Here is a 120,195-nt window from a genome sequence, read left to right on the forward strand (position 1 = left end):
AGCCGGGTGTGACGGACGCCTGTAGTCCCAGCTTCTCAGGAGGCTAAGGCGGGAAAATCGCTTGAACCCGGGAGGCGGAGGTTGCAGCGAGCCAAGATTGCACCACAGCATTGCAGCCTGGGGGACAAAAGTGATGCTCCGCCTCGAAAACAAACAAACAAAAAAAAAAAAGATTGTAAATATTTGGTTTGCACTGAAAAGGAAGGCTTCTTCTCAGTCTGAATCAAGGAGGAAAAGGAAGGAAAACAACTTCGTCTTACATCAGAAGTTTACTTTGCGTTGGACACTTAAATTCCTAAACGGGGAGAAATGCAAAAAACTCTGACTCTTCAGAGTCATAACTAACGTTATCTTGGGCCACAAACTTATCAATAATGCAATATAAGTCGGTGTCTTCTCTTTTCTACTTAAAAAAAAATTCTGATTTTTATTATTACTTTATTGCCAAGAGAAACAGACAGTAAGTCGGAGTCATAGGAGCCATTCACCATTGTGGTGAATGAGGGTGGTGGCTCACCACCCCATGGGACTCCGAGGTTTCGGTGACAGCTCGCCTGAGCCCCAGGGGCGCTGAGATTGCGGCGACGGGAGAGCTCAAGGCAACTGCACGCAGCGGGTCCCGGCCACACCCCCGGAGTCACCCGCAGGTCCCAGCCGCAGGGCGCCCCGCGCATGCGCACGGCTTCCGGCTCGGGAGGCGGGCCCTGGCTGCCATCTTGCTGCGCGCGGGAAGCGCCGCCCCGGCTGGCCAAAAAGCGGAGCCTAGCGAAAGCGTGTACTGCCCAGACCGCCTTCCTTCTCCGTTGCCAGCAGTGCCGAGCAGCCAGGCTGCCCAACTGCAACTCTAGGCCAATGAACTAATCCATCGCCCGCAGCCCGACTCTCAGCAGCGGTTCGTCCCGGTGCCCACCCCCGCGAAACGGCCTCCCCGCCGGCCACGATGCCGAACGTGCAGCTGCCGCCCAAGGAGAGCAACCTCTTCAAACGCATCCTGGTGAGTGGCCGTAGGCCGCGCCGCCGCCCCCTGGTCTCCGGGTCCTCGGGCCTTCGGGGCAGTCTGGATGTGGCCGGCGCCGGCCGGGCTTGGCCTCCGCTGTCCAACCGCTCTTTGTTTACCTCGGAGCCCGCGGGACCCCACTTCCCCGCTCCGATCGGCCCACCGGGGTCTCCGGGCCGCTCCTCCGCGCGCTTCCTTTCCTCGATCTGCGGCGGCTGTCCTCACCCCGCCGCGCTCTTTCCAGAAACTTCACGCCGCCCTCCGCAGTGCCCGGGCACAGCCTCCTCCGCCGGCAGTGGCTGTCGTGCTGTCCGCGGCGCCGGCCTCGCAGCCGCTCCGCGGAAATCCTTCCCAGTGGGTTTATTTGGCCAGTCTCCCCTCGGCGAGGTGTTGTTTGCAGTCTGCGTTTTCTGCTTTGCGTTTTGCATTCGCTGCTTCGCGCGTGCGCGATCGCACAGTGTACCCTCATATACCCGTGCGCGCGGGATCGATGCGGCGGTGGGATTTATCCTGGATACGAGGACGTCAAACCGGCAGCTCTAGGAGGCCCAGCCCGGCACCCCCTGCCTTCGGGAGAAAGTTTGCCTGTCTGTCTTGCACCTTGTTCGCCCTCTTTGGAAGGGAATCGTTGACTCGAACTGTGTTTGAGTTGTCACAAACTTCAACACGGCTCTTTGCTCTTAAGACGCACGGGCCTTGCTTGAGTAATTAAAGCCGCGTGGACTGGCTGGTTTTGCACTCGAGGGGAGCGGTTTTTTCCTCTAATGCCGAGCGGAAGCCTAAATACTGGCCCCGTACTGGTGACCGCTGCAGAGCCGGGTGGGCAGTTTTCTGCGGGCTGGGTGCCAGCGTCTCTGCTCGCTTTCCAGGTTCTGTTCTTCGAGGAGAAGAGGCAGCATGCCTTTGCATACTCTGGCTACCCTGGGTTTTAAACTAATATTGTTGATAGGTGGCTGTCCTTTCTGGTTCATCTTTTCATCTGGAAAAAAAAAAAAAAAGCGTTTATTTCCTAAACAAGCGTTTAGGATTAAAGGTGAATTTATTGAAAGCTGGGATGGCTATATGGCTGTTAGTTGTTGCTTAACTTTACTATAAAGAAAATACTAATTTAGAGTATTATTAATAGCGGCAGGTAGTTTATAGTAGCTGTTCTGTTTCACGCCGATAGAAACTTCACACGGTCTTCACAATGTTAAGATATATAGCAGATGGGATAAAAATTTTAAATGTTATGTGGTGCTTAGTTTTAAGCAAATAAAAAGAGACAAATGTGAGAACATTAAAAATACAAATTACTAAAGCATGTGGCAGGTTGCTTTATTGGGCTTTTTATTTTGCTTTTTCTCCTGCCCTTTTATTTTACACAGCATGGAATTGGAGAAGGGGTTTATTTATTTACTTTTATTTTTTATTTTTTTGACCCAGGAATCTGAAACATTAGTGAGAATATCATCTGTAAATCGCTAGTTGGATTTCAGGACATTTGGCCTCATACTTCAAAGATGACAGCACTTCTTTTCTCTCTATATTGAGTTTTTTTTGTAGTGCAAACCATGGATCAGTGTCATAAAGAAAAAGTTACATTGTTATTCTCAAATTGCAAAAAATTGGAGTTTATCCCCAAATAAATTGGGAAATGATAACCATAATTATTTTGAGATGGGAATCTTGCTTTGTTGCCCAGGCTGCTGTCGAACTCCTGGCTTCAAGCCATCATCCCACCTCAGCCTCCCAAATTGCTGGGATTACAGATGTGAGCTACTGTGCCCAGCCAACCTAAACATTTTTAAATCTAGGTATGTAATGTTTCTTACAAGGTTGCATGAATTTAGAAGGATTCTGCATAAGTGAATTTTTTTTTTCTTTTCTTTTCTTTTTTTTTTTTTTGAGACGGAATTTCACTCTTGTTGCCCAGGCTGAAGTGCAATGGCAAGATTTTGTCTGACCGTTGCCTCCTGGGTACAAGTGATTCTTCTGTCTCAGCCTCCTGAGTAGCTGGGATAACAGGCGTGCACCACCACACCCGGCTAATTTTGTATTTTTAATAGAGGTGGGGTTTCTCCATGTTGGTCATGCTGGTCTCAAACTCCCAACCTCAGGTGATCCGCCTGCCTCGGCCTCCCAAAGTGCTGGGATTACAGGCATGAGCAACTGCACACGGCCTATGATTTTATCATTTCACAATTGTAATAAATGTGGGTAAAATTTGGCTACAACGAATTTCGTAGCAAACTGAAGTCTCTATAATGAATTTATCTTTAAGGTTTAGTGAGTTAAAGTGCTTTGCCACTAACAATAAATTTTTTTCTATTGAAAAACCTCAGACACTTCACAAAAAGTGACCAGCTAGTTTTTTATGTGTTACACATGGCTTATATCTGCATGTCTTATTCCCTAGACTGGCTGTTAATTAGCATTACAGTTTGTTGAACTTTGGAGCTATTTCATGCCCTCTTTTAGGAAGAGACAAGCCTAAGGTTGGTAAATGACCAAGTGGCTAAGGTTCACTGTCTGGTTAGTAGCAAAGTTACTAGAATCTATCGTTTCTGCTTAGTATATAATGGTTCCTGAGTGACTGTAGACTTGTCTTTTTTTTTTTTGTGACAGAGTATTGCTCTGTCACCCAGGCTGGAGTGCAGTGGCGAGATCTCAGCTCACTGCAACCCCTGCCTCCTGGATTCAAGCGATTCTTGTGCCTCAGCCTCCCGAGTAGCTGATATTTCAGGTAGACTTGTCTTTACCTGAGTACTTAGACTCTGGGGCCAGACTTGGGTTCAGAATTGTGGCTCTGGCATTTACTAGTTATGTAATCTCTATAACTGTGCTTCAGTTTCTCTAACTAATTGGAGATATCATGCATCTCACAGACTTTCCTGGGATTTAAATAAAGAGGAAGCTGTCTTAGGATGAGCAAAAAAATAACAGTGTCTGGACACATAGTAAATGTTTCCAGCAGGCATTACCTATTACTGCTGTTACTGGGAGTATGATTATTATTATTTTCAGATCATAAGTCAGAATAGTATTTCTCTTTGTCTTTTTCAGTAGTTTCTTCCACTTTTTTCTTGTCATTTGTGAGACAGACTCCTGTAGTCAAACTCAGATTATTTTTTATTTTAAAGTATTTTTGTAGTAGGCAGTATATTCACATGGTTCAAAATTTAGGTTTCTCTCTTGTCCTTATCTTAGAACCACCTAGTTCCCTTCCCCAGAGGCGGTCAAGAAGCTGCAGTATGAACTTTTTTTCTGTGAAGACTTTTCCAGTTTCTTCCACATCCAGCCCCTGATGCAAGGCTTAATGAGGGTCTCATCCACTGCTAGTGCCATTTTGCTTTGAACTTAGTAGGCTATTTATCGAGCAGTTTCTTACTTGTTTAGCTGTGGCAGTGCAGCAGTGTTGAAAATAGGCTAAGGCCGGTGCAGTGACTTACGCCTGTAATCCCAGCGCTTTGGGAGGCTGAGGTAGGAGCTGGGATCACTTGAGCCCAGGAACAAAAGATCAGCCTGAGCAACATAGCGAGACTTCATATCTACCAAAAAAAAAAAATTAGCTGGGCATGATGGCATACACCTGTAGTCCTACCCTCTCAGCAGGCTGAGGTGGGAGGATCACTTGAGTTCAGCCGTTTGAGATTATAGTGATTGTGTTATTACACACAGGCCTGGGCAACAGAGCAACACTCTCTCGCTAAAAAATAAATAAGAAAGATGACAGATCCTTGTTCTAAGGATCCATTATATGATGTTGGGGAAGACAGACACTAAATAATAGAATAAATAAGATTTCAGGAAATGATAGCACTGTGTGGAAAATAAAATAGAGTAATATGGTAGAGAATGTGTTGGGGAAGGAAGGAAGATGGTAGTATTTGATAAAGTGGGCAAGTAGGGGACATGTGAGACTTGGATAATGAGAACCATCCATGGGAAGATCTGGGAAAGCATTTCAGGCAGAAGGAACACAAGTGTAGGAGGCCAGAGGTGGGGATAAGCTTGGCATGTTGAGTAATATAACCCCAGTGTGACTGAACAACATAAGCCGGGGAAGAGTGGAAAGCAATGGGGTGGTTCTCCGCATCAGTGGCTGCCAGGGAGAGATGTTAATTGTGTACCCTGGCTGGTGGCATTCAGGAATAAAGATGTTCCTTATCCTTGCATTGGACTAATGGTCGCTGGAGTAAGACCAGAGTTTGCAGCTAAGCTTAACTGCTTATAAATAAGTTCTTGAACTCTCGAGTTCAGTTTCCACGTCTCTGAAGTGGAAGTAATGACACCTACCTTAAATAATTGGTATTAAGATATTACAGGTTTTATACAGACGCGTAATAGCTGCTCAATGAATGGTAGTATTTGTGTGTGTGTGCGTGCACGTGTGCTTGCATGCACTTGGGTTTCATTCTTGTAGCAAAGGCTTTTAGTGCAGTTTCTGGTATTTTTCTGTTGTCACATATGTTTTTGCTTAATTTTATATTTTTGAGACAGGGTCTTGCTCTGTTGCCCAGGCCGAGTGCAGTGGCACAATCATGCCTTACTGCACCCTCAACCTTCTGGGCTCAGGTGATCCTCCCACCTCAGCCTCCCAAGTAGTTAGGACTACAGGTGTGCACCACCACGCCTGACTAATTTTTAATTTTTTTTATAGAGATGAGGTCTTGCTTTGTTCCTCAGGTTGGTCTTGAACTCCTGGGCTCAAGCAATCCTCCCGTTTTGGCCTCCCAAAGCATTGGGATTTCAGGTGTGAGCTGTGGTACCCAGCCTGCTTTTAAATTTTGAATTAAAAAGTTCTGGGTACTAGGAAAGGGAAACAATAAAAAATTCTGTGGCAGTATTGATTGATGAATTTCCGTTTTTTCCCGTTTGTTTATTTTGAGACAGAGTCTCACACAGTTGCCCAGGCTGGAGTGTAGTGGCACGATCTCGGCTTACTGCAGCCTCCACCTCCTGGGTTCTAGGAATTCTTCTGTCTCAGCCACCTGAGCAGCTGGGATTACAGGCATGTGCCACCACGTCTGGTTAATTTTTGCATTTTTAGTAGAGATGGGGTTTTGCCATGTTGGCTAGGCTGGTCTCAAACTCCTGAGCTTAAGTGATCTGCCCACCTTGGTCTCTCAAAGTGTTGGGATTACAAGCCGTGAGCCACCTGGCTCCGTGAAATTTCCTGTTTTTTAAATGTCTTTTTTCATTGCCTTCTATAAAAGTGAAAATATGTAGATTTTAGAACAATTTGACAAGAATAGGTAATACAAGTATACTGCATGTTTGTAAGTGATATCCTTTCCATCATGTTTTAGACCTAATTTTGGGTCATGAATTTAGAATATATGATGCAGTGAAAAGTTGCTTTGTTGTGTATTCATTTGATAAAATAACTTTTATTCATTTTTTTTTTACAGAAATGTTATGAACAGAAGCAGTACAAAAATGGCCTCAAGTTTTGCAAGATGATTCTATCGAACCCCAAATTTGCTGAACATGGAGGTATTGTCTCATGTGAGAGATTGCTTTAGGGAAATGGAATTCCAAAACCAGACAGGATTAACAGTGAAAGAAGAATATTTCCCAGATTCCAAGGCCTTGCATTTCTTTACTAGAATGCGTAATTGTTCAGCATTTTTTCAGTGCTCTCTTTGAGTCTTATTCTAGATTACCTGTATCATCCTTAAGTATATGTACTGTCTTTTAGATTAGGACTGGTTGGTTGATATATTGGGAAACAATTGGAGAAAGTATATATCAGTATTTTTATAGACCTTATTTCCATTATTATTTTGAGTAGAATATTAAGTTTATACCTTGGTTTCCTATGTGTAAAATTAGGACAAAATTTGTAATGTAGAAGTATAAGCTATGATCACCTGCACTTTATTGTTTGGTAGATGTGTTTTTTTTTTTAAAGTATGTGCTGACCTTTTCGTATGATACTACTAATTTACCATTAGACTGTATATTTTGAGTTGTTTTTCTAACACTGGTGTTACTAGGTTTGTATTTTCTTCTTCTGTCCATTTTGAGAGGTAGCCAGTGTTAGAAGGGTGGATCAGGATAGACGTGGCAATTACCCTGCAGCATAGCAAAGCTGGTTGAGGCTACTTAGTTTCGGACTTGAGTAACTGTTGAGACCTCTTGCTGGGAGAGTTGGCTGACCTTGCTCACGTTTCTAACCACATTTAAAAGGTTATTTGAAGGAAATGGAAAGAAATCTTTATTTTATAGAATTAATTTTAAAGCTTATTTTTTTTTTTTTTTACTTTTTTTTTTTTTTTTTGGGGGGGGGAGGAAGGCAGGAAGGAAGGGAATAAGGACGGTAGGGAGGAAGGAAGGGATGAAGGAAGGAAGGAAGGAAGGAAGGAAGGGAGGAAGTGGGGAGGGAGGGAGGGAGGGAAGGGAAGAAAGGAAATCAAGCAATGAAAGAGACATTGCCAACCTGGATCTAGAGGTTTACAAGTTGATTTCTTTTTTTTTGAGAGAAGGAAAGAAAAAAAAAATAAGTAAAGGAGAGGAAGAAAGAGGAAGAGAAAGAGGGAGAGTAAATGGAAATATTGCTTTATTTTGAAAAAAATTGGGTATTAATAATGGCCAATCAATGTTTCATTTAAACTAATGGGTAGGTGTGATGTGGTATTGACAAGAATGTATATTTTGTGTATTTGAAGTGGAGAGCTCTATAAATATTTATTAAGTTTACTTGTTCTGGATCTGAGTTCGAGTCCTTGATATCCTTATTAATTTTCTGTCTCATTGAATCTAAGTCTCCTATCTGGGTGTTAGGATCGTTAGCTCTTGTTGTTGCATTGATCCTTTTACCACTATATCTTTGTTGCTTTAAAATCTATTTTATCCGATACAAGAATTGCAACTCCTGCTTTTTATTTATTTATTATTTATTTTTGCTTTCCATTTGGTTGGTAAATCTTTCTCCATCCCTTTGTTTTGAGTCTTTGTGTATCCTTGCATGTGAAACAGGTCTGGATGTAACATGCCGTTGGGTTTTGGCTGTGTCTTTTGATTGGGAATTTAGTCAATTTAAATTTAGGGTTACTGCCATTTGATGTTGACTGGCTGTTTTATCCATTCGTTGGTGTAAATTCTTCTTTATGTTGGTGCTCTTTACTTTTTGGTGTATTTTTAGAAAGGCTAATACTGGTTGTTTCTTTCTGTGTGTAATGCTTCTTTCAGAAGCTCTTGTAAAGCAGGCCTGGTGGTAATAAAATCTCTGAGTTCTTGCTTGTTCATAAAAGATTTCATTTTTCCTTCAGTTGTGAAGCTTAGTTTGGCTGGATATGAAATTCTGGGCTGAAGGTTCTGTTCTTTGAGGATGTTGAATATTGGCCCCCACTCTCTTCTGGCCTGTAGAATTTCTGCCGAGAGATCTGCTGTAAGTCTGATAGGCTTGCCTTTGTGGGTTATCCGACCTTTCTCTCTGGCTGCCCTTAGTATCCTCTCCTTCGTTTCAACCCTGGCGAATCTAACGATTATGTGCCTTGGGGTTGCTCTTCTTGAGGAATATCTTTGTGGTGTTCTCTGTATTACCTGGGGTTGAATGTTGACCTGCTTTGCTAGTTTAGGAAAATTTTCCTGAATAATATCCTGAAGGGTATTTTCCAGCTTGGATTCATTCTCTCCGTCACATTCAGGTACACCTATCAAACGTAAATTTGGTCTTTTCACATAGTCCCACATTTCTTGGAGACTTTGCTCATTCCTTTTTATCCTTTTTTCTCTAATCTTTTCTTCACGTTTTATTTCATTAAGTTGAACTTTGACCTCTGATATCCCTTCTTCTGCTTGAACAATTCGAGTGTTTAAACCTGTGCATACTTCTCGGAGTTCCTGTATTGTATTCTTCAGTTCCATTAATTCACTCATACTCCTCTCTAAGTTGTCTATTCTCAATAGGATTTCATCAAACCTTTTTTCAAAGTTCCTAGTTTCTTTACGTTGGGCTACAACATGGTCTTTTTTAACTCACCGAAGTTTGTTATTATCCATTCCTTGAAGAGTGATTCTGTCATCAGGATGCGCTCGTTCTCCATCAAGCCTTGTTCCATTGTTGATGTGGAACTGTGATCATCTTTAGAGGGAGAGGCGTTCTGACTTTGAGTATTCTCAGCTTTTTTACGCTGGTTTCTTCCCGTCATTGTAAATTTATCCTCCTGTCGTATTTGAAATTACCAACTTTCAGATAAGATCTCTTGAGTGGACGTCCAGGTTGTTAGTTCCCAGGGCCAGAGCAGCGGCGTTAAAACTGATGGTGCTTTTCTGCCCAGGATTCTCCTGTCGGGCTTCCTTCTTGTTTCCGTAGTAGGCGACTCTGCCTTCCTGGGGCTCCAAACCTCGGTCAGAAGGGGAACCGGTCCCGTTTACTCTGCTCCGAGAGCTGCCGCGCCGAGGTGCCGGCGGAACCGCTGCGCCGACCACGAGAGTCACGCTGGCGACCCGTGTGTTTCCACCACTGGGGGATCTTCTGCTCCGTGAGCTACCAGTGTGGCGTCCTCTAGTTCTCCGCGCCTTCCCTGAGAGCTGCAATCCCGGGATGTTAGTGATCGGCCATCTTGGATCGTTCTCTAAAGCTTATTTTTAAGCTTTTTAGCTGTGGAACCTTTATCCACATGGAGCCTGTGGGGAAGTTCAGTATGTAAAACAGATAAAAGGCATTGCAGAGGGGGTTTGGGCCACAGGATCACCATGTTCTCAATACCGTGGAGTCTGCCGATCAGTTTGAAAACTGTTATTCTTGTGTAATTCCCTTCTTGTGGAGAATTCACAGAATTGTTTCATCTTAAACCAACTTTTATTAACTTAACGTACGTATTTTGTGTTGCCACTACCATTGTCTAGTGTTGTGCTCTTGAAATGTGAACTGATGTTTTAGCCTAAGTAGAATTTGTTGGAATAAACTTGCTATCAAAAATGAAGTCTGTTTCAATATTGAATAAAGTGATTTTTAATTATGTATATGTCTTTATCAAGGTAGATTGAATGTTTTTGTGTGATTGTAAATCAGATTGGTGATTGATTAGAACTGACTTTAGGTAAAAGCTGTGGAACTACTACAGTAGATTTAATTCCGTATGTCTGCTTTGTTAATTTTTTTTTTTTTTTAGATGAGTCTCACTCTTGTTACCCAGGCTGGAGTGCAGTGGCACAATCTTGTCTCACTGCAACCTCCACCTCCCGGGTTCAAGCAGTTCTCCTCTTTCAGCCTCCTGAGGAGCTGGGATTACAGGCATGTGCCACCATGTCTGGCTAATTTTTGTATTTTTAGTAGAGACGGGATTTTGCTGTGTTGTCTGGCCAGGCTGGTCTCAAACTCCTGACCTCAAGTGATCCACCTGCCACGGCCTCCCAAATTGCTGGGATTACAGGTTTCAGCGATTGCGCCTGGCCTGCTTTGCTATTTTTTTCAGCAGAATAATACCAACCACTTTGACAGAGTCTTGTGAAGAGCAGAAACCGTTTTAGCAACTCTGAACCTAAGGAATTTCAAAAATGGACTTGGGCTGCTAAGCTTTAAGTAAATATTTAAATGTAGTTTTACTTTTTCTACTTGGAGAGACGTTCAAACTGTGAAATTACAAAGATGAATTGGAGCTGTAGTAATCCTTCAGCTCTCAAGTATTAAAGTACTACTAAGAGAAGAATTTTCTTTCATTTGTAAATAGAGTTTAAAAATTATTTTTTCAGAGACTTTGGCTATGAAAGGATTAACATTGAACTGTTTAGGAAAAAAGGAAGAAGCTTATGAATTTGTTCGTAAAGGACTTCGTAATGATGTCAAGAGTCATGTCTGTATCCTTTTGTAGTAGTTTAATTTATGTTTTCATTAGTTTTTTCTAATTCAAATTAAATTTTTACTGTGAAAATTTTAAACCTATATAGAAGAGAGAATTTAATGAACTCTTTTTATCAATTACTCAACTATAGTCATTATCAACATTTTGTAATATTATCAACTATTGCCCATGCTCCTCCTCCAATACTAGTTTCATCTGTTCCCTGCCTTGTATTTATTTACTGGAGTATTTTAAAGGAAATCTATAATATATGTTTACTTCTGTTGTGCTTAGTGTTGGAGAAAGGTTACTTTGATTAGTATATGTGACTTGAAACCCATTTTATTTCCTTAAACATCATGAACTGAGTATTATTTCCCTATTATTTCAAATACTGACTTTTAGTTAATTATATGATAAAATTTGTATGTCTTGAACTTCTTTTAGAAATTTCAGAAGGAAAACTTAAACTTATTTTAAAACAGATTTTGTTTGATGTTAAGTACGCTATTGATCTTCAGCTTGGTTTCTGTTAACATAGAGACATAGCTGTTCCTTAATTGGAGCTTTATAATTTTGTTTTTCTTTGGCTAATATCCCAGTGTGTTAAAAACAATTTTTTTTTTTTTGAGAGGGAGTTTTGCTCTGTCATCCAGGCTGGAGTGCAGTGATACAGTCTCAGCTCACTGTACCCTCTACCTCTCGGATTCAAGTGATTCTCCCACTTAAGCTTCCCAAGTAGCTGGGACTGCAGGTGTGCACCACCATGCCCAGCTACTTTTTGTATTTTTAGTAGAGATGGGGTTTTGCCATGTTGGCCAGCCTGGGCTTGAACTCCTGACTGCAGGTGATCCACCCACCTCAGCCTCCCAAAGTGCTGGGATTACAAGTGTGAGCCATTGTGCTCAGCCAAAAAAATTTTTTAAAGGATGGATCATTGAAATTGATGTTAATTTGTTTTTCCTATCGATATGTTTATTTGCAGTTTTTTCCCCCCATATATTGCCCTTGCATTTTAATTTATTACTTTTAAATCACTTAGCCACTTATTGGTATTGAACATAAATAGCCTTAGTAGTGTTTTCACGTATTTAGCTTAGGGTGTTCTCAAATTACTAGATATTTATTTCTTTTTTTTTTTTTGAGACGGAGTTTCGCTCTTGTTACCCAGGCTGGAGTGCAATGGCGCCATCTCGGCTCACCACAACCTCCGCCTCCTGGGTTCAGGCAATTCTCCTGCCTCAGCCTCCTGAGTAGCTGAGATTACAGGCACGCACCACCATGCCCAGCTAATTTTTTTTGTATTTTTAGTAGAGACGGGGTTTCACCATGTTGACCAGGATGGCCTCGATCTCTTGACCTTGTGATCCACCCACCTCAGCCTCCCAATAAATATTTCTTTATCCCAGTGCTTACCCCAGAGTGAAGAGAAGGGCATGTAAGTATGATAGTTTAGTGGGGCTTTTGGCTCCAAGAAATGCTAAGACTTTAATTTACAAGTTTTATTTACAAGAAATAAAACTTTTTTTTTGTGGCCTTTACTATAACTAGGGAATTAAGTGATAGTTACACGTTACTTTAGAATTGTTTGACTTAAATATATTTCAAAAGGTAGTTGCAGTTAAGTATATATTCTGTTTGAACACACCATGATGAAGAGTAGGTGAACGTCGAGGTTGCTGGGGTAGGAAAGTGATAGGATAGAGGGTAGAAAATGTGAAGAATTTTTGCCAAGAATTCTTTAAGGTTACTTAAAATATTACAGAAAATTTCAAACAAACACATAAGTAGAGGGTATTATCAACTAAGCCTGATCTGGTTTCGTTTTTAAATTACCCTCACTATTCCACTCCCTCGGGCCCCACATCATTCTGAAACAAATTGCAGGCAAAATACTATCTCCTTAATGGAAGTTTTATATTAGATATGTAGCACAGTATATTCTAGTGTCTGTGTATGTCCTTATTTCCTTAACTTAATAGGTTGGCATGTATATGGACTCTTGCAGCGTTCTGATAAGAAGTATGATGAAGCTATAAAATGTTACCGAAATGCCCTCAAACTAGATAAAGATAACCTGCAAATTTTGAGGGATCTCTCACTGTTGCAGATCCAAATGAGAGACCTTGAAGGTTACCGAGTAAGTACTTCATTCTTAAATGTACATGATTTTACAGTAGATTTAATTTAAGAGCATGTGAATTCAGAATGAGGTGAACATAAGCCAAGACCACAAATTTGATCGTTTATTAGACGGTGTATGTCACTTGGGATCTTCCTCCTCAATCATAGTTAAGGTACTGAGGGAATGTGTTCTCTTTCTGGGTCCATGAGGGGGGCTTAGTTTTAAGGGCAAGAATTTCCCAGTGCCATGCCCCCCTCCCCTCTCTCTCCATCTGGGAGATTTAATAGTTTATGTTTAAATTTCGTGGGCGGGAAGAAGCTAAGAGTCAGTCACTCCAGCGGAAGTTCTAAGGATCTCCTCTCATTGGCCCTGGGGTCTTAGAGAAGGTGGGAGTTCCTCCCAGGTTAAAAGTCCCCTTCTTCCTCACCCCTTTGGACTCCATGTTTGGGTCCACTTCCACCAACACTCCCTTTGTGGAAGCCGTCTTTTTCTCTCCTGGATTTTCCCTCTGGAGTCCCCTTCCACACCCTCTTGTGGAAGCCTGTCTTCTCCTAAACTCCTTCTCTCCCTATTCCCTAACACTCTCTGGAAGCTGCTTTCCTTTCCTGGATTCCATCTTTCTGGATTCTCTCACTCAGTGTGAGAGTTAGCTGTTTCTTTTTCTCTCTTCCTATTTCTCTCTCTCTTTAAATAAATCACTTTCTACAAACACTTTTGAATCTGGCATTTACTGCGCACTGCGCCATGGTCCCCTCTGTCATTCTTGAGAGGGCAGGAGACCAAGAACCTGGAGAAACACCCTCTCAGGGAGCTGAGGGCACCCTGAACCCCATTATTACAGTACTTTCTTGAGTATCAAAAAACAATAACTGGTGGGTGTAATGGTCCACGCCTGTAATCCCAGCAGTTTGGGAGGTTGAGGTTTGAGGATCACTTGAGGCTAGGAGTTAGAAACCAGCCTGGGCAACATAGCGAGACTGTCTCTACAAATAAAAAAAATTAGCTGGGCATGGTAGTTCACACCTGCAGTCCCAGCTACTCAGGAGGTTGAGGCAGGAGGATCCCTTGAGCCTAAGAGTTGAGGCTACAGTGAGCAATGATTGTGCTACTGCACTCCAGCCTGGGCAACAGAGCAAGACTTTTTCTCAAAAAACAAAGTGGTTTTTTGAACATTTAAAATTTTTTAATTCTTTAAAAAGTAGAGACAAGATCTTGCTATGTTACTGAGACTGGTCTTGAACTCCTAGGCTCCAGTGATCTTCCCACCTCAACCCCCCGAAGTGCTGGGATTACAGGCATGAGCCACCACATCTGACCATAACTGTTTAACTGGAATATCTATGTGCAACTGCTGTACTAGATTCTTTGTGGGTTTGATATTTACGAATTTGGTAAACGAATAGAGCTTTTCTAGTTGAACCCTAAATATAAAAGTAGCTTTTAAAAATTATTAGTAAATATTTTTGAAATGTGAGATGGGTTGCCATAAATCAGTCTTTCTGTAGTTCAGACCTCTTCAGATTTCTTGCATCTTCAACTCTCTCCTGGACATCTCCATATGCTTGTTCCACTTAATGTCCTAGAATCAGTATGTCCCGCATGGAATTCTCTTTCTTGTGAGAAGGTGGCCACCAGGTTCTAACAGTTTTCTTTAAAGACATTATTTATATACTTCTTTCTTTTGCCCCCTACTGCCATGTAAGTCTTTATATCCTGTGCCTAGATTTTTGCAGCCACTTCAAGGGCTCTGCTGAACTTTGAACTTAATAATGGCACCACTCTTCAAAGTGTTTTTTTTTTTTTTCTTCATTTGTGCTTAGCAGCTTAGATGTGGTTGGGGTTAAAATCAGTTATTTTTGGGCTGGGCACGGTGGCTCAACGTCTGTAATCCCAGCACTTTGGGAGGCCAAGGTGAGTGGATCACCTGAGATCAGGAGTTTGAGACCAGCCTGACATGGAGAAACCCCATCTCTACTAAAAATACAAAATTAGCCGGATGTGGTGGTGGGACGCCTGTCCCAGTTACTCGGGAGGCCGAGGCAGGAGACTCGCTTGAACCCAGAAGGTGGGGGTTGTGGTGAGCCAAGATTGCACCATTGCACCCCAGCCTGGATGACAAGGGCGAAACTCCATCTTAAAAAAAATAGGAATGAGGCATAGAAATTAAGAATATTGGCAAAGCAATGATTGCTAAAGTGAATTGTGAAGTAAATTAAGTTAAAAGAGCACCAGGCATGGTATTATGTGCCTTTGTCCTGGCTACTTGTGAGGCTGAGGTGTGAGGATCGCTTGAGCTCAGGAGTTTGGTCCAGCTTGGGCAACATAGGGAGACTCTGTCTCCAAAATTAAAAGAAGAGATTGGGCATGGTGGCTCATGCCTATAGTCCTAGCACTTTGGGATGCCAAGGATGGTGGATCACGAGGTCAGGAGTTCAAGGCCAGCCTGGCTAAGATGGTGAAACTCCATCTCTATTAAAAATACAAAAAATTAACCAGGCATGGTGGCAGGCGCCTGTAATCCCAGCTACTTGGGAGGCTGAGGCAGAGAATTGCTTGAATCGGGGAGGTAGAGGTTGCAGTGAGCCAACATTACGCCACTGCACTCCAGCCTGGGTGTCAAAGCAAGACTCCGTTTAAAAAAAAAAAAGCTGGCAGTGGAAGTTTGAAGGACCCACGGAAGTATAGATGCTGGTGGTGTCAAAGAACAAGGGTAGAAACGTCACCAAATAATAGTGTTGGCAGCGCAGGAACTGTGGGTAGAGATGGGAAAATCTTGGGACTTAGAGGATAGGTTGTGGGATGGGTGATACATGTATTGTTTTTGTCCAGGGTAATGGCAAGAGTTGACAGAGAAAAGAATATTGACCTAGACCTTAATAAAGGATTTGGGAATGACAGAAGCCATGGTAAAAATAAGGGATAGTCAGATGTTTGGGTGTTTCCCCTGGCTGTGCCTATCCTGTGTCTGGACAATTATTACAAGATATTTACATTGTAAATACATGTAATTCATGTAATAGTTTTATAAGTAATAAACTGTAGTTTAATTAAAAAACCATCTTCGTCTTACAGAATGTTTAGTTACCAAAAAAAAAAAAAAATTCTCATTATTTAAAGGTAATTTAATAAGGCAGTCCAAAGGCATGGACCCCAAAGATGTTTCAGTAACGGCCTCACAGTGTGTATTACATGGTATTCTAGAACTTTAGTAATTTAGGTAAGAAATATAAAAAGTATTTCTATTTTATTCTGAAGCTGATATTTGTTGATACGATTTATTATAAATGTATTAAAGGTTAGATTGTTAAAACTGATGAAATAATGTTTTACAGAATGTTTAACAAATTAGAACAATTTTTTTTTTAGGAGACAAGATACCAGCTTCTTCAGTTACGCCCAACCCAGCGTGCTTCCTGGATTGGATATGCTATTGCATACCATTTGCTGAAAGATTATGATATGGCCCTAAAACTGTTGGAAGAATTTAGACAAACTCAGCAAGTAAGAATTTTAACATTTCCTTCTACCTTCACAAATGGAATAGTTGACTTCTAAATTGTCCCTGCCCTCAAATGTGAATTAAAGTCTTTGAAACCTATGGAAAATTGGAAAACTTTTTGACATAATTGGAAACAGTTACAATGTAGGATTTTCTCTCTCCTTTTTTTTTTTTTTTAAAGAGAAGGGGGTCTTGCTATGTTGCCCAGGCTGGTCTCGAACTCCTGGGCTCAAATGATCATCCTGTCTCAGCCTCCCAAAGTGCTGGAATTACAAGCATGAGCCACCACGCCTGTCTCCATGTCCACATGTAGATTCAGCTGCAAGTTGATGGAGATGATGTGATTAGTCACTTCACTTAGAGTTAATCCCCCAATCTTGAGTCTCTTTTCCACGCCTGTGTTTATCGTCATTTCATAATCTTGATCCCGTCTGGAGTTTTTCAGGACAGATAGACATCCTCCGTAGTAATTTCTTCTTTATAGATACTCTAGACTTGGGCTTTCTCCATTCTATTTTAGTCTGCCTTTGCATTCTATTTTCCAGAAATTTGTTGAAATCTTACATAGCATGTTCTATTTATGGGTTTTTATGTCTTTTAATTGCTATTTTACTTTCCAAAGGGAGGAAGTAAACTGTGTAGTGAGGCCTCATTTTTACTTAGGTTTTTAGCTTTTTACCTCACACCAGATAATTTTTTATTGGGCTAGTTCTTTGTCTTTATCCAGTAATCACGTTCACTGTATCACATTTGGTGGACTTGATAAAAAACTTTCCCTTTAAACACAAAATCACTGCATTTTGATGGTTAAATTTAGGTTTTTGCAATTTCTGTTTTTCTTTCTTTCTTTTTTTTTTGAGACAAGGTCGGAGTATGTTGCCCAGGCAGGAGTGCTGTGGCTGTGTGCTACAGTCTGGAACTCCTAGCTCAGAGTACTCCAGAGACTGAGGCAGGAGGATAGCTGAGACTACAGCTGTACCAGTGTGCCTGGCGGTGTTGTTCTTTAGACATAATGCTGTTGCATGCGTAATAGACTATAGTATATTGTTAACACAACTTTTATGTGCACCGGGAAACGAAAAAATTATGTCACTCACTTTACTGAGGTGGTCTGGAACCAAACCCACAATCTCCAAGGTATACCTATAATTGATTTTTCTTCACTGAGCTTTTATTCTGTGACCTTGCTAAACACTTCTACTAATTCTAGTAGGGTTTGTTTTTTTTTGTAGATTCTATAGTATTTCAGTCATTTTTATACATTTTTTTTGTTTTTCTAAAAAAAATTTTTTTCTTTTAAATAAGACGCAGGGTCTCACTGTGTTGCCCAGGCTGGAGTGCAGTGGCTATTCACAGGCATAGTCCCACTACTGATCAGCACGGGAGTTTTAACCTGCTCTGTTTCCGACTGGGCTGGTTCACCCCTCCTTAGGCAACCTGGTGGCCCCTGCTCCCTGGAGGTCACCATATTGATGCCGAACTTAGTGTGGACACCTGATCAGTATAGCACACTACAGCCCAGAACTCCTGAACTCAAGGGATTCTCCAGCCTCAGCCTCCCAAGTAGTTGGGACTACAGGCACGTGCCACCACGCCTGGCCATTTTTATATATGTAGGATTTGTTGACCTCTATGACTTGGGGAGAGACAGAAGTCTCACCTCATTATTTGTTTTAAATAATGCATTCATTTTTGGTGCTGTTAATCACTCTTCTGTTTCTGTCTGCTTGTGGGTTGCTTTCTTGTTTGTGTGAATGACTCTCCTGAGAAGACAGTTTAATATAACTGCTTTATATAATTATATAAATAAAGTAATTTGGTCATTTTTTTTCAGGTTCCTCCAAACAAAATGGATTATGAGTATAGTGAACTGATATTATACCAGAATCAAGTGATGAGAGAGGCAGACCTGTTTCAGGAATCTTTGGACCATATAGAAACATATGAGAAACAAATATGTGATAAACTTTTGGTGGAAGAAATTAAAGGTAAGTTGGCTTGCCTTTTTTCAATGGCCTCAAACAGAAAGCAAAAAAACTATGTGTTTTATTCTCTCCTAAGTCTTAACATAACACTTCTTATGTATTCAGAAGGGTTCTAAGCACTTTATTATTAAGCCATTATTAAGTAACTTAATCCTCATACCACCCTATGTTGTAGTTATTATATCTGTTTTGAAAATGAGGGGAACTGAGGCACTGAGAGATTGACTAACCTCAAATCATACAGTTTAGTAAACTGGAGAGTGCTAGATTTGCATCCAGATTTCATTCCCTTAATCGGTATGCTATACTGCCTTCATATTGACTGTGTGTCTCTGTATGTCCATCTGTAGTTAAATACAGTGAGGACCATAATCGGTGATACTGGGATCATCATGAACACAGGGGTCATTTATTTTCATTATGGGCTAATTGTGAAGACAGGATCCCTATATTTTTAACAGCATTCAAAGGGTCAGACAAAAATTTTCACAAACCTTTGCTCATTAGTTTCCTTTCCCTGAACAATATTGTATTAAACTGAATGTTCAGCCGAAATAATGGTTTAGAACTAACAGTTGTATGACCTCTGAAGTCTGAAGCTTAATACAAATAATAGCTAATATGTATTTTAAAACTCTTCTGTTTGAGTATGGTAATTGCTTAAACTGCTTTATTTCATTTAATTTTTTAGGACTTTTAAGATGGGTACTATTTGTTAACCCCATTTTATAATCGAAGAGACTGAGGCTTAGAGAGGTTAAGGACTTGCCCAAAGTCACCTAGCTTTTTAAGTGGTGGAGTTAGTTTCCAAGCACATCAACACATCCTTCTGACTTCAGAGCCCTTACTTTTTTCTAAAAAATAGACGTTTTCAGGACAGTTTTAGGTTCACAGTAAAATCTAGAAAAAGGTACAGAGTCCGTCCCTCCTGCAAAGCCCTGGCAACCACTGATCTTTTTACTGTCTACATAGTTTTGCCATTTCCAAAATGTCATATAGTTGGAATCATACAGTTTGTAGCCTTTTCAGATTGGCTTTATTTTTGCCAAATCATTTCTTGCCTGAGAAAGATTGGTTTCTTTCACTTAGTAATATATATTCTTTTTCCCATGTCTTTTCATGAGCTTTTTATTTGTAACCACTGTACGCTTTCTGGTTAATGTATATAGCATGTGAGTGACCTAGTTCTTACTGTAATTAATGTCAATACCAGTATTAATGACAACACTTTTAAAAGTTATTGATACAATATGGGTAAATTATTAAATATTCTGGTCTTCATCTTGTTCCACTACTTATTGATGGGAGCAAAGAAAAAAAGGCAATTATGTTTCCTTCCTGAAATATTGCTGTTTCTTGATTAAATCTTAACTCCCTCAGGTTGCTGTTTCTCTTTTTTGATATTTCTCCTGTGGCATCAATAGGGAATACATTCAATGTAATCCATAGATTAGATTATCTAATCTTAAAGAAAAGTAGGGAATGCATTTAGGTTAGATTATTTAATCTTAAAAAAAAAAAACGAATAGGGAATGCAGTTTTGAAAAGTAAATAGGTTACAGTGAAATTAATTCAAGTTAAAAAACTCTAGGCCATGCATGGTGGTTCACATCTGTAATCCCAACACTGGGAGGCTGAGATGGGAGGATTGCTTGAGCATAGGAGTTCAAGACCAGCCTGGGCAACATAGTGAGATTCCATCTCTACAAAACAGTTAAAAAATTATCTGGGTATGGTGCTACATGCCTGTGGTCCCAGCTACTTGGGAGGCTGAGGAGGGAGGATTGCTTGAGCCTGGGAGGTTGAGGCTACAGTGAACTGTGATTATACCACTTGCATTTCAGCTGGATAACAGAGCAAGACCCTGTCTCAAAAACCAAAAAAAGTCCTGCAGATTGCCTCATAGTCACATTTATCCTTACAGTGCTAGTGAGGTAATTTGGGGCCATTAATTTGAACATGCAAATTATATTATCTACAGAGACAGATACAGTATGTTTAGTTTTTCCCGGAACTTTGCAGGTCAAGAGAGATCTTTGTTATTTACAGGCTTTTTTTTTTTTTGGTGGTTATTAATTTATTATAATCCTTTAAAAAGCCTTAAAAATGAGAGATTTTCACTTATGAATATGTAGGTGTATACTTATTTGTCCTATATGTTCCTCTAGTAATAAGCTTCGCTTCATGGTAGTAGCAGATACCAGATGTTTTTGAAAATGAAAAATGCTAATGTCTATTAATCTGGGATAAGCAGGGTAAAAATGGGCCAGAAGTTAGTTGTGGAGGAATGGGACATGCTTCAAGTTTTAAGTAGCACACTTTTATGTGTATTCATTTTGTGGCAAGCAGTGGTAGATTTGGTAATTATTCCTGGTTCAGTCTTATTCTACAGTTTGAGTGATATATAATATCAAAATAGTAAAATAATAGTACATAAAACCTGCTAGAATGTGCTGCCTTCTCCAACATTATGAAAGGAGAAATAGGATGACTTGAAGATATTTTAAAGGGTATTTATTTGAAATAGATGGTTTGAGGAATGGGAAATCTTGGGGGCAGAAAGTTGAGGTATGTGCTTTTTTGAGAATCTCCCTTTTATCTTGGACTAGGTGTGTTTTCCATCATTTCTGAGAGGTCTGGGTCCTCATTCTCCACACCTGCTCTTGATTTATATGGCTTAGTAAAAGGATTTGACCTTTTACTGACTGACTGAACGGACCTGCACGTGAACATGGCTTGTGTGGTTTCCTGCTATAAAGCAGTGTTTGGTGTTACGATTTCAGAGTTAAACTTCTCCAATTTTAGTGACTTTGAAAGGAAACAATAAGAATTGAGTGGAGAATTAACATATGAACTGATAAGTAAAGTTGTATTTAAATCTTGTAGTAGGAAGATAGGAATGTTTCAGTAGAATTATTTGTCAGTCTAATTTTGATGTGTTTGTGTATATCTTTAGTTATTTCAAAGGGTATAAGATATATGTAATGCAGAAGTTTTTTACTAACAAATTAATGTTGTACGTATATATTTGGAGTGTTAGAGGGAGCCAAAAATGAAGGTTCATTTCTGAAGGCAAGCTATGCTTAGTCACATAAACTGCAACATGCCCCAAGGGGAAGCATACAGAATTCTGTCCTTTTAACCATCGATAATGCTCAGTGAAGTCTCTGGGGTCAGATAGATATTTAATGTTTAAAATGAATATGTCTTTAAACTTAATTTTAGGGGAAATACTGTTGAAATTGGGAAGATTAAAAGAAGCCAGTGAAGTGTTCAAAAACTTGATTGATCGGAATGCAGAAAATTGGTGTTATTATGACGGCTTGGAAAAAGCTCTACAAATTAGTATGTAATGATTTTTCTCCCCTTTCTTGTAACTACTGTTTTGAAGTATGACAAAATGTAAAGTTGTAATAATACTTGAGAACAAATAATTTTAGCATTAGTACTCATTTTTCCACTGAGTAAAATTATAGGTTAAACATGGGAGTAAAAATGAATTCAAGTAGCTACACTTTAAGTGTAAATGCTTACAGATATTTTAGGTTCCTTGACCCTTACCTGTGATGGTATTGGAACGTGAGGCAAAAACAAAACAAAGGCAAACCAAACCAAAACAAACCATACATTTAGACTAGCGACGTGGGAAGAAGATGAGCATTCCCTTTCTGGGAGGTGTCACAACTTTAATATTTAAAAATCGTTAGAGGTTCATTGCCCTCAACCTCTAAGTATAGGAATTGGTCCAGAGAATTATTGTTGAGGGTATTCTCTGATTTCAAATTAGAACAAAATGTTACATACCTTCTTTTGAAATTAGGTAGCCCCGACCCTTTTCAGAAATCTAGTGTTAGTCTAAGATTTTTATAATCTTTTCATAATTAAGTGTTGGTAGGAACAGTTAATATTTCTAAAATTATATTTACTCATGAATAAATATATTTCTGAAATAATTATGGGACTGGCTCGAAGATGTTGAAGCAGCAGGATTTTTTTTTTTTTTTTAGAATTTTTAAATTTAAGAAGTATGGTAAATAGGTAGCTACCCACATGATTTATAGTAGTATAAACTACAAGAAAAGTTTAACTTTTGTATCCTCACTGGTATTAATTAATTCTGCTGTTCTTTTTGTGTTTAAAATTCAATACTACAAATTGTTAAAAATTTATTTTCTTAAATATTTTTAAGAAAATGATTAAAATCACAATATTGATTAAAGCAGTATTTTCAAAAAAACAGCAAAACTCATATGTGTGAAGGTTGAAAACATGGGGTAACTATGATTTTTCCTTAAACTGCGAGTAACTGACATTAGAATTAATAAAAATATTTTAATGTTTTAGTAAAATGAATAATGTGTTCCATGTGTTGGGATTCTTGGTTACTTTAAAATGTATTGATTGCAAAACTAATGACACTACTTTATTGTAGGTTCCTTATGACCTTTCCTTCCCCGTGGTAAGTTCTGGAGCTCCAGCTTGTGACTTTAATTAGAATATTGAAATTGTTTAGTTTTGTCTTAATTACATTTATACGACTTGTTATATCTGGGGTAGTGGAGAAATTTTTTTATATTTGGCGCTTGTTATTCTCTAAGATTATGTGTGAATATGAGAATATTTTAAAAATACTTACATGCAGTTGCATTTATGTGTTAATACAAGGGTCTTTAATATTTTTAAAGTCTCCAAATCATTAACAAAAAGCAAGGTTTTCTTTATTTTTTTTACATATCCCTGGTGTCAAAATCCAACCACATTGGAGCTCCAAAGCATATTACTGGGGGAAGGAATGAGTCTAAACAAGATCACACCTCTTCAAGTGTAGTGTTTACAGTCTGGATACTTGATACTAATCTCGAGTATCAATACTTGTTACTAAACACAACGTTTACTGCAGAGATACCTTGTCTGCTAACACCCGGGGTTATTTTTAGGAGAATTTATTGTTTTGTGGTCTAAATTAAAATCTACTTAAAACCTTATAGTTCAAAAATAGGTTTGTTTGCTTTTTCTTAAAATTCCACTATAAATTATCTTATTGCTTGTAAATCTCTTTGTGAATTATGCAGGATATTATTTTAGAAAAATGAGCTACACCTAGATCCTGTTTGCTTGCATACTGTTGTTTCAGAGTAACATGTAGTTTATATGTAGACAGATCCTTTATGTGGTACTATAAAATTAGGTGGTTCTTGGAAGGGAAGATAGGACTTTCTGTTAGAAGTATATTTTATATCTTTGGAAGGATAATGGAGTTTTATTGAAGATTTTAAGTGTTAAAGTTAACATGGAAGCTTAGTTTATCTTTTTATATTTTAAACATTTGCAATCATAATCCTAAAATGTTGCTTCTTTGAGCCTAATCAACAGACATTATAGGCTTTTATGGGGATTTATGTAGGTTTTTTTGGTTCAGAGTGTTTACGTAACATATGTTACTAGAGATACGTTATAAAAAGATTTTCTTTTCCATGAGTTGTCTGCTAAAGGAATATAAGAGAAGTGCAGCATATCTTGAGTCTGCGATGGCTTGTATATGTGATTTGGGTTCTATTTAGAATCTTGTGATGAAAGAAGTTTTGGCTTTCTCTGGAGACGAGTTTAAAATGGTGACTTAACTAATTATAGAATTTCACCATCACAGTGTTTTAAATGTTATTTTACCAAAATTGAAAGCAGCTTTAATATTGTTAATGCAATTTCATTTATAACATAATTTAAAAAGTTGTTAGCGTTTTGCCACAAATGAAAATTTGGATGCTATGAATCTCACCCCTATTTACTGATAATAGGCACTTTAGAAGAGAGGCTTCAGATTTATGAAGAAATTAGTAAGCAGCACCCCAGAGCAATTACACCCAGAAGATTACCTTTGACCCTTGTCCCAGGTAATATTAGGATGTCTTTTATAATACTAATTATTTGTCAAAATTACTCAGTGTTATTTATATTTTAGAAACATGTTTCTGGTGTAGAGTTTATGTCTGCAGCAATCTTGGAGTTAGGACTGAACTGTTATGAATTTATTATTTATAAATAAGAATATTTTAAATATATGAATTTATTATTTATATATATTATTTATAAATAAATTCATATTTTTATATAAATATAAATAATAAATTATTTATAAATACTTCATGCGTAGCTAAATGTTGATTGTAAGATTTGAAGTTATCTGTATACATATAAAACTGCTTTTCTTAAGTTGATCTCATAGAGGTAGAAAGTGCAATGACAGGTACCAGAACTGGCAGGGGGGCCTGGGGGAAGGTGAAGAGTGGTTGGTTAATGGGACATTCAGACAGAAGGAATAAGTTTCGATATTTGCAGAATAGGGGGACTGTAGTTAACAACAATATATTGTATATTTCAAAATAGCAAAAAAGAGGACTTGAAATGTTCCCAACACCTAGAAATGATAAGTAATCAAGGTGATAGATACCCGAAATACCCTGACTTGGTCATTACACGTTCTCCATATGTAACAAAATATCACGTACTGCGTAAATATGTACAAATATTATGTATAAGTGGAAAAACTGCTTTTCATATGTGACTTTTAAAAAAGCACTATATTCAGAAGGTAAATTCCCTATAGTTAATGACAAAGTATATGTGGTATCATGATTTAAATGGTAAAAGTTTTGATTTTTTTTTGAGACGATAATCTTGTTCTGTTACCCAGGTTGGAGCTGGAGTGCAGTGGTGCAATCTCTGCAGCCTCAAACTCCTGGGCTCAAGCTATACTTTTGAAGTTTTATATCTTCTTTTCGAACATAAATTGAAAGAAAAATTTGTGAGCTGTTTGCACCCACTGCAGTGTTTAAGAACAGAACATCATCATTTATTCAAGAATTAACCACTTGACTGAGTTTTGCTTTTTACCATGTCTTACTTTTATTTTTAGAGCTCCGTGTATTTTGTGTCCCTGAAAACAAAAACAGCTTTTTTTATATAATTTATATAAATTGGAGTACTCTGGTGTATGTTCTGTGATTTGCTTTTATTGTACAATAGTATATTCATGACCTTGAGCTGAGTTATTGCATATAGCTGAACTCATTTTGTGGGCTACATAGGAGGTAGACAGTATATTAGCTCTTCAGGTAGTTAATGTCTTTGTTCACTTTTTTAAAAATTACATTTTTTTTTGAAGTCTATTTTTTGTAAGTACCCTTGATTATGAATTATATATTGGGACTTCTGGTATTTCTTTTGATACAAGTCAGACTCTGGACAGCTAATATAACTTAAGTTTCTGGGGAGGTGAGGAGTCTATTTTATGTTCACATTTGTAGTGGCAAATATTTGCTTAAATAATTTGGTCATAATTTTATTTTTACCACAAGATTCATGAAAATTAAAAATTTTTAGTTGACTGATCTGTGAAATATGTGAAATACCTTTTAGAAGTGTGTTGTATTAGACAGTAGACAGAAATTCATTTTATACTATTGCATTTCGGTTCCGCAGATGAAGAATAGTATTCTTCTGATCCTCCATTTTTTTGTTTTGTTTTTATAGAATACAGATTTCTCTGATGTTTTCCAGGGAACATTAAGTCCAAGTAGATATTAATAGGCTTGGTTGGGAGAGTGTTGGTGGGCTTGAGCTGTTCTTCAGCCAAGTAAGTTTGGGAAACTGGATGAAACACAGCTATTAGGTTTCTACAGGACTTCTTAGAGCTTTTAATACACCCTTTTTGAATTTCAAAGATGGCAGTATATGCGTACCTGAGGAGTATTTTCCCTAATAAAAGTGTTTTGTGGAAGATGTGTATACTTACATTTCTGTATTTCTTCCTCCTCCTCTTCGTTTTAAAAAATAATAGCTTTTTGAAATATAATTTATATACCGTAAACCTCACTTTTTAAAAGTGTGCAATTCATTGTTTTAGTATATTAATCACATATAACCATCATCTCCGTCTACTTTCAGAAGTTTTTCATGACCCCAAAAAGAAACCCCATACGTATTTCACTCCCCATTACCCCTTAGCCACAGTTCGTGGCAACCACCAATCTATTTCCTACCTGTGGGTTTGCCTGTTTTTGGACATTTCAAATAAATGGAATCATACCTTGTGTGGCCTTTAGTGTCTGGCTTCTCCTCCTTTTATTGGTCTCAGGGTGTATTTTGTGTTTCACAATATATTGTGGGTGGGAATATTTCCTTAGGAGCTTTAAAATACATTCATATGCTTCTTAGGAAAGGAAAAAACCTCACTTAGCTTTAAGATTATGAACAAGACCTCTTGTTCTCTTTTTTTATTTGGAACATGGGCTTCAGATCTATACTGCCTGCAATGATTTCCATAGACAATATAAGTTTGCTGCCACACATTGCCCTCAATATGTGGCAGTATATGGAAGGAAATATATTTTTGCTGAAAAAGCCTAGAATTTTTTTATTGTAAAGTGTGATTTAGGTTAAAGTGGAACCATCCTAGAGCCTCTGGGACATGCTGTCTTTGAAATGCCATAAAAATCTTTTTACAAATCAGATCTCAGTGGCTGATGGCTGAGGCTTTCAAGGTCATCATCGCTGTGAGGTTCTGACATGCGGGTATTTACGAAGCTCCAGTGAATATATATAAAATTACGCAAATACTTAATTTTCTCTGTGCAGAGCCGAATATTTTATGGATTTTTTTTGCCTGTCTAGAAGTACTTTTATGTGCAATAAGAAAGCCATCTTGGCATCATCAAAAGCAGTAAGATCTTTCTCACAAAACATGATGCATCTTGAGAATGCATGGTGAAAGTTTTGAGAAAGGCTTTCCATATTTTAGATAAGAGGGCTTCATACCTATAAAGCATAATAAATATAAAGCAGTACATAAAAAATAACACCCCAAAATACTAAGTGCTCTAAAAATAATGAAGGGATAAAGCTACTTTTCATCATGTCTTACTATGCACTGGCTGAATGGTAGAGAGAGGGAAGGAAATAATCGAGAGTATTAAATATAGAATACTAATTAAATTTTGCTCCATTATTTAGAATGGATTTCCAGTGAATCAGAAACAGTCTATTCTTGCTGTTTACACTATCTTAAGAATTAGGTGTAAACAGGGACATCATGTTTTGGGGACGTCATGCTACATAGCTAGATAAGAATTATTCAGGTAACCTGTTTTGTGAGCATAATGCTAAACAGGCACATAATGATGGAAAAAATGAGATGGATAACTCATAAGTAATTTGGGGATATGGTGTGTGACTGAGCAGTTGGGTAAGCTGTGTATAGGCTTCTTGTTTAGGTGATACATTCACAGTTGCAAATGAGGTAAAAAGGGTTTATAAGTTTATAAGTGAAGTCTTTTTGTTGTCTGTTCCCTGGCAACTAAGTTTACTTCCCTGAAGACATTGCTTGTCATTAGCTAATGATGTATTCTTCTACAAATACATTGTGCATGTGTAAGCAAAAATGTGTGTGGGAGATTTGTGTAAGGTGTCCCTCCTGTTTTTTGCAAAAGTGCCATAGCATGGATTGCTGTGCACCTGGGTTTTCTTTTCACTTACCTGTATTTGGAGATTAGTTCTGGATCAGCACTTAAAGAGCTTCCTCATTCTTTTTCATACCTGCACACTCTAATAAATCAGATTTGTCAGTATGATCTGAATAGACTGAGAAAGTTGATCAAGGAGGAGTTTAGAGTAGCTTCTGCCATGAAGATAAAATGCTTGTTTTCTCAGTGGGTGATTCCAAGTATAGAAAACAAAATAATTCTAAAATACAAAAAAATTGTCAGATAGCAGAGAAGATGAGGAGACATTTATTGAGTGATAACTCTGTGCCAAGACATTGTTTCCTGACATATACATACCATGTTTGAGCCATGAAGAGTACCACTGAGGCCAGTGATAGTATTGTGTTCATTTTACGGTGTTGAAACGGGTTTTTAATGGACAAGTTATTTGCCCAAGTTTGCACACAAATAAGTGGAGAAATCTGCATTTCTCTGAGAAACAGCATCTCTTATTATCTACCACAATATTGTTAACTTTTTGTTGTACACCAGAGGGATTACTGGAAGATTTGGTCTCTGAAACTGTTTTTGATTTTTAAGGAAGCAATGGTGTGTAATTTAACCCAGGATGGATGTTGTCTCCGTAATTTGTGATTTTTCAAGGCCAGTACTTTGTGTATGATTGAGTAAGATATTAGAGATTATCTGAATGTGATCTTCATAGTTACTGGAGTTAAATTTTGATGACATCTGATTGAGTGTGCATGCATGTTTTGTTCAGCACGGTCAGTCATAACAAATGAAAACCGTTTGGGTTCTTAGGTTTTGTTGTGTGGTGTTGTGAATCATTAAGAAACTTTGGGAGGTCATTTCAGTCGTCTTACTTGAGGCTAAATCATTCATGACCTGTGTGTGTGTGTGTGTGTGTGTGTGTGTGTGTGTGTGTGTGTTTCCCAAATGATTAGGTACATCCATGTCCTTAACTATTAGTCTGTAGGGTAGAATTAAAAAAAAATTGTGTTTTAATCCCTCTTGTATCCCCAGTACCTAGAACAGTGCCTGGCATGCAGTAAGTGCTTGACATGTGATTGTGAACTAAATGAGTGAATGAATGAATGTTGAAGTAAACGACAAGTACAAATTGATTTGGGATCATTGTAAATACCAGCTTAGTGTTTAGAAAGATCTTTTGACTATCACTTGAATGTAGTGCTGGTTACAGTAGTCTGCTACAGAGTGCTTTATGCATATCTGCAAGGTTTTGAGCTGTGGACTGAGTATGCTAGTCAGTGAGAGATTAAGAAAGATACTTGATATTGTGCTATATTCAGGATAGTTGATAACTTTTACTTAAAACTATATGACTTGGGGGGTTTATAAATTGGATAGAAGCATAATTGTTTCTGAGGGAGCTTCATTTTTATTTAGAAAATCATTTTAAGAATTGTTTTGCATGAACCAAAGAATAACAAAGTACGCTTTTGTTTCTAGGTGAAAGATTTAGAGAACTAATGGATAAGTTCCTGAGGGTTAACTTCAGTAAAGGCTGCCCACCCTTGTTTACTACTTTGAAATCTTTGTATTACAATACAGAAAAGGTAACATTTGGTATTTATTTAGATTTGCTGTGGTCTTTTTTACTAAATTTTAGAAAGATGTCCATTAAATAATGTGCTATTACTTAATCATTTTTTCTATTTTGGTAATAATGTTTACTCACTTTCAGGCTAATAATGTACTGAAATCATATGCATGTAGTGTAAGTAATATCGAAAGGAATGTCAGTCTGAAATTTACTGAGTAAAGGGTTTATGAAAGCACTAAGATTATAAAGGTTGTTTATTTTTAATAGATATACTTTTTTTTAAGTGGGATTTTAAATTTGACATTGTTACCAAAGGTTATATATTTAACTATTCTGTGATGATTATTTTATGGTACGACTGTGGATTTTTAAATTAGTTTTGCATGCTTTTAAAGTTAGAGCTTGGATAATTGAGAGTTAGTGCAACAGTACAAATTATTGGTTTTATCAGTAAGGCTATATTTTAATAAACACAGTTTTAGCTAGTTCTCGAATAAAGAATTGAATATCTTTCTGCTTTTTAAAAATTAGAAAATAGGCATTTAAATCTTGGTCTTAAATTAGAAAGATAATTAAAAGTTAATAGAAAGTAAGTTATACTTTTATTTCCAAGTGTTGCTTCTTATTTATTAAAGTCTAAAATCTTGTTGTCTTTTCTGTAGTCAGTTTTTAAAAGTTACTAGTGGATAAGGAAAAGATTTTGTTAGAAATGCTAAAAGATTTTTGGTTAAACTATCATTTTATATTTACTTAGCTTTGATTCATAATAATGTATAAATTTGCAGTAATTGTGAATAATAAAATGTTGGAAACATTAGTTATAGGTATAGCTGATTGGCATTTTCCTACCTGTGGCAGCAGGTTTCATAAACAAACAACTGATGATATCTAGTACCCAATTAGAAAAAATCATGTGTTTTTTTTAAAAAAAACAAACACCTTAAAATTCTTTAATGTCTGTTGTGTGCTTTGCACAGTTTCTGCTGTCAATTTTTTGGGAAATAGTAATTGATTCCTATGTAAACATGTACCCAGTGCCTACCAGTAATATCTCTAGGTTATTTAACGTTGAGTAAAATACTTCTGTCCTTTTTGGTGAGGGTGACAGAGGAAAAAGATTAGATGAAATGTCAGAAATTAAAGTCTTCTGAATGTGAATTAGAGTACTTGTTTTATACAGCCTTGCAGCGACTAGTGACTGCAGTGGACATGAAAGGATTTGTTTCTCTTAAGCTCTCGTGGGGCTTTCACAGGCACAGGCTTTTTACTTTTTAAAAATTCTTCCAATATTGACCAAAAATGCTAAACTTTTTTTGGTATTTTATATAAAGCATGAAAATTGTATTTTTGAGTAAGGCATCGAGAATACACTAATTTATAGGAACTGTCTCTTTAGTGTTAAGGCAGCAACAGGAATGTTATTTTATTAGAAATGCCAAAAGACCAAGCGTGTTTGCAAAATGGATTCAGCTGCAGACAATTGAGCTCAAGTTGTCTGAATTTAGTAAAGTCTAGGAACTGTTTCTCAAATAATTTTGGCACATAGATTTGTGATTACTCATGAGACCATTTTATTTATTTTATTTTTTAATATTTATTTTTAAATTAAATTTTGTAAGTTTGGTGTTTGATTCTTTTTGTCAAAAAATTATTTCAGTGCTTTTGGGGAGCAAGTGGTATTTGGTTACATGGATAAGTTTTTTGGTGGGGATTTCTGAGATTTTGATACACCCATCACCTGAGCTTTGTACACTGCATACCATGAGACCATTTTTAAAACTGCACATTTCTAACCAGCAGAGAGACCTGTTTTTAGCAATTAGATGCATTTTTAATTTTCAAGGAAGGATTTCGAGGAGGGGGAGTCTGATAAACAGTTGTTGTTTATAAGCTTCCAATTAAAGAGTAGTTCATGTTGGTAGCATGAGAATGAAATTGTCTTTTGAAGTTAGCTTAGAATGTAGTACAGTTGCAAGAAATGCGTTTCTTAAATGTCTTCAACAAATTAATTTTTTTGACAAACTAGAATTTGTGTGAAGTGGAAGGCAGTGAGTGATCATCAGACAAGTTCCATAAGGTTTTTGTTTTTGTTTTTTGAGATGGAGTCCTGCTCTGTCATCCAGGCTGGAGTGCAGTGGCGCGATCTCAGCTCTCTGCAATCTCTGCCTCCCAGATTCAAATGATTCTCCTGCCTCAGTCTCCCAGGTAGCTGGGAATACAGGTGCCCACCACCACACCCAGCTAATTTTTTGTATATTTGGTAGAGATGGGGTTTTGCCGTGTTGACCAGGCTGGTCTCAAACTCTGGCCTCAAGTGATTAACTTACCTTGGCCTCCCAAATTGCTGGGATTAGAGGTGTGAGCCACTGGGCCCGGCCAATTTCCATAAGGTTTTTAAAAACATAAGTAGGTATAGAAACGGCACTCACTTTACTTTTGTCAGTGAGGTTTCGGCGGAATCTTTGGTGAAGAAGAGTAATCGTCTTCGTTTTCCCAGCTTTCTTTAATTTCGAAATAGAATCTTCTATAAACTCTGATATCCAGGTATTCTTTTCTTTTATGAAACTTTATAAGAATAAAACATGTTACTAAAAATATGTTTATACCCCTTTTAAGTTAGATGTTGTTCAAGTTAATATTGTTTCGTTTCTTATTGTCCGTTTGAATGTAGGTGTCCTGTCCATAACACATAGCTTGCTGAGATGATAAGCATTTGCTTACTTGTTTTGAAAAGTACTTAAAAAAAATTGCGTCTTTGAGTGAGGCTTTTGGGTTTTGGGTTATCCTTTTACTGTTATATGATTATATATAATCATGGTGTAATTACCTCTGAGTAAATGGGAGCTAGCTATTACTGGGTTTTAGAAATTAAAATTTGTGCATTAGTTACCAAAGTATGAAAGAACCCAAATCTTATTTCAAATGTGTATAACTATCTTCTTGTTTCAGAAATGTGACAATCACAATGTAAAGCACTTACTCATATAATGTTTTATTTTATTTTTGAGGCGGAGTCTCACTCTGTTACCCAGGCTGGAGTGTGGTGGTGTGATTTCAGCCCACTGCAACCTCCGCCTCCCAGGTTAAGCCATTCTTCTGCCTCAGCCTCCTGAATAGCTGGGACTGTGGGTGCATGCCATTGCGTCTGGGTAATTTTTGTAATCTTAATAGCGATGGGGTTTCATCATGTTGGCCAGGCTGGTCTTGAACTCTTGACCTCAAGTGTTCCTCCCACCTTGGCCTCCAAAGTGCTTGGATTACAGGCGTGAGCCACCACGCCTGGCCTCACATAATATTTTAAGTGGCATCCCTGGTAAAACATGGCAACAAAAAGACTTTAAAAATTAGTTTTTATGTAGACCCTGAACTTTCAACTCTGTACTTTTGTTTTAGGTTTTTATCTTGGCATAGTTTTTTTTTCTTTTTATATTTTCTCTATTTCTTTTTACTTACAATTTTTTAGCAGTTACATTTTTTCTTTCAGGGAAAGTAGAAAATTATGAATTCTAGAGACTATTTTTTATATACCTTAAACCTGTTAAGCAGTGTTAAACTAAAACAGCTTAGGTTGCTATATATGGCATAGGGATTCCAACATCTTTCATTGCTTTAGTGAAATAATACAATTTTTACTGAAGATAATGGTAAGAATATTTCTAAATTTTTTGTGGATATCACCTCATTGAAAATATCAGTTGTGTGTTTATAGGTAATAACCACCTTTAAATGTTCTGGTAGTACATACTGAAAAAAGGGACAGCTTGCCAGGCATGGTGGCTCACACCTGTAATCTAGCAGTTTGAGAGGCTGAGGCGGGAGGATTGCTTGAGACCAGGTGTTCAAGACAAGCCTGGCAACATAAGACTCTGTCTCTACAAAAAATGAAAACAATTAGTTGGTCATAGTGGCAGGAGCCTATAATCCCAGCTGCTTGGGATTACAGGTGGGAGCCACCATGCCTAGCTGTAAAAGTATTTTTAATGTAATTCCTATGACAGTTTTATTTTTCCTGTGAATTTAATTGTGGTGTATCTATGCAGCTGTAGTCATTTTGTCTGTAAAATTTTGTTCTTCTTTTTCCTCCTAGCAGTTCCTTTTTTAAAAAACATTTTTTTAAAATAAAAAAAAAGACTGTGTTTCACCATGTTGGTCAGGCTGGTCTTGTACTCCCGACCTGAGGTGATCTGCCCACCTTGGCCTCCAAAGTGCTTGGATTACAGGCGTGAGCCACCACGCCTGGCCTTAAAAAACATTTTTATAGAGATGGGGTCTCACTATGTTGCTCAGGCTGGTCTCAAACTCCTGGACTCAAGAGATCTGCCTGCCTTGGCCTCCCAAAGTGCTGGGATTATAGATGTGAACTACCTGTACCACCTCCGTGCCCCAGCAGTTTGATAAGCTTTTACTGTGTAGTTATGTAATCTTCATCATCATTTCTTCTAGTTATTGCATAACCTTTTAGAACCAACCCCTCATTGTTGAGTTTGGTTTTTCAAGTTTTTATTATTAAATATCTTTACAGTAACTTTGCTTAGGATTATTTTCTTCTCATAGACTTTCAGATTCTCACTCAGTGGGTAAAGGGCACGAACATTTCTGTGATTCTTGATAAACACGATCAATTAGTTTTTCACAAGGTTGTGAACATCAGTTTGTATTTCCACTAGCAATGTGTGTGAAACATTTCCTGTCTTGTGTTTGTTTTTGTTTTGACATAGAGATGTTACAGATTTAGTGGAACCAGATATGGTGATGTTTATTTTGTTGCAGAAGTTCATCTGCTGTTTTAAAACCATCTTGAAAGTCCTCCTTAGAGCAGTACTTCTCACTGAGGGTGTTGGGGAGTGGATTTTTTCCCCCTGGGACATTTTACAATGTCTGGAGAGGTTTTTGATTGTCACCACAGTGAGTTGTGCTACTGGCATCCAGTGTGTGGATGCCAGGGATGCTGCTAGACATTCCACAAGGCACAGGACAGCCTTCTTTTTTTTAAGAGACGGGGGCTCGCTATGTTGCCCAGGCTGGAGTGCAGTGGCTATTCACAGGCGCAATCCTGCTACTGATCAGCACTGGAGTTTTGACCTGTTCTGTTTCTGACCTGGGCTGGTTCGCCCCTCATTAGGCAACTTGGTGGTCCCCCATTCCCACGAGGTCACCGTATTGATGCCAAACTTAGTGCAGACACCTGATGGGCATAGCGCACTACAACCCAGAACTCCTGGGCTCAAGCGATCCTCCAGCCTCAGCCTCCCTCGTAGCTGGGACTACAGGCACATGCCACTGTGCCTGGCAGTACAGCCTTCTTAACAAAGAATTTTACTGTTGACATGTTGGGCTAGTAATTATCAAGGAAAGGAAGAGTTTGATTTGTATTTCGGTGCAATACAAAGGAATATTTTTTCTCAGATGCTGTAAGTAAGGGAGAGAAAGGGCCATGTTAAATTTTTTATTGTGCAATATTTCCAGGACCCAGAAATCCTGGATTTCTTACTAAAAGGAAAATAATAAGATACCATCTTATCTTTAAAAATTCCAGAGGGTGTTGTTTACAGAGGTAACAGTATCTAGCAGTATTTTTATTGAGACATTCTCATATGTAATGATGTATGTGAATGGCTTTTAAGTTTTAAAATTTGGTAGAGGAAAATAAAGACAAATGCTTTTCCCGCGCAGGGAGGCATTTAGTATAGTGTAATGTCTGCCAACATTCACTTAATTTTTTCATGATTCTTACCAAATCTAGATTAACACTGTGGTGTTATTTACTTAATGTTTTTCACCAAATTTGATTACTTTTTCGTTTGTCATGAAAATCATGGGTTATAATACATATTAATATGAAAACGTAAGTTAAAAATTCAATTGGCAAGTTAACGATAATCATCCCATTCACTCTATGCACCACCTTTGGAGAAATACTGGTAAAATAAAAAGAGAATTGTTTTGGAATCAGGCCTGGTTTGGAATCCTGACTCCATCACTTACTTTTTCTGAGCAATTACCTGAATTATCCTAGAGTGGGGAAAATAATATGTAAAGGGTTGATGTGTGTTTTAATTAACTGATAAAGTTTGTAGAGTACTTGGTTTGAATATGTTCAAGAAATGGTACTTTTCCCTTACTCTCTCAATGACGTGGTAAGTCCCACCCCTCTCACACCTCATCTCTGTACTTTGATGTTATTGTCCATTGTTCTTGGACAATTTGCCTCTATAACTAGCCCCTTTAGCACCAGAATCATCACTAGTCATTGTGCCGGGATCAGAACTTAATTCAGCAATTTTGGTCTTTGTTGATAAACTAGTGTACTTAATTTAGTAACCTTCATGTTGCATTGACATTTTAAACCTGTGATTTGTCTCTTTATTATGAAAAAATTGTGTATCAGATATGATGTGGGACTTCGTCTTTAAGGTTAATAAAGAGGTCTTTTAACTCTTACATAAGTAAAGCTTGTCAAGGACATACTTTAGGAAATTATAACAGTTATTTTACAGTATTATCCTAGGTTAGATTTTGTTCATGAAGATAAAGCTTCTTCCATCTTGATCTAATGTAGCTGTTAGAAGGAAGTATTTAACCAGGAGAAGGTGGCTGAACTTGGAAAATTTTTCATGTTGTAAGAAAAATTTCGGCCATAAAATTTAAGTTGGCCATTTATGTTTTTGGTGTGATCTCAGATACTTAAGTGGATTAACTTTCTTGATTTTAAAATAACAGACAAAACACCATTTTAAAGAAGAATAGCTATTACGTATTAATTTGTCAAATTACACAGTACCTAATTCAGATATAAATCGTAAGTAAACTTGAGTAAAACTTCTTAGATTAACTTTCATGGAGAATTGTTCACTTAATTACTGAATGAAAAGTTAACTATAAGGCTGGTGTGGTGGCTCATGCCTGTAATCTCAGCACTTTGGGAGGCCAAGGTGGACAGATCGCTTGAGGTCAGGAGCTTGAGATCAGCCCAGAAAACTGGGCAAAGCCCTGTCTCTATAAAAAACACAAAAATTAGCCACATGTGGTGGTGCATGGCTGTAGTCCCAGCTACTCAGGAGGCTGAGGCAGGAGGATTGCTTGAGCCTGGGAGACGGAGGTTGCAGGGAGAGTTCACACCACTGCACTTCAGCCTGTGTGACAGAGTAAGGCCCTGTTTCAAAAAATAAAAATAATAAGTAACTATGATATAAAATTTGTCCAGGCGCGGTGGCTCATTCCTGTAATTCCAGCACTTTGGGAGGCCAAGGCAGTTAGATAACCTGACCTGAGGTCAGGAGTTTGAGACCAGCCTGGCCAACATGGTGAAACCCCATCTCTTCTAAAAATACAAAAATTAGCCTGGCATGGTGGTGCATAACTGTAGCCCCAGCTACTTGAGAGGCTGAGGCAGGAGAATCGCTTGAAACCAGGAGGCAAAGGGTACGGTGAGCTGAGATCATGCCACTGCACTCCAGCCTAGGTAGCAGAGTGAGACTTTATCTCAAACAAACAAACAAACAAACAAAAAAATATATATATATGAAATATATTCAAGAAGTATGCCTAATGAACCAGAACAGCCAGTCCCCCCCGCTTTTTTTTTTTTATGTAGGAGATTTCATATGAATTTTCCATTATCTTTTTTCCCCCATCATCACATCTTGTTTTGACATTCTGAATCTGGAAATTTGTTTTATTTATCAGTGATTATATTCTTTTATGAAGGATTATGTATAACTTATGTGTAAACAGTGTGTGTTTTGTTGTACCCTTTTTTTTTCTCTCGTTGCCTAGGCTCGAGTGCATGGTGCAGTCTCGGCTCACCGCAACCTCTACCTCCTGGGTTCAAGGGATTCTCTTGCCTCAGTGTCCTGAGTAGCTGGGATTACAGGCATGTACCGCCACGCCTGGCTAATTTTGTATTTTAAGTAGAGATGGGGTTTTTCCATGTGGCTCATGCTGGTCTCAAACTCCTGACCTCCGGTGATCTGCCTGCCTCAGCCTCCCAAAGTGCTGGGATTACAGGCATGAGCCACCACTCCCTGCCATTTTGTTGTACTCTTTATTGTCAAAATTGACTTCTTTAAAAATAGGTTTTTCCTTGGAGATGCCTTCCTTAGTCCACCCTTTTAAAAGCCTCCTCTAGTTGCAGTTTTAGCAACTACCAGTAGATGGCACAAGTTCCTGAAAAAAAATTATTTGCCTCCATAAGTTAAACAACTTGAGTACTAAATTTCTACGCCTGTAAAAAAGGTTTTTAAGTTACAGATATTCTAGATCAGATTGATGGGGAGGTTATGGTGTGTTAAAAATGTTTGTTACAATTGTTTTGCTTTATAGTAAAAATCTTTTTGCAATTTCTTTTTATCAATGGTTCTCAAACCCTTAATTGTGTATCAGAATTTACAGACAGCTTGTTAGAAACAGACTGTACAGAGGCTGGGCATGGTGGCTTACACCTGTAGTCCCAGCACTCTGGTATGTGGTGGCAGGAGGATCGTTTGAGCCCAGGAGTTCAAGACAAGCCTGAGCAATATAGTGAGACTCTATCTTTAAAAAACAACAAAAATTAGCAGGACATGGTAATACATGCCAGTAGTCTTAGCTGCTTTGGAGGCTGAGGTGGGACGACATTTGAACACAGGAGTTCAAGGCTGCAGTGACTGATGGTCACACCACGGTACTCCAGCCTAGGTGACAGAGGGAGACCTGTCTCTTACACACACACACACACACACACACACACACACCCCAAAACAGATTGTACAGAATAGTATTTCTAACAAGTTGCCAGGTGATGCTGACACTAATGTTGGCGGTATTAATGGTCCGAAGATCATACTTTCAGACCCTCTGTTTTTAAATTGAACAATCTATGTTTTTTTTAAAAAGAAAGAATCTGCCAATTTTCCACCATCCTAATGTCTTTGGTTGTATTTTCCTTGACTATGTGGTATCTGTACATACATGTTTTAGTGAAGTCGTAGTGTGTGTAAATTTTTTTCACACTCTGCCTTTCCTGTTCCTTACTGCTGCTGTCTTATTTCTGCATTGTCTGTCCATTTAACTATGTGAGAGAATTCTGCCATATGCTGCAGCATCATGTGAGAAGGCTATCATATAGGCCTGAAAAGTGTTGCAATTTGGCCTTTTTTGTGTTTTGACTGGTGTCTGGGATGGTCAGTGGATTCATGGACACTGTCCTGTGTCTTTAATGTGGGGAGTAATCTGGATTCAGAATAAAGCTAATTAAATCATACCTTCTGATGGTAAATGGTATGCGCGAAGGGGTTTCTTTTGTAGCCATATATACAAAAATCTGTTCAGGAGTTGGGTGACACATAATCACTTCAGTGTCAGGGGAACCATAGTGGCTTTTGGTGAGTTTGTAAAGAGGCCTAGGGAAATAAAAGAAATATAATTGTTTTATTCTGAAAATAAAGATGTCTAAAGCTCCATTTTTCATAAAACAGTTAAGGAATATGGCAGACCTTATTTCCTTTAAAATACAGACCGATTCATGAATGTGTATGTCGTCCTTTCACAGGGGCCATGTCAGTCTGTGCGTGGTTACAATATTGGCGTGTGTGCTGCTGAAGTGAACACTAGACCTTATTTTGTAGTCGGTAGACAAGTAAATTGGTTGGGGAAAACCCATAACTGTATTAAGTACAATGCAGTTATTGTGGGGTTGCTGACAATAATAAACAAGAGGCATTTTTAATATGACTTATTTTCAAGCCTTGGATTATTTCACTTTTTTGTAATGTGTAACGTTTTAGAAAATCTGAATATTTACATAATGGACAGATTGATCCATTTAAGTAATCAGATTTATATAAATATCTGTGTATTGGATAAAAAAGGTTTTATAGTAACTAGTGATAATTTGTTCTTCAAAACTTTGAATTACTTTTTGAGATGAAAATTCATGAGGTTCTGTCACACTATTAATAAAAATAGCAGTATCCATTATTTTTTTTCCCACCCCGTCTCTAAGGGGAAATATTCATAATGGGAATGGGGACAAAGCAGTCACCCTAGCATTTTAATTAATTCATAGTTCTGAAATATATATTTTTCAAATATAATTTAAACCATAATGAGTAAAAATACCTTCAATAAGATATTTTTTAATTTTTAAAATATGTTTCTTTAACAGGTTTCTATAATCCAGGAACTTGTTACTAATTATGAAGCCTCTCTGAAAACATGTGACTTTTTTAGCCCACATGGTAAGTTTAAATTAGATTGAATTGGAATTTGATGACTCATTTCATTTTTAATCACAGTAATGCTCTTTGGTGTATATTATATGTGTGCTAACTAATGGCTACTTAATAAATAGGTTTCAAATTGGTGAATGAAATGAGAACACTTTCCATCTTACTTAATTTAAATTTTCCATAATCCCATGAGATGGGCGTTAACCTTGTTTTAACAGAGGAAACAGACTTGAGACCTTGAATGGCTTGCCTAAGACCATGTAGTTAGATTATATTGGAACCTGTTTTTCTTGAGTCCCTAAATTCTTTGCTTTTTCTACCCTCTTATTACATTTAATCCTGTTTAATTTGGTTTTTTCTTTCTATAGTTGTAGTATTCTATAAATACTAAAATACTCTTTCAGAATTTTTGTAATATTTTTTAAGAGATGGGGTTTCACTATGTTGCCCAAGCTGAACTTCTGGGGTCACGTGATCCTCCCACCTCAGCCTCCTGAGTGGCAGGGACTACAGGTGTGTACCACCATGACTGGCTAATTTTGTGTGTGGGAGGGTTTTTTTTGTAGAGATGGGGTTTTGCCATATTGCCCAGGCTGATCTTGAACGCCTGAGCTCAAGCGATCTGCCTGCCTCAGCTTCCCAAAGTGCTGGGATTATAGGTATGAGCTGCCACACCCTCTTTGAGTATTTTTAAAGCAAATTCCAGACTTACTATTTCATCTGTAAATACCTTAGTGTGCATCTCTATTTAAAACACTTAAACAGAAGAAGTCACTGAGTGCCATGTCACACACAACCTCATACCGTAATATCTGATACCCAGTCCGCATTCAGATTTCCGCAGTTACCTAAAAGAAGTCTTTATGTTTGTTTTATTTGAGTATAGATCCAGTTAAGGTTCACACCAAATATTTGGTTGTTAGATCTCCATAATTTGATTGTTATGTCTCATTATTTTAATCTAGAACAATTAGAACAATAACTCTCCCCTCCCTTTCAAAAAAACAGTCATTTGGGATATTTGTCTTACATATCCCATGTTTTGGATATGGCTGATTTCTTAGTCATGGTATTATTACCTGTATTCTACTGTCATGCGTACTTTTTGTAAGTTATAGTTAGGTTTACATGCTGAATTAGATTCAGGTTCTGTTTAAATACAGGTGGTGTTTTGTGCTTCCTGTTGTATCATATCAGGAAGCTTGAGGCATTCTGGTTGTCTCTCTTTTTTGATGTTAAGATTGATAAAGATTCAGATGTTTGCCTGGTATACTCATTAAAAAGGTCCTTGACGGCGGGGGGCACGGTCGTTCACACGTGTGATCCCAACATTGGGAGGCTGAGGCAGAAGGATCTCTTGAAGCCAGGATTTGGAGGCCAGCCTAGGCAACAAAGTGAGACCCTGTCCCTACAAAAAATTAAAATATTAGCCAGGTTCGGTGGTGCTCACCTGTAGTGCCATTTGCTTGGGAAACTGAGGCATGAGGATCATTTGAACCCAGGAGTTTCAGGCTACAGTTAGTTATGATCATGCCACTGCACTCCAGCCTTGGTGACAAAATGAGACAAAAATTTCTTACTGGTCTCTCAGCCATTGAAGATCATTGCCTAGATCCCTTGTTCATTCTGATCCTATCTTCTGCATTTGCTAGCTGGAATTTTTCTTCTAAAGAACTTTCCTACATCAAATATTTGGTTCCCTTAAAATATAGTTTATATAAGAGGAACAAAATAGATGCTTAACTCATTGCCTTTATTTTATTATTTGTGTTTTAATGTGTGCTATAGTGTGTTTACATTATCATGTTATTTGGTCAGCTATGCTAGGAGACCTGTTTGTTTTGATGTAGTGTGGGTATTCACTCTTTCCTCCTCATTTTTATACCTGTATGTCTTCCCTTCTGAAATCCATTTTGAGAGCTTGGTATTTCTTTATCTACTCCTCTGGAGTTAGAGCGTGCAGGATGGGAACAGGATAGGACTCAGCTAATGTGACAGCTTTTCTACGAGGACTATGCTGTGTTTTTTCTTCTTAGATTTTTGTCAGATGGCAGGGTTATTTCTACTTTGTCGGGTGTATCTTCTTCCTATAGGTCATAGTCTTCAACTTTGGGTATCCCTTATTTAGTATTGAGGCCTGGAAAATGGTAAGCCATGGCAGTTTGGCAGTTCTTGCCTCTGCTGAAATCTTGCAGTGGTAGTTAGGAAATCTCTTTCCAAGTTATTTTCCTTGACTTTTCCTAGTCTTACTGCCCTTTTGCTTTCAGGCTGAGAGTTCACAGAATTAGACTGATATATGTCTTTTCCCCAGCATTCTTTGGAGTGAGATTGGGGTTAGAAGCCTGTCAGAGTACAATCTTGTTTCTCTTCCTGGCTGCCACTTTTTAAACTTGATGAAGTCGTACTTCTTCTTTGAAATTAGCAGTGTTTGCTGAGTTTTTCCTGCTTATTATTATTGCAATAGTCATTAGTTTTATTATGAAAAAGAGGAAAGTATGCGGTTTGTTTTTGATAATTTAATACTTGTTTGCTTGCAGAGAATGGGGAGAAGGAGCCCCCGACAACACTGCTCTGGGTTCAGTATTTCCTGGCACAGCACTTTGATAAACTTGGACAGTATTCTTTGGCTTTGGATTATATTAATGCTGCAATCGCTAGTACTCCAACTTTAATAGAATTATTCTATGTGAAAGCAAAAATTTACAAGGTAAAATCTCAATCCTGCCTTTGGTAGTTGAAGAATTCAGCTACTCTAAAAATCCTTGGAGTTCTTTCTTTGTGGAAATAATTTCTAGGGCATCCTGATAATCTTTTTCTAATACTCTAATAATTTTGAGTAGTTTTATGTATATTAATTGTGTAATCAGTGTTTAATTAGATATGTAATCATTTGAGCTCTTAGTAAATACGAACTGTAATTTTAATTTCTAAGTAAATTTGACAGAAATTGTGACAGATTTCTATTTTCCCTGTGCAAATTATTTTCCACTTTATTGTATTCATACTCTCTTGATTATAAATTGTGATGTATTTTATCTTTTATAGCATATAGGTAATCTCAGAGAAGCTGCAAAGTGGATGGATGAAGCACAGTCTTTGGACACAGCTGATAGATTTATCAATTCCAAATGTGCAAAATACATGCTGCGAGCAAATATGATCAAAGAAGCAGAGGAAATGTGCTCCAAGTTCACAAGGGTAGGAAGCAGCATAATGAGCACGTAATTGTCTAAGCGAAGACGCTTTGTGCAGTTTGCCACTGAAGTTCATAACCATTTCCTAAGATGGTTTCTTACTGTGTGCATCTGTGTATATGTTTCTGGCAGGGGATGGTTAAAGAACAATAGCAAGAGCAAAATATCTTGGTTCACGTATAAACAGTATGCCATACTTTAGCACTTATGTGTAAAATTTGATTTATATCTCAAATTCTTTGTCCCCCTAGTAATTTGTGACTGCTTTTTAATTCTGTCTTACTTTTGACTTGCTCATAGAGTTCTTTTTGTGTAGAACTAATTGCTGTGAACTAGTCTCTGTGACATTCAGGAATTTAAGTTTCCTGAGATTGTTGGGCTACACATCCGTTCCTTTCCTTTCCCTCCTTTACCATCCCTTTATATCCTTTCCACGTAGACTTTCTGTTATGTTATAATATATGTGTATGGTTAAAAATATAAGTAGACTAATGGAACAGAGTAGAAAGCTGAGAAACAGATTTCATACATATTTGGAAAATGGGATATACCCAGAGGTACTGTAAAAATGAGAGATGAAAAGATGTTGCTGGGACAATTAGTTACTCCTACTGGGGGAGAAAAACCCAATATCCCTCTCTTTTGCTGTACATGAATCAGTTCCAGGTGGATTAAAGATCCAATATGGAAAGCAAACCTTTCACACTTACAGAAGAAAACATATAGGAGTTTATCTCTAGGATAAAGAAGCATTCTTCATGCTTGAGGTAGGAAGCGTTTCTTGACACCAGAAGCATAAAGTGTAAGAGAAAAATTGAGTTGGGCATGGCGGCATGTGCCTATAGTCCCAGTTACCACATAGTAAATAGCGCTGGCTTCAAAGTCTTCGGTGCCCTTTCCACAATATCACAGGTTTGAAATTAAGGAGCGAGTACAAGGAATAAACATAAAACCAATTACGTTTTCAGAGAAAAGTACCACCTGGAAGGCCAAGGTAGAGATTTAAAGTAAAATACAGTTAAATATGAAATATACAGGTTGAGCGTCCCAAATCTGAAAATCCTAACTCGAAAATGGTTCAAAATTTGAAATGTTTTGAGCACTGGCATGATGATCAAAGGAAATGCTCATTGGAGCATTTTGGATTTTTCATTTTTGGATTTGGGATGGTCAACCAGTAAGTATAATGCAAATATTCCAAAATTTGAGAAGCTTTGCAACATTTCTGGTTCTAGACATTTCTGATAAGGGATACTGAATCTAACTTAAAGAAGTTCAGTGGTTTTTAAGAAAACAAAAGAACCCAAAGACACTGCGATGCATCTTCAGAGGCATAGGAGAATGAGAAAGAAGGTGAGAGGAGTTGGTTATTTAAGGAGCATAGTCATCAAAATCTGTGGCTTGGCTGTCTCGTCATAACTGCCTCTGATCATCCACTTTTGACAAGTTGCCATGCCGTATGGCGAGCTTGTTCGCTTTATCCACACTAGTCTGTTGGCCAGGCAAATCCGTGATGTGTGGTGGGGGAAGAAAATTGCAAATCGCCCTGAATAATCAGGATATATCTGCTTACTGATAAATGAGTGACGTGTGCATATTTCCTTCCTGCAGATTTTTCTGTTTAGAATTTTTGTACACAGTTGCTGATGTATGTTGGATAGTTCTAGTTGATAAACTTTTTTGAAATGAAAAGTAATACAGAATTCTTATAAAAATATGTGACCATTATACAAAATGGAAAATATGCACATCCATAATGAAGGCATAAAATACGTCAGTAATTCTTTTCACCCAGAGATAAACTAGTTTTTAGGCTTTTAATGTGTTTTGAAAATTGAACTAATACACAAAATGTGAGTGAAAAGAACTGTAGACTGAAATCATTTATAGAAATGTACCTTTGCCATTCTTTCCTGGGGTCATGCAAAATATATTTTAAATGTCTCTTCTAGACTGCGACAAAGCTTGAGTATCCTTGCACTTAAAATTGGTTAATTTATGTCTCACATTCCTCTCAGAATTTTTATTGAGACTGAATTAACAAATTCAGTTATTTGGTTTTGTCAGCCTACCTCAAAGGAGAAATATCAAAGTAGAAGAGTTGGCATGAAACAGGAGTTCCTGATAGAAGCAGACATGGGCACAAGGAAAGTGACAATAGAGGTGGGACGCTGGGAGACCAAAAAACAGGCCTGCAACTATTACTGACAGATTTGACACGCACTGGTTATACATCACAGTGACCTCAAGTCAGCAAGGAATGCTGAAATCACTTTTGCCTGAAAGGCAGAAGACAGGCAATACTTCATATGACTGCTTTCTTAAATAGTTGAAATAAAAACTTTAGTGTTTAAAAACTAAGATTTGGTAATTTGGAGTCTTTTAAATGAAGAGTGTTAATACCCCCAGCAGAACTGGGTAAATAAGACCTTATGTATGTGTGTGTTTTCCATCCGATAACTGAGATGGCTCCTAAAATTACAGGTGGGTAGCATAGACAGTGTGGGTAGCATAGACAAAGGGATGATTCATGTCCCGGTGGGATGGAGTGGGACAGTGCAAGATTTTATCACGATACTCAGAATGGCATGCAGTTGAAAACTTACGAATTGTTTAATTTCTGCAGTTTTCCCTTTAATATTTTTAGACCATGGTCAACTGTAGGTAACTGAAACCATGGAAAGTGAAACCTTGAGTGAGGGGGGACTACTGTAATTTTAAAACCATGTTTGGAAACATACTAATATATTTGCTAATTGCTGCTGTTGTCATAATAGTACCGTAGCCCTAGTTGTAAAAGAGGAAATGTTTTATCGTTTGCTGTTTTTTAGGATCTGTTTTATTGTTTGCTCTCTATAGTTTTGAATGCTTCCATTTCAGGAAGGAACATCTGCCATGGAAAATCTGAATGAAATGCAGTGCATGTGGTTTCAGACAGAATGCATTTCAGCTTATCAGCGTCTGGGGAAATACGGGGATGCCTTGAAAAAATGTCATGAAGTAGAAAGGGTAAGTTGGTAGAATTTCGACTTCAGTTTTCTCTGTAAGGTGATAAAAAGCAGGTAGATTTCTACATGGGGTCATCTGCCTCTTCTAACTACTCTGGGAGCTTCATTGTGAAACAAATTCTTGATCTTTAACCTTTACATTCGAAAGTTGTAAACGATCCTCAAACGGTTATGCTTTTGACATGTCTGTATATTTTTGTCTGAAGGAAAAAGATTGTTAGTAAAGGATTGTTGCTATTAACATAAATTCAGAATTTCTGTTCCCTAATTAGGCCATTATTTGATATTCATCACCATCCTAAGAGGACACACAGCTGAAGGCAACCTCTTTCCCATTTAAAACATCAGGATCTGGTCCGCAGTCAGCCTCTCTCCAGTTTGTCTTCCCAGGATATTTGCTCTCACATTCATTATTCTGTATAACAATCTGTGGCCAGTTTGCAGGCTTATTTTATTGCTTGCTTTGAGGATTATGTGTGTGATGTGCCTTAGTGAGGGGACTTTTCTTTTCCTTTGTGTGAATTTTTGTTTTCCTGTTCTTTGTCATCTCTGAAGCACTCTCCTTCCACATGGACCACAGGAGGAAAAGAGCCGCAAATGCACCCCTGAGGCAGTCCTCAGCAGCCCTCAGTTGTGGGGGCAGTCGGCACCACTGTTCCCATCTGACGCAGTATAGAACCACAGGCATCGTAGTCAGGTGAGCCTGATGTCTGCACGGTGGCCTTTTTCCCAGGTGAAACTTCCGAGGTTACCCACAAGGAAGGCTAAATTTTACGGGGTGGCTTTTGATGGGGACTGGAACTAGGGTTATACCCAAGCATTTTTAAAAATAACTGAATTTTTGCTATGTTTTTGTTTTTTGTTTGTTTGTTTTTCATGCCCTTTTAAGCCTGGGCTTGATGGCTGTATCTCTGGGAAAAATCCTCCTCATCTTCTCCTTGAAAAATATAAAGCCCTTGGGATGACAGGTGAAATATCCAAGCGTTCTAGTTTAAATCAGGTTCTTGTTTCCTTGATAAAACCGCAGAGCACTAGCTTGTTTTGACACTCCTTAAAGGACCATTATTTTGCAAGCATTCTGCTTGTTATTAAGGAAAGATACATTTTTATTAACTAGGACATTCTGAGTGAGAGGTAAATTGTTTCCCTTATGAAGAGGCTGCTGGGCACTTATGAATTAGTAATTTCAGTAAGACCATAACTAGAAATTTACCAAATTTTCTGTTTAAATGAAATTTGCATATCCTAAGGATCTTGAACTTGAATTCCATTTCTAACATTGATGACTATATTGCTTTATTCTTTTAAATATTTTTTGAGAATTTTTAGAATATGATAAGCAGATCTTCTGTTACTAAGTTTCATTTAGATTATGCTTTCTAATTTTAAATTTTTAGTGATTTTGGCTGATTTGCATGGAAAAAATTCCATAATGTCAGATAAACTATTGGCATAGCTCAAGAAATTAATTGGTAAAAAGCATTTTTGAAGAAAGAAACTACAGAAAAATCATTGGTTGTCATAGATTAAAAATCATCATCCTCTGGTCATGTTACGTTATTATCACTGGAAGCTGCAGGGCTTACTGTTAACATTTGAGATTAGAAAGAAGTAGAAACAAACAAGAAAAGAGCCTACTCTGTGCCACTTGTAAGCTAGTCTTTGATAATGAATAGATCCACACTAAAAGCAAAGAATACAACTCTAAGAGTTAATATGTATATTCTACATGTGTGGTTATATGTAGAAATGTGTTTCATATAAATAGGGTGACTAAATAGGTTGATGGAATGATTAATGCTTCTTAATTCTAATATAATTAAAATTCTTAGTGATATCGTTGGAAGGATTTAGGAATATTATAAACTTTAGATTTATTATAATAGGTATCTGCATGAGTTACCTTATACCTGATTTTTAAATATTTTAATAAGGACAGGAACACCTTTCAGAAATACAGAAATACTGCATTTACCTTCTAAATAGAGAGTTAGTGAATTGAGAAATAAGTTCAAATAAGGGTTAGGTCTTTTCTGCCTTGAAGAAGTCATTCAAGAGTTCTTTTGTTGAAGGCAGTTTCAGCCAGGGTACATACTCCATAAGCTCTTAGTAATTGAATTTGAAACATTATAATTCTAGAATAAGCAAGTGTAGTATCTTTTCTGTTTTCATCTTGTCCCTCCTCATAAGATTTTAGGGTTGTATTTTAAGGTTTTGTAGTCCAACCCAATCTGATGTTTGAAACTTCAGTTTTATTAAAACAAAATAACCTTCTTCAAACTATCAGATGTAAACTGGTGTTCAGAATAACATTTTAACCTATTTTATCTTTCAAGAATTGAGTTTTCTTTCTTTGCATTTTATCTTTTACTATTAGACTTCTGGTGATTGGATTATTATTTTAGAGTGCTGACTTATATTTGAAGCAGGGCAACAATGTATATATTTCTTTTTTTTTTTTTCTTGAGACGGAGTTTCGCTCTTGTTACCCAGGCTGGAGTGCAATGGCGCCATCTCGGCTTACCGCAACCTCCGCCTCCTGGGTTCAGGCAATTCTCCTGCCTCAGCCTCCTGATAGGTGGGATTACAGGCACGCGCCACCATGCCCAGCTAAGTTTTTGTATTTTTAGTAGAGACAGGGTTTCACCGTGTTGACCAGGTTGGTCTTGATCTCTTGACCTCGTGATCCACCCGCCTTGGCCTCCCAAAGTGCTGGGATTACAGGCGTGAGCCACCGTGCCCGGCCAATGTATGTATTTCTAACTCTTTGATAAGACCTAGGATTTCTGATAGCTCTAACCCATAGGAAGATCGTAATTTTATTCTTCTGTTGTATCTTTATCTTTATCAAATTGACACGTGCTTTATAATGACAGATTCCCTATTAAGTAAATTGAGTTGCTTATTTTTGACCTAGTTATTCTTTTTTAAGTCCAGAGGTTTTTGTTTCTTTTTCTTTGTATTAGCTCTTATTAGTCACATCCAGGAACTCTAAGAGGTAATGGGAAGGAGAGGGCCTAATGAGGAGTTTTTTTAAAAAATAAAAACATAACACTCTAAAGCAGTGAACAGCTTTTCCTAATTCTTGCTTAGTGGGAAAGAGTTTAGGGCATGAGCTATATGTTAAGGTTTGAATACATAGTTTGCTGCAGTGAGCTAAGTGATTTTTATCACACCCTTCATACTTGGCCAAAAGGTACAGGGAAACTAACTCTATCTGTTAGTGACATGTAGCATATTTTTATGGTTTACAAATTTAGAGACTAAAACATCAACCCAAAGGGGAGCTTGGTGGTGATGGAGTAGTTCTGTGTTTCTTAATGGTAGTGGTTATATGAATCTACAAATGATAAATCATATAGAACTATATAGACATTGTACCAATGTCAGTTTCTTGGTTTTGATACTGTATTGTAGTTATGTAGGCTGTAACCTTTGGGGGAAACTGGGGGAAGGGCATATGTAGGACCTTTGCTACTTCCTCTGTATCTATAACCCAAAACAAAAAGTTAAAAAAATTCAACCCAACATTATTTGGTTGTTTCTATGTAGTATTCTGCAATACACTGCTTCTTTCAAAAGCAATTATTATAGTCGGCTGTAGTGGCAGTATCCCACTTCTTTTTAATTTAGCCGTATTCTGTCTACCACCATTAGTTTATTATGGAGTGATTAACAAGCCAGGTTTGCTTGAGGCTTAGTGGGTTCCCAAGACACAGTGCTTTCAGTGGAAAAACTGAGAGAGCCTCTGGAAAACTAGAATAAGTTGGTCACCCAATATGGAAGACGTTAACTGGAGAGAGGCAGCCTATGGGCTGTTACTGATAAAGAGGTGGCTTAAATATTTGTGGTTACATACGGCCCCCTCCAAGACTTGACTGAAAATCTCTGTTATTAATGCTGCTAGGAATATCTCTTGAAGTTTGTCATCTGCGTTTTTTCAGATGTTTCTCAACCTGAAAAAATGTCCTGTAATCTCTTAGATGTTTTCATCTGATTATGTGTTCCAGGACTTTTAGTGCTGCCATTTTTCCTTAGTTAACTGTATTGAATTTTTTAAAATATTCTTGTGGTGCTAGTTGTAATTTGATTTACATTAAGAGAAACCACTACAGCTTTATGAAATATGTAATCATTTGATTTAAAAAAAACAAGTTCATGTTATTATTTATAATTTGATGTTATTGATGGGAAGGATGCAGTGTTCAAATATAACATCAGTAAAGCATGGCTTTTTAGTCATAAACTAATGTGAAATGTTCACTTTTTCTGTTTCTTGCCCTCCATGCTATGTACTTTTATTCTTCTTACAATTTTTCTCTTAAAGTCTCAGGTAGTTAATGTAATTCTGTGTATAGTGTGTTTCTAATTACCAAGATAATTATCAGATGATTATGGACAATTACTAATGTGTCCTCTGCACAGTGACTTAACTATCTCCAGGACAGAGGGAACACGAACTAGTAGGAAAGCTTGGTCTATATTGGTGTATTGAATCACTCATTTTTCTGTATGATTTTGGAGAAACTGAAGTATGGAAAAAGAAGTCAGAGATGGAAATGCATACAGGGGAAACAGTACAAGTATAAAATTTTGTTTGGGGGGCACAGAGGGTTAGTGTTCACCTCTTATGGAAGAAATTAGTTCTTAACCTCTTTTGGCCCTGGATCCTTTGAAAATTGGATGAAAGCTTTGAGCTATCTCCTTAGGAAGAAGTTTTTATATTTGTTTATATATAGACTCCAGATTCAGAACTTCTGCTAAAATAGAATGTAGGTAGGTTAATGGGAGCTTATGGAGTAAGAGAAAACCATGAAGCTCTGCATTTATATAACAGTTTACTGTTGAAAATGAACTTTAAAATATGCTATTTGATTCTTTAACAACCTTAAGAAATTGGCTGTATAGATTTCTTTATTCTTAACTTAGATTAAATAAGAGTCTAGGAAATTAAAAGGCTGATTCAGGGTCACATGCCTAATAAGAAGCTTGTCTCTTGAGTGAGCAAATACTGTGCTTATTGAACGTCTGCTATGTATTAGGCCGTGTGGCAGGCAGTGGGAATAGAGATGGTAAGGATTGCCCTTGAAAAGCGTAGAGTTGAGTAGAGCAGTCGGATTTGTAAATATTTAGTGTGAACCTTTGCATATTTAGTCTTCATTCAGAGCTCTGTTAAACTGTGCCATGCTGGTTTTTAGGGAATATGGAGGAAAAAGTATTTCATAAAAACTAAAATATTAACATATACTAATTTTCAGGTTTAAAAATAACCTGATCTTTTGACTTACATAGAAGTTGAGTATCATCACAAAACATGATTTGTAGGAAGAGAAAGTTCAAGTCGAGTGCAAAAAATATTCATATCCTTTACGGTGATAAACACTGGAGAGGGCAGCTAAGTGAAAATTGTGACTGTTTAAGTTGTTTTTGGGGCTTTTTACATTTTTTTTTTTTTTAAAGGTAGACATTACTGACATAAATGTAAAGGTTAATTTTGTGATTTTGTTTTTAAGCATTTTTTTGAGATAACCGATGACCAATTCGACTTCCATACATACTGCATGAGAAAGATGACTCTTCGTGCCTATGTTGACCTTTTGAGATTAGAAGACATACTCAGAAGACATGCCTTTTATTTCAAGGCTGCTAGATCAGCAATTGAAATATACTTGAAATTATATGATAATCCCTTAACCAATGAAAGCAAACAACAAGAAATGAACTCAGGTAACTGAACAGGAACTTAATTTTAAAAGGACACTAAATTTCATGATGCTATTGGCATAGATAATACATAGAAAATGTTAATATATTGTCTGTTGGAGTTGAAGAAAAACATTAGATAACTGATATGCCAAAAAGCAAAGAAGTTGTGGAGAGAGTTTAAAAAAAAAGTGGGATGGTATTCTGTAGCTGATGCTTCTAGATTACTTAAATGGAATCACTTAGAATTTTTCTTATTTTTATCTTCAGAAAGACCAATTTAGGTACTGGGTGTGGTAGCTCATGCTTGTAATCACAGTACTCTGGGAGGCTAAGTCAGGCTAATCATTTGAGGCCAGAAGTTCAAGACCAGTCTGGGCAGCATAGCATGAACCCAATCTACACAAACTTTAAAAAGACGAGTTTAGGAAGCATAAAATGTCTGTGGGCTAGCTTTTTTCTTTCCTTTTTTTAAAAAAATTGTAACTGAGAATACCTTTGAGCCTCTTAGGGAAAAATGTATAACCTTAAAATTTCTAGTACCTACTTCATTAAAAATAAGAATATCTATACAACTTTTTATTCACTAGAATGTTAATATCTAGGAACATTTGAGAAATAGCATGAAGATACATTTCTATTAAAAAGAAATAGTTGATTAGTTAGCATGAAATGTGCCTTGGTAACTATCTCAAATATTCCTAGGTAACTGTTCATTCTTAATATTCATATAGTGTTTAGAGATCACAGGTGTTTATTTGTATTATCTCATTCTTGAAATATTCCCAAGAGGAGGCTACTTTTGGGACTTGATACTGAGAAGGACAGAGTGTAGGAGTCATTGTATAGGAGGCAGAACTGAGCTACGATTGGTCAGTTTTAGTTAATGCAACATTTACTGGCTGTTCCTTTTGTGCCAGATTTTGTGCTAGTCACTGGGGATACATTTTCTAAAATCTTTCATGTAGTTGTCTCTGTGTTCCTACTTGCCCAGCCAAAAAACAGAAAAAAAAAGCATACAGTTAGTTGGCCCTCTATTTTTGTGGGTTCCACATGGGTGGATTCTGTCAACCACAAATCAGGAGTGTATGTTTTTATGTTGCATCTGTAGTGAACATGTACAACCTTTTTTCTTGTCATTATTAGTATTTCCTGAACAATACAGTGTAACAACTACTTACGTACCATTTACACTGTTTTGGGCATATAATTTATGAAAAAGTGAAGTCGTTACATGCAACTTAAAGCAAAAGGAAGGTGCAAGATTTAAAGGTGATCTAATGTAAAGTAGACAGGAGGATGTGCATAGGTTTTTTGCACATACTGTGCCATTTTATATCACAGGCCTGAGTATCAGTGGACTTTGGCATCTGTGGGGGGCGAGAGGGTACTGAACCAACCCCCCACCGATACCAAGGGGCTACCATACTAACAGGATGTATTACGGAAGAATATGAGGAAATGCCAACACTGACTCAGAGTTTTTGTTCATTTGGATATTTATAGAAAACCTGTCAGCCAAAGAACTGAAGAAAATGCTTAGCAAGCAGAGGAGAGCTCAGAAAAAGGCTAAACTAGAAGAAGAAAGAAAGCATGCGGAAAGAGAACGTCAACAGAAAAATCAAAAGAAAAAAAGAGATGAAGAAGAAGAAGAAGCCAGCGGTCTTAAGGAAGAACTTATACCTGAAAAATTAGAAAGGGTGAGATGGCTCTTACTCTTTTTGTTATTTGGTAAAATTTATGCTATTAGGTTCCATTCTGACAGTTAACATGCTTTATTTAAATCTGTAAGAAGCCAATTGAAATATTTCAAGGTTGTTATGACAGCCATCAATTATCTTTGAGTGACAATATACAAATTTTGGCTAATTCAAGTTATACATAGCGTTGTAATCGTGGTAGGCAGAGTAATGGCCCTGCAAAGGTGTCTGTGTTCTGATTACGCCAACCTGTGAATATGTAACCTTTCATGGCAAGGGAGAATTAAGGTGGCAGATGGAATTTGTGGTTGTAATGAACTGATCTCAAGATAGATTAGCCTTGATTGTCCATGTGGTCCTAATATCATCAAAAGGGACCTGAAAAGTTGAGGATGACAGCAGCAGAGGTCTGAATGATGCAATGTTAGGACGACTCAATCTGTTGTTGCTGGCTTTGAAGATGGAAGGAGGGTACCACAAGCTAAGGAATGTGGGCAGTCTGTAGACGCTGAAAAAACCATTGAATGGATTTCCCCTTAGAGTCTCCAAAGGAGAATGCAGTCCTGCTGACACCTTGATTGTAAACCCAGTGAGAGACCTGTGTTGGGCTTTTAATCTATAAGAGCTATAACATACTAAGTGTGTTGTTTTAAGTCACTAAATATTTGGTAATTTGTTACAGCAGAATACAATTGTCCATTACGTGTGGAATCACTTTACCTTATGTTTTAGATATGTTTTAGCTACAAAGAGATAGCACCTCATCTCCAGGATTTTATCAAGTGTTAATACTTATTTTGGGATCAGATTTAAGGAAATATTTAGCTTTCTGGTTTATTCACTGTAAGTCTAATACAGTTGACCCTTGAACAATATAGGTTTTAAGTTCAAGGGTAGAATAAAGAATGGTTTGATGATTTTAGAAAGATGTTTGGCTTAAAAAATGTCCAGGTAACAGAAGAATCCATTTCTCACCAACAGCCAGCAGAGAAGTTCCAGATGTCATTGAGAAAATCATTGAGGAGAAGGGGTATCTGCCTCAACAGGTTTTTAATGTAGACAACAAGTGCCCTATCGCAGGAAATAAAATGAAAGCCACAAAGGACATCTATTAGTAAGGAAAATAAGTGAGCACCAGGATTTAAGGCAGAAAGGGGTGGGCTGTCTCTACGGTTTTATGCAAATGCCATTGGGATTATGATCTTGGCTGCCTTTATCTATAAAGCTGCTAACCCCGACCCTTGAAGGGAAAGATAACAGCTGCCAGTCTTTTGGTTTTATGACAAAGTTCTGGACAATGAGACCTTTTTCTGGATTGGTTCCGTCAGTGCTTTGTCTCTGAAGTGAGGAAGCACCTTGCCAGTAAGGGAATGCCTTTTAAAGTTCTTTTGATATTGGACAGAGTCCCTAGCCACCCAGAACCTCATGAGTTCATCACCAGAAGTGCAAAAGTGGCCTGCCTGACCCCAAACATTTCTCTAATTCAGCCTCCGAATCAGGGGGTCATAAGGACCTTTAAGGCTCATTATGCGTGGTACTTTATGGAAAGGATTTTCAATGCTATTTTCATAATGTTCAACAGAACATTATGAAAGTCTGGAAGGATTACATCATTGAGGATGCCATCATTGTTACAGAAAAAGCCTTGGAAGCCATGAAGACTGAAGCAATAAATCCCTGCTGGCGTCCAGATGTTGTGTACAACTTCACAGGATTGATGACAGAGCCAATCAAGGAAATCGTAAAAGAGACTGTGGATATGGCAAACAAACAAAATGGAGACGGTGATAAAGGGCTTCCAGATGAGGGAACCTGGAGAAATTCAAGAGCTAATAGACACCACACTATATCCAGCAACCTGATGGAGATGGGTGCTTCCAAACCATTGCTAGATGATCAGGAAGAAAATGTAGAAGCAGCAGTGCCAAAAAACAGACAGACACTAGACAGTCTGGCAGAAGGGTTTCGATTATTCAAGACTATTTGTGGCTTTTAATGACATGGACCCTTCTGTGATACAGGCATTGAAACCAAAGCAAACAGTGGAAAGATTGATACTGGACAGAAACATTTTTAAAACAAATAAGGAAAAAAGAAATCATGATGTACTTATGTTATATCGGACCGAGCACAGAAAGTCAACGCCAAGACAAAAGTATGCCAAATTGCAGGGTTTATTGCCGGCGACCACGGAGGACTCACGTCTCTCCAACCCGTGGCAGAGAAAGAAGGGTGACAAGACCTTTTTATACCCACAAAACCACCTTGGGAGTGGGGAGCGAGGATGGGGATGAAAGTCTTCAGACATTTCAAGGACTGTCAATCACCTCCCGGGCAGATAGGAGGGTGAGGGGGTTCCGGACATTCCAAGGGCCAGGGGACTTTTGTCATTCCGATTTCCCCTTAAGTGGTTTACAGAAGTCAAGATAAACATTAGTTTATACATTATTTGGGCAGGTGTGGGGTCTACAGATTTTTTAGTTGCTTGGCGCCAGGATGGAATTATCTGGGGGTGCTCACTCTGGTCATTACCGGTAAACAAAGGCCAGCAATTCTGGCAGTTACAGATAAGAGAAGGTTTGCAGCTTTACCTCTCTGCATTCTGCAAAGTAAACTAGCAGTTTACAGAAGCCAAGGTTAGCAGTCATTGTGAGGAGAATGGAAACAGTTTTGTCATTTTATAAAAGGGCATTGTACAGGTTCTAACTCTAGGCCAGCTGTATTACACTTACATAAACTTAGATGGAATGTGCCTGCCTCTTCTGCCTCTCTTTCTATGTCTTTCACCCCTGCCATCCTTGAGATAGCAAAACCACCCCCTCCTTTTCAGCCTACCCAACGTGAAGACAAGGATGATGATCCACTTCCACCTAATGAGCAGCAAATGTATTTTCTCTTCCTTAGGATTTTCTTAATAATATTTTATTTTCTATAGCTTACTTTATTGTAAGAATACAGTATATAACATACACAATATGTGTTAATCAGCTGTTCATGTTATTGGTAAGGCTCCAGTCAACAGTAGGCTGTTAGTAGTGAAGTTGGGAGAGTCAAGTTTCATATAGATTTTCAACTGTATGGGGGGGGTCAGCTTCCCTAATACCCATGTTGTTCATGGGTCAACTGTGTTATAAGCATTTTAAATTTTATTACCATCTCCCCACTATCTGATGCCATTTTTATGTCTCCTTACTGTAGATGTTTATAGTATATAAGGGACTGTCAGTACATGAGGTACCATCTGTTGAAGTCTGTGGAACAGCTTTTTGTATTTTTTTATTTAAATAAAACAATCTTGACTTTGTAACCAGGAAAAAAGCTATTTCTGTTTTGAAAAATACTGATTGTGTGTACTTTGAATTTATTTACAGATGATTTTTAAATGTTTTCTTGTTATTTGGTTTTATAAAGAAAGCTGTCTGAATTACCTTGGACATGTGTTAATATAAAATTTTACAGGAAATTTGACTTGTGCTGCTGTTTTTTAAATAATTTTCCTTTCTGTTTCAAAATAGGTAGAAAATCCATTAGAGGAAGCCGTTAAGTTCCTTATACCTCTTAAGAACCTTGTTGCTGATAACATTGACACTCATCTGTTAGCATTTGAAATATATTTTAGAAAAGGTAATAAATAGTTTGAGTTCAGTTTTTAATCTTTGTATTTGTGGCCACATTCAGTGTCGTCTTTGTCAGTTAGATCTGGTTTTGTTTCTTACATTTCCATTTCAGCCGTCCACAAAGGCTCCTTTCCTTGACTGCTCGAAACTTTGGTGGGTGGCAAGTTATAATAGTACCATCAAATCCAGTGTCAGAATAGTTTGGACAATTATGCAGATTGTCTACCTGCAGTAATTTCTAATAATTTTTCGAGCTTTTCTTTAGAAAGTCAAAGCTGACTTCGATAGCCGCAGTCAGCTTTAAATTTCGCTTACAAGTGTTATAAAAAGGTAGCGTTTTGTTATGGAACTTCAGTGAGGCTAAAATAAGTGAAGAAAATAACGTGTAAGTATTAAGACTCTGACTTTTATATTTTTTCTGACACAGGGAAGTTTCTGTTAATGCTGCAGTCTGTCAAACGAGCTTTTGCCATCAATAGCAATGACCCATGGTTACATGAATGTTTAATTCGGTTTTCTAAATCTGGTAAGTGTAAAAAGGGCCCATATTTTACATTTTGAATTATTTCTAAGGGGAGGAAGTTGTTAAGTCACTGTCGATATGATAAATAGTTAATAACCCTCTCTTTGTGAAGTAGAAAGCCCTGCTTTGTGTTTTCATGATATAAATAACTCTGGTTGTGGCCGGGCTATAATGGGATGCCGCTAAGAGAAGCAAATACAGGTTGTCTTACATTGAGCTCGTGGGCACCAAAGAGGTTTGTAGAAATGTAAAGCAAGAAAAATAATAATTTACGTAGTAGTTAAATGAGCACGTCTATAAAATAAACTTGTTAGCCAAGAGATGGTAGAAATTAATGCATTTTTAGGCTAGGATATATTTATATTCCAAAGGAACAATAATAATTTTACTATGTAAAATAGATCAAACCTTTAACAGTAAAGGGTTTTCAATAGATTTTTTTCCCCAAAAAACAGATCAAAAATTTCAAACGTTTTTGTTTTTATAGTGTCTAATCACAGTAATCTTCCAGACACTGTGAGCAAAGTTCTATCTCAAGAAATGCAGAAAATATTTGTCAACAAGGATTTGGAAAGTTTTAATGAGGATTTTCTGAAACGTAACGCCACCTCCCTTCAGCATCTACTTTCAGGTTTGTATGTAGCCCCCACGGTTAAAATGCTTATGGAAAAAGTGAACAAAGAAAAAGTTTTGACGCTCCCAAAACTTAGAGAAAATGAATAGTACTTAACTGTGTGTAAGTATGGTGAGGGAAATGGGAACAAATTCGATGTATGCTCAATAGTAGGGGAAATAGTGATGGGTTCATAGGATGTAATACCAGGTTTAAAGTTATCTTTATTCAGAGTTTGTTTATTCGAAGGGTTTAAAGTGATGTTTATTCAAGAGGTTTATTATAAATCCTTCTATAATACATGTGTGGAATCGAACATACAATGTAATCTCAACTGTGCATGGGAAAAAGGCTGAAAGGAAGTGTCTACAAAAGCTTTAATGCTGATTTGGGGTGTGTTGGGGTGTGTGGTTATGAATGATTTATTTTTTTCTTCTTCTTCTTTTTTTTCTTGAGATGGAGCCTCACTGTGTTGCCCAGGCTGGAATATAGTTTTTCTTCTAATTTATAGAAGAAATATAAATTTTACTTTATTTTTTAAAATTTTACTTTCTTGTTGAATATGCAAACATTTTCCTGTTTTCCCTGTCCCCACGCTCCTCCTCTGTGACAGTATTTTATTCCTTAGATGTTTTATTTTAGAATATCATCTTTTTTCATAGTTTTAGCTGAAATACTAATTGATGCCACAGGGCAGTCCATATTGACATTTTGAATTTTATAATTTCTAAGGGGAGGAGGTTGTTAAATCACTTTTCATCTGATAAGTGTTTAATAACCATCTCTTTTTGAAGGAAAAAGCTGTGATTTGTAGTGTACTTTCATGATATAAATACTCTGATCATGGCCTAAGCTATCAATGGATGCTACTGAATAGGAGGTAGGGAAGAAATGTCTCACTTGGCTCTTGTGAGCTGGTAGGAGCCAGCTCCAGTACTACCGATTAAACACTTACAACTATATTTTAAGTCACTGGCCAGTTTATATCACATAAAATGTAAAGTACAGGTGTTGATTTGTTTTGAAATGCCTTGGTATTTCAGGTGCTAAAATGATGTATTTTCTGGACAAGTCAAGGCAGGAGAAAGCAATTGCTCTAGCCACTAGACTGGATGAAACTGTAAATGATAAAAATGTAAAGGTAAGACTTTTTTTCATTGGCTGATTTATACATACACAGTGATCTAACAAAACATTTATTTTTACAGTGTAATTCTTAAGTAGGCCTTCAGAGTTATACCTGGATATTAATCTCAGTTCTATCAGTTACGAGATGGTAAATTTAGGCAAGTTATGTCTCCGGTTCTTTTTCCTCATTTTTAAGATGAGAGTGAAAATACTGCTGCTCTCACAGCATCCTTGTGAGAGTTAACGGAAATAGTGAAACATGAAGTGCTTAGTGCCTGGCATGTTGTTACTCAGAAAATGTGAGCTGTTGTTCTAGTAAAGGCTCGTTTTCAGTGATCACAGTCTTAAAGGGTTCTCTTCAGGTATTAGTATTGTACTCCCCCTTTTTAAAAGGATTTTCGGGGTTGATTTTTTAATGTACCTCTTTTGAGGTGACTGCTTACTGTGTAGATTGCAAGGCATTATTTTAAACTGAGACAGCTCTCTGAGTTTGATTAACACACTGCATCTTTTGATTAAAGTGGTTATTAACTATGAGCTTATTACTTTTATATAATTTGTATTTTCCCTTTCTTTCACTAGACACTGATAAAGGTTTCTGAAGCACTGCTTGATGGCAGCTTTGGGAACTGTAGTTCCCAATATGAAGAATATAAGATGGCGTGTCATAACCTGCTTCCTTTTACATCTGCCTTCTTACCTGCTGCGAATGAAATCGACGGTCCTACTGTGGCACTGAACCATACAGCTAACTATGATGTCTTGGCCAATGAAATTTGAAATCTCCTAGAAAGTAGATTCCTATAGACTCAAAGCTGAAATAAGATCAGGGTTTTTTCCTAGGGTGCATTTTAATATATGTATGAAATGAAATATTTGGTTAGGATTTTTCAATGGCATATTCTGTAAGCTTGTTTTATTCTTTACCTTACCTGCCAATTTACATAACCATCTGTTAAAATTACCTGTTTATTCTTATACAGTTTTGTGGTAGCTGCTGTCGCTTCTGTATAATTATGATGATTTCTTACTAAGTTTCATACAGCCCTACTATATTGTTTTCTTTAGATTCTGATTTCAGGATCTGTGCTTTGATTCCTTATCTTACTGGTTTGTTTTGTTGTTTATTTGCTTGCTTTTTAATTAAAGCACATCCGTTTTAAAGTGTTAACTATATGTTAAAAACAATATGGAGGCCGAGTGCAGTGACTCACGCCTGTCATCCCAGCACTTTGGGAGGCCCAGGTGGGTGGATAACCTGAGGTCAGGAGTTTGATACCAGCCTGGACAACATGGTGAAACCCCTTCTCTACTAAAAATACAAAAATTAGCCAGACGTGTTGGCATGCACCTATAATCCCAGCTATTTGGGAGGCTGAGGTGGGAGAATCGCTTGAACCTGGGGGGTGGAGGTTGCAGTGAATCGAGATCACACACTGCACTCCAGCTTGGGGGACAGAGCAAGACTCTGTCTCGGGGGAAAAAAAGAAAAAAAAAAAAAAAGACGGTAGCTTCTTCCTCTTGGCAGATATTGAAGTTTATTTTAAAATTTAATTCACCCTTTTTCCATTGTAATTTTTCATGGTTTGCTGTTTCCTATGTAATATTCATGAAAATGGTATTTTCTGATTGAATAAGGGTACTCTAGTTTTATGTAGATGATTTCAGAATGTGAAGGCTGGTTTGCCTGTCAGTCATGGAAATTTGCTGGTAAAATTGTTGCATATCTCTCCCTCCCAGTCTTAAAAGCCCACAGGCAAGAATTATCCTTTCTTAACTAAGTTACTTTGAGTGTTAACAGGTAGCTTATACTAGGGTAGAAATCAAATGAAGCTGAATCATTGTTACTCTTGTAGCCATGCATTAACCATTGACTGCATTTGTATATCTCTCAACAAAATGAGATTTGAAACTCACTAGTTTATTAAAACATAGTATTGTTAAACTATTTTTGGGGGGCAGATAGATAGCTTTTTGTTCTATCTTGTACAGAAAACAGTAATGGAATCACTCATGTTCAGAACCTTGTAAATATGTCTGTAATATTAATGCTTCCCTTTATTAAGACGAATATAAATTCAAAAAGGGAGATTTTATTTAGACACAGTTTTTCTTCACCCTAATCTATTTAGATTCATACTCATTGAGACAGGAAAAACTCACTGTAAAATAATGCCAACCTAGATAGTGCTATAATAAATTATTTTGTACACAGTTGCTTGCTTATGTTTGTGTTTTGTTACTGTTTCACACTACCAGTATTGCCTGCAAAATGTTCTTTGAGGAAGTTAAAACTTAATCTTTTCAGGTTTATAAAAAATGTAATTCTAAGTAAGCACAAGCCAAGTGTACTTCTGTGCTGCAGTAGCGTGTCTTTTAGTATTTTAATAATTTTGTAACCACAGATGATCATTGGCTTAGGATGGTTTTAATTAAGACTTTTCATCTCTACCATGGTGCAAAAGTGATATGCTTCAGTAGAAACTGTACTTCAAGTTTTGAATTTTGGTCTTTTCCTGGGCTAGTGATACAGCATACAGTACTTTTACATAAGATACTCAGTCTTTTATTATGCAATAGGCTTTGGTTTAGATGATTTTGCCCAATTGTAGGCTAATGTAAGTATTTTAAGCATATTTAAGGTAGGCAAGGCTAAGCTATGATGTTTGACAGGTATAAAGTGCATTTTTGATTTATGAAATTGTCAACTCACAATAGGTTTATTGAGACATAACCCTAGCGTAAGTCGAGGAACATCCGTAGTTCCTTTTTGTCATGAAGTATCCTGACACACAATTCATGTTACTTTCAGCAAAATAGCATCTGCATAAAATATGCCAGTTAACCATAATGTGGAAATTGTGCTTTCAGCAACAGCCTTTTAGAAAGTATTTCATTGGATCCATTGGAGTTTGAGAATTGCAGGGCAGATGCAGTTGAGGTGTGAGTGGTCAAATTGGAGGTACACACTGGAAGCTATGGGAGGCGGGATAAAGGGACACTGAGATGAGTGAAAACAGCGGTGTATTACTATAGACTGATTCTGTTCTCCCTCTTGTCTGTGTTACACTTTGAGTATAAAATAAACATAAACCTGCGACACGGACAGGGATCTTCGTTACGGTAAGGAAGGCAGGATGTGTCACATCTCTCCACCCTCTACCTTTACCATTCCCCCAACCTTGGGAGAGGACTTTTTGGTCTCCAGAAAGCCGAAGAAGAATAGGCCAACCCCAAAGGAGAGGCATCTGAAAGCCAGACACATGTCTTCAGTCTCATGAGAAAAAATGTTTGTACCAGGTGATGCAGTCAGGTTTACCAGAATGGATAGGAAAAGGCACAAAGATTCCAGACATAGTGTGATAATTTAAGAATTTGGCCCCAGATTTTTTGTGGTTTCTCGAGGAACTGAATGAATTTAAAGGGCAAAAGCCTACAGAGTTAAGAACTACAGTAGATGTTGGATTGTGTTAGCTAGAACAAGGGCCAGCTGACTCTCAGTAAGGGACCAGTCAGTAAATACGTAGGCTTTGAAAGGCTTAGACTGGTCTCTGTCACAGCAATTCAACCCTGCTGTTGTAGTATAAAGGCAGCCTAGCCAGAACTAAGGGGTATGACTTTTTCAGTAAAATCGTGTTTAGAAACCTAAGGCCAGGGCCGGATTTGACTTTCAGGCTAGGCTGTAGTTTGTGGACCCTAAAGCTACGAAAGTGTGTGCGAAGCGAAGTGACAGAGTGCCTGTGAATTCCGTACCTGTCCTGCCTGAAACCAGGTGAATTTCATGTATATATTTCAATCCAAGCATCTTGACACTTGTGCTACGTTACAGAACTCGCCTTTATTCAGCATGTTCTAACAGTGTTCTTCACGTGCCAGGTACTTTTCTGTGTGTTAAGGATTACAGGTGTTTTGTTGAATGCCTTCTATATGCCAGGCAGTTACCAGTATGTCGAGGATAACTGAAAAATTGACAAAATCACTGGAATTGCTCACAATCTATTAAACTGTGATGAGAAAAGAAGGAAAGAATTATTCACTCAGTGTGTATTTGTTGACTGCTTACATCTCAGACACTGTTCTAGGTATGACAGATACAGTAATGAACCACATTTAGGCCCTTGTTCTCCTGGGGTTTGTATTCCATTTGGGTGAGAGAGGGAAACAAATATGTAATATCAAGCAGTGATCATTTCTGTGAAGACAAATCAAGCAGAGTATGAGTGTAGATAGTAATGTGGTCATTATAGTGAAATTCAAGAATATCAAATGTCTAAAAATGTAACAGAAAAAGATTACTCTCTAAGGAAAGAGAATCAGTGACGTCAGATTTCCCTAAAGCATTGAATGTAAGAAAATGGAAGGTTTTTAGTCTGGATGCGGTGGCTCATGCTTGTAATCCCAGCATTTTGGAAGGCTAAGGTGGGTGGATCACCAAAGGTCGGGAGTTCGAGACCAACCTGACCAACATGGAGAAACCCCGTCTCTACTAAAAATACAAAAAGTTAGCGGGGTATGGTGGTGCACGCCTGTAATCCCAGCTACTCAGGAGGCTGAGGCAGGAGAATCGCTTGAACCTGGGAGGTGCAGGTTGCGGTGAGCTGAGATGGCACTATTGCACTCCAGCCTGGGCAACAAGAGCAAAATTCCGTCTCAAAAAAATTAAATTAAATTAAATTGAAGGTTTTTTCAAAGCGTCGAAGAAAAATAACTTTGAGCTTAAGATTTAAATCCAGTTAAATTAGCTTTAGACTGTGATAGCACATTAAAAATACTCTTATGCATATAAATCTCAGAAGATTTGTCATACCAAGCTCTTCATAGAAAATACTTTGGAGCAATGTAAAATACAACAAATAGAAAATAAGATAGGAAAAATTCGGATGTAGCACTAGTTAGAATAAACTTTGATTAGACGTTAACTAACCAAGACTCAGATTCTCAAATTGTCTTCAAAATTCTTTACAAGATGCATACTCAAAAGTAAAAATGAAAAGGGTGACACCATAAGGCTCATAACTAGAAAACAGCTGGGGTAATAGTTCAAATAGAATTTAATGCAAAATGTAACACCTTATACATTGGTTTTAAGAAATACAACAAATCCCAAAAGATACAAACCATCATTAACTTAAATGCACTTCCAGCCTCAAGTATGTCAAGCACTTGCCTGGGCAACACAGCAAGACCCTGTTTCTACAAAAAATAAAAATTAGCTGAGTGTGGTAGCGCATGCCTGTAGTCCCAGCTACTTGGGAAGCTGAGGCTGGAGGATCGCTTGAGCTTACAGGGTCGAAGCTGCAGTGATTTGTGATCATGCTGCTGGCACTCCAACCTGGGTGACAGGCTGAGACCATGTTTCACAAAGGTGAAGTATATCAAGCAGAAATAGACAACTGAAGACAAAAATAGAAATACCAACAATAGGCCGGGCGCGGTGGCTCACGCCTGTAATCCCAGCACTTTGGGAGGCCGAGGTGGGCAGATCACGAGGTCAAAAGATTGACACCATCCTGGCCAACATGGTGAAACCCTGTCTCTACTAAAAATACAAAAATTAGCTGGGAGTGATGGGAATAAAAATTAGCCTATAATCCCAGCTACTTGGGAGACTGAGGGAGGAGAATTGCTTGAACTCGTGAGGTGTAGATTGCAGTGAGCCAAGGTCGCGCACTGCACTCCAGCCTGGCAACAGAGCGAGACTCCGTCTCAAAAAAAAAAAAAAAAGAAATGCTAACAATATAGTTGGGATCTTAATACACCCCTTTCCCTCTCAACTGGAAGATAAAGCAGGCAACAGATAAGTAGAGTTGTCGCAGACAGTACGATTAGCTTGATCTAGTATTTATGTAGGAATCTACACAAGCTGGGTGTGGCCACCTGCACCTGAAGTCCCAGCTACTCAGGATGCTGATGGGTGAGGATCATTTGAGCTCCAACAGTTCAAATCTAACAAGACCCCATCTCTTTAATAATAGTAATAATTAAAAGTAAAAGTAATAAAATAGTAAAACCTCTGCACCAAACGGAGTGATTGAAAAAGTTGATTGTTTTTAAGTAGGATGGTTCAGGAAGGCTTTTCTCATGACATGAAATTTGAACAGATACTTAAATGGAGCTGGCTTTACAGACCAGATATTTAGGGAAAGAGTGTTCCAGAAGGACGAGGAGGGTCAAAGCTCCTAAGAATCGGTGACCTGGTGGCAATGTGTCACATTTTGCTTCACAGCCTTATTGAGGTATAAACATTTGTGTTATCTGAATATGAATCACAGTAGGAGTAAGTGTATGCAGTTTGCTAAATTGGGACATATGCAAACGCTATGATGCCATCACCACAATCAGAGAAAAGGACACAGACAGCACCTCCCAAAGTTTCTTTGTGTCCTTGTTTTGGTTGTGGTAAGAACACAGCATGAAGTGTTCCTAACACTTAAAAAATTGAAGTGCATAATATAATATTGTTCACTGCAGGCACTGTGTTGTTCAGCAGATCTCCAGAATTTATCTATAGCATCACTGAAACTTGAACCCATTGAACAACTCCCCACTTTCCCCACTCCCAAGCCCTGGCAACCATTGTATTCTCTGCTTCTACAAGCTTGGCTATTATTATTATTTTAATTGAGACGGAGTTTCGCTCTTGTTACCCAGGCTGGAGTGCAATGGCGCGATCTCGGCTCACCGCAACCTCCGCCTCCTGGGTTCAGGCAAATTCTCCTGCCTCAGCCTCCTGAGTAGCTGGGATTACAGGCACACGCCACTATGCCCAGCTAATTTTTACTATTTTTAGTAGAGATGGGGTTTCACCATGTTGACCAGGATGGTCTCGATTTCTTGACCTCATGATCCACCCACCTCGGCCTCCCAAAGTGCTGGGATTACAGGCGTGAGCCACCGCGCCGGGCCTGCAGTGTGTCTTTTAAAGTAAGTTCCTCAATAGGCAATAGAATGAGAACATTTAGACAGTAAATTGAAGTAACTGAAGCTTAGTGTAGGAATTACAATGGATTTCAGTGCCTTGGGTTCTCTGAGAGGAATAGTCATGAGATCTGAGTCTTTCTCTCGAGGATAGTCTCATTAATAGATTCAGTTAACAGCTTCTTAAAGAAAATTGCTTTAATCCCTAATGATAGGAAAAGCCTACTAGCCCCTTCTTCTCTCCCAGAATGTGTAGATGTTAGTTCCAGAACACAGGTGTCTGTTAATATTTTAGCAGCACTTTGTGACTTTACAGCTTTAGGACAGCCATTGTGATAAAAGTTCTTTATCTTCAAGTAGCTAAAGTGCCTTCATAGCTCCTGAGTGGAATCGTATATTAGCTTTGGCTCAATCCCAGCCCCTCGGAGTCTGTGAACTTGCAGCCACACAATAAACCCACCCGATAGCTTATTCAGGACTGCTCCCTATCCCCCATCCCCCACCCCTACTCCTAATCCACCAGGGATCCGTAGGGATTCATACCCACCTCACAGCTTGTTTACTCCCCTATCCCCTTTCCCACATCCCCTACTTCTATTTCACCAGGGATCTGTAGGGACTCAACTTCTGGCAGACCTGTGAGATCTCTGAGTTCCACTCACAGCATAAGCGCCCTCTGGCTCTCCTTCCTCTCCCCACCACTCCTCCCCATGTGTTGTTTTCTCTTCCTTAGCTCAGTGCCCCTCTATACCCTTTCCTTGTGTTCCTTACAATTTACCCTAAAAAAATATTCAACTCCGTGGCTTTGGCAGATGCAAATTCTTAATCTTCCTTGTATTAAGTCTGTGTTTTCACAGTTCCATACGCTTCACTCTCTGCCTTCATTTCCCTTTATCTTTTAATTTTAACTGAAAATGATAACATCTCTACCCATCATGCTTCTGGTGGAGGCTGTTTATCCTCTCACCATTTCCCTTTGCATTCCAAGCATTTCACTCTCCACCATTTCTAGCCCATCACTCTTCCACCACTGTACAAATGAAGCCATGCTGTTTTGAGGATAACGCTATTGAGCTGTACTCTTGACAGCTCTTGGTTGCTGTCATACACCTCTCTGACCCACAGTTTCCCTTCTCTCCAATCATGCTGAAATCCCATGTGGTTTTGGCATCTATTTGGCGCACCCATTCAACACTCTGGCCTCTCAGATTCTTACTTTTCGTCTCCATCTGTCTTAGTCTGTTTTCTGTTGCTGTAATAGAATACCACGGACCGGGTAATTTATAAGGAAATTATAACCTCACTTCTCATTTAAACGAAAAGTAGAAGCCATCAGAGGCAAATTCTTAATCTTCCTTGTACTGAGTCTATAATCTTATTTCTGATTGCAGGCATTTTTCCCCCTTTCCTCTTGTCACATTTTTCTTCCTAAAAAGGGTAATTTCCCCATGTTCTGAATTTCTTTCCCTCAGGTCTTAGGGTACTTACTTGGCTTGATCATGTCCTGTACCACTTCCGTCTCTTCCTCTCTTCTGGTTTCTTTCCATGAGCATTTTAAGCCTGTTTGAGTCCCTCCCATGCTAGGTAAAAAATAATCTGAAAACTGACGAAGAGAAATAAGTGTTTATTCTGTGTGAACTGTAGGTTGGAGTTATCAAATAGTTGAGGAAGGAAAGTTCTTTTGGAATAATTTCATCTAGTAAATGCAAAAGGAAAGATAGAATTAAAATACATTATCAGCATTTTGCAGTTCCCAATAAAATAACAGGTCTAGGCAATATCGTGAATGGCTAAAACTTAGGTAAAAAGCTCATGGGAACTTTTAAATGGAAAAATAAAGCTCATAACACTTGAACCCGCTGACAATACCTGAATTCACCAATCTAATATCACAAAGAGAGACAGCCAGACTCTTCCGTGCCCCCTGGTGAATTCGGTAACATGTATAACCTTCTGTGAAGTCCCACACTTCCCACACCCTCAAAAAAGATCCAGCCTGATTATGAACAAGCCCCTATCCTGGATAGATCTCTCTACCAGTTTATAGGAAATACAGGTGACACAGAAACATGTTCAAAGACATTATGGGGATACGGTATTCAAGAAATTCTATAGACAAGTGACTTGATTACTGAACAAATAAATTATAAAGACAAAAAGGGAGAGGGAGTCCACAGAGTGAGAGAGACTCAGATCAAATCAAAGGCAGCGGTCAGATCTTAGTCGAATATCGATCTGAACAAACCAATTATTTTTTCCTTCATTACTGAGATTTTATTGTTTGTGTTGAGGATCAGGACACAGTTCGATTTGTACACAATTATTAACATACGTACCCCAAATCAAAAACGTCATCTATTAGCTTTTAAAGTTATCCCAGTGACTTTCCAGTTTCAAATTTCAAGGCAAATTTTCCTTAAGAGGATATCAAGTAGCAGTATTTTCAGCTGTTGATAAGCTGTCACACACACCCCACCGATTTGTGGTCGGATAGCATACGCACCACGTCCTCAAACTTTCAATCTCGCATAGCACATCAACAAGGTTATTAGGAAAGCAGGACTCACATGACCAAGGATGTCACAATGCACACAGTTCTGACAAGGGAGAGCCATGATTAAGGAAGGAGTGGTTTACTTTAGGAAACAGTTTTACTAAAAAACAACATGGGAAGAGAAGTCATTTTCTTTCTTTTTTTTTTTTTTTTTTTTTTTTTTTTTTTGAGACGGAGTTTCGCTCTTGTTACCCAGGCTGGAGTGCAATGGCGTGATCTCGGCTCACCGCAACCTCCGCCTCCTGGGTTCAGGCAATTCTCCTGCCTCAGCCTCCCGAGTAGCTGGGATTACAGGCACGCGCCACCATGCCCAGCTAATTTTTTGTATTTTTAGTAGAGACGGGGTTTCACCATGTTAACCAGGATGGTCTCGATCTCCTGACCTCGGGATCCACCCGCCTCGGCCTCCCAAAGTGCTGGGATTACAGGCTTGAGCCACCGCGCCCGGCCCGAGAAGTCATTTTCAATGCTGAAGACATTAAATGCAGGACTGTGACTCCGTATTGCCATTTGGTATGCTTTGTATTATGGAATTTAAAACTAACGCCCCCATCTGTGGAATGTTCAGCTGACACCCAGGGCAGTCAAAGCCTCCCATAATTCAGTATCCCACACTATTTTCTGGTTGTACCAAAAAATGAACAACCAGCAAATGATTTCACCTCTTTTAAAAAATTGAATGAGGTGGGAGTCCCTCCTTCTTCGTAAAAATGTTTCTAGGGCTACTAAAACATATTTGCATTTACAAAATATTTGGTAAAATACTCCTCTGGATTGCACAAGAAGGGAGGCAGGGACCACCTATAAGATATGGTGTGTGATAATCAGAATTGCCCCTTTCGGCAGAGCACGGTGGCTCACGCCTGTAATCCCAGCACTTTGGGAGGCCAAGGTGGGTGGATCATGAGGTCAGGAGATCGAGACCAGCCTGGCTAACATGGTGAAACCCCGTCTCTACTAAAAATACAAAAATTAGCCGGGCGTGGTGGCGCGTGGTGTTATGTGCCTGCAATCCCTGCTACTCAGGAGGTTGCGGCAGGAGAAACACTTGAACCAGGGAGTCAGAGGTTGCAGTGAGCCAAGATCGTGCCACTGCACTCCAGCCTGGTGACAGAGTGAGACTCTGTCTCACACACACACACACCATACACACACACACACACATGCACACACACAGAGTGGGAAAAAGAAAAGAAAAGGAAGAAACCATGGGAAACACATAGAAAACCGTGTCTATTTGTCTATCTCAGCGAATCTGCAGTGTCCAATTCGGTAGCCCTAGCCACAGGTGGCGTTTGAACACTTCAAATGTGGCTAGCGTGCCTGAGGAACTAGATTTTACATTTTATTCAGTTTTAATTAGTTCAAGTTTAGTCACAGGAGGCTGGTGGCTACCATATTAGACGGTGATATCTGTCTAACAGTCCTTTCCAGAAAGGGCATCGTTTGCAACTTGTTTTCAAATCTTGCAAGGACCTGTGTGGGCTAGCCGTTGCTAGCTATTTGGGTGCCATGTGACTGCCCACTTATTTAGCTTCTGTAAGGTCTCCAACCATGTCTGTCCTGGGTATGAATCGCAGAGCTCAGCACAAAATAAATATTCATAAATGTCGTTGATGAACATTCACACCCACTAGGTATTTTCTCTGATCTCTCACTTGCCTTCACCATTGCCCTGTGAAAGAGATCGTGTTATCGACCCCGTTCTCCATGACACTCAACTGATAGGATGTCAGCTTCTCCCAGGGCCACAGTTTCTAAGTACAGAGCAGAATCCAAACCTACTCCTGAGTTTGAACTGAGTGTTCCTCCCTCTCTGTCGGATGCTCAGTAATCATGCCGTATCTTACTCACGTTCCTGGCCTCGTGTGTGTTTAAAGTCTTATTTCCTCAGCAAGAGGTTCTCTAAAGGCAGCGTCCAGGCTAAGCTCACCGCAGGTACTCATATTTGTTCCTTGGCTTTTATTTAGAGTTGTATTTATTTTTCTGTTAACATTTGGTTCGCATATGATAATCGTTTTTCTGAAACTTGGAAGTGCGTGGTTCCTTACTTCTCCACTGGAGGGCAAGCTTTCTTAACTCAAATTTTGCTTTTCTGATTTCTTGGGAATGAAAAGAAGGACCATAGGTTGGCCAGAACTGTTTTTTGTTTTAATTGTCTCAGGGAAACGAGATTGCTGCCATGTGTTGGAAGTGTCTGTATTTCCTCCTTCTGTGGTATATAAATTTCTGATCCAATATGTCCTGATCACTGCCTTCTGCAGAGATTAAAAATCCCAGATGCAGCCTTTGCTATGTGTAAAGCCCACGACACGGCCGATGTGTCTGAGTGCAGTTTTGTGTGGGAGAGGGCCCTGATCTGAATGGAAAGAATAATGGGGACTGGTCACAGGCAAGTCACGCCCTCCCGGGGCTCCTCTTCTTCACCTGGAGCGTGGGGAGGGTTATCTAGGTAACAGCATCCCATGATTCTGGGGCCTCGAACCGAGAGTCAAAGTCTGTGTCAGACCCACTTTGGTCACCCCGCAAGTCCCCTCCCCGCCACAGTTCACTGACCGCTGCATCAAACTGTTTCTCCTACTACACTCTCAGCACTCAACACAGAACAGTCCTGTGGCCAGATGTGCAGGTGATTTCCACACACGAACCAATTCTCCAACACCAGCCGAGTGTCCTACAATTCGGCTGAGTCCCCACGCTGTCACCTGAAGTTAGCATCCGAGCCCGCAGGTGAAGGGTCCAGTCCCACAAGACCGTCCTGACTTCAGCCGCCGATCTCAAGCCCAGGCCTCTGCTCTTTCTGACCCACCAGCTATAAAATCACAGCTTCCCATGACTCCTTCTTCGGGTTCCATCATCTGCTGGAATGGCTCACAGAACTCGGGGAAACAGTCACATTTCCCATTCATTATAAAGAATGCTATGAAAGATACAGATGAAGAGATGCGCAGAGTGAAGCGTGTGGGAAGGGGCATGAGTTTCCCTGCCATCTCTGGGTGCCCCACCCAACGCTTCCAAGTGTTCAGCAACCTGAGAGCTCTCCAAAACCTGTCATTTTGGGTTTTTATGGAGGCTTCTTTACTAGGCGTGACTGGTCACATTCTTGGCATTAGTGATGAACTCAGTCTTCAGTCCTCCCCCAACTCTAGTGGTGGAGGGACGGGGCTGAAAGTTCCAACCCTCTAATCACATGGCTGGTAACCAGCATTCCCCTCCGACCAGACATCTCATTAGCATAAAGAAGACACTGACACACTTTGGAGATATCAAGAGTTTTAGGGACGGTGTGCCAGGAAACAGAGCAAAGGCCAACTATATCCATTTCTGACTATAAGTCACAAAATCACAATCCCCAAGAGTTACGCCTGAGCCGCCTCCTAATCCAAGGAGCAGGACCCGTCACGGTTCTGTGCACCATTTAGTCAACTCGGCCCTGTTCCTGGGCTCCTGTGTTTAGACAACGGGAATTTTGAATATGTGGCAAAAGCGAACCAAGCCCTTCGATGCAGTAGTGCGACTTACTCCACATAGAAGAATATGGCAACCATGTACGTGAATTTAGCTTCCAACCATTATGCTGCACGTGGGGGTTCTAGGCTCCCCCTCGCATCCCCAGGGCTACCTCTTGGCTTTGCTGGAAGGCCTCTGTCTGTCTGCAGGTCCTGAGGAATCCGTCTCAGCGCAACTGCACATCCTCAGCTTCAGTCGCTGGCGGAGTCATGTGAACCTGATCCAGCTGCTCCCAAAAGTGACGGTCGTCAGCCAGTTTGCCAGGATAGCCGAGTGACTCATTCAGTGGGTTCTTTTTTTTTTTTTTTTTGGTTTGCATTTATTTTATTTATTTATTTATTTTTTTTTAAATTTTTTATTGGATTATAGGTTTTGGGGTACATGAGCAGAGCATGCAAGACAGTTGCGTAGGTACACACATGGCAGTGTGCTTTTCTTTCCTTCTCCCCTTCACCCACATTTGGCATTTCTCCCCAGGCTATCCCTCCCCACCTCCCCCTCCCACTGGCCCTCCCCTTTTCCCCCCAATAGACCCCAGTGTTTAGTACTCCCCTTTCTGTGTCCATGTGTTCTCATTTTTCATCACCCACCTATGAGTGAGAATATGGGGTGTTTCATTTTCTGTTCTTGTGTCAGTTTGCTGAGGATGATGTTCTCCAGATTCATCCATGTCCCTACAAATGACACAAACTCATCATTTCTGATTGCTGCAGTGGGTTCTTAGCCACTCTCGTCTTCCTCCATCGTCACCGGTGGGGGAGAGGTTTAATCTGAAGCACTTCGATGAGGGTCTCGCCTAAAGTCAGGGAGAGGCACCGGGAGACAGGGTGTACTTTGAGAATATCAGAAGATTCTGATCTGTTTAATTCTCCACTTACAAGAGGAGCCATTTTGGCCGGGCGCGGTGGCTCAAGCCTGTAATCCCAGCACTTTGGGAGGCCGAGGCAGGTGGATCACGAGGTCAAGAGATCGAGACCATCCTGGTCAACATGGTGAAACCCCGTCTCTACTAAAAATACAAAAAATTAGCCGGGCATGGTGGCGCATGCCTGTAATCCCAGCTACTCAGGAGGCTGAGGCAGGAGAATTGCCTGAACCCAGGAGGCGGAGGTTGCGGTGAGCCGAGATCGCGCCATTGCACTCCAGCCTGGGTAACAAGAGCGAAACTCCGTCTCAAAAAAAAAAAAGAGGAGCCATTTCATTAGCAGAAATGATAACTATAATCTCCAAACAGGGCAATAAAAAAAAGACTTTTTTAAAAAAAGAAACGATTACCTTATCTACATCATGTGAAATGGCAACAAATGAAATAAGAACTCAGCAGGACTGTTTGTGGCCTCCGTCAATATTAATTTGCACCCCCCGCCCCCCCATTTATGAGCACATACATTGTAGCAGGAATAAAAGCTTCAGGAAGACTTTTGTGGCAGAAAAAGTTGAAATGGAAAAAAACGTCATTAGTTGCTTATTTCCCACCAACAAAGTAAGGTAGCCATTATTCCATTTCATTGGGAAACGCTTGTATCTAGCTGAAAACGTGCCCAGACCCTCCAGGAGCAGAGCTTGAGGACCACGGCATTAAATCTTTAAGGCACTGGTCTGCTGCCTCTGATGGACTTAATCTGCTCCAAATATGTGTTGAGCTACCTGACAGCACTTATACACCTCCTTTCCTGCACACTACCTTGCTGGGCCGTTTTCTGGATTCATGTCTTATCACGGCTACTGGACTGTAAGCATCTTTTTTTTTTTTTTTTTTTGAGATGGAGTTTCGCTCTTGTTACCCAGGCTGGAGTGCAATGGCGCGATCTCGGCTCACCGCAACCTCCGCCTCCTGGGTTCAGGCAATTCTCCTCTCTCGGCCTCCTGAGTAGCTGGGATTACAGGCACGCGCCACCGTGCCCAGCTAATTTTTTGTATTTTTAGTACAGACGGGGTTTCACCACGTTGACCAGGATGGTCTCGATCTTTTGACCTCGTGATCCACCTGCCTCGGCCTCCCAAAGTGCTGGGATTACAGGCGTGAGCCACCGCACCCGGCCTCTGTAAGCATCTTGAGTGAGGGTGAGGGACACTGCCTGGCTTTGGTTCTCTTCTCTGCCGCTTAGCAGAGGTGTGATCTTTGGCATGTCAGAAAATCTCTCTGTTACTGGAAAGGGGTCGGGATCTAGACCCTAAGAGAGGGTTTTTGGATCTTACACAAGAAAGAAATTGAGGCAAGTCCACAGAGTAAAATGAAAGCAAGTTTATTTTACTAATTAATTAATTAAGAGACAGAGTCTCGCTCTGTCACCCAGGCTGGAGTGCAGTGGCATAATCTTGGCTCACTGCAACCTCCGCCTCCCAGGTTCTTGCAATTCTCCTGCCTCAGCCTCTCGAGTAACTGTGACTACAGGTGCACATCACCATACCCGGCTGATTTTTCGTATTTTAGTAGAGATGGGGTGTCACCGTGCTGCCCAGGCTGGTCTGGAACTCCTGAGCTCAGGCAATCCACCCGCCTCGACCTCCCAGAGCGCTGGGATGGCAAGGCGTGAGCCACCGCACCCAGCTGAAAGCAGGTTTATTAAGAAAGTAAAGGAATAGGGAATGGCTACTCCATAGACAGAGCAGCCCCAAGAGCTCCTGGTTGCCCATTTGCATGGTTATTTCTTGATTATATGCTAAACAAGGGGTGAATTATGAATGACTCCCCTTTTCAGACTATATAGATGGACTTCCCGACATTGCCATTTGTAAACTGTCATGCTGCTGGTGGGAGTGTAGCAGTGAGGACCAGAGGTCACTCTCGTGGCCATCTTGGTTTGGGTGGGTTTTAACTGGCTTCTCTGCTGTAACCTGTTTTGTCAGCAAGGTCCTTGTGACCTGTGTCTTATGCCAACCCCCATCTTGTCCTGTGACTCAGAATGCCTACCCACCTGGGAATGCAGCCCAGCAGGTCTTAGTCTTGGTTTACCCAGCCCCTAATCAAGATGGTGTTGCTCTGGTTCAAATGACTCTAACATCCTATGCCTCAGTTTTCCTATCTACAAAACGGGGCAGTGGTACCTTCATAGGCCTGCAGTGAGGACTAAACGTATGGAAAGCACTTAAATCACCATCCTTGTTCTTTTCGTGTCTCTCACCTCACCTTGCCAGGGCTCTGGCTTTCTACAGGACTTCGGCTCCTAATGGATTGTACAGATCACGGTGGCTTTCCATTGTGCCTTGAGTTATTATTAGTTTGTAGACAATAGGAGCTCAGTGGCTATCCCCTGTCCTGGGACCTCTGAGGCCGCCAGTGCTCTAATACCCGGAAGGAAACGGAATGCTGTGAGAACATCTCTGGGAGCTTAAGAAACCGGTAACCGGGCCCTTCACGGAGATTCTTGTTTTCTTAATTGTCAGTGTGCAGTAATGGCCCAACCGTATTCCAGAAGCCAACTAAAGAAAACAGGTTTACAAAGCCTGGCAATTCTACAACACCCTCCATTAAACTGTAGAGAGAAAGATCTAAAAGATGAGGATCAGAGGTTTGGATTTACTTGGCCTGGGGTAGAAGCTGGGCAGCAACGTTTCTCTTAAAAACCAGTTGGCCCCGTGGACAACCAGTGTTTGGCTCTTTGGCTGCACGTGACATTCTACGGAGGTGAGCTAAAAAAATGCTCATGCTCAGGGCTCTCCCTGCGGACATTCTGATTCAATTGATCTGACCTGCGTGGGACCCGGGTGCGGTTTGCTTTTAAAAGCTCCCCAGGGGTTCTAATATGCAGCTGGGACTGAGACCTTGTGCTCTGGGAGGTGACAAGATAGGAGATGAAGAGCTTGCAGAGGGTGGGGAGGCTGAGCGGGGTGGGGGTGGGGAGGAGCAGGAGGATCAGGGAGACCACTCACTGTGTGTGAAAGCAGCAGCTTCCTAGTCCTTGACTCTTCCCAGCACATGATCTGAGACGAGCATGGAGGAAAGAGCATGGGTTTTGGAGTAAGACGGGTTTGGCGCTGCCCTTCAAGTTGGGAGACTTTGGGCAAGTCCTTTATCCACTGTGTCTCCTGGGTGATGCGGTTAGAATTCGTTCTGGTCGTTGTCCGTACAGCAGCACTGTAGCTGGGAGCCGTTATCCTAAGTTTAGTAAGCATCTGAGCGTCTTGTTTTTCTTTTTATTTATTTGAAAGGTAGGTGATCGGAACCTTCTGAGCCCGAGGAGGCAGTTGCGTCTTAAAAGCAATTTGTTCATGTGGGGCGGCGGAGTAGGGGGTGTTTGCAGCCAGGGGCTCCAGATGGCTCTTCCACAGCCCCAAAGACCCCTGACAGGTTTGGGAGGCCAACTCACAGCACCTAGAGGCGGCTCTAGATGGAAACCAGATGCTACAACAGGTGTGGACCTAGAGGACATGATGCTAAGTGAAATAAGCCAGACACAAAGGGACAATGCCGTGTGATTCCACTTATATGAGAAACCTAGAGCTGTTGAATTCATAGAGACGGAAAGTAGAATGGTGGTTGCCAGGAGCTGGAGGTAGGGGGAATGGTGAGGTGTTGGTTAACAGGTACAGCGTTCAAGTTTTGCACAGTAGAAAGTGTTGTAGAGATGGACGGTGGTGATGGATGCCCAACATTGTGAATGCACTTAATGCCACTGAATTTTACACTTAAAGATGGTGACGATGGTACATTTTAGCTTGTGTGTACTTTGCCATAATAAAGAGACAAGAAAAGAACGCAAACTAGAGTTTACTAACAGGAATAGGTTAAGTCAGTGCTTAAGGGAGCCCATGGGTTGGGAGGGAGGCATGTGAGACACAACAAGGCTGTGGCCGAAGGGGGACTGGGTTTCTCCTCCCGCTGTACATTCCCCATCTGTATTCCTCAGTGGACTTAGGAGAACACACCAGAAAGCATCCTCGTACACTTCGCAAAACCAAAACCAACCTGGCATGCTTTTACCTGGAACACAGGAAGCTTTTGCATACTCTAGGCTTGAAGAAAAGTTCTAGCAAAGCCCTTTATCCCCTGGCTCCAGGTCTTCAGATGCGATGGCTGTTATCACCCAAATGGGGCTGAGAGTGCAGGGCACAGCCTTCAGACCAGTGAGAGCTTGTAGGCGTTCTCGGTTTTGGATTCCTGAGTGTCCAAGGGCTCCCAGGAGTTTGTGGATCTAGGAAGCTCTGGAAGTTGAGAAGTTTCTCCTGAACTTCTCATTCTCTGAAACACACTTTTGCTCTAGAAGCTGAGAAGTTTCACCTAGACATTGTGCCTGCTGCCTGAGGAGCTGCCACTGAGAAACGGTGGTGCCATTTAGGTCCTTACATATAGGTTCTCCTAGAAGCTCACAATCTAGTAGACACACACAGCATTAGTTGGGATTTTCCCAGTTTTAAGTGTCCAAAAACCCAACAAGCTGAAGTAAAAAGTCACTGTATTGGTTCTTTCTTTCTTTATTTTTTTGAGATGGAGTTTCGCTCTTGTTACCCAGGCTGGAGTGCAATGGTGCGATCTCGGCTCACTGCAACCTCCGTCTCCTGGGTTCAGGCAATTCTCCTGCCTCAACCTCCCGAGTAGCTGGGATTACAGGCACGCGCCACCATGCCCAGCTAATTTTTTGTATTTTTAGTAGAGACGGGGTTTCACCATGTTGACCAGGATGGTCTCGATCTCTTGATTTTGTGATCCACCCGCCTCGGCCTCCCAAAGTGCTGGGATTACAGGTGTGAGCCACCGTGCCCAGCTGTATTGGTTCTTTTAACTAGGAATTCCAGGGTTATGGGTTTCAGGCACTGCTGGATTTGAGCTTAAATAATATAATCAGGATTAGTTTCTCTCTTTATTTCACAACTCTGCTCTTCTCTAGGTTCTTAGATTTTCCCGTAAAGGCAAAGCTCTAGACTTCCGTGATTATTATCACTAGTAATTTTAGGAGGGGAGAGAAAGAATTTCTCTTTCTCTTCCAGCATCTGCATCAAGGCCCCAAAAAGGACTCTGCTTGGGTCACAGAACCACCTCCTCTGTGTGGCCAGCCTGCATGTTGTGGGCAGGGGGAGGTGAGGCCATGGAACTGCAGCCTTGAAAGGTGGGAAAGGGCAGTCCCTGGAAAGAAAAATAAATAGTAATACATTTATTATTAGTAACTTTTTAACTTTTATTTTAGGTTTGAGGCTATATATGCAGGTTTGTTATATAGATAAACTTGTTTCACAGCGGTTTATTGTATAGATGATTTCATCACCCAGGTGCTAAGCCCAGTACCCAATAGTTATTTTTTCTGATCCTCTCCCTCCTCCCACCCTCCACCCTCAAGTAGGACCCAGTGTCTGTTGTTCTCTTGTTTGTGTTCATGAGTTCTAATCTAAAAATGCAAAATTTTCTCACACCTGAGAACATGCAGTATTTGGGTTTCTGTCCCTACAGTAGTTTACCAAGGATAATGGCCTCCAGCTTCATCCATGTTCCTGCAAAGAACATGATCTCATTCTTTTTATGGCTGCATAGTATTCCATGACATATGCTTACCACATTTTCTTTTTCCAGTCTGTCATTCATGGATGTTACATTAACTCCATCTCCTTGCTGTTGTGAATAGTGCTGCAGTGAACATGTGCGTGCATGTGTCCTTATGACAGAAGGGTTAACATTTCCTTGGGTAGATACTCAGTAATGGAATTGCTGGGTTGAATGATAGTTGTGTTTTTCACTCTTTGAGGAATTGCCATACTGCTTTCCACAATGGTTGAACTAATTCACACTCTTACCAGCAGTATATAAGTGTTCTCTTTTCTCTGCCACTTTGTCAGCGTCTGCCATTTTTTGACTTTTTAATAACAGCTATTCTGACTGATATGAGATGGGATCTCCTTGCGGTTTTGATTTGCATTTCTCTAATGATCAGTGATGTTGAGCTTCTTTTCATATGCGTGTTGGCTGTATGTATGTCTTCTTTTGGAAAGTGTGTGTTCATGTCCTTTGCCCATTTTTAATGGTTTTTTTTCCTCGTACATTTGTCTAAGCTCCTTATGGATGCTGGATATGAGACCTTTGTCAGATGCATAGTTTGCAGATATTTTCTCCCATTCTGTAAGTTGTCTGTGTACTCTGTTGATAATTTCTTTCGCTGTGCAGAAGTTCTTAAGTTTAAGATCCCATTTGCCAATTTTTGCTTCTGTTGTGATTGCTTTTGGTGTGATTGCTTTTGGTGTCTTTGTCCTTCCTACATCCAGGATGGTACGCCTGGGTTGTTTGCCAGGGTTTTTATAGTTTTGAGTTTCACATTTAAGGCTTTAATCGACAGGACCCTGCCCTACAGGGACGGGGGGTGTCCCCTATCACTGTGCTGAGGCGCTGGATCCAAGAAATAAGAAGACAAAACACAAAAGGACAAAGAAAGTGCATTTGGGCTTGTGGAGGCGGGGGGCACGCCGCTTACAAGTGGAGACAGGTGAGGCCCCAAATGTCCAGGAGCATCTGTATTTATTGGGTATAGGTTAGGGGGCAGGGTAGTGAATGACATCATCTTAAGGATAGTGATAGGGTCAATACAATCACATGAGCAATAAACAAGGGGTCCACCCCTATTAGGTCACCTAGGCTGGGAGGTGGGCAGTGTCCAGCAAGGGGTCCACTCCCATTAGGTCACCAGGCAAGGAGGTGGGCCGTGAGCAGTGAAGAGGGTGCAATGTGCACCATCTTTTATCTAGGGGCAGGCTACTTCTAAGGAGTTCTATAGGAGGATGCTTTGAGTCAGCACAGTAGCTAAAGAGCTGGCAAGGTATACAGCCACCTGCTGGCAGCTTCCAGTGTTTTTTATAGGAGGATGCTTTGAGTCAGTACATAGCAACAGAGCTGACAGAGTGTACAGCCACCTGCTGGCAGCTTCCAGTGATTTCTATAAGAGGATGCTTTGAGTCTGTACACAGCAACAGAGCTGACAAGGTGTACAGCCACCTAGGTGCGATTATACTGGAGGGGTTTTAAGCCCTCGGACATTCGCAGGCTTGCCAACCCGAGGTCAGCTTTCCACAAGAACTGGATGGAATGTACTACAACTCCTTTCAGCTCCAAGCCTGCCATACAGCGGGTATCTTCATGATACTGAATGCTCTGCCTGGGCCAGCCTGCTATGCAGCACATGCCCTTTCAGGCAGGGACACTACTGCCTGGGCCACAAATTCTCATCCTGGCATAACTGTTGTTTCCTTTAAATCATGTTTTGCACCATGTCTTCTCTTGACATTCCTCTGACTATAAGCAAGCTATGATTATATGTATATAGCTGCTTATTCCTTAATTCATGCTCTGTACTGTGTTTGCTCTAGGCATTCCTCTGACTATGAACTAAGATATAATTATAGATATATATGGAAATAACAGGGCAGTAAGATATTCTTCAGGCACAAATTGTTCCAACTGTAAACTAATACATGATTATATATAAAGGATTATGTAAAGGAAATAACTGAGCAGTAACACTATAAACTAAGATATTCTTCAGGCACTAACTGTGCCAGGGATCTGCTTAGCTCTCCTTCCTCGGTGCCCAGATGGTGGGTAACCCACATAATCCATCTTGAGTTGATTTTTGTACATGGTGTAAAGAGAAGTCCAGTTTCAATCTTCTGAATATGGCTAGTCAGTTATCCCAGCACCATTTATTGAATAGGGAGTCTTTTCCTTATTGCTTGTTTTTGTCAGCTTTGTTTAAGATCAGATGGTCATAGGTGTGTGGCTTTATTTCTGTTCTGTCTATTCTGTTCCATCAGTCGATGTGCCTGTTTTTGTACCAGTACCATGCTGTTTTGATTACTGTAGCCTTGTTGTATAGTTTGAAGTCAGGTAACATGATGCCTCCAGATTTGTTCATTTTGCTTAGTATTGCTTTGACTATTTGAGCTCTTTTTCTGGTTCCATATGAATTTTAAAATAGTTATTTCTAGTTCTCTGATGAATGTCATTGGCAGTTTGATAGGAATAGCATCTGATCTCTAAATCGCTTTGGGCACTATGGCCATTTTAACAATATTAATTCTTCCTATCCATGAATATGGGAAGTTTTTCTATTTGTTTGTGTCTTTTTGTTTTGTTTTTGGAGACAGTCTTTCTGTGTCACCCAGGATAGAGTGCTGGAGTGCAGTGGTGCAATCTTGGCTCACTGCAGCCTCCGCCTCATGGGTTCAAGTGATTCTCCTGCTTCAGTCTTAACCTTTAACTGGGATTATAGGTGCCTGCCACCACGCCTGGCTAATTTTTATATTTTTAGTAGAGATAGGGTTTCACCATATTGGCCAGGCTGGTCTCAAAACTCCAGACCTCAGGTGATCTGCCCACCTTGCCCACCTTGCCCTCCCAAAGTACTAGGATTACAGGCCACTGTGCCCAGCCTGTTTGTTTCTTCTCTATTTCTTTGAGCAGTATTGTAGAGATCTTTTGCTTCCCTCGTTATCTGTATTTCTAGGTATTTTATTCTTTTTATGGCAAATATAAGTGGGATTTACCAATAGTTACATTAATGGCTATTTGATCTTTGTTTTTAAGATAGTCAGTTCACACTTTAGACCAGGGGCTGTGGAAGGAGACCTGGCAAGGGAGTCTTTGTGCCAGTTTTGCTTGTCTCCTGGGGGCTCCACCTGGAAATGCAGGTCAGCAACCATCAGTGCAATCAGCCCAGGACGGAGGGTTTGTGCTGTGGGCCCACGCCGGCAGTTTCCTGTCTGATCACGAGCAGCAGAGATAGGTGGGACCTGTGGGAGACACACTGGACTCCTCTCCTTGGGTTGACTGCACTTTGTTGGAGGTGTGGATGAGGAGTATCTTTACTCCTTTGTTAGGCCAAGGGCAGCAAGGGCAGTTTGACTGCAGAGGCAGTGGCAGGGAGGCTTTCAGTTGCCCCTGAAGGCTCTGACTTCAAGAAACACAGAACCATGTTACTGAGGTGTTCAGTTGGTGAGGTGGGGCAGCTGCACTGCTGGCATGAGCTTGGGGTTCCACTTACTGGGGAGCAGGAGATTAAAGACTCACAGGGAGGAGAGATTGGTATCCTCTCTGTATGGTGGCTGTGGTGTGCTATAAGCTTGGATATAATCCTCAGGCTCTTTGTTTCTTTCCCAGACCGAGGGCAGGAGGGATAGAATGGTTAGTGTGGCAGTAGCAGAGGGGCTGTGGTGTGCCTCTGGAAGCCTCTCCAGGGGAAAGTCCAGGTCATTACCAGTGGGTATGCTCAGCAGTGGGTGTGGTGATTATTCTGCGTTCATGAGCCGGGAGCCTTGCCTGGTGAGGAGTAGGGGTGGGGATTCTTAGGGAGGGGCTAGACTCTTCTCCGTGTGCTGCTTGCCGTGTGCTGGAGGTGCCAGTGTAATGACTAGGCCCTTTGTTTCTTCCCAGTCCGAGGGCTGTTAGGGCTGTACCACTGCAACTCTAGTGGCAGGGAGTCATTTTTATTAATACCGAACTATTTGTAAATCAAAAAGTCTTTAATTTTGATTTACTAATAGCTAGGGATTAATGACAAAAATTACTCGAATAAAAAACTAAACTAATAGAAGTTTTGATTTACTAATAGTTGAATTAACAGCGATTTGATCTTTGTTTTTAAGATTGTCACTCCACATCTTAGACCAGCTAATTTCTAAAAGGGCTTGTGCTGATTTTTTTTCCCACCAACTTTATTTTCCATGGACCTCAGGTGCACAGAGTTGAAGTCCTTATTCTCCTCAGTTCACCTCCCACGCTCATCACTGGTCCATGCTTGGACCTCATTTTATGCATTTATGAGTTTATTTGTGAATAATACAAGGAACACCCAGGAACCCGCTATTCACAGAGAGAACTACACATGGATGGTAACTTACACCTCCATGTGCTCCTGCCCTAGCCCAATAGCCTCCACCTCTGCCCACCTGATGTGGTGTGTTCTGAGCTTTGTTGTTTTATTCCTTGCTGATTTAAAATATATTTCTATCACACACACAGGCATGTCAATGATATAATTACTAATTTTAATTGCTTTTGACATTTATAAGAAGGATTTTTAAAGTCAGTGTGGGCTGATATAACAAAGTACTGTAGACCGAGTGGCTTATAAACAGCAGAAATTTATTTCTTACAGTTCTGGAGGCTAGAAGCCTACGATCAGGGTGCCAGCCTGGTCGGACCCTGGGGAGGGTCTTCTGAGCTGCAGACTGCCATCTTCCTGTTGTGTCCTCAAAAGATGAAATGAGCGCCATCTAGCTCTCGGGTCTCTTCTTATAAGGGCACCTTATAATCCCATCCAAAGGGGCTCTACCTTCATGACCTGATTATCTCCCATAGCCCTACATTGGGATTAGGGTTTCAACATATGATTTCTTGGTGTGGGGATGGGGGAAGCACAGAAGTTCAGTCCCTTGAAAATATCATGCCACATGTACTCTTCCGGGACTTTTTCCCCATTAAGTTTTTTTTTTATTACTAAGAGTCATTCATATTGTTGTGGTTAGCTGTGATTGATGCATCTTCATTGCTATATAGTATTCCACAGTGTGGATATACCATAATTTGTGAATCTGGCCTTCTTGATTCCAGAGTGCAGGCTTTACCATTTGTTGCTGTAATCAACATCACCGTGGTGAACATTCTCACAAGTGGCTCTCTCTCTCGGTGCACAAATGCCAGAGTCATCCTTGGACTGGGAATGGAATGCTGGGTTGGTAGTAGTAGTTAATAGCTGGGTTAGTGTGAGTGTCACCTTTACCAGAGAATGCCAGACTGTTTTCCAAAGCAGTTGCACCCATTCGTCCTCTCGCCAGCAAGTTTAAGCTATCTTATTCCTCTATCCACTTTAGTGTTTGGTATTGGCAGACTTAATTTTTGCCAATCATATGGATGTAAATTGGTGTCTCTTTATGGTCTTGATTTGCATTTCCAGAGTCACTTATGAGTTCAATAAATGGCACTGAAAAAAGTTACTATCCATATGAAAAGTAAATTAGATTTCTATCTTACGTCAGACATGCAGATCAACTCCGGATGGGTTAAGCATTCAAATATCAAAAGCAAAACTTTAAAACTTTCAGAAGAAAATAGTAGTGAATATCTTTAGATCTTGGGGGTAGGGAAGGCTTCTTAAACATTGGACACAAAAAAGCCCACTATAGAGTGGAAGTGTGATGAATTTGATTATATTACAGTTAAAAACTTGTGTTTGTCGATAATGTGTTAAATAAGATGAAAAGATAAGCTACAAACAGAGAAGATGTATCACATTTAACAAAAACTCTGCATCGAAATAGTTTGAAGAACTCCTATAAATCAATAAGAAAACATAACAGTGGGAAAATACGCAAAATACATAAATTGGTATTTCACAGAAGAAACACATAAGGCCAATATTTATATGACAAGACACTTAATTTCCTCAATTAAAAAATTTATTTTATATATATTTTATTGCACTTTAGGTTCTGGGGTACATGTGAAGAACATGCAAGATTGTTGCATAGGGACATACACGGCAGTGTGGCTTGCTGAATTTCCTCAATTTAAAAAAGTATCTTTTGAGAAAAAACAGAATATTTTATGGTCTTGTTATTCCAGGTTAAGAGAAAATAAGAATTTAGGTAAAAAAAATTCAACCAGCATTCATCTAGTATTCCAGGAAAAGTAACTAAACCTAAAAGAAAGACTATTTACCAATGTATTTTAAATTTACTCTCTGATTTTGTTGATGTTATAACAATTTTGTTACTGCACATCGTCGACACTCAACAATAGTTAGTTGATGATTCACTGAGCCTGATTCTCTATCAGCCTGATTTTGACTTCTTTCAAACTGGGAACAGATGGGCACATGCTTTTAAGGTATGATCTTCTTTCTCTGAACTCTGTGCCCTGTTGGCTATAAGAATAAAGCATTCACTTGAAGGAAGAAATCAGATTTAATCTGAAAGGCATGGTATAGCTATGCAGAGCCCAGACCCTTGTGGCTGAAACAAAGTGCTTAGTCGGCACAGCTCAGGGAAATCAGAGCAGCAAGGGGATAGCAATGCCCCCAGGTCACTGCACACGCTGATCTCCTTCGAATCAACTGAATGAGCTTTTATGAAATATATAGCCCCATAAATATGTGCAAATATTATGTAACAATTAAAAAAGTTAAAAAAACACCAACCAGACACCACATTGTAAGGTGTCCTTACAGAGCATTCGTAATACAGGTGACATTTCAGAGAGTGTCCTCTTCTTTTGTATCGGATTAGTAAAATCTGCATTTTATTTATATTCAGGAAATAATTTTTTACTGAAAATATTAATATTTCTAAAAATTGACCAGTACAAGAGTGTCCACACAAAATTCATCAACATGGTAAGATTGCCTTATGTTTTCTGCAGAAAGCTGTAACATAATTTGGTATTAATTTTTCTGTAGGTAATGTGAACATACATACTCAAAGAATTTATATTTTTCTTTGACCCAGCAATTTAATATCTATAAATTTATTCTAAGGAAATAATCATAGATAAGTCTAAAAATATAGCTCTTAGAATATTTATCAGAGTATATCTACAATGGCGAAAAAGTAAAAACAATCTAAATGTTGAAAAGTGGGGAATTAAATTGCAGTTTACCCACGTACTTATTAAAATGGTGAAAAACAATACTTGAAGATGTGGAAACTGATCGTATGGTTACAGGTTACAAACAGTATGTAAAACACATACACCAATCTATGCCTAAAGAAAATATTGAAAAGATATGTACCCGATAGAAAAGAGCACGAATGGGTGCAAGGTCCACAGGTAGGAGCATAGAGTGAAGCAAGCATGGGGTGAAGGAACAAAAGCCAAAACAAAAAAGGGGGGAAATACTGGTTTGAGGAATGAAAAATGTAAGCTTGAGTGATCTTTCAAAGAAGAAAAGCAGATTACATCAGAAATATGAAAAGCAGCCTAAGCGGAAGCTCTGTTAATATCACACTCAAAGTGAAAGGCTTGGGTGCCCTTGAGAGCATATTTAGTGAGAGTGAAGAACATCTGAAAACTACGTGTTAGATCCAGGGTTCAACACATCCGGCCACTGCGCGCCCAGCACTGCAGTGCCTCTGTGATCCTCTCCATGACCCTCGGATAAGTGACGCTGGGAAAAGCCAGGTGGGCAGGGTCACATGGCTATGACAGGGTGGAGCTGGGATTCTGAGCTGGGTCTGGGTATCACTAGTGTACAATGCAAGAAAGAAGCAGTTGGTAACAGTAATCTTCCATGCTTTTGAACTTAAACCCCAAGGTGGAGGAAAAGCCTGTCAAACTATGGTATACTAGGAATGCCTTATCAATATCTCAAAAATTGACAATGCTGTGGGCTATGCTATAGGCCAAATTGTGTATGTGAAAAATCAGTAAGTGAAACAACAGACCCCAGGTGGTCTATACACACTGAGTGCAGCCTTGCTACCTGCATGCGCCTATGCTGATAAAGATGGGAGGTGAATTGGACTGATGTGTGTTGATGCATTATTGAATGTGTAAAAGGCTTTTGTGCAGGCGAGGACCACTCTCCGCTATTGTGCCTTATTTAATGTAACAACGCATATTCCTATACACATTTTAAACAAATTGCATTTTTTATTCATTAAAATTTATACTCCTTTACATATTTATACAGGACTTCCACAACTAATAAATAAAAAGTTTTGAATTTTAACTTATCATAATCCCTCATACTTACCAATATTGACTAAAAGCCATCTTATAAATGTTTCTAAACATTTGATTAAGTCACCAGTCCAATAGACACACTTCTCATAAATGTTTTAAACACCAAAAAAGGTACTTAACACATACTAAATAGCACAAAGATCGTACAGTACTGTTTAATGTCTAGCTTCTTCTGCTTATTGTATTTTTGCGATTCATCTGTGTTTCTGCATGTATCAACACTTTATTCCTTTTTATTGAGTCAGTGGTATTCCAGAGTGTGGATATACCACAATTTTCTTATTCATTCACGTGTTGATGAACATTTGGGAGGTTTCCAATTCTGGGTTATTATAAACGGCTACTGTTAGCATTCGTGTGCTAGCTGGCTCTGTGCAGATATACAGGCTTTTATTCTCACGCTGTTCTTATTCTAACCCTTATGCCTTCTCAGATATATATATGAAATTACAGTAATTTGATCCAATTTTATTTCTGTTTTTTTTCCTCCTAAAGTTGTAATGGTCTTATCAGATTATAAAGTTAAAAATAAAACAAAACAAAGATTAGATCTTCTGCAGTTTCAAGATCTGCGAGGTTCTTGGTTGAGACCTCAATTTGATTTCAGTCCAGTGTAAGGCAGAACCTGAGTCATTAGCCAAGTGCCTTTATACTAAGCTGCACCTTGTTTAATCAATGGGGATTTTAAGTCGATGACTTTCTCACAGATTTTGGTTTGTTGAAATTTGGTATCTTTCTCAGAAATTATGTTGGTTTAGGCTTCAAATGGCTGACTTTGACAAATTCATTATCCTGCCATTATGATGTATTCACCTTGTTTGATGTTTTAATTGAAAACACATCATTTCCTTATGAGTATCTCATTACAATGAATCGTTTGGAGCTTTTCTTTTCCAAGAGAAGATGCACCATGTTAACTCCCTCTCCCTTCTTCGGGCCAGCTGGCTAGTGTATCATTTTGGAACACAAAGATTTTGATTGATTACTAGGCAATATGTGTTGATTGACACCTGGACCCCTTTCTACCTTGATATTAAGTGTACATCTGGTGCTGATTAGATTTCTTTGCTTTGGGTACAGTTTCTGCTTTTCCTGGAGTTGTTTCATTAACTTGTGGATTTGTGTGTGTGTGTGTGTGTGTGTTCACTTATTGCTTACACAGATTTCAAAGGAACTATGCTTTATAAGCCAACATATACTTAAGAGGAGATATAAACCTCCAAACATGCTAACATATGTAAAATGTTTTATAACTGCCTTTCTGTAAATTTTATATAGACTTTGCTCTGTTGAGTATCATAGTGAACTTGTAGATGTTCACAGATTCATTCAGTTCAATTAGGATACCCATTCTCAAAATGTGGACCCTGAATCAGCAGCTGCAGCTTCACCTGGGAACACGTTAGAAATGCAAATTCTTGGGCCTCACTCCAGACCTACAGAATCAGAAACCAGCAGTGGGCCCAGCAATGTGTGTGTTTTCATACCTCCAGGGGATTCTGACACTCTCTCAGGTTGGAGAATCACTGATTTCCACTGCATATAAAATGATGATGCTTAAGCTGTCATTGTACGGCCAGTGGAGCCTACCCCAAGTTGGTCTACTCCAGACGTTTTCAAAAAACATCTTTGCTTTCTGGAAACAATAGGATATTCCAGTTTCAAAGAAATCTTTTTTCCTTCTCTAAGACATTCAATCGGCTGCTACTCTCCAGGGAGTCTTTTTTCCTTTTAGTGAAATCAGAGAACAAATTCCTGGTGCTAGTGATGCTCACATGTGTTGGGGATGAGCCAACTAACAGCTGCTGACATTGGGCTACTTTTAACCAGAGCTTCAAGGTTCTGCACTCGCACTCACCTCAGCCCTGCATTTAATGTAAGTTACTATATTCAACTTTACTCATGATAGATTTTATTGCCCGTTAAAATTTCTGCTACCTCGACAACATAGAGCTTAATTTCACTGTTTATTTTTCATACAAAGTTACCCAAACTCTTAATGTTTAAAAAGTTAGTAAGTAAATTACGTTTCCTTCTCAAAGGTCATCTTTCTGAAGAGCACATGAAGAGCTTAAACATCTCATCCAGGGAGCCATGAGGCTAGCTGTACAACGAGTGAGTTCCTCTCCTCTACTTTGAGTAAGACAGGATGGGGTCATGAGGAGTGCTGCTTCCACAGCCCTGGGACCCCCTGTGGCTGCTCTGTTTCGTATTATTGAAAACATTGTCATTGCCTTATTCTTATTTCATTGTAATTAGTGTGATCATCTTGAAGTTTTCTCCACCAGAAGATTCTGGAAAAAGATGCTATTTAGCAGGGAATATTGCATTCTTCTACTTCTCCCCACTTACACAATCTGGCAGTGTGTCAGCTTGGTTTATGTGTGTGTTCGTTTAATCATTTCTACCTGGTGAGCCCCTGTCTTACAGAGGAGCAAAGTAATCACACTGGAATGCACACGACAGTGCCGTGGGATAGTAGAAGATGGAGAAAGATGGAGAACCCACTGCCCAGTCCTTAAAAAGTCATGATTTACTGCTCCATTCCCACCCCCAACTCCAAACCAGAGCAGATGTTCATCTAAAATAAGCTCTGCGTAGCACAGATGGGCAATGTGGAGGTGGGAGCAGTGGACAACAAATAAGGGTCGGGTGAGAATTTGGACCATTCTGAAGAATTTTAGATTTCTGTGTATCTTTTTTTCTTTCTGACAGTGGTGAAAATAATCTCTTGCATTAATAGCCTGTTAGCTTTATTGCATTTCAGTAGTATTGTTCTGTGTATTTGAACTAGGTGGTCCTTATCTAAGGAAGTTTAATTAATACCACTTATAAATAACCAAGCACACAAATGAATCATCCTCATTGGTGCAAGGAAGAAATTTGCATTTGCTTTCCATGTAGTCTTACGAAGTCTATCTCCACATTTAGGAGTGTCAGAGACACACAGCAGTACAGAGAAATGCTGCTGGAAATGTGGAGAGAAAGAGGAATGTGTGTCTTCACAAGGGAGAGACGGTCAAATTTGCCCAAACATGACTCCCTGGGTGATCTTTAGAAACTCAATTTGTAAGGTCTTTTAGGCTGACTGCACCATGGACTATGCCTTGGTAACCTCTGTGACCTGCACATACACTCCAGATGAGTTCCTGGAACTAGAGAGTCTGAAGTAACTGGAAAACCACAAAAAGGAGAAGAAATGACCAACCACTGCAGTGCCTAATTAACTTTGAGACATTCTTCTATTGTTCCTTATTCCTGCTTCAACTGATAAGGCAACTGGACTTTGTAACCGACCTTGGTCAACCTCTTGACTCTAGACCCTATGATCCCCTTCCAGCTTGCAAAAACTGCCCTGAACTGTAACCTCTGTAACTTTCCACCACCTACCCCAAACCTATAAAACCAACTCCTATCCCACTGCCTTTTATTGACTCTCTTTTAGGACTCAGCCTGCCCTAACCCAGGTGAATAAACAGCCATGTTGCTCACACAAAGCCTGTTTAGGGAGTCTCTTCATTCAGAGTGGGTGTTTAACACAATTAACCTCTCTGCATCCCAATGTCTTAGTTTACTAGGGGCAGCATAAATTTGCTCTTTCTTAACTCACAAACAAAGCCCTAAATGTATGAGACAGATCTATGTTTTTGGAAGACAGTATAAAAATTCATTCTGTATAGTCATTTTTATTTGTGAAAATACATTTGTAAATGTCAATATTGTACATTCATGGCACACTGATTGTTAATAAAGAATTTTTGCTTGTGGATCTTATTTAAATGTTCTCAAAAGCTAAAGTCATCAGGTTGTTTTCTAATTTTATGTGTGAGGAAGCCGAGGTACAGAAAGGTTGCACATCCTGGTACACAGCTAGTTTAGGGGCAGGGCAAATATCAGAGTCCGGGTCTGACCCTTAGTTCACTGAGTGCTCTTACTATGAACCAACAGCACCTTTACTCTTGCTAATTAGAGAAATGTGTGTGGTGATTGTGCACTCATTCATTCATTCATTCAACAAATGTGAATTAAATACTTACCAAGTGGCAGGCACCAGGGTACAAAAATGCCAGTGACATATATCACAATTTGCAAAGCTGGTTTGGGTTGCAGAGGGAGTGCTAGCTTATTTCTAGCATTTGAAATAAGCCACGTTTCTTCTGTCACATTAGGACTAAAGAGGTTTTAACCCTGTCCTCCTTCTTCCCATTGATTATGAGTGTGACAGAATCACTCGGAAATTCCTCACTGGTAACCAAGTGAGTTAAATGGTCTCTGAATGGGTTGTCGGCTGTGGGTGTGGTGAGGTATGGTGTGGTGGGATTGCTGGAGAGAGCAGAGAGGGCAGGGTAAGCCTTGGGTCCAGGGAGTGGATCCTGAGGACACCTCTTGTCTTTTTGTTTCCCAGATGGTGGCAGCAGAAAGTTGTAAAACCCAGTTGTGGGGAAACTCCTGTTTTGAGGCTGCTCGAGAAGTACTGTGGTTGTTTTGACTTAAAATCACATTAAACTGCTTTTCTTTCTCTAAGAGTTAAGAAGCTGACCACATACGTACCATATAATCCAGCCTCTCCACTCTTACGTATTTACCCAGGAGAAAACAATAGCATCTGCCTATCCCTGTATTTGTAATAGGCCAAACTTGAAACTGCCCAAATGTCCATCAGCAGGTGAGCAGATAAACAAATTGTGGTTTATTCATTCAATAGAATATTATTCTGCAATAGAAAGGAGTGAACTATTGATATAGACAGCCAAATAGATAATTCTCAAAAAATAATTATAGAAAGAGTACATACTGTACAATTCCATTTGTATAAAATTAAAAAAGATTCAAATCAATCCATAGTGACAGGAAATGGATCACTGGTTGCCTGGGAATGGGGAGGAGACAGGAAGGAGAGAGAAGGGATTAGAGCGGGGCTGGAGGAAGCCTTGGGGCGGAGAGTTGGTTGTGTTTAATGCCTTGTGAGCTACCCAGTTACATTTGTTGTAATCAGGTATATTGACAGAAATCTGTAAAAAAATGACAGGTATTTTTCATTCTCTAGAAAAATCCCATGTCTTCTCAGCCAGCCATGCTAGGCTTTCTTTAAGGAGGGCTCTGACCTCTGGAATATTGTGCTTACATTTGTCCCTCATTTATTATAAATCACTGGTGGTCCCTGCTAGGAAGCAGGCACAGTGCTAGGAGTTAGGGAGGCAGGTGGGAGGGAGGTCCCTTGGGGTCATGGAAAGCGGGCAACGAAGGAGTCAGACAGGTGCGGTGCAAAGCACTGTCTCCTATTACCTGGGTCGTGTCAGGCGGGTTCTTTGCTGTTTGAACCTCAGTTTTCTTTTCTTTGTTTTTTTTTTTTGTAATTAATAAAATGAACTGCTGTATGATAGTTATACAGATCTGTGGGTACCTGTGATATTTTGTTATACGCGTAGGATGTGTAACGATCCAGTCAGGGAATTTAGGGTACCCAGCACCTCGTGTATTCATTTCTGTGTGCTGGGAACATTTTAAGTCCTCTCTTCTAGCTCTTTTGAAATATAACTCAATTTTCTGCCCTGTAAAGTGGAGATCCTAATACTGACATCATGGGTTTGTCAGGAGGACAGAAGGTGAATGTGAAGGGTCTGATACGGGCCGGGGGCTAGGGTGGCTTCTCCTCTGTCCTAGAAACTGTGTGTGCCAGGGACACTTGTTTGCCAGAGAAATCCTAGGCTTTCCTAGGACTTTTTCAGATGGTTAGAGCAGTGGCATTTTCGCTTGCAGATGGTGATTTTGTGAGTCTGGAGGCAAAGACACATGTGTGTGTGCTTTTGAAAGAGGAACAGAATAGAGCTTATGAGTAGAAAATCCTGATAATCAGGGCAGGCAAACTGGTTACTGCCCCCGCTTTTAAAAAGGTATCACTGAGGTAGATCTATATACAGTTATGTGCGTAATAAACCTTAACTATACAGTTCAATGGGTTCTGGCAAAGGGACACTGCCACGTAACAATCACCCAAATCAAGGTGGAGCTTCCTCTGAAATTTCCCTTGTGCGCCTCCACTGGGCGCCCCTTTCCTTGGAAGCAGCCGTTGATCTGACGCGTAGCTCCACAGATCTGTTTACTGATCTGGACTTTGGGTTCGTATAAACGGAACTATATCATATGTACTTCTGTTAGTTTTCCAGTTGTTGCTGTAACTAGTGGTTTAAAATAGCACAAATTTAAATACATATTACTTAATAAACAATACAGTTTTTTACACTATAAAGTCCAACCAAGTTGGGCTTTGCTGGATTAAAGTCAAGGTGTCTACAGATCTGTGTCCTTTTCTGGAGGCTCTGGGGAGAAATTGTTTTCTTGTCTTTTCCAGCATTTAGAGGCCACCTGCATTTCTTGGCCCATGGCTCCTTCCTCTGTCTTCAAAGTCAGAGATGTTGCATCTCCCCTATTCCTCTGTAGCCACCTCTCTTTCCGACCACAGCTAGGAAAGGTCTTCCACTTCTAAGAACTCATGTGATTAGATTGGGCCCACCTGGATAACCCAGGCATATCACCTATTTCAAGATCCTTAACCTTCATCATATGAAGTCCCTTTTGCCAGGTAAGGTAACATTGATTGCAGGGATTAGGACGGTCATCTTTGAGGGGCCATTATTCCACCTACCGCAGCACTCTTGCAAGCATACTGTTTCTAAGATTTATCCATGTGGTGTGTGTCGGTAGTTTGTTTGCAGATATAATCAGGTTGGGATGAGGTCGCACTGAATTAGAGTGGGCCTGATTCCGTATGATTGGTGTCCTCCTAAAATGAAGAGAGAAGACACAGCTAAAGACACGGGGGAACACTGTGTGAAGATGGAGGCAGAGATGGCAGTGATGCGTCTGCAAGCTGAGGAATGCCAAAGACTGCCAGCAGCAGACCTACAGGAGCTAGGAGAGTGTGTTAGTCTGTTCTCATGCTGCTAATGAAGACATACCTGGGACTCGGTAATTTGTAAAGAAAAAGAGGTTTAATGGACTCACAGTTCCACATGGCTGGGGAGCCCTCAAATCATGGTGGAAGGCAAAAGGTTGTCTTACATGGTGGCAGAAAAGAGAGAGAATGAAAGCCAAGTGAAAGGAGTTTCCCCTTATAAAACCATCAGCTCTTGTGAGACTTATTCACTACGATGAGCGTGGTATGGGGGAAACTGCCCTCATGATTCAATGATCTCCCACTGGGTCCCTCCCACAACACATGGGAATTATGGGAGCTACAATTAAAGATGAGATTTGGGTGGGGACACACCCAAACCATATCAGAGAGGCATGGAACAGATTCTCCCTTAGAGACTTCAGAGGGGACTAACCCTGTCAACACCTTGATTTTGAACTTCTAACCTTCAGAGGTCAGTAAGAGAAACCTTTCCACTGTTTTAAGCTACCTAGTTTGTGGCTCTTTGCTACAGCAGCAGTAGCAAAAGAATACAGTCACTGAAAGAGGACTCATCTCTGCTTAAGCCATAAGGAAACAACTGTCTTTTCAACTCACAGTTCCGGTGTTGAGAGGTTCCAGATGAGATTTATTCGAGGCATTTGGCATCAGGGTTAGGTTCAGTTGTAAAGATCAGAAATCCCCTAAATAGTGGCTTACACGAGATGGATATTTCATTTTATCTTATCTTGTTGGTAATCCAGGGATGGTGGGTATGGCAGCTTCATGGCATCAGGGATCCAAGATTCTCTCCCCTTTTGTTACTATCCTCAATCAGTGGCTTCCACCCCATGATGTGAAATCTAGCTTCAGGTCTGCCTTTCATGGAGCAGGAAGAAGCAAGGATGAGGATGCCTGTGCCCTCCCATAAGGAGGCATTCCAGAGGTTTCATAGGATACTTCTGCTTACAGTCTGCTGTCCAAAATTTAGTCACGTTACCACACCTAACTGCCAAACAGGTTGGAAATAAAGTCTTTATTTCAGGAATCCATGCGTACACCCATTCATTACTAAACTGGACGGGGAGACCTGCTATTAGGAGACAACTAGAAGCTTCTTCCACAGGGTGTCTGCAGAGGAGCGTCAGGTGCTTGAGTATAACAGACTTGAGAGTTAAAAAAAGTCAGGTCTGGAAATAAAGTTTTGAAAACTCTTGCATGTTAGGCAAGATTTTGAGAAGGGAAGACATGGGCTGAAGAGAGTGTAGAGTGGGAAGAAAAGGTCAGGAAGAGACCTGCAGGGAATCACTGACGTTAATGATCACTCAACAGAAGGACGACTCAGCAGGGACCCAAGAAGAATGCTGAGGCCAGGAGCTGCATACTCAGGACAGGTTTCAAGGAGAGAGTGATCAGCAGTGTGCAGGGGGAAGAGAAGCTGCTATTACTGTCTTCATTTTTTTTTTTTTTTGACATTTTACATTCTTTATTTTCATCCTAGGTATTTGAAATCTGATGGGCATTTTTCACTTTAGGCACACATCCATTTAGACTAGCCACATGTGGCTGATGGCTGTTACTGGCCAGCCTAAATCTACAAGGACTTGTCAGTGTCTTTGATGCCAAGTGTATTATTGAGAAAAACCTCAAAGAGAGGAAAACAGGATCACTGCTTGATTCATCCTTATCCATCAAGAAGAAATACTTTCATCTCAACTTCAGCTCTCTCTAGTCATGCAGACAAGGTACAAAAATTATTTATTTCAGTTGACAAACTGTATTTTTCCTCTTCTTTTCATCCTCTTTTCCTTCTTCTCCTCTTTCTCCTCCTTCTTCTTAATCATCATAGTTCCATATGATAGTTCCATAGTGTCCTCTAAAATTCTTATGTTGAAACTTAATTGCCAATGTAATAGCATTAAGAGGTGGGGCCCTTAGCAGGTAGGTCCAGTTCCTTCTGCCATGTGAGAACAAAGCAAGAGGGCCATCACCAGACATTGGTTCCTGGTGCCTTGCTTTTGGATTTCTCAGCCTCTAGAACTGTGAGAAATACATTTTTTTTTTTTTTTTGAGATGGAGTCTCACTCTTACCCAGGCTGGAGTGCAGAGGCATGATCTCGGCTCACTGCAAACTCCACCTCCCAGGTTCAAGCAGTTCTCTGCTTCAGCCTCCTGAGTAGCTGGGATTACAGGTGGCCACAACCATGCCAAGCTAATTTTTGTATTTTTAGTAGGGATGAAGTTTTACCATCTTGGCCAGGCTGGTCTTGAACTTGTTACCTTGTGATCCACCTGCCTCAGCCTCCCAAAGTGCTGGGATTACAAGTGTGAACCACTGCACCTGGCCTACATTTCTTTTTTAAAATTTATTTTCTTAAAACATTTTTTTGGTAGAGATGGCATCTTACCATGTTGCCCATGCTGGTCTCGAACTCCTGGCCTGAAGTGATCCTCCCACCTTGGCTTCTTGAAGTATTGGGATTACAGGCATCAGCCACCACACCCAGGGAAATTTTTGTTCCTTATAAATTACCCAGTTTGAAGTATTTTGTTATAGCAACACAAGTGGACTAAGACAGATGCCAATTAAGAAAAAGATCTGGTCTTTAAAAACATAAGAAGCTGTGGTTGTCCTGTTTCAAATCAAAGGCTAACTCACGTCTTTTTCTGGAAGGAGATCTGTGTGACCGAATGACCTTCTGGAACTTGGAATGTGTGTAAATCCCACTGTAAGGATGTGATGGTTAATTTGGGCCTAAAGCCAGGCAGAAAGGCAAACACCACGTGATCTCACACTCATATGTCGAATCTAAAAAAATTGATTTCAAGAAGTAGGGAGTGGAATAGTGGTTACCAGAGGCCGGAGGGTGGGGAAGAGGGGAGAACAGGGAGAGGCTGGTCAGCGGGTACAAAGTTACACTTAGACTTGGTACTTTAGGAGAATAAGTTCTGGTGTTTTATCACACAGACGGATGACAGTGCAGTATGTATTTCTATAAGCTAGAAGAGAAGGTTTTGAATGTTGCCACCACAAAGATGATGATAAATGTTTAAAGTGATGGATATGATAACTACCCTGGTTTGATCATTATACAATGTAAACATACAGCGAAACATCACACTGTAACCCATAAATATATACAATTATTATGTGCCAATTATAAATAAAAGTGAATAAAAAATTTAGGCTCAAGGCTGATGAAGGACACAGCTCCCTGTCCCTTCTCAGTGGGGGACAACGTGGTCACTCATCATCTCTGTCACTATGGCCAGGTGGCTGAGGACCAGAGGCCTGGGGCAGAAAATGGAACCCAGCTTGAAAGCTCAAGGGGCTAAGTTTAACCTTTGCCTTTTGTCAGGTTCTAGGGAAGGAATCAAGATGCATACATAAGTGGACTCACATGCATGCACTAGGAGATACGTACAGGGATGGTAACTGCAGCATTATCTGTGAGAGGGAAAGGCTGGAAATAATCCAAGTGCCTATCAACTGGAGAGGAGATGAATAAAGCATGCTGTAGGCATTCAATGGACTTCTATTTGACAGATAGTGAATAAACTAGTTCTGTGTGTGTCTCAATATGTGCAAAAGCAATATTGGATGAAAACAAAGCATGTTGCAGCATGAAAGCAGTTATGTAAACTAGAAAAACCACAGAAAGAAAGACTGTAAGCTTTTTACAGAAACATAAATATAGTTTAGATATAAAAATACGGATGGGAGAGTATTTACCAAATTCACGGTAGTGGCTGTCTTTGGGGAGGAGGTGAGGGAGGACGGTCACTTTGGGGAGGATGGTGACTTGGACTGGAACCAAGGGGGTTTCAGCTTCCTCTGTACTGCTCTTTTCTCTTATTCAAAAATATTTGAAGAATGGGAAAAGGTGGCTAATTTAATTACTTAACAGGAAAATGTAAATTAAAGCCACAGCAAGGAGGAGGAGAAGAAAAACCCTAGTAAGATACCAGTACACACCCACTAGATTGGCTAATATCAATGAGTCTAACATATCATATGTTGGCACAAATATGGAGCAGGTGGAACTCTTAGACGTTGTTGGTGTGAGTGTATATTCATTCAGGCACTTTGGAAGCTATTTGGCCGTATCTTTGAAAGCAAAACATATGCCTATCCCGTGATTCTGAAATTCCACCCCTAGATGGAAACCCAAGAGAAGTGAGTATACATGTGCACCAAAATAAATGTGCAAGGGTGTTCATAGCAGCTTTGCTTACACTAGCCAATGACTAGAGAGAATCAACCAATCTGGTCGTTCTGCTCCTAGGTATAGATGTTAGAGACTCTTAATCGTGTGCTCATAAGACAGGTGGAAGAATATTTATTGTAACACTATTTACAACAGCAGCAGCAAGAACAAAAGCAAAATAACAACTCAAATGTCCACCCTCAGGAGGATGCATTAATGCAGCAATAACACATATGAATGTCGTAGACATTAAGCAGAAGAAGCCAGGCATAAATGAATACATGCAATGTAATTTTGTTTTAAGGAGCTCTGGAATAGGCAAAACGAATTCCCCGTGTCAGGATTCAGAATAAAGGTTCCTTATGTGTTGCTACTGATTAGAAAATAGCATAGGAACCCTTCTGGGGTGATGAGGATATATTACATCTTCATCTGAATGGTAATTACACAGATGTTTACGCAGGTGAAAATTTATTGAACTGTACACTCAAGATTTGTGTACTTTATTGTATATTTATGTCTCAAAAATATCAGAAGCAAGCATGACAAAATGTTAACGTATTTTAATTCTTGGTGGTGGGTACCCAATCACTACGTTTTCCTATTTATTAAAATATATTTATAATTAGGAAAGAGAGACGGCACTAGTCCTCTGGAATTAAGGTGACGCTCATCTCAGAGGCGGTGACACTCCATTTGAGTCTGGGCCCCTTGCCCAGACCCCTTCCCAGTATGTCGGCAGGTTGCCTTACAATGGGGTGCAGTTGGCGGCAGCCAACCAATGTCTCCTGGGTAGAGAGCTTCTTCATTTGTCCCTCTGTCAATTACAGTGGCTGTTAAAGATGGGGCTGTTTGGTAGGCTCCTCCGAAGATCAGCTCGACTGATTCTTTAGCTGACAGGGACCCTGAGCCATCATGCAAGAGTGGGGGTGGATGTCTACTTCTCTGCATCCCAGCTCTGGCCACAGAGGGAGCGCTGCATTTGAAGGTAGCCCCATGGCCTCAGCTCCCAGATTGGCTGCTGATCTGCTGGCTCAGGGCATCACCAGTGCGTGCCAGGGGCAGGTCAAAGAGAAGGAAGGTTACAGAGAGAGAGAGAAAAAGAATGTAAAAGGCGATAAAGAAAAGGGGAAGGAAAGATAAAATGAAAGCTGCAGATGCTCTGTGGTGTTGCTTCCAGGACCTAGGTTCTCTGCTCTATTTCCTCCTCCTCCTGACTGCCCAGCAGTCCACCCTGCAGGAAGTCAGAGCTTCCCCCAGTGGAGGAAGGAGGAGGTGGTGAGGCCGAAAGTGGTTCTCAAACCACAGACTTGCCTTTCTACCACGAAGTGACTGGACAGCTACTTACTCTCTCTGCACCTCAGTTTCCCCGCCTGCAAAAAAAGGGGCAATAATTCCACCTCTCAGGGCTGCTGCCGGGAGTTGGAAATGGTGCGCATCGAGTCCCGATGCCTCAGAGGACCCCGACCAGCGGTGTAAGATGCTTGCTTCCCTGACTCTGTGGGTCAGGAACCCTTGCAGCGTTGCCCGACAGAACTTTCTGCGGTGATGGCTGCTGAGTGTCATGGAGGGGCTGAGTGTGTCACTCTGTTGCATGTGAATTGCTCTATATTTAATTAGCCGTCTGTGGCGAGCGGCTAGTGCTAGCTCAGCGCACAGGCCAGAGCGTTCTTCCCCTCAGCCTGCGGGGCAGGGTGGCTCGTTCCCACGGACTGCAAGGCGCCCGGTCTATGCAGCAGTTTCTTCCCATAATAAACCGCTTCTGGAGAAAGTCGGGCTGTCGGTAGCGCCCAGGGCCGTAGTTCAGACCCCCGCGCTCCGCGGTGGGAACAGTTCAGGACTCAATCCACTCCTGCCCCTCTTGCCACCTCCTCCACTCGCCCGCCCACCATCTCCGAAGTCCCCCTGGAACAATGCGGAGGGGACCTCCGCGTCCCGACACCCGGCAGGGCCACGGCCGCTGGCCCCTTCATCCCTCGCCGCCAGCCCGGGAGGCCCTACATGCCCACGTCTGCGCCCAGCAGTCAGCTTTGGTGACGCCGAGACCACCGCGTGGGCCGGGTTGTCAGGGCGCGCGGCGAGCGTCGGATAAATATTTGGGGGTGTAACCCAGGCTCTGGCGACTCCTCGTCACTGCGGTTCCCAGGCGTGCGCGTGGCGAGGGCGGTGCCTGAGGGCAGAGGCGTCCCCGGAGGGCGGCGGGGACAGACCCAGCGCTCCGTCTCCGCGGCCCCGCCCCGCCCCTGCAGCCGCGGCTATAAGATCTCAGAGCCTGAGCCGGCAAGGGGGCGGGCGCGGACCGTGCAGAGAGCGGCGCAGCGGGAGCGCAGCGACCAGGGACTGGCCGGGCTGGAGTGCGCGGGACAGCGAGCCCCGGAGTAGCCCCGGCCGCCACCTCGCAAGACCCAAGGCCTCGCGCGCCGGGCCCCGCTGAGCCACCTCATGAAGCCGCCCGCGGCGCAGGGCAGCTCCGCTGCCTCCGCGGCTGCAGGTGAGTGCAGGGTCCGGGGTCCCCTTAACGTCCCGGCTTTGCAGAGGGCGGGAGAGAAAGGAGGGGCCCCGTGTCGTCCCTTCACACCCCCGACCTCTCCATCCTCCCCGGCGGGACTGTCCCCGGTCGCTCCGCGCGGGCGGCTGCAGCCTCCGGGTCCGGGCTGGACACCATGTGCCCCCTTCCCGCCGACTAGCTCCGCGCGCGCCCGGGGTTGGAGCGAGCGTGGGGACAGGTACCCGGCAGCGCCTGGGGAGGAATCTGGCCGAGCCGGATCGCTGGGTGACCCTGGGCCGGGCGGAGGCTCGGTTTTCTTGTCTAATGGAACGCGCTTCGGGGGTGGTGGAGACGATTACAAGGTGACAGCGACTGCGTGGCTGTCAGCTGGCCGAGCGCGGTGCGTGTCAGTAATCCTCGGGAACCCTGCCGCCGCCACCCCCACCCCCGACCGTCTTCCGTGCACTGAGCCCCCGGCCCTGCCCGCAGCCCCGGCCCTGGACTCGGCGGCCGCGGAGGACCTGTCGGACGCGCTGTGCGAGTTTGATGCGGTGCTGGCGGACTTCGCGTCGCCCTTCCACGAGCGCCACTTCCACTACGAGGAGCACCTGGAGCGCATGAAGCGGCGCAGCAGCGCCAGCGTCAGCGACAGCAGCGGCTTCAGCGACTCGGAGAGTAAGTGTGGCCCCCGCTAGGATGGCGCCGGGATCTCCCAGCTCCCAGGACCTGGCCCGCCAAGGCCGAGGCCTGTTTTCTTACCTGTAAACTGAGGGATGGTGTCCAGGAACCAAGTCCTGAAGCTCAACGCAGTAGGCCGAGGGTTGGCGGGGCCCTGACGGCGATCGTGGGAAAGGTCGCTCGAGAGCAGGTTGGTCCACCTGCCGCCCACAGGTGTGTCACCAGGCAGGCGGGTTTAGGCAGCTTGTCCCGACTTAGCCAGACAGGGCTCCCTGGACCTGCACAGGCCTTGCCACATTTTCCCTCCTCTTCTTTCCGTGCCTCTCCCCTCTCAGCTGTAATTTTGCAGAAGATGTGGAACAAGTGCCAGTGGGATGAGGGGGCACAGTGAGGGCGTGGGGGGGGTGCAGAACGGAAATATTCATGAAACCAGTAAAGGTTTCAGAAGCCCAGACTGCTGTTCTTTGGGATTTATGAAATAACCTCTTGCACTTTCCTTTGGCCCTGAGCTTTGAGACTTGTTGCTCCATTGCAGGCAGTTATGAAAGTCTTTGGCAGTGCTGAGTTCAAGTATTTTTCAGCCAGGTCCTCCACCAGGCTGCAGGGGGAGCCAGAGAGCACATGGGCATGAGGTTGCTTCCTGGTGACCTTTCTCGCAGTGGAGACTACCCCAGGGTCTCTTTGTCCTGAACAACCTTGTCAAAAACAAACAAACAAAACAATAACAAAAAAGAGCTTTTTTTTGTTATTGTAAAACGGGCTTGGTAATGGAACGTTTTTACAAAACAATAACAAAAAAGCTTTTTCCAGGAACTCACGTGTCCTGGGAGGATTACAGGTACCTGTTTAAGTGTCAAACAGCTAATTAGGTGCCTTTTTAGTGTTACATGATTGTTGGTTTCAAATCCAAAATTACTTATTGTTTTTCAAAGTGCAAAGTCAGTTTTAAACTCTTCTGTGCTATTCTTCAGCCTTTAATCCCTAGATGGGTTACGAGCATGAATGTCACTCCTTTTGCTGCCCTTGACTTGGGAGGTGAAAGTATTGGTCTTTGCTTGTGATTCGCTTGTTTTGAAATTCCTGGGCTAAGATTCAGGGCTAGACTTGAACATGAGCTGCCCTTCTGCAAAGGGATACATGCGCTCACCACCCTGGTCAGGGTTTGACTCAGACAGCTGAGTTCCAGCTTGAGTTCCCTCGGCAGCACCTCCAGAGGGTTAGATCAAGCTGCAGCTTTTGAGGTGAAAGGGGATGGAAGAAAGTACTGTTACTTTTCCACTTAGAATTTTTTGGACTTTTTTCCTAATGAACAGCTTCATTTTCAATTTCAAAGGGAAGTGTTAACATTTTTGAATTCATTTCAATTCCTAAGGCCAAACTGAAATATGTCTCCTTCTACTGGGCATGGAGCAAGTTATTCATCAAATACAGATTCTTCCATGGAAAAGAAAGCTGGGACAGTGTGTCATCGCTGCTCTGTGGCAAAGAGCAGCTCCTTTCTAAGCCACAGCCTCACTCCCCTAGAATAGGTCTGAGCTCACCCATTCAGGGATGATTGCAACTTCCACTGGGTGGGATTTCACTTCTAGGATCTGTTTTCAGATGCCTTAAAGAGAAGGCATCAAAACACATTCTTAACATTTTCCGGGGAGACATTTGGGAGTTTGTAGTTTTGCTTAGGTGATATGCATCTATTTTGTATTCTGCTTTTGTTGTTAACTGACTAATCCTTGTTTGGTGGTTAGAGAAGTGATGGGAAGAATATAAAGAAAGCTCAGGTGACATTTGTCTTTGCTTTAAATGTGTAGTTTTTCTCCCACAAGACTGGTTAGAAATATTCTTGCAGAAGCTCTGTGTATCTAAATAGTCATTTCTTAAAGGAAGCATAATATGTGTATCTTATTTGCTGCCAAGACTTGAGCACAGACATTTGTTATACTCATTTGTCTGTTTAATGCTTTTTTTTGTGGAAGAGAATACTTAAGAGAGGTAGATCCTACTGAAATTCACATCAAGAGGAAGACACACGAGGACAATGACAATAACACCAGCTTACTGTTACTAAACCCTTGCTGTGATGATGATTTATTAGCTAGAATGGGAACCATGTCTTCTGACTGCAGATCACATACCTGTTTGTCAATGACTGTGAAGGTGTCTCTCTGAGGCGGTGGTCATCCGGCAGGGTCAGTGGATCCTAGGCTGAGCCTTGTCAAGGCCCTGGGTGATGAGTGGGTTTTAGTTTCTCTAGCTGTAAAATGGAAAGGATGTATTTACTAGTGCTATTAGGAAGAAAGTATCTGCTTTACTGGATGCTTTCACAGTACCATTAGAATGTACCTGCGGTGCTATACCACATAGATGCACTGGAGCCAGTGTCTCGCATGAAAATATTTTGGATGAAGCTGTAAACCAGTGTTACCTTTGGTTTTTGCTCTAGCTTTTACAGCTCTGTCTGAAGGTGCACCAACCTCACAAGGAAGATTAAAACAGCAATGCTGTTCTTTGAAGAATACTTCTTTGTTCTCATTTAAAAAAAATTTAGGTTGCTTGCACCTAAAGGCAAAAAATAGCCATTCCTTGTAACCAAAGAAACAAGTTACTTAGATAGGAGAGAAGAACAGATATTTAATGAGGAAATCCTCCTTCCTGTTCCCGCTTTCAGGGAGGCCTCTTAAGACGTGGAGAGGACCAAAATAATTGCAGTATAACCTCGCATGGGGGTGGGGGTGGGGTGAAATTCAAACGTAGTCGATCAAAATAGAGTTGTTCTTTTCCTTTAGACTTGATTCCAACATGTAAAAACATCAGGCACTTTGGTGGGAGTAATTTTAGCTTCAGCAGTAAAAGTGCAATGCTGTTAAGAGTTAGGGTAGAGTTTCTCAAACTTCATCCTCAGAGGTGCTTTAGAAATTGACTACCTTTGGTTTGAATTCATTTTTAGAAACAGATCTCCTTTTCAGTATTTTTAAAACTGTAAAAGGGCACACCATGATTTCTCAAGTTAAATGAAATTTTAACTCATTATGTTTTGAATTTTAACCAGTGTGTTGACTCTATAAGAAGTTCGTGATATTAACTTAAACTTTAAAAGGTGGTATGTACTTATATCTTTAAGGTATTGGGGTCTCACCTAAGTTTTCCTTTGAAGGGGGATATGTTTTGCTGCTCAGTGGAAAAGGCCTGAATTTTACTGTGTGTGCTGGCGTTATTATGATGTTGTAAGACCGTTTAGGGAAAGAAGTATTGGCTTCTTTAGCAACAGCAAGACGTAGAACATCTGCATATCTTTGCCTAGACTATTCTGGTCTGGCCCTGGGAGAGGGAACCTTGTGGGCCCTGGGACGACCTGCATGACAGATGGCTTACGTGGCTTAGAAGCCACCGAGGCTAGAACCTGAACTTGTTTAAGCCATGAGAGGATAAGGCCAGTGAGGAGCCCTCAGGGTTCCCTGGTACTGTATTAGCAATTCTGCAGGGTGACAGGTCTTGTGATGCCTCACAAGGCATGTAGAGGGACAGGGTGGTCCCAGAAGCGGGGCTGGGACAACGGTGGAGAAGCTTAGGAAAGAAGCTCTTTCTTATTCTGCCCCACTTTGGTGAGGCTATCAGAATTTAGATTTTGCGGAGGAGAATTCAACCCACACCCCCAGCCATTCCCTGTGGCAAAAGGGAGACAGGCCCAGAGCTTTCTTTTTCTCAGTTAATGACTATAGTTTGCCTGCTTTAAACGTGTGGGATCGTTGGTTCTGTATTTATAGGCGCTCTGGGCAAGGTTTGCTGTCTGTGGTTTTACTTCCCTCTGGAGCTGCACGTTTACGTGGGCTAACCCTAAATTACCTTTCCCCCAACTCCCCAAGCTAAAAAAACACACCTACCTTTTAAACATGCCTCTGTTTTGCAACAGAGTTTCTGAAACTCTGTTAATTGTATATTTCATATGCTTTTATTTCTTTTGATGGTTACCTTTTCTGTTTCAGGAGCGCTATTCTTCACCTTGCCAGGATCTTTAGAATCAAAGCATTAGAACCACAGGCGTTATACACAGAGCACCTAGGTTAGTGTTCTTCTCCTGCCAAGGAAGAAACAGAATGACTCGTACAGGGTCATGCAGTTTTCACGTGGCCTCTAGACGCCCACTCGACAGTGGCAGAGACATTAGATGCCCACTCGCCAGTGGTGTAGCTTTGGGGCCCTGAGGGCTCTCTTTTCATCTGTGCCATACATGATGTGTAGACCTGCTGCAGCAGGTCTGGCTCAAGGATGCTGGCTCAAGGAGGTTTGTTTCCTCCTGATGGTTGAAGGTTGAACATTTCAGAACTTGGAGTTGGGTCTGTCCCAGATTGCACACCTCATGGAAGGAGAGTGAAGTCACGGTGTGGCAACTAGCCAGGGTGTGAGCTATGTGTGTGTGTGTGTGTGGTGGGCGGGGTGGGGCGGGCAGAGGAAGTGAGCGTAGCTGTGCTGCTGTGCCTCCGTGTGCATGTGTGTTTGTATAAATAGATATTGTAACTGGTATTTTTCCTCCTCTCCCTCCCTCGCTGTGGGAGTGGCCGTCAGTTTGTCTGTATATTTTCTCAGTTTGGGAAAAACACTTCCATCAAGAAGGCATTTAGCCTGTGAACCTAAAGGATCAGAGGACAGCGCTGGCAATATTCTAGATCTGAGGCTCCTTCTCTATAGATTCTCTCCAGGCCTCACGAGTTACCTTGGGTTTTTCCCGAATCTTCACTGGATTCCCTTTCTCCCCTGATACCATCCTCTTTTGCAACGGCCTTTCCATATCTAGATTGTTCCTTTCCCCAGCATTTGGCAGTGTTTGGCCTCCCTGCCTGTGACGTGAACAAATTGTGGTGTGCTTCTCCCCCTGCAGAGGAGGAGTATACGTGGATGGAAAGTTGCTGGGGAGCTGGGGCAGAAGAGAGCTGAAGTTCAAAGTCAAGGAAGGGCCTGGGTGCATGCCGGGTGGGTGGAGTGAGCGGTGGCTGGGAAGTTGCTCTCCCAGGCCAGCTGCTTGTGGGAGATAGACAGCGGAGGTGTGGTCGCTGTGATCTGGACCAGCCAGCCTGCCTCTGGTCCTGGGATGGGCCTGACGCTCTCAGGTATCCTTCATAGCCACAGATAATGTGCCAAGGGCCTCGTATTTTCTGGCTTGGAGTCTAGGCACGAGGCCTGCCACCCCGGGACCCTTTGTTGTTTTCTTGCCCCTAAATCTTGCCTCATCTTCTCCCTGTGAGTTTCTCAGGCTGTATTGGTGGCGATTCTCCTGGTGACTGCATGGGCAACAGTAAGGCTCCCTTGCAGGTGTGCAGTGTGTGTGGCCAGCTTCCTGTGGTTGGGGAAAGGCCTTCTCTTGGGGGGAATCCGGAGAGCTCCTTTGGAGGTGGGCCTGGTGGAGGGAGCCAGCAGGAGGGCTTCCCAGGAAGGGTTCCACAGTGTCCAAGAGTCCTGAGAAATAGTAGCAGGAGTGCCACAGAAAAGTGTCCTGTGGTCAGGTACACTGGGGAAACGGGGCTGGACAGGTTTTGTTTAAGCACAAGTCTTCTCGGGGTGTTGGAAGTGGGCATATGCCATGCGAATCACCAAGGGTTGGTCGGTGTTTCTCACGTGCGCTTGCTCAGCCAGCCCTCGGAGGACCAGCACCCCGTGCATTTTTGGGGAAATGCAGGTATCGGGTCCAGGGTTTTGGATCTCAGTCCCGCGTTCATCCTCACAACCAGTGATGGTGGTCATTTAGGTGAGCTGGGCTGGACTTCCGAAGGAAGTAAAGATTCTGAGGGTTTCTCTCAAGGGTCTTCTGGGCATGTTTGGAAAAGTGGGCAAGATGGTGGTATCGGCAAAAAAGAGAAGGGGGCAGGTGGGCCCCCGGGCAGGAGAGGGTGGGGAGAAAGGGAGTCAGGTGAGGCACCGGAGAAGTTGTGGCCGACTGTTAGGGATAAAGCCGAGTTTCCCTGGGACCAGAAACCTCTTCTTCCAAAAACCCTGATTGTTTTAGTACTGGGCCTATCTTTTGTCACTTAGGCAAATTCCTTCTCAGTTAACGGGACCAAAGAGAGATGTTTTTGCCTCCCCCTGAGCCGGAGGTAATTGGCTTAAAGTGGAAGAATTACTGAGGCGGGGACGTGGTCAGGCCCCCATCATTCGGCTGCTCTCTCGCACCTGAAGAGCCACTTCTCTGCTCCAACTGTGGCTGGCTTTGTGCTTTGTTTGAACCAGGAAGGCTGTTCCCTGTGACCTCAGGGGCCACATCCTGCTTCTGCTGCCTGCCCTGCCTTTGTGCCCTTTGAGTCAGTGCTGCTCAGCCAGCAGCCCCTTTCTGAGTCACAGCCACACAGCTGGGCCAGCCGTGGGTTGGTTTCCTTCCCCATGGCAGGACTTAGAGAATCTCAGAATTTTAGAGCTGGAAGTGCCTGTAAGGATATTTAGTCCATCTTCTCATTCTATTGATAAGTAAGCTAGGCCCAGAGAGACCGTCTTATTCAAAGGCACCCTAGTACTTAGGAGTTTACTGGGTGGTCGCCTGGACTCCCAGGTCAGCCTTGAACTTCTGGGGGCTCATCCTGCTGTCACTCAAGTCTTTGGAGGTATGAGAATAGAGGGAGCCATGAAGTCGCTCCAAGTGTCTAATAGATGAACTTCTAGGAGAAGATGCCTTTATCTTTTTTGACCTTCTGGCTTATCTGAAGAGTGCAGACTCTTAGGAAAACCTCTCTTAAGTAAAAGAGAAAATTATTTAATTATAGGATAGCAAGAGAGCAAAGGTCTCTCGACCAGGGAAAGAGGATTAAGTCATGGAATACCTGATGTTTATATTTTAGGAGGCTCGGAGGGCAGAAGGGAGATATTTCACATGTGATGATTCCTTTCGCCCAAAATCCCATCGACCAAGCACCGGTCATGATGGTGATGATCCAATCACCTGCTTCCTGCTTTAGGGAAACAAGGCGCTTTGGTGTACTTGATTGGACACACACACATACACACGCACACACATACACACACACGCACACACACATGCACACATACACACACGCGCACACACGCACACATACACATGCACACATATACACACGCACACACATGCACACACACGCATACACATATATACACACGTGCACACACATGTATGCACACACACATACGCGCGCGCGCACACACACACTTTTTCTGCCTCTTTCTCTCTTCCCAGTCTCAAATCATTTTGGGCCATAAACATAAAATCTGGAAATCAACCTGTTTTCTTTTCTCTTAGAGACAGAGTCTCGCTCTATCTCCAGGCTGGAGTGGTGTGATCTCAGCTCCCTGCAATCTCTTTCTCCCAGGTTCAAGCAATTATCCTGCCTCAGCCTCCCATGTAGCTGGGGCTACGGGTGCTCCCCACCATGCCCGGCTAATTTTTGTATTTTTAGTAGAGACGGGGTTTCACCATGTTGGTCAGGCTGGTCTTGAACTCCTGACCGCTAGTGATCCATCTACCTCGGCCCCCAAAGTGCTGAGATTACACCCGGCTGTTTTCTTCACTATAGATTTGCAGCTTTGGCTTCTTTTGAAGACAAATTGTTGGTTATCCGTAGACTATGAAGTGATGTCCGTAGTCTCATGAGTACTATTTGTAATGAGTGTATTTTCCTTCCTGAAAGGTGCAGATTCACTTTATAGAAACAGCTTCAGCTTCAGTGATGAAAAACTGAATTCGCCAACAGACTCTACCCCAGCTCTTCTCTCTCCCACTGTCACTCCTCAGAAAGGTAAGCTCCTTAGTTGGAATTTGAGGTTTTTGCGTTTTCACTCCTTTCCCCTTCTCAGTCTCTCTCTCTCCCTTTTATCCCTAAACAATCTTTCTCAAATGTACAAAACAAACAGGTAGTACTTTATACTCTTAATACTTACAGTATAAAGTAGAATTTTTTGTTTCTCAGGATTTTGATCAGTGTGAGCATGAAATCAGATAATTTGGGGCAGAAAACCTGAAGTCAAGGGAGAAAGAAAACTTGGAGACTCTAGACTGTTCTCTCTCATGTGATGTAATCAAGACTGTGCAAATGGCAGTGTTTCTTAAGAGTCTCCTCCCAGACTCGTTGGTTCTAGAATGCAAAACTCTGCAATTTGCCTTTGCAGAGAGCAGGATTCTTTTTATTGCATTAATTATTTAGCCAATGCTTTCAGATGACCAATTTAGCAATTAAATGGGGTTGTCATTATGAGATAAGCGATGATCTAACAGGATTTAGAATAGCAGCTCCATCCTGCCTCCACTGTGGTATTAATAGACCTAAAACATCTTTAAAGATGCATGAGCAGTTTCTTATTTTTTGGAACTGGCAAAATGTCTTCAGCTAGAGAGCTGAATGTTCTGTTATATTGGACAAGTGCCGTTTTGAAAACAAAAGGAGTTTTTTTCCTTAAGAAAACTTATACTTGCTGAAAATAGTTGCAGAATGAAATAAAAATGGAACGTAGTTAAAAAGAAATGACAATTCCATCACTCCTTTCACTTTGGCAAGGAGACAGGACTTCGCTCTTTTTTCAAGAGACATTTTAAAATTCTCTTCTCAACCCAGCAACATTAGCACCACTGGGAATTCTGCCACTACCCAGCCCTCAGTCTGTAATGGATCCGCTGAATTCAGGGACAGAGCAGTCTAGAAAGTGGCTTAAAACGTGCTCAGATTTGTTACCTGATTCCTACCTCCTCAAGAGGTAGGAATTAAAAAGGGAAAAAAAGCCCCTAGTGGGACGGGGCTGTGCTGACCCAGAAGCCTCGTGGCGCCTTCCCTGTACCAATTGGATAAGAAACAGTGAACTCTTCATTCACTTCATACCGGGGGACTCTGAGGGCTGCAGTGCTGCCCAGGGAGACAGCAGAAGCAAGAATGCATCAGGCTAGTGCGGCAGCGATGACTCAATCTAGGTGTCTGCTCGGCACGGTGCGGTGCTTCCTGAAGTGTTTGGCTAGTAGCTCACATTCTACACAGCACAAAACCAAACTTTTTGTCTTCCCTTCCTGCCCCTCACTCTTCCGCAAACATTTAAGACAGTGAAGGAAGATTCCTCTTCCGGGCGAGGGAGAAGTCGGGTGGGATGGTGAGAGAGGTTGGTAATGAACTAACAAACACTGAGGCTCGTCTTTAGAATCGGTTTCTGAGTTTACTGCCTCTAAACGCTGGACCACACACTTAGGGTTGGCCTGGGACACTCTTCAGTAAAGTCTCAGAAGATGAGGAGGTAGATGTAAAATGGAAATAATCCATTTTATAACCCTGGAAGTTCCAGCATCCTGGAAAATTCGATATGGAGTCATCAGCTGTCTTTGTTAGGGAAACTGAACTCTCTCTTTCTCCTGTTTCACAGCCAAATTAGGAGACACGAAAGAGCTAGAAGACTTTATTGCTGATCTTGACAGAACATTAGCAAGTAAGTACATGTTTGATATTAAAAACAAAACAAAAAACAACAACAAAAAACGAACAGATACTTCTCAGAAAGTGTTATAATGTTAACCAACTTGCCTGGGGGCAGAAAGTTTCACCCTAAGGCTTCTTTGGGTTTAGAAACAGGACCCTAGTGGCTAGGAATGAAATTCCGGGATAAGCTTGTGTTAAAGTAGACCATGTGCATTTCCAAACAGTGAGAACAGGTCACCAGCAAACAATGGCGTTTTTGTTTGAGAAAGTGACAGAGCAGGACTGGAGCCTTACCGTCATGACGGCCTGTCAGGCTTTTCAGGGAAGAAATGAACTGATTAACCACAAGTGCATTACCCCAGCAAGCCAGAAGGGCTCCATCCCATGGGCCAGAGTAATTTCCCCAGGTTAGAGCCAGGGTCTGGGTGAAATCTAACTTTAAGAGTTGGGTGCCAAAAGAAAGAATTGGCTTTGAGGACCTTTCACCAGAGACCCACACCAGTGACTGAATGACCTGGATTAGGTATGCATACTTGCAAGTCTCCTATCTGGGAATTACACCAACGGTTACCCTTTTTGTGTGACCAAAAATGTTGAGAACTGAAGACATCAAATTATAACTGCACTGGCGGGATCCAGAAGAAGGGACCCTCATGATCTATATACACACTCGATTTCCAAAAGATAAGATTGCGAGAGCCAGGAGGACCAACTCCAGCTTCCGGGATGGAGGGCTCGGCAACTCTACCATGATGTTTAGTCACAGAACGGGCTGGGAGAATTTTGTCCCAGCCCCTTAATTTTCCAGTGGAAGGGTTGATTTTCTGTGACAAGCATTTTATGTTATTCTTTGCTAAAGAGCCGGGTAAAGCCTGAGAAATTAAATCCAAAGCTGGTTATTTAAAAATAGCTATATTCTTAACACTTGCAGACAAACCTAAACATCAGATAGAAAGTCCTTGTGTCATCTCTATTTGCTTGAAGGTTTTAATTGCCTCTTTTCTTACGTACCGCACCAGCCTACATCAGAAGACCAGGGCCTGTTTTGACAGAGATTATTATAATTGAAGCATAATTTGTATTAGACCCATGTAACAAGCCTGTCTGCCTCATGGGAATTGCAGTGGGTTGCCCAGTCATTCAGGTTAAACAGACACTCGTCACGTGGGAAGCCTGGCATTGACTTTGGTGCTTTGATGCATGTCTGAGACAGTGTGGTGTGGTAAAGCGTAGGGATTGTGAAGTCTCAGAAGATGAGGAGGTAGATGTAAAACCTGTGTGGATAACCTTACCTGTCTCTCATTTACAGGTATGTGAAATGAGAAGTAGTTTTGGGTTCTTTCATCATAAGGGAGAAGCTTCAGAAAGCCCCCAGGACCTGCTAAAATCACGTACTGTAGAATCTGCTGCCAGAGGGGACAGAGACGTGCGCTCAAGCTTCTGCTCTCAGGCTCACCTTAAAATCAGCCCTTCGTCCCATCTTTGGGCAATTTAGACAGTGAAGCTGACCTTGTTCACCTGCTCGCAGTGTATTAGAACAGATGATCCATGCTAATATTGTATTTTCTTTTAAAACATAGCTTTCCTGTAATTTAAAGTGCTTTTATGAAGATATTTGTAATTAATTATATATAGTTGGAAATAGCAGTACGCTTTCCCATTATAATATATTTTTGTATACAAATAAAATTTGAATTGGAGTCTGCTTCCCTTTCTTTTTTTTAATTTTTAAAAATATATTTCCATTCAAATAATATTCTCCTGGGAGTAACATGCCTCTTGATTCCTTAGCACGGCCCCTGGGTGTGTCTGATGGTACTATACAAGAAGACAGTAAATTTCGTGTGACCTTGAGCTCATTCAGCGCTCTGGAAGGAAATGCTGGCAGACAGCTGCTGGGAAATTTTAATTTGAGGATTGTGATTTCGTTGGAAGTTAGGTTTCTATTCTGTCTCTGTCCTCCTTCTCATATTTTGGCACCATTAAAGGTACCATGGACTCTTTCTTTGAATTAAGAGAAATACTGCCGGGCGCAGTGGTTCAAGCCTGTAATCCCAGCACTTTGGGAGGCCAAGGCGGGTGGATCACGAGGTCAAGAGATCGAGACCATCCTGGTCAATATGGTGAAAACCCGTCTCTACTAAAAATACAAAAAATTAGCTGGGCATGGTGGCGCGTGCCTGTAATCCCAGCTACTCGGGAGGCTGAGGCAGGAGAATTGCCTGAACCCAGGAGGCGGAGGTTGCGGTGAGCCAAGATCGCGCCATTGCACTCCAGCCTGGGTAACAAGAGAGAAACTCCGTCTCAATAAAAAACAAAAAAACAAGGGAAATACCAGCTGTTCTTTCAATCCAGGACTTAAATACGAGGGAAAGTTGAGATCGCTGGTGCTTTTCTAAGATCCGTGAGTGGAGGAAGATTGCTGGTGCTGGTCTTGATGGAATGTGCAGCCAACCTCAGGTGCGAGGACTTTCACAGCTACTCATAGAAGCCAATGACCGCGTCTCCCACTTGCCTTTGTGGGGACCGGAGAGAGGCATAAAAATAAAAAAGCTCATAATTTTCTCGTCTATGCTTTTCTGTCTTTAAAACCTCCTCTAAAATAACCGGCATTACTTTCATGATCAGAATAAAGTTATTTTAAAGCTCGAATCCCTGTATTCCTAAATGACGTGAATCCAAACATAACTACTTATACTCTTACTTGTATCTTCAAAAGCTAATTACTATATTTGATCTGTTTTTTAGGGAATCGGGAAACTAAATTACACTTTTAAATGTTTTCCTTTTCCTCAAGCTTCTGGGAAAGCTTTTGGGTTGAACTCAGATCTTTTTCTTTATTTCTTTTTTCTTTTTTTTTTTTTTTTGAGCCGGAGTTTCGCTCTTGTTATCCAGGCTGGAGTGCAATGGCGCCATCTCGGCTCACCGCAACCTCCGCCTCCTGGGTTCAGGCAATTCTCCTGCCTCAGCCTCCTGAGTAGCTGGGATTACAGGCACGCGCCACCATGCCCAGCTAATTTTTTTGTATTTTTAGTAGAGACGGGGTTTCACCATGTTGACTGGGATGGTCTCGATCTCTAGACCTTGTGATCCACCTGCCTCCGCCTCCCAAAGTGCTGGGATTACAGGCTTGAGCCACCGTGCCCGACCTCTTTATTTCTTTTTTTAAAAATTGAGATCCAGTTCACATACTGTAACACTGAATTCAGCGGTTTTTAGCATATTCACAGATCCTGCAGTCATCACCACTGTCTATCTAATTCCTGTCTCTATGAACTCATTTATTCTGGACCTTTCATATAAATGGAATAGGTAATCTTTGTGTCTGGCTTCTTTCACTTAGCCAGTATTTTCAAAGTTTATCTATGTGTAGCATGAATCAGTACTTTGTTCCTTTTCAGGGCCAAATTATATTCCACCGTGTGGATATGCCACAGTTTGTTTATCCACTCACTGGTTGATGGACATTCGGGTTGTTTCCATTTTTTAGCTAATGAATAATATTGTTATGAATATTCGCACGTTAGGTTTTGTGTGAACATATGTTTTCATTTCTCTTGAGTATATAACTAGGAGTGGAATTCTTGGGTCATATGTTAACTCTGTTTAACTTTTTGAGAAATGGTCAAACTGTTTTCCAAAGCCGTTTGGAAAAGCATTTGGGGAAAGTCTGGAACCCCAGTAAAAAGGCAGGAAGGTCTCTGCTGTGCCTATCAGAACAGGAAAGAGGGCTCTCCATAGACTATTCCCTTTGTTCCTCCCCTGGGCTTCCTGAGCTTATCTAAGTTTTTCAGGATGATGTCATATAGCACAGCATAAGCACTGTGGATCTCCACGACCGTCAGCTGGATGTCCTGGATAGCACGGCATAAGCTCTGTGGATCTCCACGACCGTCAGCTGGATGTCCTAGATAGCACAGCATAAGCACTGTGGATCTCCATGACCATCAGCTGGATGTCCTGTATAGCACGGCATAAGTTCTGTGGATCTCCACAACCATCAGCTGGATGTCCTGGATAGCACGGCATAAGCACTGTGGATCTCCACGACCGTCAGCTGGATGTCCTGGATAGCACGGCATAAGCTCTGTGGATCTCCACGACCGTCAGCTGGATGTCCTGGATAGCACAGCATAAGCACTGTGGATCTCCATGACCGTCAGCTGGATGTCCTGGATAGCACGGCATAAGCACTGTGGATCTCCACGACCGTGAGCTGGATGTCCTGGATAGCACAGCATAAGCACTGTGGATCTCCGTGACTGTCAGCTGGATGTCCTGTATAGCACGGCATAAGCTCTGTGGATCTCCACGACCGTGAGCTGGATGTCCTGGACAGCAAGGCATAAGCACTGTGGATCTCCACGACCATCAGCTGGATGTCCTGGACAGCATGGCATAAGCACTGTGGATCTCCACGACCGTCAGCTGGATGTCCTGGATAGCACGGCATAAGCACTGTGGATCTCCATGACCATTAGCTGGATGTCCTGGATAGCACGGCATAAGCACTGTGGATCTCCACGACCGTCAGCTGGATGTCCTGGATAGCACGGCATAAGCACTGTGGATCTCCACGACCGTCAGCTGGATGTCCTGGATAGCACGGCATAAGCACTGTGGATCACCACGACCGTCAGCTGGATGTCCTGGATAGCACGGCATAAGCTCTGTGGATCTCCACGACCGTCAGCTGGATGTCCTGTATAGCACGGCATAAGCTCTGTGGATCTCCACGACCGTCAGCTGGATGTCCTGGATAGCACGGCATAAGCACTGTGGATCTCCATGACCGTCAGCTGGATGTCCTGGATAGCACGGCATAAGCACTGTGGATCTCCGTGACTGTCAGCTGGATGTCCTGTATAGCATGGCATAAGCACTGTGGATCTCCGTGACTGTCAGCTGGATGTCCTGGATAGCACGGCATAAGCACTGTGGATCTCCACGACCGTCAGCTGGATGTCCTGGATAGCACGGCATAAGCCCTGTGGATCTCCATGACCATTAGCTGGATGTCCTGGATAGCACGGCATAAGCACTGTGGATCTCCACGACCGTCAGCTGGATGTCCTGGATAGCACGGCATAAGCACTGTGGATCTCCATGACCATTAGCTGGATGTCCTGGATAGCACGGCATAAGCACTGTGGATCTCCACGACCATCAGCTGGATGTCCTGGATAGCACGGCATAAGCTCTGTGGATCTCCACGACCGTCAGCTGGATGTCCTGTATAGCACGGCATAAGCTCTGTGGATCTCCACGACCGTCAGCTGGATGTCCTGGATAGCATGGCATAAGCTCTGTGGATCTCCACGACCGTCAGCTGGATGTCCTGTATAGCACGGCATAAGCTCTGTGGATCTCCACGACCGTCAGCTGGATGTCCTGGATAGCACGGCATAAGCTCTGTGGATCTCCATGACCGTCAGCTGGATGTCCTGGTACTTTGCTTCATCCAGCTCATGCACCAGCTGCCAATAATCACCCACACGGGGCTGCTTGGCTGCTTTAGTCATTGTATCACCACGCTCAGAGAAATGGAGATTTGAGTGTGGAAGCTGGTCATCGGCTCAAACACCTTTTCCTGGACAGCCACTTTAAAATTGTTCCCATCCTCAATCCGAGGGATCTGCAGTTACAACCAGGTGGTGACCAGATTGAGCTGCTCAGTGACATCCTTGATCTCAGGCTTCAAGCACTGCAGAAGGACCGTGATCTGTTCATTGCAGTTCATCAGACCACAAGGAGGACCTTTGTCTTCATCCTTGATCTCAGGCTTCAAGCACTGCAGAAGGACCGTGATCTGTTCATTGCAGTTCATCAGACCACAGGAGGACCTTTGTCTTCATCCTTGATCTCAGGCTTCAAGCACTGCAGAAGGACCGTGATCTGTTCATTGCAGTTCATCAGACCACAAGGAGGACCTTTGTCTTCATCCTTGATCTCAGGCTTCAAGCACTGCAGAAGGACCGTGATCTGTTCATTGCAGTTCATCAGACCACAAGGAGGACCTTTGTCTTCATCCTTGATCTCAGGCTTCAAGCACTGCAGAAGGACCGTGATCTGTTCATTGCAGTTCATCAGACCACAGGAGGACCTTTGTCTTCATCCTTGATCTTAGGCTTCAAGCACTGCAGAAGGACCGTGATCTGTTCATTGCAGTTCATCGGACCACAAGGAGGACCTTTGTCATCAGCTTCCTCTTTCTTCTTGTCATCCTTTTCCTGCGGTGTCTTCTGCTCCTCCTTCTCTTTCTCCTTGACTGGATCAGGCACTGGGATGTCCAATGGGGCCTTCAGATTGCTCAGGTTGCCTTCATTGAGAGCAGGCTCCTTTAAAAATGCATCCAGCTCAGAAATCGTCTTGGGGAAATAGCTCCTGAGCAGGTTCTCTCTCTTGGTACAGAGGTCTTCATGAAACACATCCACCTGTGGGGCACAAGCATCCCTTCAGAAACCTGGCTCTAAGGCCAGTTCATTTGAGAACAGTTCCCTTAGGGTTAGGTAGGGCCTGATCTGGATTCCTCTAAGGCCAGACATTGGCTTGGGTCTCAGGCTGGACCCTGAGTGTGGCCATGGCCGGGGCAGGGGGACCTAGCATTGTACAAGGAGTGGTATTAGTTCTTCTTAAAATGTTTGTAGAGTTCAGCAGTGAAGCCACTGGGTTCTGGGCTTTCCTTTACAGAGAGACTTTTTTTTTTTATAGCTTTGATCTTGTTACTTGTTATTGGTCTGTTCATATTTTAAATTTCTTTATGGTTCAATCTTGGTAGGTTGTCTATGTCTAGGAATTTGTCAATTTCTTCCAGATTTTCCAATTTATTGGTATATAGTTGCTCATAGGAGCCACTAATGATCCTTTGAATTTCTGCAATATCATTTGTAATGTTGCCTTTTTCATTCTCTGATTTTATTTACTTGGCTCTTCTCTCTTTTTAAATTTGTTACTCTAGCTAAAGGCTTGACAATTTTAAGTTTTCAAAAAAACAACCTCTCATTTCATTGATCTTTTGTATTGTTTTCTTCATCTCAATTTCATTTATTTCTGCTCTGGTTTCTATTATTTCTTTTCTTCTACTAATTTTGGGTTTGGGTTGTTTTTGCTTTTTTTGTTCTTTAAGATGCATTGTGGCTGGGTGTGGTGGCTCATACCTGTAATCCCAGCACTTTGGGAGGCCGAGGCAGGTGGATCACCTGAGGTCAGGAGTTCAAGACCAGCCTGGCCAACATGGTGAAACCCAATCTCTACCAAAAAATGCAAAAAATCAGCTGAACATGATAGTGGATGCCTGTAATCCCAGCTACTCAGGAGACTGAGGCAGGAGAATCACCTGAACTTGGGAGGTGGAGTTTTCAGTAAGCTGAGATTATGCCACTGCACTCACTCCAGTCTGGGCAACGAGAACAAAACTCCAACTCAAAAAAAAAAAAAAAAAGAAAGAAAGAAGATGCATTGTTAGGTTATTTATTTGGTTTTTACTTTTTTTTGATGTAGGGACTTACAGCTACAAATTCCTTCTTAGTATTGCTTTTGCTGTATCCCATAGGTTTTGTATATTATGTTTCCATTATCATTTGTTTCAGGGAATTTTTCAGTTTTCTTCCTAGTTTCTCCATTGGCTCACTGGCCATTCATGACGTAGCATTTCATTTCCATGTATTTGTATAGTTTTCAAAATTCTCTTATTATTGATTTCTAGTTTTATTTCATAGTGGTCAGAGAAGACGGTTGATGTTACATTTCAGTTTTTTAATTTTGGTGAATGCTGCATGGCCTGGGACTCACCCTTCAGAGGAGTGGACTCCTCTCTAGCCTGGGACAGGCCCAGAAATGCCATGCAATAGCCAAGTCCTGGAATCAGGAATCCCAAGACCCTGCCTGTTCTCTGTCCCACTGTGGGTGAGCTGACATCTAAGTTGCAAGACAAGGTTCCCTTTACTTTTTCCTCCACTTTTCTCAAGCAGGAATCTTGCCCCACAGCCACTGCAGCTGGGAGAGAGCTGAGTCTCACCTGAATCCAGCAAGACTCAGTGTCTCACCCAAGGCTTTTGACCCTGTACCTGGGTATCACTGCTGGTTATTCAGGACCTAAGGACTCTTCAGCTAACAGGTGATGAATCTTGCTAGGACTGGGTCCTTTCCTTCAAGGCAGCAGGTCTCTTGTGGCCCAGGTTGTGGCTAGAAATGTCCAGGGGTAAGGGCCTGGAACGGGGGCCTCATGACTCTGACCGGTGCCCTATCTTGCTGTGGCTGAGCTGGTATCCAAGATAACAGACAAAGTCCTCCCAACTCTTCCATCTCCTCTCCTCAAGCAAAAGGAAGGGGTCACTTTTGGAGCCATGAGCTATGCAACGTGGGGTGTGTGTGTGTGCGGATGATGCCAGCACTCCCTTAGACACTCCAGCTGGTGTCTCAGTAGGTCACGTGTTCCCCCTAGTCCACTGTCTCTGGGCCCAGCTTATCCCTAGGAGTAGCCTAGGTGTTACAATCCTTAAGGCCTAGACTACCTTTCAAGTGTACCTGGGGCTCCAGAGTACTTTAGTCCAAGGTGATGAGGCTTGCGGGAAGTCCGGTGCAGACTGCTGGGATCAGGGATCCCCTTTGTCTGGGGTTTCGGGGTCCCCTCTGTGGGCAGGCAGCAGCTTACTTTGGTCCGGTTTTGCTTTCTGTTATAACAGGGGTAGCACTGAAGTCAGTGCCTCACAGTTGCTGGTTTCAGTGCCTCGCTCAGTGATGTGAAGTGAAAACCAGGTACTGTGCGTGCTCACTTGATTTTGGGGTGCTTTTTTTGTGTAGATAGTTGTTAAATTGGTGTCCTTGTGCAGGGTGACAACCTATGGAGCTTTCTATTCCATCTTGCTCCACTCTCCCTAGGTTGTCTTTTTAATGTTCAGTTATAGGAGTTTCTTTTCTTTTCTTGTTTTGTTTGGAGACAGGGTCTCACTCTGTTGTCCAGGTTGGAGGTCAGTAGTGCTGTCACGGCTCACTGCAGCCAGCCTCCTAGACTCAAGTGATCCTCCCACTTCAGCCTCCTGAGGAGCTGGAACTACAGGTGCATGACACCATACCTGCCTAATTTTGGTATTTTTCCATACAGAGGAAATTTTGTCATGTTGCCCAGGCTGGTCTCTAACTCCTGGGCTCAAGCAATCCGTCTGCCTTGGCCTCCCAAAGTGCTGGTATTACAGGCAAGAGCCACTGTACCTGGCTAAGTCACAGGAGTTTACAATGTATTCTGGATACAAGTTTCTTAGCAGATATGTAATTTGCAAATATTTTCTCATATTTTGTTAGTTGTCATCACTTTTTTGTTCTTTGAAACACAAAAGTTTTAAATTTTGATAAAGTCTCATTATTTTTTATTTTATTGCTTGTGCTTTTGATATCATATCTAAGAAACTGTTACCTGATTCAGTGTTACAAAGGGTTACTCCTAAGTTTTATAAGTTTTACAGTTTTAGCTTTTACATTAGGTCGCTGATGCACTTTGTATCAATTTTTATATATGGAATGAGATGAGGTCTAACTTGGTTCTTTTGCATGTGAATATCCAGTTATCATAGAACTATTTATTAAAAAGACACTTTTCCCACTGAACTGTGTTGGTCCCCTGTTGAAAATCAATTGCCTCTTCATAGGTTTATTGATGGATGCTTAATTCTATTCTGTTGATCTGTACGTCTATCCTTACAGACCCAGGCTTGATTTCCATAGCTTTGTAGCAAGGTTGAAATTGGAAGT

The 120,195-nt window shown here is 41.1% G+C and overlaps 2 protein-coding genes and 1 pseudogene across 8 annotated transcripts; 2 read left to right on the forward strand and 1 right to left on the reverse strand.

Annotated features, from left to right (window-relative positions):
* The first annotated feature begins 780 nt into the window (after positions 1-780).
* Positions 781-61,352, forward strand: NAA16 (N-alpha-acetyltransferase 16, NatA auxiliary subunit). 7 transcript variants are annotated; one of them, XR_013536229.1, is made up of 21 exons: positions 781-994; positions 6,391-6,475; positions 10,682-10,786; positions 12,753-12,910; positions 16,262-16,396; positions 18,229-18,382; positions 21,605-21,724; positions 24,175-24,270; positions 29,350-29,456; positions 39,588-39,660; positions 42,189-42,358; positions 42,697-42,849; positions 45,726-45,854; positions 46,409-46,550; positions 51,367-51,580; positions 53,063-53,256; positions 56,772-56,880; positions 57,301-57,399; positions 57,884-58,027; positions 59,053-59,150; positions 59,720-61,352. XR_013536229.1 is itself a non-coding variant. In XM_002749003.6 (20 exons), exons 1-20 carry the CDS (start codon positions 941-943, stop codon positions 59,915-59,917), a joined length of 2,595 nt encoding a protein of 864 aa, XP_002749049.1. In that variant the 5' UTR covers positions 781-940; the 3' UTR covers positions 59,918-61,352. The 7 variants fall into 7 exon arrangements, 4 of the variants coding, with proteins under 4 accessions (XP_002749049.1, XP_035158448.1, XP_035158449.1 ...); XM_002749003.6 differs by lacking the exon at positions 46,409-46,550; XR_013536231.1 differs by lacking the exons at positions 29,350-29,456; positions 46,409-46,550.
* Positions 61,353-100,162: 38,810 nt separating this feature from the next.
* RGCC (regulator of cell cycle) lies at positions 100,163-112,148 on the forward strand. Its single transcript, XM_002749004.6, has 5 exons — positions 100,163-100,369; positions 100,856-101,041; positions 108,685-108,792; positions 110,396-110,458; positions 111,758-112,148. Exons 1-5 carry the CDS (start codon positions 100,321-100,323, stop codon positions 111,763-111,765), a joined length of 414 nt encoding a protein of 137 aa, XP_002749050.1. The 5' UTR covers positions 100,163-100,320; the 3' UTR covers positions 111,766-112,148.
* Positions 112,149-115,826: 3,678 nt separating this feature from the next.
* LOC108591595 (proteasome activator complex subunit 1-like) overlaps positions 115,827-120,195 on the reverse strand; it is an 8,954-nt pseudogene continuing 4,585 nt past the window's right edge.

The sequence above is a fragment of the Callithrix jacchus genome, chromosome 5 (genome assembly GCF_049354715.1).
Source record: "Callithrix jacchus isolate 240 chromosome 5, calJac240_pri, whole genome shotgun sequence".
Classification (NCBI taxonomy): Eukaryota; Metazoa; Chordata; class Mammalia; order Primates; family Cebidae; genus Callithrix; species Callithrix jacchus.

What these genes read in the sequence shown, in the direction of transcription:
- NAA16 (XM_002749003.6), top strand. Translation starts at nt 941, where the DNA reads ATGCCGAACGTGCAGCTGCCGCCCAAGGAGAGCAACCTCTTCAAACGC. An exon ending in TGTATTACAATACAGAAAAG is followed by an intron (nt 29,457 to 39,587) that starts GTAACATTTGGT and finishes TTTCTTTAACAG; the next exon opens with GTTTCTATAATCCAGGAACT. An exon ending in AATTCGGTTTTCTAAATCTG is followed by an intron (nt 57,400 to 57,883) that starts GTAAGTGTAAAA and finishes TTGTTTTTATAG; the next exon opens with TGTCTAATCACAGTAATCTT.
- RGCC (XM_002749004.6), top strand. Translation starts at nt 100,321, where the DNA reads ATGAAGCCGCCCGCGGCGCAGGGCAGCTCCGCTGCCTCCGCGGCTGCA. An exon ending in CGGCTTCAGCGACTCGGAGA is followed by an intron (nt 101,042 to 108,684) that starts GTAAGTGTGGCC and finishes CCTTCCTGAAAG; the next exon opens with GTGCAGATTCACTTTATAGA. An exon ending in CACTGTCACTCCTCAGAAAG is followed by an intron (nt 108,793 to 110,395) that starts GTAAGCTCCTTA and finishes CCTGTTTCACAG; the next exon opens with CCAAATTAGGAGACACGAAA.